The sequence below is a fragment of the Lepidochelys kempii genome, chromosome 15 (genome assembly GCF_965140265.1).
Source record: "Lepidochelys kempii isolate rLepKem1 chromosome 15, rLepKem1.hap2, whole genome shotgun sequence".
NCBI lineage: Eukaryota > Metazoa > Chordata > Testudines > Cheloniidae > Lepidochelys > Lepidochelys kempii.
The window spans coordinates 582,635-722,475 of NC_133270.1; the positions used below are offsets into that span (position 1 = coordinate 582,635).

Below are 139,841 nucleotides of genomic sequence, written 5' to 3' on the forward strand. Positions count from 1 at the left end.
GTGCTGGAAGCTGCAAGTTCTGAGCCATTCATCTGGCTCTGCAGTAGTCAGGCCGGGGGTGACTGGCTATGCAGCTTCTTTACTCCTGCAGAACTGGGGTACGTGGGCTACAGTGAAGGCCAGAATCAGGGTCTAGGTCCTTCTGTAGCTATCAAGCAGCTTCTAGACTCAGACCCCAAGTGCTAGAGAGGCCATTTCCAGGCACCGGGGAGCAGGGTTGGGGTGTCCATGGTAGAGACACCAGAACTGCATCTAGCCTGGCAATCATCAAAAATTCCTGCACCATTGAGCTAGAGCTGGTGCAGCTGCCCAATGGACACACTAATGTGGACTGAACCCAGGTGTTTTAGCCCCATGGTATCTAACCTGGTACCAGCTTTTATTGTTTGTATTACGGTAGCACCTAGAAACCCTTATCATAGACCAGACCTCCATTATGCTAGGCCTGGTGCAGCTCCTTCCATAGTCTTCTCCCACCTTTAGCTTCTTACCTGCTGCCCCCACACCCAGATGTGTGGAACAGATTCCCACTTCAAAGCAACCCCTCCCTTCCCCACTTCAAATCTTGCCTGGAAGCCCTACTTCACCCAGGAATGCTTCAGATGTTGATGTTTGTGCTAATAACCTCCCCACGGCCTCCTGTCCCCGAACAGCTGTCTCCTGTCAGGTCTTGGCGTGTCTCATCTGTGTTTGTCTGATCTCTCCAAGCTCCCAGTTTACCTTCGGCCACAAGCAGGGTTGTCATCAGTTCAAGGATGGCACTTAATGGCTTACAGGAGGTGAGGGTATCACAGCACTATCAAAAGTATTAATATTTATAAGGGAGCAGAGAACTAGGATCCCCGCCTCCTGGGTTCAATTCCCAGTGGCTCACAGAGTCACTGTGTGACCTGGAGCAAGTCACGTAGAATCCAGGCCTTGGTTTCCCTATTCATTTCTAGTATGGGAGGCTCATGGTAGAGCTGGCCGAAAAGTGCAAGAGCATTTCTGCAGATGTTTTTTCAAAAAATGTGGCACTTTCCATTTTAATTTTTTTCTGACCTCTTGATGAGTGGGATCGAGAGGCTCAGCTGCGGTGCTGGCTGGAGTTGGGGTGGCCAAGGCCATGGCTGAGGGGTGTTTGGCTAGAGCAGGGGGTGAGGGTCCCAGTTTGGGGGGCCCAGATGGAGTGAGATAAGTGGCGCATTAACCCTCATCCTAACCTAACCCTAATGTGATTCCCTTACCCCGTATCCAGAAAGAGCCCTGTTCCCCAGCCACAGGCCTCTGAGGTCACCGTCTGTACCCAGAGTGACCCTGCCCCCCTCCCCAGGCCTCTGTGAGCTCACTGCTACGCCCCTGTACCCAGAGTGACCCTGCCCCCCTCCCCCAGGCCCCTGTACCCAGAGGGACCCTGTCCCCCTCCCCCAGGCCTCTGTGAGCTCACTGCTACACCCCTGTACCCAGAGTGACCCTGCCCCCCTCCCCCAGGCCTCTGTGAGCTCACTGCTACGCCCCTGTACCCAGAGTGACCCTGCCCCCCTCCCCCAGGCCCCTGTACCCAGAGGGACCCTGTCCCCCTCCCCCAGGCCTCTGTGAGCTCACTGCTACACCCCTGTACCCAGAGTGACCCTGCCCCCCTCCCCCAGGCCTCTGTGAGCTCGCTGCTACACCCCTGTACCCAGAGTGACCCTGCCCCCCTCCCCAGGCCTCTGTGAGCTCGCTGCTACACCCCTGTACCCAGAGTGACCCTGCCCCCCTCCCCAGGCCTCTGTGAGCTCGCTGCTACACCCCTGTACCCAGAGTGACCCTGCCCCCCTCCCCAGGCCCCTGTACCCAGAGTGACCCTGCCCCTCTCCCCCAGGCCTCTGTGAGCTCACTGCTACGCCCCTGTACCCAAAGTGACCCTGCCCCCCTCCTCCAGGCCTCTGTGAGCTCGCTGCTACACCCCTGTACCCAGAGTGACCCTGCCCCCCTCCCCCAGGCCCCTGTACCCAGAGTGACCCTGCCCCCCTCCCCATGCCTCTGTGAGCTCAGTGCTACACCAGGGAGCAGGATCGGGGCGCGGGGGCTGGCCTCGCTCCACCCAGCACTCCTGTCGGGGTGGCAGGAGCACCAGGCAGGTCGTGCGGAGCAGGGCCCCGGGCAGGGCCCCGGGCTGGACCCCACTCCCCGGACTCTATTTCCGGGGAAGCTACTCTGTTACCCTTATGCGGCCCAGCGGCTCTAACAGGAGCTGATGCTGTTAATGGATACTGGCCCCTGCCATGTGACCGGGACATGGGCTACAAGCAAGTTCGGTGCCCACTGGATTCCCCTTCGGAAGAGCTACTGCATCCACCCCGCGGCTCTACGTCCCAACCACCCAGAAGATCCATCCTATGACAGGAACACATGCGATTAACCAACGCCAAGGAGGAGAATAGCTCTGAGAATGCCCAGAATGCGGCTGCCAGGTCCTGTGTTGGCAACATTGCACAGCCACTAACAATGGGAAACAGCAGCAGCAAATCCAGGCCCCACATGGTGCATCAGCCTCAACGGCCAAACAGGCCCCTGCAGACAGACGAGAGAAGCAGTCTTTCCATTGGGAAGCCATGGAGGTTCACAGATGGGAACTGTTTTCCAATGTCCCATCAAGAGGCAGCTCAGTTTTCTCATCTGTCAGGGGATGTAGTCGTCTCTTGTGTGTGTTTGCAGCTGTGGGGCTAGGCTGAGGTTAGGATTTAGTTGCATTTGATTTAAAAAAAGAAAACAAAGCTGGAACTGTAGCCATTGGCATGAGTGGATAGTTTCCCTGCCCTGGAACAGGTCCCACCTCCTAGGTCTGCTCCTTAGTAATAGGAAAGGGCAAATCTGACAGAGACGTCTGAACTGGCTGGAAGGGAAACAGATCCAATCTCCTGCAAAAGAGGCACTTCTGCGCTGCAGCTACTTGGTTCTCCCAAATGTAAAGGGCCGCCCCCAGAAAGGCATTCTGGGAAAAAGAGTGGACCTAAGAGAGCGAGCCAACAGTGAGGTGCTAGCAGGAACCAGGGAGCTCTCCAGGAAGGGGTCGTTTCTCTCTTATGCTGATTGTTGCTCTGTCACTGTGGGTGCAACCTCTTGTCACCTCAAGCTACGGCAGGTGAGTGGAGCGAGAACACACGATTCGTCTTTCACCAGAGCTTCTGGGAATCAGCCACTGAAGATGGTGCAGCTCCACAGGGTACCCTGGAGCAAAGCTTTGCCTTTGGCCGCCCCTTGGAGCCAGCGGAGGGCTGGGGTAACCCATCCAGGCTTCTAGTCCTGTTTCCTCTGGGTTCTCTGTTGAGTGACTGTTTCCCGTTATTGATGTGGAGGGGGGTGGGGGGACTGCAGGTATAGACTGCAGGGGTTGGCTTATTATTTCCTCTTTGACTATTCTAATCATTCAGGGCGGCGGCAGGGTAAGCAAGGATGGTCACCGGTGTCATGGGCAAAGGGCAAGCAGCACCCCCATTCACTCTCTGGGCCACCTCCTCAGGTGTCAGCCTTGAGCCTTTTCCTCTCCTGGGGCAGAATCCTGCCGTTCTCCCGCACCTGGGCTACAGCACCCTGTGTGTTACCATGCTGACTGAGTGCAGCACCTGCGGTTCTTCCCTGCAGGAGTCTGACCGGGGTGAACAGTGACCCCACAGCTGGCTTAAACCAAACTACGGTTGTTTTAACAGTAGGAATAAAGCATTTAGAGAACAATGCTTTTAAAGCAGTCCACAGGCATGGCTTATCCTATCCTCCTGGTGACCTAGACCGGAGTGGGCAAACTACGGCCCGGGAGCCACATCCAGGGGCATCCAGACATTTTAATCTGGCCCTCGAGCTCCCGCCAGGGAGCAGGGTCCAGGGCTTGCCCCGCACTGGTGCTCCAGGCAGGGAGCAGGGTCAGGGGCTTTCCCCACTCTGCGCAGCTCCCGGAAGTAGCAGCATGTCCCCCCTCTGGCTCCTATGGGTATGGGGCAGCCGGGGGCTCTGCACACTGCTGCTGCCCCAACTACTGCCCCTGTAGCTCCCATTGGCCAGGAACCATGGCCAATGGGAGCTGCGGGGCGGCACCTGCAGAGAGAGCAGTGTGCAGAGCCACCTGGTCACGCCTCCGTGTAGGAGCCAGACGGGGGACATGCCGCTGCTTCTGGGAGGTGCTTGAGGTAAGCAACGCCTGGAGCCTGCACCCCTGATTCCCTCCCACCCCCCAACCCCATGCACAAGCCCTGATCCCCCTCCCGCCCTCCAAACCCCTCAGTCCCAGCCCGGAGCACCCTCCTGCTCCCCAAACCTTCAGCCTCACCCCACAGCCCGCACCCCCAGACAGAGCCCTCACACAACCCCCGCACCCACCCCTCTGCCCCTGTCCGGAGCCCCCTCCCGCACCCTGAACTCTTCATTTCTGGCCCCAGGGCCTGCACCCCCAGCCGGAGCCCTCACCTCCTCCCACATCCCAACCCCAAATTTCGTGAGCATTCATGGCCCGCCATACAGTTTCCATACCCAGATGTGGCCCTCAGGCCAAAAAGTTTGCCTACCCCTGACGTAGACAGACCTGGCTTCTTCATGCCTGTGTCTCAGACTGGTTCCCCCCTCTCTTAACAGGGTTCCCTTTTAAACAGCTATAGCCCTTTTGTTCTTCTGTGTTCCCAAGCTCTGGCCCTTCTGATCCTGCAGGCTCTGCAGCAGGTTGAACCAGACTCCTCCGAGCCACTGGCCCTGCCACTGTTCCTTACCACCCCTCATGTATTTGCCAAGGGGGTGCCTCATCTTGAGCCAGTCTTTCCCTTCCCCCTTGTTTTTCCTTACAGCCTCCTATAAAACGACACCAATACGTTCCTGTAGTGACATCCCAGGAGCCAGCCCAACATACTGCATGCATCAGTTGTTAGAGAACAGCTCCAGTTCTGCCACAGTCTCATCCGCGAAGCGGCGAGAATCACGCTGCATGGAGGCGGGAAGGTGCCGTGGGATGGGCTCGCTGCAGGCCCTGAGCTGGCAGCGTGAGTTGGGATTAGGAGGTTTGGGGAAGGCCTTCCACGTGCACTGATGTGGCTTGGGTTAGGGTGTAGCCTCACAGCTTATTGCACCTGGCCCACCCAGGGATGTTATGTGGGTGCCCAGGCAATGCCCACACAGTGTTAATCAAGATGGGGAGAAACTCTTACTGGACCAGCGAGGAAACCAATTGTGGGATCAGGGACCCAGCTCTTTCCCTGGTGCCTGTTGTGAGTAGGTAGGGAGAGGCCGTGTCTAGATACAGGTCAAGGGCTGGCTGTTTCTGGCCCATCCCTCAGCCTGGGCACACTCACAGGGCTGCCAGGTGTCTGGTTTCCATCCGGAACACCTGGTCGAAAAGGGACCCTAGCGGCTCTGGTCAGCACTATTGACTGGGCTGTTAAAAGTCCAGTTGGTGGTGCAGTGGGGTTGGCAAGCTCTCTGCTCGGCCCCACATGGTTTCCAGGAAGCAGCTGACACCCTCCAGCTCCTAGGTGGAAGGGCAGCCATGGGGGTTCCATGTGCTGCCCCTGCCCTGAGCACCAGCTCCGCAGCTCCCATTGGCCAGGAATTGCGGCCAATGGAACTGCAGTGGTGACACCTGTGGGTGGGGGCAGCACGCGGACCCACCTGGCCGCCCCTCCACCTAGGAGCCACAGGGACATGTTGCCACTTCCCCAGAGCCCACACCCTCAACACCCTCCCACACCTCAACCCCCACCCCATCCCAGAGCCCCCTCCTGCACCCAGAATCCCTCATTTCTGGCCCCACCCTGGAGTCCGCATCCCCAGCCCAGAGCCTGTACCCTCTCCTGCACCCCAACCCTCTGCCCCAGCCCAGAGCCCCCTCCCACACTCCAAAACCCTGGCCCCTCCCCCCACCCGGAGCCCCCTCCTGCACCCCAAAATCCTCATCCCTGGCCCCACCCCAGAGCCCACACCCCCAGTTGAGGCCCACACCCCCTCCTGCATCCCAAACCCCTGCCCCAGCCTGGTGAAAATGAACGAGTCAGCAAGGGTGAGGGAGAGTGAGCAACAGAGGGAGGGGGCGGGGCCTCAGAGAAGGGGTGGGGCGGGTCTCTGGGCAGGGGGGTGGCGAAAGGGTATTCAATTTTCTGCTCTTAGAAAGTTGGGAATCCTACACGCTGGGCGCTCCATTGCTCGTGGGCAGGGCACTGGCGGGGTGACTGTGAGCAGCGGCATGTGCTGGCTCCTGCAGAGTGTGCTGTCAATAACCAAATCACAGACGTGGCCCTGGCCCCGCTCGTGTCCCTGAGGCTGGGCTCCTCCTTGGCCTCTTCCCCGTGAGTCTTCTAGGCTGAGCGTCTGCACGCTGCCCCCATAGAGTGCAGCACAGGGGGAAGAGGGTCAAACCAACTTCACGCCACATTTGTGCCTTTGGATTATGAGCTGGCTGGGGGCTGGCAGGGTCATTGGTGTAGATGAGCAGCTGCAGAAGTGCCCCGATTTACAGTCGCTTCATGATGGCTCCCTAGGAACCCCCTCAGGGGCACACTATGGCCCTCACCCCTCATGCCCTCAGTACATCCAGGGGAATTCTGTCCCAGCCTCTCATCGCACAGGTCTGGCCCTCTATGCTGCTGGAGTGGCTATGGGGTGCCCTGGCTTACTCTGGGTGTGGAGCGCCAGCCTCAGGACAGGCCCAGAGTGATGTGAACTGGAGCTGTGCTGCCAAATAGTATTGGAAGGCATTTGGGAGAGCTAGCTCCCTCCAGTTGGGCAGCTGCCGAGTTTGCAGGCGCAGCCTGGCTTTGTCTCTTCTGTTCACCTGCGGACATGGAGAAACATAGCAGAGGATTAATGGAGTGAAAATTTTCTGTGGCTCCAGCCCAGACACGGATAAATCCCCTATCAAATTCCATCTGAGCTTTGCCTCCATCAGGAGAATTGGGTGCTTTGGCCCAAATTCTGTCTCTCCGTTCCTGCACTTGGCTAAGGGATGAAAGAGGAAGAGAGGCAAAGGACCAGCTTGCACCTCCTGAATGCTCCATTCAGCCAGAGGTCTTCCCAGCCCGCAGTGCACAGTATCTTAGGGCTTGGCTACACTTGCGAGTTACAGTGCAATAAAGGAGGCCCGGGTGCCCTAGCTCACTACCGTCCACACTGGCAAGGCACGTAGAGCGCTCGGACTCCGTGGCTAGAGCACTCCTGGTGATCCACCTTGGCGAGTGGAATAACGTTTGCTGCGCCCCCGCTGGAGTGCCACGGCGCCAGTGTGGACGCCCTGGTCTGTTAGTGCGCTCGGATCGACCTCCAGACGTGTCCCACAATGCCTGTGCTAGCCACTCTGGTCATCACTCTGACCTCTACTGGCCTGCCCTCAGGTGACCACCCGTTAGACCCACCCTTTAAATTCTCTGGGAATTTTGAAAATCCCCTTCCTGTTTGCTCAGCCAGGCGTGGAGTGCTCTCAGCGCATCTGTCCAGGTGACCATGCCGCCGCGCGCCAGACGATCCCGAGTAAGGAGCAAATGCGAGGTGCTGGACCTCATCAGTGTTTGGGGGGAGGAAGCTGTCCAGTCCCAGCTGCGCTCCAGCTGCAGGAATTACAATACATTCGGTCAGCTATCAAGGGACATGATGGAAAGGGGTCATGACCGGGACGCAGTGCAGCGCAGGGTTAAAGTGAAGGAGTGGCAGGATGCCTTCTGCAAAGCCCCTGAGGCAAACCGCTGCTCCGGTGCTGCCCCCGCAACCTGCTGTTTCTACAAAGAGCTGGATGCGATACTTGGGGCCGACCCCACCTCCACTCTGAAGACCACCATGGACACTTCAGAGCCCAGTTCAACAAGGCAGGAGGAGGAGGAAAGTGGGAGCGAGGGTGCTGAGGCGGAGGAAGACACCCCGGAATCCCTAGATGCATGCAGCCAAGAGCTGTTCTCAAGCCAGGAGGAGGGTCGCAGCGGTCAGTGCCTGGGGAAGGACAAACACCAGAGGAGGTGCCCAGTAAGCGGCTTTTATTTTGGGAAGGAAGTTATTCGGTGCAGGCTCTTGGGGCAAGGAGGGTTAGGGCTGCATGCATGCCTAGATGCGGAATAAGGCGTTGATGTGCTCTCTCACATTGCGGTAATCGGCCTCAGTGATCTCTTCAAAGGTCTCATCCAGAGCTTGGGCAATGCGCTTGTGCAGGTTTCTCGGGAGAGCCACTGTGGTCCTTGTCCCAGTCAGGCTAACATGTCCGCACCACCGTGCCGTGAGGGGCGGAGGGACCATTGTTGCACACAGGCAAGCTGCATATGGGCCAGGGCGGAATCCGCATAGCAGCAGAAGACCCTCCCTTGCTTCCCAGGTCACCCTCAGCAGCGAGATCTCTTCCAGGCCGAACTCCTGTGGAAAATGAGGGGACAGTGTTCAGTATAGGGCCCCCCTGCCACTGTTGGCTCTCCCTAAGGCACAGAAACCCAGAGGACAGTACGGCCATGAAACAATCAGTCATACTTGATCCTGTGCTTACTCACCATTTTGGGGCTCCCGTGGGTTATGTGCGCTCGCTTTGGGATCGGCAAATTATGCTATTGTGTAGACTGTGCTTGCCCTTAAGTAGGGGGGAATCATTGCTCTGTCTGGTGTGAACAATGCTGCCTCTGTTAAGTGTTGCATTTTGCCTTTACAGATGCAACCTTGAGATCTCAGCCGTCCATGTTATCACCGGCCGAAAGACTCCAAAGAATCAGAAAGAGGCCATGTAGAAGCAAGGAAGACATGTTACATGAAGTAATGCAGCATTCAAGTAATGAAAATCAAAAAGTGCAGGAGTGGTGGGACAGTGAAAGGAGGATCCGCCAGCAGAATGAGGGGCGCCGGCACAAAAGCACAGTGCTCTGGCAGCAAAGCACGGAGCAGCTGATAAGCATAATGGAGCGCCAAGCGGACTCGATCCAGGCGCTCGTAGCCATGCAGGCGGAGCACTACCGTGCCTGACCCCCCCCCACACAGCGCTTGTCCAAAACTTTCCCTTGTGCTCCCATGTCACCTCCAACCCACTTTCCCCAACATCTGGGTTCTGACCGCCACCAGCTGCCTCCAACACCTGTAGCTTCACCACCCAGCCCTGAAAACGACGACCCTGACCCACTGCACTCAGCCCCCCTCAACATGCCTTATAGCCATCCTGAAGTGCAGCGCTCATTGCACAGCACTCCAGACAGGAAGGCTGAGTGTGATAACGACATACACAAATCTGTGATTGGACCCCCCACGCCACCCTCTTGCCCTTTCTGTTTCCCAAGCAGTTGTGTTTCTTTTCAATAAATGAATTTTATTTTCAATACTTGGATTTTTTGGCTTTGAAAACATTCTTTATTACTGCATAAAGTAAAAGATACCTCAGCCCAGGAAAGAAACAGGCACTGCAAGTCAGCGTAGCAAACATAGATTCCTACTAACATTGGAACCACTGCACTTCACTCCCGTGCAGGGCACCAGACATTACTGGTGGCTTTCAGCCTCAAATTGCTCCCTCGAGGCATCCCTAATCCTTGCAGCCGCACGCTGGGCCCCTCTAATAGCCCTGCTCTCTGGCTGTTCACATTCAGCCTCCAGATGTTAAACCTCCAAGGTCCATGCCTGAGTGAATCTTTCACCCTTCCCTTCACAAATGTTATGGAGGGTACAGCATGCGGATATAACTGTGGGGATGCTGTCATCGGCCAGGTCCAGCTTCCCATACAGAGAGCGCCAGCGGCCCTTTAAAGCACACTCCACAGTCATTCTGCACTGGCTCAGCCTGTTGTTGAACCACTCCTTGCTGCTGTCAAGGCTCCCTGAGTAGGGTTTCATGAGCCACGGCATTAAAGGGTAAGCAGGGTCTCCAAGGATCACAATGGGCATTTCGACTTCCCCTACGGTGATCTTCTAGTCTGGGAAGAAAGTCCCGGCTTGCAGCTTCCTGAACAGGCCAGTGTTCCAAAAGATGCGTGCGTCGTGCACCTTTCCGGGCCAGCCTGCGTTAATATCAATGAAATGCCCACGGTGACCCACAAGCGCCTGGAGAACCATAGAAAAATACCTCTTCCGATTAACGTACTTGGAAGCTAGGTGGGCTGGTGCCAGAATTGGAATATGCATCCCATCTATCGCCCCTCCACAGTTAGGTAAACCTATTTGTGCAAAGCCATCCACAATGTCATGCACGTTACCCAGAGTCACAGTTCTTCTGAGCAGGATGCGATTAATGGCCCCGCAAACTTGCATCAACATGATTCCAACGGTTGACTTTCCCACTCCAAACTGGTTGGTGACCGATCGGTAGCTGTCTGGAGTTGCCAGCTTCCAGATTGCAATAGCCACCGTCTTCTTCGCTGTCGGGGCAGCTCTGAATATCGTGTCCTTGCGCCGCAGGGTGTGGGCGAGCTCCTCACACAGTCCCATGAAAGTGGCTTTCTGCATCCGAAAGTTCTGCAGCCACTGCTCGTCATCCCAGACTTGCATGATGATGTGATCCCACCACTCAGTGCTTGTTTCCCAAGTCCAAAACCAAAGTTCCACGGTGGTGAGCATGTCCGTGAATGCCACAAGCAAACTCGTGTCATATGCGTTACTTGAGTCGATATCATCGGAGCCCTCACTGTCACTTTGGAGGATAAGGAATAACTCGACTGCCAAACGTGACGTGCTGGCGAGACTCGTCAGCGTACTCCTCAGCAGTTCGGGCTCCATTCCCGCAGAGCGAAAGGGAAGACAGAGCGCACAGTATAGAAAACGTTGAAAGATGGCGCCAAGTGTGGTTGGAAGCACAGGGATTGCTGGGATGCGAACAGATGCATCACGGGGCGTTGGGACAGGACCCAGAATGCTCCCCCCATCCCCTTCCCACAAGCCAGAACGCCAGAATGGGAAGAGGTGCTCTGTGGGATAGCTGCCCATAACGCACTGCTCCCAATGCCGCTGCAAGTGTGCAAATGTGGCCACGCCCGTGCGCTTGTTGCTGTCAGTGTGGACAGACTGCAGCGCTTTCCCTACTGCGCTCTCCGAAGGCAGGTTTAACTCAAAGCGCTCTGCATCTGCAAGTGTAGCCATGCCATTAGAGTGACCTCAAAGGTGCCTTAATCAATGTTCTGTCTGCAATGGTTCCTTATGAGTCATGCACCAAGCAAGGGAGCTGCATTCCCGTGTGCTATGCCCATGCCCCCTCCATCCCTGGGCCACATCCTGTCTAAGAATCTGGATTGGGGGGCCAAAACAGAACCATTTTAATAGCTCTCTCCCAGCCAGAGAAACCATTTACACCAGGGCAGTTCTACAGGGCAGTTCCACCCCCGTTAGTGGAAAAGAGAATTGGACCCAATGGCTGTAAAGTTATCTGGATGTGAAATTGCTGTTGAGTCCAAGGGGAACAAATCCGAGTTAGATTCCAGTTTACCTTCGGCCACGGGTGGGGTTGTCATCAGTTCAAGAGTGGTGGGTAATGGACATGCTGGACTGGAGCCTTACAGTAGGGGAGGGTATCACAGCAAAGAGGGAAGAGAAGGTCGCATAGTCCATACCTGCAATGCAGCATAGGGCATAATGGGCACCCCTGCTTATAGAGTCCAATAAAACGGAATTTTGCTGGTTCTTTTTTACAACACCCTGTAGGAGCAGCACCCAGAAGTGTAACCAACTGGATAAACCGATTCCTACATTGTAGCCACTCCAGAATTCAGAACAAATGGAACCTTCTGCTCAATTAAATGTTGTGCCTGATTCCATTGAGGGAACGTTCACTGTCCCAAGGGGTGGGGGAGCATTTGGAAGAGGAATGCAAGGATGAGCCTGGAGTGGAACCAAGACAGATGCGTCCTCTTGAATGGTTGCTATAGTTACAGCGCTATCGATTGGCCAGAGTCTCTGCTGGAGTTTTACATAAGGCCAGAATGGACCATGATGATCAACGACCCTGTGTTGCATATGAGAAACGGAGGATTTTCTGGACAAAAGTCAGGATAGGCTTCTACGGGCACAAAGCTCTAAAGATTTAGAGCAGGTTGCACAGCGGAGCCAAGAGGCCAGTGAAGAAGCTTGGCAACATGTGACCTCCAGAAGAAGAAGGGGGAATGTCCGGGTTCCAGCAACGCGGACACAGGTAACTAACCGCTTTCATGTTCTCTCCACAGGTACCGCTGAGGAGAGTGGACCAGCTGATATGTCCGGGGGGAGAAAGCAGAAGGAGACTCCGCTGGTTGGAAGGCATGAGATGCGCTGTCCTGAGGTTGGGGGTTCCACGACCACCACTCCCAAGAGAAGGAGGCGGGTGGTGGTGGTCGGGGACTCTCTATTCCGGGGGACTGAGTCATCTATCTGCCGCCCTGACCAGGAAAACCGAGAAGTCTGCTGCTTACCAGGGGCTAAGATTCGCGATGTGATGGAGAGACTGCCGAGACTCATCAAGCCCTCGGATCGCTACCCCTTCCTGCTTCTCCACGTGGGCACCAATGATACTGCCAAGAATGACCTTGAGCGGATCACTGCGGACTACGTGGCTCTGGGAAGAAGGATAAAGGAGTTTGAGGCGCAAGTGGTGTTCTCGTCCATCCTCCCCGTGGAAGGAAAAGGCCTGGGTAGGGACCGTCGAATCGTGGAAGTCAACGAATGGCTACGCAGGTGGTGTCGGAGAGAAGGCTTTGGGTTCTTTGACCATGGGATGGTGTTCCATGAAGAAGGAGTGCTAGGCAGAGACGGGCTCCACCTTATGAAGAGAGGGAAGAGCATCTTTGCGAGCAGGCTGGCTAACCTGGTGAGGAGGGCTTTAAACTAGGTTCACCGGGGGAAGGAAACCAAAGCCCTGAGGTAAGTGGGAAAGCGGGATACCGGGAGGAAGCACAGGCAGGAATGTCTGTGAGGGGAGGGCTCCTGCCTCATACTGAGAATGAGGGGCGATCAGCAGGTTATCTCAAGTGCTTATATACGAATGCACAAAGCCTTGGAAACAAGCAGGGAGAACTGGAGGTCCTGGTGATGTCAAGGAATTATGACGTGATTGGAATAAGAGACTTGGTGGGATAACTCACATGACTGGAGTACTGTCATGGATGGTTATAAACTGTTCAGGAAGGACAGGCAGGGCAGAAAAGGTGGGGGAGTAGCACTGTATGTAAGGGAGCAGTATGACTGCTCAGAGCTCCGGTACGAAACTGTAGAAAAACCTGAGTGTCTCTGAATTAAGTTTAGAACTGTGAGCAACAAGAGTGATGTAGTGGTGGGAGTCTGCTATAGACCACCGGACCAGGGGGATGAGGTGGATGAGACTTTCTTCTGGCAGCTCGCGGAAGCTACTAGATCGCACGCCCTGGTTCTCATGGGTGACTTTAATTTTCCTGATATCTGCTGGGAGAGCAATACAGCGGTGCATAGACAATCCAGGAAGTTTTTGGAAAGCGTAGGGGACAATTTCCTGGTGCAAGTGCTAGAGGAGCCAACTAGGGGGGGAGCTTTTCTTGACCTGCTGCTCACAAACCGGGAAGAATTAGTAGGGGAAGCAAAAGTGGATGGGAATCTGGGAGGCAGTGACCATGAGTTGGTTGAGTTCAGGATCCTGGCACAGGGAAGAAAGGTAAGCAGCAGGATACGGACCCTGGACTTCAGGAAAGCAGACTTCGACTCCCTCAGGGAACGGATGGGTAGGATCCCCTGGGGGACTAACATGAAGGGGAAAGGAGTCCAGGAGAGCTGGCTGTATTTCAAGGAATCCCTATTGAGGTTACAGGGACAAACCATCCCGATGTGTCGAAAGAATAGTAAATATGGCAGGCGACCAGCTTGGCTTAACGGTGAAATCCTAGCGGATCTTAAACATAAAAAAGAAGCTTACAAGAAGTGGAAGGTTGGACATATGACCAGGGAAGAGTATAAAAATATTGCTCGGGCATGTAGGAATAAAATCAGGAGGGCCAAATCGCACCTGGAGCTGCAGCTAGCGAGAGATGTTAAGAGTAACAAGAAAGGTTTCTTCAGGTATGTTGGCAACAAGAAGAAAGCCAAGGAAAGTGTGGGCCCCTTAATGAACGAGGGAGGCAACCTAGTGACAGAGGATGTGGAAAAAGCTAATGTACTCAATGCTTTTTTTGCCTCTGTCTTCACTAACAAGGTCAGCTCCCAGACTGCTGCGCTGGGCATCACAATACGGGGAATAGATGGCCAGCCCTCTGTGAAGAATGAGGTGGTTAGGGACTATTTAGAAACGCTGGACGTGCACAAGTCCATGGGGCCGGACGAGTTGAATCCGAGAGTGCTAAAGGAACTGGCGGCTGTGATTGCAGAGCCATTGGCCATTATCTTTGAAAACTCGTGGCGAACGGGGGAAGTCCCGGATGACTGGAAAAAGGCTAATGTAGTGCCAATCTTTAAAAAAGGGAAGAAGGAGGATCCTGGGAACTACAGGCCAGTCAGCCTCACTTCATTCCCTGGAAAAATCATGGAGCAGGTCCTCAAAGAATCAATCCTGAAGCACTTACATGAGAGGAAAGTGATCAGGAACAGTCAGCATGGATTCACCAAGGGCAAGTCATGCCTGACTAATCTAATTGCCTTCTATGACGAGATAACTGGTTCTGTGGCTGAAGGGAAAGCAGTGGATGTATTGTTTCTTGACTTTAGCAAAGCTTTTGACACGGTCTCCCATAGTATTCTTGTCAGCAAGTTAAAGAAGTACAGGCTGGATGAATGCACTATAAGGTGGGTAGAAAGTTGGCTAGATTGTCGGGCTCAACGGGTAGTGATCAATGGCTCCATGTCTAGTTGGCAGCTGGTGTCAAGTGGAGTGCCCCAAGGGTCGGTCCTGGGGCCGGTTTTGTTCAATATCTTCATAAATGATCTGGAGGATAGTGTGGATTGCACTCTCAGCAAATTTGCGGATGATACTAAACTGGGAGGAGTGGTAGATGCGCTGGAGAGCAGGGATAGGATACAGAGGGACCTAGACAAATAGGAGGATTGGGCCAAAAGAAATCTGATGAGGTTCAATAAGGATAAGTGCAGAGTCCTGCACTTAGGATGGAAGAATTCAATGCACTGCTACAGACTAGGGACTGAATGGCTCGGCAGCAGTTCTACAGAAAAGGACCTAGGGGTTACAGTGGACGAGAAGCTGGATATGAGTCAGCAGTGTGCCCTTGTTGCCAAGAAGGCCAATGGCATTTTGGGCTGTATAAGTAGGGGCATTGCCAGCAGATCGAGGGATGCAATCGTTTCCCTCTATTCGACACTGGTGAGGACTCCTCTGGAGTACTGTGTCCAGTTTTAGGCCCCACACTACAAGAAGGATGTGGAAAAATTGGAAAGAGTCCAGCAGAGGGCAACAAAAATTATTGGGGACTGGAACACACGACTTATGAGGAGAGGCTGAGGGAACTGGGGATGTTTAGTCTGAGGAAGAGAAGAATGAGGGGGGATTTGATAGCTGCTTTCAACTACCTTCTAACTGCTTCTCCACGTGGGCACCAATGATACTGCCAAGAATGACCTTGAGCGGATCACTGCGGACAATGTGGCTCTAGGAAGAAGAATAAAGGAGTTGGAGGCGCAAGTGGTGTTCTCGTCCATCCTCCCCGTGGAAGGAAAAGGCCTAGGTAGGGAGCGTCGAATCATGGAAGTCAACGAATGGCTACGCAGATGGTGTCGGAGAGAAGGCTTTGGTTTCTTTGACCATGGGATGGTGTTCCATGAAGGAGGAGTGCTGGGCAGAGACGGGCTCCATCTTACGAAGAGAGGGAAGAGCATCTTTGCCAGCAGGCTGGCTAACCTAGTGAGGAGGGCTTTAAACTAGGTTCACCGGGGGAAGGAGACCAAAGCCCTGAGGTAAGTGGGAAAGCGGGATACCGGGAGGAAGCACAGGCAGGAATGTCTGTGAGGGGAGGGCTCCTGCCTCATACTGGCAATGAGGGGCGATCAACAGGTTATCTCAAGTGCTTATATACAAATGCACAAAGCCTTGGAAACAAGCAGGGAGAACTGGAGGTCCTGGTGATGTCAAGGAACTATGACGTGATCGGAATAACAGAGACTTGGTGGGATAACTCATATGACTGGAGTACTGTCATGGATGGTTATAAACTGTTCAGGAAGGACAGGCAGGGCAGAAAAGGTGGGGGAGTAGCACTGTATGTAAGGGAGCAGTATGACTGCTCAGAGCTCCGGTACGAAACTGCAGAAAAACCTGAGTGTCTCTGGATTAAGTTTAGAAGTGTGTGCAACAAGAGTGATGTAGTGGTGGGAGTCTGCTATAGACCACCGGACCAGGGGGATGAGGTGGATGAGGCTTTCTTCCGGCAGCTCACGGAAGCTACTAGATCGCATGCCCTGATTCTCATGGGTGACTTTAATTTTCCTGATATCTGCTGGGAGAGCAATACAGCGGTGCATAGACAATCCAGGAAGTTTTTGGAAAGCGTAGGGGACAATTTCCTGGCGCAAGTGCTAGAGGAGCCAACTAGGGGGGGTGCTTTTCTTGACCTGCTGCTCACAAACCGGGTAGAATTAGTGGGGGAAGCAAAAGTGGATGGGAATCTGGGAGGCAGTGACCATGAGTTGGTTGAGTTCAGGATCCTGACGCAGGGAACAAAGGTAAGCAGCAGGATACGGACCCTGGACTTCAGGAAAGCAGACTTCGACTCCCTCAGGGAACGGATGGCCAGGATCCCCTGGGGGACTAACTTGAAGGGGAAAGGAGTCCAGGAGAGCTGGCTGTATTTCAAGGAATCCCTGTTGAGGTTACAGGGACAAACCATCCCGATGAGTTGAAAAAATAGTAAATATGGCAGGCTTGGCTTAATGGTGAAATCCTAGCGGATCTTAAACATAAAAAAGAAGCTTACAAGAAGTGGAAGGTTGGACATATGACCAGGGAAGAGTATAAAAATATTGCTCAGGCATGTAGGAATGTTATCAGGAGGGCCAAATCGCACCTGGAGCTGCAGCTAGCCAGAGATGTCAAGAGTAACAAGAAGGGTTTCTTCAGGTATGTTGGCAACAAGAAGAAAGCCAAGGAAAGTGTGGGCCCCTTACTGAATGAGGGAGGCAACCTAGTGACAGAGGATGTGGAAAAAGCTAATGTACTCAATGCTTTTTTTGCCTCTGTTTTCACTAACAAGGTCAGCTCCCAGACTGCTGCGCTGGGCATCACAAAATGCGGAAGAGATGGCCAGCCCTCTGTGGAGATAGAGGTGGTTTGGGACTATTTAGAAAAGCTGGACGTGCACAAGTCCATGGGGCCGGACGAGTTGCATCCGAGAGTGCTGAAGGAATTGGCGGCTGTGATTGCAGAGCCATTGGCCATTATCTTTGAAAACTCGTGGCGAACCGGGGAAGTCCCGGACAACTGGAAAAAGGCTAATGTAGTGCCAATCTTTAAAAAAGGGAAGAAGGAGGATCCTGGGAACTACAGGCCAGTCAGCCTCACTTCAGTACTTGGAAAAATCATGGAGCAGGTCCTCAAAGAATCAATCCTGAAGCACTTGCATGAGAGGAAAGTGATCAGGAACAGCCAGCATGGATTCACCAAGGGAAGGTCATGCCTGACTAATCTAATCGCCTTTTATGATGAGATTACTGGTTCTGTGGATGAAGGGAAAGCAGTGGATGTATTGTTTCTTGACTTTAGCAAAGCTTTTGACACGGTCTCCCATAGTATTCTTGTCAGCAAGTTAAGGAAGTATGGGCTGGATGAATGCACTATAAGGTGGGTAGAAAGCTGGCTAAATTGTCGGGCTCAACGGGTAGCGATCAATGGCTCCATGTCTAGTTGGCAGCCGGTATCAAGTGGAGTGCCCCAAGGGTCGGTCCTGGGGCCGGTTTTATTCAATATCTTCATAAATGATCTGGAGGATGGTGTGGATTGCACTCTCAGCAAATTTGCGGATGATACTAAACTGGGAGGAGTGGTAGATACGCTGGAGGGGAGGGATAGGATACAGAAGGACCTAGACCAATTGGAAGATTGGGCCAAAAGGAATCTGATGAGGTTCAATAAGGATAAGTGCAGGGTCCTGCACTTAGGATGGAAGAACCCAATGCACAGCTACAGACTAGGGACCGAATGGCTAGGCAGCAGTTCTGCAGAAAAGGACCTAGGGGTGACAGTGGACGAGAAGCTGGATATGAGTCAGCAGTGTGCCCTTGTTGCCAAAAAGGCCAATGGCATTTTGGGATGTATAAGTAGGGGCATAGCGAGCAGATCGAGGGACGTGATCGTTCCCCTCTATTCGACATTGGTGAGGCCTCATCTGGAGTACTGTGTCCAGTTTTGGGCCCCACACTTCAAGAAGGATGTGGATAAATTGGAGAGAGTCCAGCGAAGGGCAACAAAAATGATTAGGGGACTGGAACACATGAGTTATGAGGAGAGGCTGAGGGAGCTGGGATTGTTTAGCCTGCAGAAGAGAAGAATGAGGGGGGATTTGATAGCTGCTTTCAACTACCTGAAAGGGGGTTCCAAAGAGGATGGCTCTAGACTGTTCTCAATGGTAGCAGATGACAGAACGAGGAGTAATGGTCTCAAGTTGCAGTGGGGAAGGTTTAGATTGGATATTAGGAAAAACTTTTTCACTAAGAGGGTGGTGAAACACTGGAATGCGTTACCTAGGGAGGTGGTAGAATCTCCTTCCTTAGAGGTTTTTAAGGTCAGGCTTGACAAAGCCCTGGCTGGGATGATTTAACTGGGAATTGGTCCTGGTTTGAGCAGGGGGTTGGACTAGATGACCTTCTGGGGTCCCTTCCAACCCTGATATTCTATGATTCTATGATTCTACCTGAAAGGGGGTTCCAAAGAGGATGGATCTGGACTGTTCTCAGTGGTAGTTGATGACAGAACAAGGAATAATGGTCTCAAGTTGCAGTGGGGGAGGTTCAGGTTGGGTATTAGGAAAAACTTTTTCACTAGGAGGGTGATGAAGCACTGGAATACGTTACCTAGGGAGGTGGTGGAATTTCCTTCCTTTGAGGTTTTTAAGGCCTGACTTGACAAAGCCCTGGCTGGGATGATTTAATTGGGGATTGGTCCTGCTTTGAGCAGGGGGTTGGACTAGATGACCTCCTGAGGTCCCTTCCAACCCTGATATTCTATGATTCTATGATTCATTCCAGTCTTAGGGAGACCATATCCTCTCACTGTACTCCCACCTCTGTCTGCATCTCTTGTGTTTTGTCAGATCCTTAGCCTGGAAACTCCCTGAGGTAGAGCCATCTTTTTGTCCTGTTTGTTCAGGCCCTAGCATAAGGGGATCCTGGCTCAGGACTGGCACTCCCAGGTGCTGTGGTAACTGGCCAGCATTCACTGCTTCTTTACAGACAGCTGGTCACTTTCAAAACTAAAAAGGATTGTTTTCATTTTATTTATTTCACCTTTGGCCCCACTTCCAATTCCATCCAAGTCAGGGGACCTGGGTCCAGCACAGGCCCCGTTTGTAGTGAAATGGCATTCGGATGCATTCTGTAACCAGGCTAAGACCTTGGCTGTGAGCCTGGAATTCAGATTACAAAATGCAGCTTAGGGCCATGTACACTTAAAGTTTGGTATGGGGTTGTAACTGGGTCATGGCACAATTGTAATTGGCTAGATTGTAATTGTAGGGTAGGCTGGTCTTTCCTCATACCATTAGACCCTGTTCTGCTTTGTTCCACTGATGCACAGACATGCTTGGTTGATGGATGCCTTAATGAAGCTTTGGGAAAGGAGTTGCTTACAATCAGCCATAGACACTTAGTGCACAGTAGGTAAGATATTTGCCCAGTCTAGACCAGGGTCAGTAGGAAGACACAGGAAATACAATGGCAAATGTAGGACCTGTAATTCACCCCTGTTGCAATGCCATTACAGCTAGTGTAGATGGAGCTTTTAACAACCGTGTCATCGATACCAGGTGTTCTCAACCTGGGGAGTTGCAAACAGGTGTCCGTGGGTCATGACCACTCTGCCATTCCCATATTGCTAAATGGGAGAAGAATTCAGGTAGATCTTGGAAAGCCTGGAAGGGGAGATCTACAGTGGGGTGTGTCGCTATGGAAAAGCGAGGTGGAGCATGGAAAAGATTGAGAATTGCAGATCTAGATCTACCCTGAGCAGGGTTAGACAACAAGGTATTCCTGTATTCCATCTAGTCTAGCGCCCTTGGTGAAGCCGCAGTGGTGGTAATGCAGCAGCAGGAGGTTTCGTGAGTGCAGACAAACTTGTGGGGCTGATATAGATTAGGAGGGGAATTGTAGCTAATTTAGTGTCCTCAGATATCTGAGGATAAAGCAAATGTGTGCTTTTGTTTTGCTGAAGGGAGAAGTGTCATAATCAAAAGCTAATGGATGCTGGGCTTTGTGCAACGGAGAGCTGGGTCATTTATGAAACCTGTTGGGATCAAAATTTATTTTCTTTCTACTTGTTTTTAATGTTAAAAAATGAGATTGCCTTGCCCCTGGCAGACTGTGGGCAGCTGGAAATCCAGTAGGACTATGACATCAGATATACTATGCAAAAGCCCTGTGATGAATAGGAAAAGGAAGTAATTTTTATTCAGACTTTTAAAATATTCAGTGAAGTGGGTATTGATTTTGGGTAGCTAGCAAGAGACACCAAATACCAAATTATTTGGTCTGGCTGAGCTGGACTCAACACAGGGCCAGAGGGGTGAGGGGCAAAGGTGACTTTAAGCACTTTTACCCTCCCTGATCCTGAAGCTGGATGGGGCCTGAGACAGTCCACGGCAAAACAGTGTCAGGACCCTCTAATTTACACCCAGCTGCCCATAGCTCAAGGGGGCTCTGGCAGCTAGGAATCTCGGGCATAAGGAGATCCTGGCCACGCTCCCATCTCTCCAGACAGTTCCTTGGTCTCGAGGCTGAAGGGAGCCATTCTGTGCCGCCCAGGGATTCTTACACAAAGGGTCCGGATCCACCATCTGTATACTGTCGCAGGGATGAGAGCCTGGCATCTCTCACTGGGTGCCCAGAATCAGTGGCCACTTTTCAAAATGTGGGCCCTTCATTAACGCCTCAAATTCTGGAATAAGCCCCTTCCATCAGGAACGGAGGTCAGTCCATAGGAGAGACCTCCAACAATTCCTCCAGCCAAACCAACAAAGCCAGAAAAACAAGCAGAAAGGAAATCTTTTTAAAAAGCCTTTTTTGGCCCTTTGTGTGTCATAAACCGGCAAACAAAGGGCACAAACTCATTAGCCCTTTGCTGGTCACCTTTGTTACTGGTGCTGTGCTTTGATAGCTGAGGGGTGGGCTAGGTGGGGGGTTCTTTGGCACATCAGGAAAACTCTCCTGCCAGATCCTATCCCCCAAGTTGCGGGAGATGAATGGGGGGAGTTAACAGTGGAGTGGGGGGATCCCAGATGGGAGAATGGGAAGATCGCTCTTCTCAGCCCTAAATAGCCGTGATTGTGTCCTCTCCACCCTTTCCACCTCATCCGCATGCGCTCGAGCTCACTTTTCCCACTCCTCACCCCACAGCTTGGCCCTGCCTAGGCTCAGCCATTGTCAATAAGACCTGTAGCAAGCTGTACCCTCCCTTTCCTGCCAAGGCCAAAAGCAGGTCATGCCTGCCTCACCCCTCTGCCTCACCGGCATTTATCTCAGTCCTCCCTCCTGCTTCCCCCTTGCCAGGCTGTTTCCCCCTGATTCTGGCTCCTATCCTGCCTGTTAAGGCCAACCTTGGGGCTAATCCCTCTCAATCCGCTGCAGATCCCTGCAGCCAGCGTGACACCTTAGAGCTGCCCTATGTGTGAATGGGCTGGCAGGGCTGAATGGGTCACATGTAGAGGGTACACGTGCAATGGCCAGGGCTCAGTGGGATGGAGAGGAGGGAACGGCCTCCTGGGAGAGTGAGCCTGGCTCACAGGGACTGGGGACATCATCCCCTCCTGCCCTTGCTCCACCAAAGAATGCTCCCTCTCATCATCCCCTCTGACTTCGGCCCACAGCCTCCCCATCTGGCTCCGAGTGGGGTGCTCTGCGTGGTGGCATCAAAGGTTTCCCTGTCTCAAGCCCCCAAGGTCTGGGGGGTCCCAAGTGCATCCCCTTGAGCCAGAGACTCCTCTGTCAGACGTAGTGTCTGACCAGGCCAAAACGGGGACATCCCCTCCTCAGCCCATCCCGCACCTTGCTGGGCGTCCGTCTTCGCTGCCTCACTGCTGGGGGTCTCTTCACCCTCTCCCTGCGATGCTGGGGTGTCCCTCTCCACACGCGCCCCCAGAGATCCCGCCCTTCCCTCTCCCCCTGTAACATGGGGTCCCTCTCTCCCCTGCAGCTGTGGGGCACCCGCCATGGTCGCGGGGCGGACCCCCCCCATGAGAACTGCAGGGAGCCGGGGGCTCCCCCTGGGGAGGTGGCAGCGCTCCCCACCAGCTGACTGGGGCTGCCTGCCCTGACTGAGGGGCGGCTTTGCGGGGGCTCCCCCTGGGGAGGTGGCAGCGCTCCCCACCAGCTGACTGGGGCTGCCTGCCCTGACTGAGGGGCGGCTTTGCGGGGGCTCCCCCTGGGGAGGTGGCAGGGCTCCCCACCAGCTGACTGGGGCTGCCTGCCCTGACTGAGGGGCGGCTTTGCGGGGGCTCCCCCTGGGGAGGTGGCAGGGCTCCCCACCAGCTGACTGGGGCTGCCTGCCCTGACTGAGGGGCGGCTTTGCGGGGGGGAAGGCCTCACTTTCCTGCCCTGGCTGCCCTGCTCTAGCAGGCTCGGGGTCTCTCCCGGCGGCGGGTGGCTGGGGTGACCGTCCCCCGCGGGCTCTGGTTTAGGGCTGCAGATCCCGCGTTGCGGGGCACGTCGCTCCCCGCTCGGCCCGGGGCTCCCCGAGGCGATGCCCCGCCCCGCGCGGGGTGTCTGTCCGCCCGAGGCCCGGGGAGGCAGCCGGCGGCCCGGCGAGTCCTCCCGGCCCAGCAGAGGGAGCGGGCGGGCGCGGCGGCGGCTCGCGGGGCGGCGGCGCGGCGCGGCTCGGCTCGGCCCGGCCCCGGCCATGGCCCGCCTGCTCTTGCCCGTGCTGCTGGGGCAGGTGGCGGCGCTGGGCCCGGCGCTGGCCCGGGTCGAGGTGCTGGCGCTGCGGGAGCCGGGGCAGGCCGCGCCGCGCTCCCCGCCCGCCGGGGGCTACACGCTGCAGGGGGCGCTGCTGGGGGGGCGCCCGGGCCCGGGGCCGCGCGAGGAGGCGACGGAGGGGAGCCTGGTCCTGGTACGGGGGCCCCGGCAGCGCGGGGGGCGGCCCGGCGGGGGCGGCCCACGGGCCTCTCCCCTGTAGGGCAGCGGGCCCAGGCGAGCCCGGGCGGGCCCAGGCGGGGTTTGGCGTTTCGCCTCTGTTCTCTTGGGTGGCCGGGGCGCCCCGGCGTGGCCCGGACCCCGCGGTGTCAGGCGCTGTACAGCCCAGCGCAGAGACGGGCCCCGCCCCGGGAGCAAGCACCGGACCCAGGGGCACAATGGGGCAAAGGGCTGGGCACGGCGGGCCGCGGGCCCAGCCCCCACAGCCAGCCCTTGCCAGGTGTCCGGCAGGCGTGGGGCAGAGGATGCCCCCTGGCTTTGTGGGCGGTAGGTGGAGCCGCGGCCGGGAGTGCGGCGAAGGGGGCACGGCCGCTTTCTCATCAGGCTGCCCTGGGGAGCTGGCTGCTCGGGACTGCGGGCGAGCGGCTGGGCCCGGGCCCGGGCCCGGCGTCGGGCTCGGCGGTCCCCTGACGGCGTTTTCTCCTCCTGCAGGTGGGAGGTGCAGAGCCTGAGCTGGAGGGTGAGGGCAGCTGGATTGGGGTGGTGCCGGTGGGGGAGGAGCAGGCGGAGATCCCGAGGGGCAGCAAGGAGGAGTCCTTCACCGCGGCCGTGGTCAACAAGGTGAACCAGCGCTGCCTCCGTGGGCCGTCCTTGGGCCACAGCAGTGCCCACTGGGAGAGCGGCAGCAGGAGCTTCTCCATGGCATGGCCCCCTGGGTCCCCAGCGCGGAGTCTGGCAGGGGGATTTCCTCCCCATGGGGTCCCTTTGTGCATGCCAGGGTCTCCAGCACCGCGTGCTCCCTATGACAGTGCCCCTTGGGACCCGCACTGTGCCCCAGGGACTCTGGCAGAGGCAACCCTTTTATCCAGTCGGTCCCGTGCTCCCTAGGACTCTGCCTGGAAGCAGAGGATCTTTGCAGCCGCTCAGCGAGGGCAAACTGGAGCCAGGTTACTCCTGTCTTGGAGTGACTTCCTGGAACGCCAGCAGCGGGCTGGAGACCAGGACCCCTCTTATCACCACAGGTTGGCTCACTGAGCCTGAGTCAGAGGGTGACCCTCAGGAAAATCTCCTTCGGGGGTGGGGGTGGGAGGGGAAGGGGGAGGAATGGCTCAGTTGCCCACCCACCCTGTCCTGAGGCTGCTGGGCCAAGCCTCCTGTCTCCTTCCCTTGGCCTCCATGTTTGTGTGTGGTTGATAGCGTGTGCAACTCTGTCTCTCCCTGGCCCTGTGCACTCTCCCCCCACAGATGAAGCGAGCCCTAGTTCTGGGAGCATCGGCCCTGCTCATTCTCGCGCTGAATCAGAACACGATCCGAGAGGTAGGAGCGTCACGCTGGCTCCCCGTGACCCTGTCTTGGGGGCTCAGTGCTGCAGCCTAGCTGGCTCCATGGCCTTGCTGACATGTCTGTCGCTTTCCTCCCTGCTGCAGTTGGATGTGTCCGAGGTGCTCTCCAAGCCCGTGATTGTGATCCAGACCTCAGACAATGTCACCCGGCTTCTCGGGGCTCTGCTACGGTAAGAGACCGCCGGCAGGGATCGGTGGGGGCAGCTGGAGAGTGTCGAGGCCTTGCAGCGGTGTGTGTGTGTGCGTGCACAAGCCCTGTCAAGGGCTTCAGCAAGTGCTGTGTGTGTGATCTTTAGCCCTTGTAGTGTGCGTGCGCACACGCGTTACCCTGAGCTCCAGAAAAGTGTCGGGGGGTGAGCCTTAGCCCCGCACTACCTGTGCAGATATGCACATGCTACCCTGGGACCCAGCCAGGGCTCTGTGTGTTCTCCTCTGCCCCCCTGAGGGCCCTGCCGGCCTGTGTGTGGTGCTATCTGGGCTGCATTGTCCTCCCATTCACGTGTGTCATTCTCAGAGCTGTCCCTTGGGTATGGCGAATCAGGGTGACCTCTCCGGGCACCGCGCTCTGGGGGCCCCTGCGCTTCAGTGTGCGTGAGTCACGCGGGGGGCACTAGGCTAGCCCAGGGGGGTGGGGGTAGGGGCATCCTTGCGCTGCCGAACACTTGCCCAAGGTCACTCAAGGAGTCAGTCCCAGCACTCCATTCTCTTACTGCCTCCCTTTTGCCCTCTGTGGGCACTGGGATGACCACCCTCCATGTGTGTGTCTTGGGCTCCCCATTATTTCCTATGTGGGTTCCATGGCTTCCTGCGGGCTTTTGTGCCATCCTGTGACCCAGGCTCACAAGCCATCCTCTACAGGAGAGGCAGGCTAGGGGGCATTCCTGGGGTACCTCAGCTGCAGCCGAGGTAGCAGGATGAGATTGTGGGCTGAGATCCCCTACCCCACAGAAAGTTGAGCTCCCCTCATAGCGGCATGACAGAGATGCCTGTGCCTAGGGAACCTGCAGGGCTAACGCTGTTTTCAACTTTTGCTAACAGGGGGCTCCGGGTGACAGCCAAGATCACGTATCAAGCGGTGTTGCTGGAGAACCTGGTACGTAGTCTCAGCAGGGAGGGGACAGCATGCGTGCATGCTCAGGCTGGGCTGGGTGCATGCTGGTGCTCTCTGAAGCTCAGACTGGGGAATGTGTGTGATCATAGCATCCTGGCCTTGTGCTTTCTCCAGCCCAGTGTGAAATGGCCTGGCCCGGCTGGCCTTCTGCCCTTTCCCTTGGGAGCTGATTCCACAGCCAGAGACACCTCGATACCCAGTTTATCGGGGTTCCACGTTCCTGAATGTATTTATCCTCAGAGATGGGGAAACACTATCTCCAATTTACAGATGGGGAAACTGAGGCACTGTCACTTGAATGACTTACCCCAGGTCACAGAGCCTGGGGTTGAATGGGGAATTGAACGTATGTCTCCTGAATCCTTGGTCAGTGCCTTACCCACTAGACCGTCCTTCCTTCCATCTCAACACCAAGTTTCCCTTAACTTCACCCCGTTACCCTGCTTTCTGTTCCCTAGGGAGCCCCTGACTAACTGCAGACTCATGTCCTGTTGTCACTTAGCCATGTTATAGACAGACATAGACTCCCTCCTAACTCGTCCGCTTTCACTGCTCTCCTCCAGGGTCCCTTTGCTTTGTCAGGATCTGTCTGGTAAAGCAGTGCCCATTGAGGTGATCAGATGCCAGGCAAGCCACTTAGAGCAGGATCCTGCCCTCCTTGCTCTGTGACATGGTGCTGTCTGTGTATGGCCTGTTCCCAGTGCCATCTTGCGCTGCTATCTCTTGTTGCCCCTGCATGGTCTCACTGTTGCCTCCATGTGTTGGTGTTGCCCTGCCCTATCACTGGCTGATGCATGGTGCTGTGTTTCCTCTGCAGGGAGTGACTCTCACCCTGTGGTCAACCTGCGGCCTGTCCCGGGGTGGGCTGTATGGAGAGTGGCAAGGAGTTATCTGCACGGGCGAGAACAGCTCGCGGGTCCAGGTTTGTGTTGCTACTGGCTGAAGGGTGTCCCTGGGACTCCACAACGACAGGTTTCAGAGTAGCAGCCGTGTTAGTCTGTATTCGCAAAAGGAAAAGGAGTACTTGTGGCACCTTAGAGACTAACCAATTTATTAGAGCATAAGCTTTCCTGAGCTACAGTTTCAGAGAGCACCAACAGTACCAAAGAGGATCCCATCCTATCCTTGGCTGAGATGCAGGTGGGGTTTGCTGGGGGGTGCTGCAGCTGAGCTGGGGAGAATGGAGTCCCAGGCGTGTGCTAATGGCTCCTGTGTGCTGGCCCTGCAGAAGTACCTCCAGCAGCTGTGGAACGCCATCCTGTTCATCGCCCTGATCCTGTGCACAGGTGTGATCGTGCAGGCCCAGCGGCAGTCCCGACAGGGCCAGCCGGACCAGGACACTGAGGTGGGCTCGCTGCTCCTCTCCTCTCCTGTTGGGGACGTGCGGCTGGGAACTGACTGTGTGCTCTGCCTTCCCAGCTGGACCTCAAGCAGCACATCCTGCGGAGGCTGTCGGCACTGAAGACTCGGCGCTATCACCCTGGCAAACACCACTGGAGCCAGGCCCATGACATTGATAGCTGTGCTGTTTGCTTGGACCAGTTCCACAAGAACCAGGTAGAGCCTGGCTGGGGCAAGACGTGCTGGGGTCTTGGGACCAATGCCTTGTGCACCAGCCTTACCAGACTGGTGCTAGGGACAGACACAGGAGGTCTGCGAGAAGCCTGCTAGCCAGTGGCAGAACCTGGGCTGAAAAGTCACAGGCCAGTTAAAGCTATTGCCCCTAAACCATGGGAGAACCTGGGTATGGATTCTCTCTAGGCACAAGAGTTCCCACCTATGTTCAGCTCCATCCCAGTGCTCCCTGTCTGGAGCAGTCCCCAGCCTCTGCCCTCACTTAGCAGACTGCCAGCAGCTCTGCTGTGCCTGCCCTTTTCAGATACTTGTATGGTGGTCAGATGTCTTCCCATGGCCATTTGGACACGCAGGGGACTCCACTCTCCCCAGCTGGCCTATCAGTGCATCCCACTGCAGCAGGAAGGCAGATACTGGGCTACCTGGCTCCCTGCTTTGGCCTGACACGTCTCCGAGGCAGGGTGCTAAGATGGCTGCTGTGATGCATGTATTTGTCCCGGACATTCATTGCTTCGCCTTCTGCCCACAGTGTTTGCGGGTGCTGCCGTGTTCACACGAGTTTCACCGGGACTGCGTGGATCCATGGCTGCTCCTGCAGCAGACCTGCCCTTTGTGCAAGCACAACATCCTGGGTGAGAGCGGAGGGTGGAATTGGAGGGTGGCCCCCTGTACAGCTGCCTGTGCTGGCCCTGAGGCTTCAGGCCTCTCACTGTGATGTGGGCAAAGCCCTGCAAGCTCCTGCCCTGGCTGTGGATTCCTTTGATGCCCCCTCTCCCCCATGACATGCAGAAATGGGACAGACCTAATAAATGAGCCTCATAGCTGGGTAACAGGCTGTCCACACATTGTGGCCTAAATATGAGACCAGGTCTCCCAGCCATTGCCTCCCCAGGCCCCACCTTGGTGATCTCAGCATGCTTGCAGTAGGGGGTCTGGGAGGTTTGGAGGATGTGGGCTCTGGGGGAGGGGTGCAATGTCTGGGGGGGGCTCTGGGAAGATGTGTTAAGTACACAATAACTGCATCCTTGGCTTTAGAATCCCGTGGCAGCTTCTCGCCCTGTTTTCCCTAGGGAGAGCTCATTGGCAGTGAAGGGGTTACTGACCCTCCAGTGACACCCCTCTTGATCTCCCTTCCAGGTAACTGCTGCGGTGAGAGCTAGCTGGCCTATGGACATGGTGCGGGGACAGAGCCACCTACACTCCAGGGGCTGGGGGGTGCCTGTTGGAGGGGGCTGGGGACACCAGGAGTGTGGCTCCATCAGCAGAGCAAGTGGCTGAGCAGGGGGAAGCAGCAGCACTGTGCATGTGTCCCCAGGGCTGGGCAGACCCCCAGGGCTGCGTGCTCAGCTCAGCAGTTATCCCCAGGCAGCTGAGAGTGGGAACCTGAGCACTGGGGTGGGGAAAAGGTTCTGCTCCCTTTAGAGTGCACTCAGACAGCCTTGTTTGGCAGGGGTAGAAGGCAGGGTCAGTGTAGGGATGGATGAGGTCAAATTGTGCGCTGTCTTAAATCCATGCAAGCCCCCTGAGACTAGGGAGGGCAGAACTTTGCCTCTGAGTATGTGTGTAGGGGGTGGGGGTGCATCTGGGCAGCTGATCTGTCGATATTAGTGTAGCGTCTTTGGAGGGGTAGGGGTTGTGGGGGCTGGTAAAATAAGCTAAGGAGGCACCTGAGACCCGCTCAGGGGAATAAGGAGGGGATGCCAGACTTCTTAGGCAAAGTCTTAAAGGGTTAGTGGGGAAGCTTCAGCTACCATGGGAGAGGCTGGTGCAAGCACTTTGCTGTAAGCTGATTTCCCTGTGCTCCCTGGGGCAGGCTAGTCTGCCCCCGCCCAGTGCTCTTAAGGGACTTACTCTCTCCTTTTATAAATCTCTATTTTCTATACTCCCATGGCTGCTGCTAGGAGCCCCTGGGCTGGCTCAGCTCTCAGTTACTCCTTGGCTATCTCAGCAGGGTGGCCTGGGTGTCGCCAAAGGCAACACTGAGCCCCTCTCATCCCTCACAGGGTGTTGGCCCACACCTGGAGCAGGGGAGTGGGCCTGGAAGCTGCATTGATCTGCCATGTTTTGATGTGCTTCCCTTCTCACTGGCCCTTGGGAGATCACCTTGCTGGAGGGCAGGGGCAGGAAGTGGGGAGGGTTTGAATGCTTGCTTTATTTATACTAATTTATTAGAGAGAATGGCATGAGGTAGCTGCAGGGGCAGAACAATATCTGTGGATGTGTTGCAGTGTCCAGCCCTTTGCTGGGAGTCCTGGCTGGCTCCCAGCCCCACTCAGCAGCCAGAGGTTGCTGGATTCGATGCACTGTACCTGTCTGTAAAGCTGCCTGCGCTATTAAATCTAGAGCAAGGAGAAACCTGCACTGCTCTTGTTGCTGTTTCTTTTACGGAACAATCCAGCACTGATTCCCCCTCCTGCTCCCTGCATAGGTTCAGTTTCCCTCTGCCTGGCTAGCAAGCCCCTTTCTCTCCTAGTCTCCTACTGCCATTTAGAAAGGGTCCCTCCCAAGATAGCAGAGAAGCTGAAAGGGGCGTGTATCATGGAAAAGAGCCTGGCTTGATCCTTGCTGTGAGTTCAAGGCGGTGCCCTGGTTACTGCCTGGCTGCAGGTTCAGGGGCCAGAAAAATACTAGGGTATGGTATATACCAGACAGTAGTCTTTGCTCACAGCACAGGGATAATCTGATCTCCAGGTTGGACACAGCAGTCCAGTAACTTGCCAGAGGATGGATGTGGCCAAGGTGTTAGCAGAGCTCAAGAGGCCCTGACTCCCAGTCCTATGCTTAGGCTGCTAGCCCATGCCTCTCTCCTAGAGCAAACCTTTGGGCACATAGCCAGCTCCCTTTGCCTCCCCCAGCTTCATCTGGATGTGCAAATATACCTACCCAAGGGCCACATTGGTGAGGACTACAGGAACCTGCATGCAATGCAGCCTGGCTAGTCTGATGAAGGATCATGGATTTCAAGGTCAGAAGGGACCGTTAGGATCATCGAGGCTGTCTTCTGCCTAGTATCGTGCAGAGAATTCCACCAGAAGCCCACTGCATGCTGGGTCCTCTAGTTTTCCACAGGGTGCATGACATGACTTAAGCTGGGGAGTGTGGGATGTAGTATAGAATGCAGTGGCATGGGCTTAGTCCTCTAGACTGAAGTTAATGAACATCTGCTGAGCCTCGATTTGGTTCAGTTTTTACACGTCTCCACTGCTGATGAATCTTATTGTGGGTTCCAATGACACTTAGTCTCCCTCAGTCCAGTAAATTGGTGCTATGGTGTGAGATATGAAACAGGCTCATGCTCCCTGCAGATGCACAGAGTTCTCCCTGCTGCTAATCTGTGCTGTTATCCAGATCAAGGAGGCATGTCACCCTTTGCTTTAAAAGCCCTCGGACAAACAGTATTGCGGGATAAAGGTGGGAGGAGAAATTGCACATGCAATTTCTTAAGAGGGTGTTGACCAGCATAAATTAGGTGGTGGGAAGTATAATGAAGTAATTGTCAGAGGCTCTTTAAGGAATGGCTAAGCTTAAATGTAAAATACTAGTTTATTAACAGCACTGTCCTCTCTCTGGGAACCATGCCCTTTCCCTGCAGGGGCAAGGACAGTCTGATCTAAGCTAGTCTTTCATATCTAACTTCTTGGAGCCTAACTTGTAACAGAGCCATTGAAAAGGAACAGAACAGTGTATGCTGTCAATGCCCACTGGAATTGTTATATAGCAGTCACTCAATACAGTCCTTCCTGTTCTCCCCACCCCTTTTCTTGCAGTCATTTGCCAACTGCAATCTTACTGGTTAAAAGTCTTAACTCTTGAATCTTTTACTGAAACTCAACTCCCTGCTGTTTCCTCCTGCCCTTGCAGCACACCATGCTGTCAAAACCCAACCAGGATGTGGCAGGGGTTTGCAGCAAGCGCTAGATGTTAAACCACAGGAGGGGGGGGTATGATCCAGGCTGTGATGGAGCTCTTGATTCCTAGCTCCCTAAGGAGGAAGAAAAGTCCCTCTTGTGTCTGTACAAAATGGGGCAGTTCCTATGTGGGAATGGAAGATGTCTCCTGCTGGAAGGTGGGAAAGCATACAGCCTTTTGTATGGGTTCTGTCTTCATGAGATCCTCTGGATCCCTGAGAGGATCCCTCAGTCCTTGCATCCTTCCCACCTCTTCCTGGGCAGCCTCCCTCACAGCAGCCATCCTGCTGCTCCGGGAGGTCCGGCTGGTTTTCCTTGTGGAGCTGCCAATGCTCCTTCCTCCACCAAAGGAGATGCTGTTTGCAAGGCGTGGCGTCCCCCACAAGCTGACTGCCCTGACTCCAGCAGGTGGCCCATCCCAGTTAGGGAACAGGCGAGTGGCAGAGAAGCCCTGGGCTCCCATGTGGCACAGCCCTTTTGCAGCTCTGTCACTGTCACAGACAGTAGCCCTGCACTCGGAGGGAGCCTTGGGGAAGAACAGTAAATGGCTTTATTTGTGTCCTTGGCTGAACACCTCCAGCAGGGGTTGCTCTCCTGGAGTTCTATTTCCGGTGATTCCTAGGGCTGTGAGCTGAGAGGCCCTGGACTCTGGCTGTGCTGCCTTTCCCTTTCAGTCTGGCATAAATGCTGATGGCCGAGTTCTCGGCTGGAAGGGAGACGCAGGACATTGCCTTCCACGTGGCCTCTGCAGAGGATGGCTTTGGCTGGTTGCTTGGCGGTCTCTGGAGGGCCATGCTCTGGCTGCTGGCTTGGCCACTCGCAAGCCGGTGGGGTACTGTACTGCTTGGAGGTCTGTGTGCGAGGTTAGAGTTGCTGTAGGAGATGTAGGACAAGGCATTGGAGATGCAGCCCCTGAGGCAGGGAAAGTCTCATAAAAACATAAGAACAGCCCTACTGGGTCAGACCAAAGTTCCATCTAGCCCAGTATCCTGTCTTCCGACAGTGGTCCGTGCCAGATGCCCCAGAGGGAATGAACAGAACAGGCAATCATCAAATGATCCCTCCCCTGTTGCTCATTCCCAGCTTCTGCCAAACAGAGGCTAGGGACAGCAGTGTAGCGAGCGGGGCAGCGGCCGCTTTCCCACCGAGCAGAGGTGGTGCCTTTTTAATTTTTACTCACCCAGCGGCAATCCGGGTCTTCGGGGGCGGGTCAGACGGCGCTCCGGGTCTTCAGCAGCACCCACTTGTACTCACCCGGCGGCGCTCCGGGTCTTCGGCGGCACTGAAGGAAACCCCCTCCCCCCCCCGAAGACCCGGAGTGAGTGAAGGACCTGACGCTGAAGACTCGGAGCGCCGCCGGGTGAGTACAAGCGGGTGGCTCCTTTTTTTTTTAATCTCCGCTCTCCGTTTTCTCTACCTGGCTACGCCACTGGCTAGGGACACCATTCCTGCCACGTAAAGTCTCCATGCAAACCAAGCCCTGCAGCTGCTTGCTGGGGGTCGAGGGGGGGGGAGGTTTAGAGCAGGCCTGCTCACCCTGTGGAAGCCTTGTGGAGGTCCATCATGCCGTCCTTGGAGCCAGTCCTGGAGGAGGAGTGAGCCCAGAGCTGGGTCTGTGGGATGAACTGGGGAGAGGAGAACTCGGGGTTAGAACCTCCCTGGTCACTGCTTGATGCTGGGAGCTCCCCCTGCATCCACAGGAAGCCATGGCTGGGATGCATCAGAAAGAATATTCCTCCCCATCATGCACCTCGTTCATGGCGCTATCATGGCTGGTGTCTGTCGGGGACTGACTCAGAACTGGATGGGTGGCATCTAGGCCCCAAAGGTCTCCAGTGCTTGTGGGTGCCTGTGTTATCTAGTGTCAAGTGCTTTCCTTGCTCTGGGCCCAAGGAGCTCCAGGGTGTGGGGAAAGTCTCTCCTACCATCTCTCTGGGGAGAAACCACTCCATTCTGGGCTTAGTCTGCTCCCAGCTGGAGGCCGTGGCTTTGAATGCTCCTGTTCGATGATTGGAATGGGCTGGGCCATCGAGGAAAGGGCCTTGAGCTGACGAGATGACTGAAACTCGGCCTTGTGTAGAGGGCCAGCCCAAGGCCTGTGCTTCACTGGTCCAGAGACGTGGGGCTAATTCTGCTGGGTCACCCCAGCAGGGTGGGACCAGTGCAAGAGACGCTGTCTGGACACTAGATGGAAACTGGTCTCAAGAATAGACCTTTACTGTTATTCTTGTCTACACAAACCAAGTTCGCAGCAAGCCTGGTGTCAATCTCCCTTGCATTAGCCCACCATGCACTGAGCGCCCATGTGCACCCTGCTGCTCTGGACTAACTGTTCCACAGAGAGCTCTGATTCACTCCTGTTTCCGTGCAAGAGAGATCAAAATGGACTATGGAGTTTGTGCGCAGCAGGCTAGGGCGAGGTAGATTCACACCCTGACTTGCTGCCAACTTGGGCCTGGGCTACACCTAAAATTAGATCGACCTAGCTACAGCACTCAGGGCTGTGAAAAATTTTGCACTCTGTGCACAAAATTAGGCCAATGCATCTAGGTCAATGGAAAAATTCTTCCATCGACCTAGCTACTGCCTCTTGGAGAGATGTCTTAATTACCTCAATGGAAAAGCTCCTTCTGGCGACGTAGGAAGCTTCTACGCGACAGTGGCAGAACTGCCATGCTGTAGCTGTACCGCTGTAGCTGCTGAAGTGTAGGCATGACCTTCATGTTCCTTTCAGCAAGCCCCAAGCCTGACTGCTGTGGCCCATGACTGAACCCCAGAGCCTCCCCACAGCTGTTGTGCTGGGATCATCTCCAGGAAGAAGCTCCAAAAGGCCCAAGCTTTTCTTTCAGCTAGGACTTAATTCTTAGCAGCTGTGAGCATCTCCCAGCAGTGGTGCGCTAGGAGCAGGGTGCTACCATTGCAGAGCTTGTCACCTCTTCAAACATGCTGTACCTACCTCCCCACTGCCTTGCTCCTTATCCACTGCAAATGGGTGTGAAATGCTCCCACTCTGGTAGCATTTGGCACTGGTGAAAGTGACAGCGTAAGGTGCAAGCCAATGGTGAGTCAGGCCCGCTGAGTCTCATGCCTTCAGCCTAGTGGTTGCTCTTTTAACGAGAATGTTAAACCAACCCCTCCTCAAGGAGGCACTCTACACAACACATAATGCAACTGTGGCCTGAGGGATGGTACAGGCTCGGAGAGCAGCAGAGAAGCAGAAAATATCTTGCTAGAAAATATCTTACATTAATATTCTTCTGCCCTGGTAATCGAGCTAAGGAACCCTTAATCACTAGGCTTGACTAACATGCAACTCCATCATCTGGTTGCAGTAGCCTTTCCCAGGAGTAGGGCTCAGGTTTGAGTTGAAAAGTGGGAGGGCTTAAATGAGAGGGGTGACCGTCCTATGTGCAATTACTGGGAGGGGCCCAGTCTGGCCAAACCTGGTAGTGTTATTTATTTGTATTGGTGTAGCACTGTCCTGGGCCTGCACTGCTCCAACAAGGGGATCTCTAACCCAAGATTTACAAGCAAGTAACGATGAGGGCCAAGTGTACAGCAATAAGGGCTGCTGTAGGGTGTGACTGGGGGGTACTAGTAAAGTTGGGCAGAGAGGTCAGGATGGGAAGAGCAGGAGAAGAGCATTAGCTTTCTCTACAGTTCTAGTAACAGCTCCTGTCTTACTGCTCCCTGCCCCAAGGGGTGATATTAATTCCTCACTTTTGTGAGTTCCAAAGGAGATCACAATTAAAGCTCAGTCAAATGGACAAGCCCCCCAGCAGTGCTTCTCTAAAGGCCTGGACAGATCCCCCTGCCCCCATGGGCTTTGGGTCAGGCGCTGTATGTGTCTTCGCTGCACTCCAGACATGGGTTTTCCTTGCTGTTTGTCTCTGTGATCGCAGAGCCCAGGATCGGCCACAGGGAAGGACCCCAGAGCCCCCCTGTGATTGCAGAACCCAGGATTGGCCGCAGGCCCACGTGAAGAACATTAATACAGAAGTCGCTCTCTGGAACAGGCGCCATGCTCAGCGGAGAGCCTTGCTCCCACCGAGGGCCATGCTGGGGAAGTAACAATAGAGATTTCCAGACTTGGGTTATTCTTCAGGAGACCTCAGTCCAAACACAGGGGCTCTTTAGATCCCGTTTTCCAGCTGAGCCAGCTGTCGAGCAAGGAAGTTCTGTGACGTCTACCCAAGGCCTCACAGCAGTTCTGGCACAGTCCAGCAGTCTGCACTCATTTCTGTTTTAAATTAGAGCCCGGACTCCTACTGGTTCTACAACTGTGCTCTTGTTACTAGACTGCATTGCCGCAAGGGGGAACAGAATGGGGCATATAAGCCTCACTGAGAAGTACAGGGAAGCAGCATTAAACCTACAGCTGTAGAGAACAGAGGTACTGGGATTAGTCCTGGAGCACAGGCTGTATGAAAACAGTCCTGAGGTTCTAGCCCCCAAGAACAGTGGAGGTGTAGTCCCTCAGCCCCCACAGGGATCACGGGATGGATCGTCTATTCCTCAGCCTCCAGGAGCCATGGGACATATCTCCTATTCCCCAGACCCAAACAGGACGGGTCTCCTATTCCCCTGCCCTAAACTCTACTGGGAGTGGGATGTGTCCTAAGTCTCCCATTTGTACAGTCTCGAGAGAGTACAGGATAAGCCACAATCCCCCATCCCCAAAGTCTAGAGAGACCATGGGATTGACATCCAATCCCTCTGCTTCAGGGTCCCAGGGGCCATGGGATGGGTCACAGACCCTCCATGCCCAGTAGGGACCACATTGTTGCACTGACCCCCTATTCTGCCTGCCTTGCCAACTGTCTATTGATAGCAGCTGGCCCCCCTTGCACTGAGAGGTGCCCTCTCCACCTGTGGCTGGGGTCAGACTCACCCTTAAAGCTCCTTGCTGGGCCGCCTCTTTCATTTTGGCTAGTGTGGTCCTGAGTCGCGAGTTCTCTTCCTCCAGGATGCTAATTCGGATGTTGTTCGCCTGCAGCTGCTTTTCCATGTCATCAGTGATGTTCCCAGTGCCTGCAATGAAACAGGATTCCCCTTCACAATGGGGCAAGGGGAGTGGGTGTGCACAAATCATCTGGATACAGCAGGGCTGGCACATACATGCATGCATGTCCGTCCCTAACTCCTCCTGAGAAGGACATCCCCCTTCACCTCCTGGCACAGACAGCCCTAGAGCATGTGCAGGTAACCGCTAGTAATGCTGTAAAGCAAGAGCAGACTGGCTGGTCGAGTCCTTTCATGTAGTCTAGGGATGATAATTATGCCACAAAAGCAGCAGGCCAGTTAAAAACGAAAGGCACAGACATTACAGGGCCAAAGCAGAAAGGATGCAGCAAGGGTAGCGAGAAAGCTGTATTCTCCTTAACCAGTATGTGATTCCTCTGGTAACTAAAGCAATCACTTGCGGGTGCAGGGTCTGTGCTGTGTGTAAGGCAGTGGGAAAATAGAGGAGGAGAACGGAGGAGTGGGAGACCAGCCTCCAGCCAGTGACTTGCCCATGGGTACAAAGCTAGTAAGAGAAATCATGCCCTCGGGGCAGCAGGTCGCAAGCCACATGACACAACCCTCCTGTGATGGCGTGTTGACCCCACACCACCATTGAAGGGGTTATGGTGGCAAGGGATGCCAATTAGCCATAGGCTGCACCTGCGAGGGAGCTAACTGCCAAGGATTCTACTTGAGAATGAAGCTCACCTGGGCAGGAGTGGGTGGGGGCTTCTACAAAGCTGAGGCCACCAGAGGCGGCAGGGAGATGAGTCTGCTGATGCACCCCCGATACAAGGGGGAGAGCAGGAGCCTGAAAAGGCAGCACAGGAAGCCGTCCAGGGAAGGAGCAGTAAAGTCCAAGAGAGCACAGACCTGGACTGCTGGTTTGAGGGTCCCTGGACTAGAACCTGGCACAGAGGGTGGGCCTGGTTCCCCTACCAGCTACTGTGGGAGTAGAGATGGTGACTGCCTGAGACTTTGTGGGAAGAGACTGATGAGGCCCTGGAAGGGGAGGATGATGGTGACTTGGCTGGAGAGAGGCTACAGCTCCTGATAAGCGAGAGAGAGGCTATAGATCAGTGGTCCCGAATGTGGTGCCCGTGGGCGCTGTGGCATTTATGTGCACCCGCCGTCAGGACTGGCACCAAGGAACAAAGAGGAGAGGAACTCATCTGCCGGAGAACCTGCCACCGAAATGCTGCCGCTGAGCGTTTCCCGCAGAGAAGCAGCCACTGAAATGCCGCCGAGGAGTAAAGCCACCGGAGAAGCGTCGCCACCGAAATGCTGCCAAGAAGCGTCGCTGCCCACCACACACTTCTGAAGGCATGCATGTGCTCTTTGCCACAGAAAGTTTGGGGACTACTCCTGTAGAGCAAGTGACTGAGGCAATGGAACAGACTATGGTGAGCTAATTCCCCAGCTGAGCCATGAGGAGGCATTGCTGAGCCGTGAGTGGCACATCCTATTACACCTCTGACCCTCCCATGCTACTCTGAAGGACAGCAAGAATTGCAAGGGTACTCATTCTTAGCTGAAGTTTGTCTCCACCACTTTGCCAGGATTGTGTTATCCTCACTAATCTCCCATTGTGCCCACCAGCACCCTCTAACCCAGGGGTTCTCAACTTTTTTCTTTCTGAGGCCCCCCCAAACATGCTATAAAAACTTCACTACCCACCTGTGCCACAACAACTGGTTTTCTGCTTATAAAAGCCAGTACTAGTGTTAGGAGGTAGCAAGCATGGCAATTACCTGGGGCCCCACGCAACAGGGGTCCCCGCAAAGTTAAGTTGCTCAGGCTTTGGCTTCAGCCCCCGGTGGTGGAGCTCAGGGCCCCCGGCTTAGGCCCCATGCAGCGGGGCTTCAGCTTTCCACCCTGGGCCCCAGTGAATCTAACATTGGCCCTGCTAGGCAGACCCCCTAAAACCTGTTCAGGGCCCCACAGGGGGCTCTGGACTCCTGGTTGAGAACCACTGCTCTAACCCACAGCCTACACCCATGCCCAACACTCATTCCACTCTCTGTCAGTGGCTTCTGTGCTTCCCCTGACCTTTAGGGCATTAGTGCCAGCACCGGAGACCAGGCTGAGTTCTTGAACCGTACCATAGACCAGTCTCAGTTCCAACGGGCCAGCCATCTTACCTCTCCAGGGTCTGGGTGCCCAGCAAAAGCCTCCCCTGGAAGCATGCTGCTGGCTTCCCCTTTTAGTGACGTGACATCCCACCACAAAGTGGAACATGCTGAACAAGTGAACCAAGATGCATCTTCCCCCACCCCATTACATTCAAACAGCTTCCACATGTCCTCAGACCAATCTCTTCCCTTAGCTGGAGGCTTTAGGACAGACTCTTCGGCTGATATGGCCACTTAGTACCTGCACCAGCTGCATCCTCCCCCGACTCTCCAGCACTAGGAGCATGTGAGGCCAATGGGTCCTATTGGGGGATGGAGATGGGCTGGGAGGAAGAAGGGGGCATGGTAGAGTGGAACGCCACTGGCATAAAGTCATTAACTACCTTATTCCTCAGCACCTCTACCTTACACTGGGACTAGGCATGCAGGATGGTGGAGCTGCTGCTCACTTCCTGAGGATGCTCCCTCCCTGCACCAGACCAAGCTTGGATACAGCGGATAACTGAGCTCTTTGTTATGAAAGGACATTGGGTAGCAACAGCAACCATGGAGGAATGTGCCCAGTTACACTCCACTAAGCACCGTGCAACCCGTCAACTGCAGAACACTAGGGCAGACAGGCTGCTAGCAGAACCTTTCCAGGTGGAATTATCTTGTCCTGCTGTACTAGCGACATACTATCCTGATCTGCAGGGATGTTGTGTGACCAGAGGAACCTCTATTCCAGATCCCACCAAGCATCTCTCCTATGGACACATGGCCAGGATCAGCTGTAGCTGATTGCTAGCCAAAGGTGGGTTGAGGGGGTCATAGACAGAATACACAGCTGCAGTCTGTAAAGGGTTAAGATGACCCTTAACATAGCATAGAGTCACGTGGTCACATCTCATAGTCACTTGTCTCAAGGGCGATCCCTCTGGACTGCAACTCTGATTTTTTCAGTGGGATAGTTTTCCATGTTTAATTGAAAGTCTGATTTTTATATTTGTGTAACTCTAAAACAGTTGCTGGAATTGCACACTCCCATGCATGTGAGCTGGGGGAGATGAGCCCTCTAGGGCACTCAGTGCGTGAGTACTATTGGCGGCAGGGATGAAGTCTGTTATCATCCATTCTGATGTTTGCTACCCCCTGCACAGGCTCTTACTATCTGCTGCCCTCTGCCCCTCCGCACACCCTCTCTTACTCTCAAACTGCGCCTCAGCAGGGATGTGGAGGTCTGGAAAGGACACGAGCAACCTCTCCCTCTCCTTCAGCTCCTGGAGCAGCTCATCCAGCTCGGAGATGTTCCTGAGTAGTTCGGACGTGGACTGCTCCAGGCTCAGCTTTTCCTGCTGCAGGTTCTCCATTAGCTGCTGCACTGGACAGGAGGAGTGTGGTTAGGTTTCACCAAGCTCCTTCCCTGCTGCGTGATTCTGCTCAGGGGCAGGGGCTGCAAAGTGGCTAGGAGAGGAGAAGAGTTCATCATGCAGCTGTAACATTGCCTTCAGGGCTGAATCTGACCGCCTTGTCTAGTGAGCGGCACGCCAATGTGACAAACCACCGGGTCTCAGTGTGATGTGGGAGCACCAGACAGATGTGGCACTTGTCCTGGAATGCCCACAACCTTCAGTGCCTAACAGGGTTCTGCTGAGAGGGCCAATCCCTGAGGCCCCTGCTCCCCCCTGCTACTTGCTTAGAACAAATTCCTATCAGTCAGAGGGAGAAGGACTGAGTAAAATGGAGTAGCGTTCTCAGCAGTGGCCCAGAGATATTAACCATGGACAGACTGCCTGGCTAGAGCCAGTGCAAGAGGAAGACATCTCAGTACTCTTCATTGTTCTCTCACCCTCCATCATTGCACAGTGCAGCCTGTTCACCCACCCCCAGCACACTGGCACTCCATGGTGTACCCAAGCGGGGGGCATTCATTCTGAGCCCTTTAATGGCTCCCTCCCGTACTGGAGCTCCACAGTGCAGCTCTAGCTCCCATTTCACTGCCCCTCAGGGGAGCCCCTACTGCGAAGGAACTTCTTGCTGCTCCGGGGACATTAACGCTGACCTGCTGGGCCTCCAGCTGGCCCTGAATCTGCTGCTTCTCGGCCTGTGTTGCCTTCAGCTGTTGCTCCAGCTTAGCCTTGTCATCCTCAACTTCGCCTAGGCTGGCCCTCAGCTCCTCGCACTCCTGATCCAGGTAGTCCAGCTGTTGCAACAGGGTCCTCTGCTTGGCCTGGAGCGACTTCACAGAAAGAGGAAGGCAGATGATATGTACAGATGTCACCCTCAGCGGCCCAAGTAGCTTTAAAGCAGGAAGGGTTATAATAAAGAGTGGGGTCAAGGGACCAAACTGTGAGGGATGGGCTAGAGTGTGTGAGAGGGGGAGGCAAGAGGAGCCGAACTGGGTGTACAGCTTGGCCTATATCACAAAGGAAGCGTGTGACCCACTAGTAAGCCACAGCCTGTGACACAGGTGCCAAGTCCGTGAGTGCTCCGGGCCTGGAGCACCCGGAGAGAAAAATTAGCGGGTGCTCCACACCCACCGGAAGCCAAACTCCCCCCTCCTAGCCTCCTTCTCTCCACCCCCGCCTGTACCAGCACAGCGTCCCCCGCTCCTCCCCCTCCTTCCACATGCGATATAGGCCAAACAGCTGTTTGGCAGCGCTTAGGACTTTCTGGGAGGGAGTGGGAGGAGCAGGGACACGGCACACTCAGGGGAGGAGGCAGGGCAGGGATAGGGACTTTGGGGGAAGGGGATGGAATGGGGGTGGGAAAAGGTGGGATAGGCGGGGACTTTGGGGAAGGGGTGGAATGGGGGCGGTGCAAGGGCAGTGCAAGGGCAGTGGGTTGGGCACCCACTGGTCAGAGGGGAACTCAGTGCCTATGGCCTGTGATGTGTGTAGGTAGCAGCAAAGGGCACCGGAGAGTTTCCTCTACCTGCAGCACCAAATGGGCACCAGTGGGCAGAGTTGCCAACTTTCACATGGTAAATAAGCACCCCGACTTGCACAATAAGCCAAAAATCAAGCTAATCCCATTTCAAAACAAGGCCAAAACAAGCCAATCCTTAAGAACCCCAACACTCTATGTGACTAGATCCCCCCGGCATGCAGTCTGGGACTGTGGTGCACGCGGTGTGCACCCCTGACTCTCTTCCTCCCTTGCCTCTGTTTGCTCCCCCTTACCCCTGCTTGCCGGGAGCCGATCAAAAAAAAGAAGCAACAAGCTACAAGCCAAAAACTAGCCAACAAGCAACTCACAAGCCAATTAAGCCAAAAACAAGCACAATTTATGCATTTTTTTGTGGGTTTGGCATGTCTGCTGGTGGGCCTGGTTCTAGGGGGGATCGGGCTTCTCCAGCTTTCACCAAAAGCATGGGGCCCTGCCTGCTTCTGCCTAGAGCGCTCCCTGGAATGCTGGAACTGATCAGTGGCAGCTTTCAAAAGTGAGTGTTTGTTACTGACAGCAAAATGCCATTGCACTGAGGGAATGAAATAGGCACAGAGGGGATGCTGATGAAGGTAAGTTGCAACAATCCATCAAACAGGCTGCTTTCAGAAGGCAGCTCCCCCGCAGGTCAGGGTGACAGTACACAAGTAAGATGGCAACATTGCTCAGGTGCACAGCACCTCTTTACCTGTCTGATACTCACCCCTGAAAAAAGGGATAGCACAAGGTATTGCCAGGGAAGTACAAGCAAAGCAATGCAGGGCGGGGAGGGGAGCAGGAACACTGAGCTGAGCCCTCAGCTTCCCACAGAGACCTTATTTACAATCCTGGCATAAGTCTTAAATGAAAACAAGGTTGGGTAGCAGCAGAGGGAGCAGAACAGAAGAAGGGACGGGATGACAGGAGAGGTATGGATAGAGCAGCATGGACCAGGACCAGCCAGAGATGACCTAGTGGAGAGTAGAAGGGAATTAGATTCGGGTAAGGCAGGGAACAACAGGTCCTGGTTCCTGCCATGGCCGCACCTCCTCATGCCTGAGCATGCTTTCCACTTTGGCCTTCTCCTTGTCTAGCTGGGTGGTGGCCCTGCTAAGCTCCTGGCTTGCGTTCTCCAACTGGCTGGTTAGCAGCTGCACTTGGTCTTCCAGCTTTGTCATCTGGCTCTTGTGGGCCATCTTAGTCCTCATCTCCTCCAGCAGGGTGCTTTTGGTCAGCTCTGTGAATACACAACATCCTGTAACCAGTGCTGTGGATGGGGGGAGTTCATAATGGTGGAGATGGGCAAGATGGGCTCTTCCTTCCCCAGGTTCCATGATCCCGCGGGAAATGGATGAGAGAGGTGAGAGGAAGCTTTCTGGCATGACTTAAATTCTCTCATGGATGCCTCCCAGAAGGGGAGCCACCATTCCCACTTATGCCTGCAACCTTGTGAGTCCCAACACATGATGCTAGCACCCCACAGCTATCAGCCAGGTAGACAGGCTTCACTGTTAGTCTTTAAGAGCCACACTGTGGCTGGCTCTGCATGGGTACATGAGATGCGGGAAGGTGGCACATGGAGCCTTCCCCTTGTGTAAGCAGGAAGCAGAGAGATTGCATCATGCTAGCATTAGTCTTCCCAAAGCTATGGGCCCACCTCTGTACCAAGAGCTGCTTGGTGCAGGGGAGCACTGTTATACCCATCTGATGGGTGGCAGAGAACAGTCAACCAAGAGCCCTGGGAGGAATTTTGGGAGTCAGCCAGGAGTCCATTTGTGGCTCCCACTGCAGCACATCTTCTCCACACCCCTGTAAGGAATAGCCTAGCCCCAAGGCTTCTCTTCCTAGGGATTTCAAGTTTGCTGTTCCCTGTGCTGAAGTGGCTGAGATTCTGAGAGGCTCATGGGCTCTTGCCCCAGGATTCTGCCTAGTGTGTTACCTGGGCAGTGGAGGTTAGAAGGCACTCAGACACTACAATGATGGAGGCCATTTAAATACATTGGTGCCGATTCTCCTCTCACTTACACCAGTGCTAATCGGGAGCGACTCCACTAAAGTCAAGAGAACTACACTGGTGTAAAAACAGCGTGAGAGGAGAATAGAGTCTATGGATGAGATCGGATGGATGGATGAGCCCATGAGAATTCCTACCCAGCTCTCGCATGGCAGCTTGCTGTGACAGCAGCTCTTCTTTCAAGGTGGAAATTCTCTCCTCCAGCACAGCAGCTCCTAAACCAACCAGAACAAATGACTTAGTAAGGACCTCCCAGGTCCTTTACAGCACTTATTTACACATAACAATCACACCATGGCATTTCTCATCAACTGAGTGTATCATTCTATGCTTCACTAAAGGGAGGAGCCAGGAAAAATGAAATAGCTGATCATCTTTATTATCTACTGAACTTCTGGTCTTAAGAAGTTCCATATCCTTCCAGTTGGACGGATATGGAAAATAGCACCTTTATGTGTTTAAAAAACTCTCGAAAAAAGTTGTGAAATAGTTTTTCTGGGAACAGATGTGCCACATACAGAACACAGGATGGGATGGGGTGAAGGTTTTATTGACACTCATTAGGGACAAGCTACATAATGCATCACTCATCAGCAATGCCAGCATCCCAATAAACTCTTCATATCATCACACCAAGTGGGCGGGGGGGGGGGGGAGAGATAGAGAGAGAGAGATGTCACCCACTGGCACAGCTGAATCAACAGACTCAGGTCACCTGTGTTCTCGCTCTTTAGGTTGGTGAGGATTAGGTAAGATGATCAAGCATATTGTGAAGATGCCATATTAACCCCTAAAGGAGGATGTCTCCCTCCCTTTGAATGGCCACTTTATGGGCTAGTGAGTTAGATACATAAAGCCTTATGGGGGGCACCGTCACAATGTAAATATACTTATGAATGTATATATGACATAACTAGAATGTGTTCTATGCTACATACGCCATGTAACATATCTCTGTAAAGGTTATGCTCTACTAAATCTATTAATCCTATTTGTATGCAGGTATCATTTTTGTATTCGAAGTTATGAATATTGGCTGCATACTTGTTTGATTCTAGTAAGTTTTAGTGAAGCAGTTGGTCAGCTTCCTGAGAAAAAAGACTATTCTCAGTCAGTGCCAGTCAAGAAGCCCTTAAGCCAACAATGAACTTGGAGATGCCAATCCACATCTGGGCTTTCCCAAGAATGTGGCTTGGCTGGTAAGGAACTCAGTCATACATAGACATGCGACTTGCCCAGGTTACTCCAAAACTCCATTTTGTAGCTGGACATTGCATAGGAGAGAGTAGGGGGTCTCCACCCACAAGAGAAAGTCTATTTAAACCCTCGACAGACCCCTCCATTTGGTCTTCAGCTGGCTAAAGAGAGAGCCTCCCCACCCCAAGGATACCTGAAAGGACAAAGGACAGTAACTACAGGGGGTGTGAGCGATTGCTGGATCTAGACTAGAAGGAGACGAGTCTGTAAAAGGAAGCTTACTGGGTGAGGATTTTATCTGTATTCAGTTTTATTACTGTACTAGACTTAGACTTGTGTGTTTTATTTTATTTTGCTTGGTAATTCACTTTGTTCTGTCTGTCACTACTTGGAATCACTTAAATCCTACTTTCTGTATTTAATAAAATCACTTTTTCCTTATGAATTAACCCAGAGTATGTATTAATACCTGGGGGGGGGGGGGGCAAACAGCTGTGCATCTCTCTCTATCAGTGTTATAGAGGGCAAACAATTTACAAGTGTACCCTGTATAAGCTTTATACAGGGTAAAATGGATTTATTTGGGGTTTGGACCCCACTGGGAGTTGGGCATCTGAGTGTTAAAGGCAGGAACACTTCTGTGAGCTGCTTTCAGTCAAGTCTGCAGCTTTGGGGATGTGGTTCAGACCTGAGTCTGGGTTTGCAGCAGGCTAGCAGGTCTGGCTCAAACCAGGCAGGGCACTGAAGTCCTAAGCTGAAAGGGCATGAAAGCTAAGTCTGCAGCTTTGGGGCATGTGGTTCAGACCCTGGGTCTGTGTTGGAGCAGACTGGCATGTCTGGCTCAGCAAGACAGGGTGCTAGAGTCTCAAGCTGGCAGGGAAAGCAGGGGCAGAAGCAGTCTTGGCACATCAGTTGGCAGTCCCAAGGGGGTTTCTGTGATCCAACCTGTCACAGTGGCGTAGTCGAGCAGGATCTGTGCACAGCTGATTGCTTTGAGATACTGGTAGTGATTTTAAGTGAGTTTTAAGTGTGGTGGCTGGAGAACAGACAAAGTGGTTACTGTTTGTTATTTTCGGTTTGCTTATTTCGGGTAAGCAAAATAAGTAAGAGTGAAGATCAGAAGAAGCTAGAACTACACAAGTTGCAAATTGCCCAGAAAGGCTGAACACTGGGCGCTGTGAAAGTCTCTGTTAACTAAGAATCCCCTGAGGTGAGTGCATCCCAGTTTCAGTGAACTACAGAGGGGGCGTGGCCCAGCACAAGAAAGTAGGAAAATGACTACCAGTGAAGCAGCTAATAAACTAGAGCTGGCTAGACTGGAAGCAAAAGAGAAAGAAAATGAACATAAGAGACGGATGGAATTAAGACAGTTAGAAATTAATACAGAGGAGGCTGCCCACAAGAGAGCTGTGGAGGCAAAAACATCCAAGGTGGAGGCAGAAGAGGCTGCCCACAAGAGAGCTATGGAGGCCCAGAAGCATGAACTGGCTGTTATGGAGTTGAAGAGCTGGCTCCACTTCCCCAAAAATCCACAAATGGGAGCGACTATGTCCCCAGTATGACGAATCCGGCAACATTTTGCCGAATATTTCATCACCTTTGAGAGACTGTGCACCCTCCATGCAATCCCTGAAGACCAAAAGATGACCACATTGATTACAAAATTGACTGGCAGAACTCTGGACATATTCAATAAGATGCCTATTGATGATGCTTCAAACTATGGTAAATTTAGGGAACGGGTTCTGAAACAGTTTCAGGTTACACCTGAAACCTACAGGATTAAATTCAGGAGTCTTAAGAGAGGATCTGGATTGAGTAATGTGGTTTATGTAAATGAAATGTGAGATTTGGTAGACAAGTGGGTGAGGGGGAAAGGCATTACAAGCTTTGACGGAATTTGTGATTTGGTTACTCAGGAACAATTCCTGAATACGTGCAGTGATGATGTAAAACAGTATTTGTGGGACAAAAAGATGGACGCAGTGGGTGAATTAGCTGGGTTTGCAGGCTCTTATGAGCAAACACAAGCTGCAATTAAACATGAACCACTGGCAGAGGGGCACAGGGTTGGGGGAAAGCAGAAGCACCGTTTTGCCCCTGGGAAAAAGGAGGTGGGGTGTTCACCTCCCCACTCCCCTGTGACCCGTCCCAAATCTCCTGTGCAAGCAGAGGCGCCCAAGAGGTGCTATCGTTGTAAGTCCACTGAGCACCTGAGGAATAAGTGTCCCTTGCTGAGTGGAAACAGGCAGCAAGTAACACTTGAAGCTGCTACTTCTCAGAGCCAGGCTGCGGCCTCTTTGCACACAGGGTTTGTAAAGCTTGCTTCTACACAACCAAGCAATGAGCATATGCATGCAGTTAAAATCAATGGTGAAGTGCTTCTTGGATTGAAGGATACAGGTGCTGAGATTTTTGTGGTCAGGAGCGACCTGATCCAGGAGAAGGATTTGTTGCCGGGTAAAATGGAAGAATTAGAACTGGTGGGAGGTTACAAAGTCCTTGCACCTTTAGCTAAAGTATACATGCAAACTAAGGATTTGCAGGCTGAATTGACTGTTGTAATGGTGGCACACAATTTTGCACCGTTTTTACTGGGGAATGATTTCTTTAATGTGACAGAATCTGTCCCAGGGTTGGTTAGCAGTGAGAAGGAATCTTGTGCTAAAAGCCCCGGGCCAGTTCCAGAGGGAGGGGCTGGACAAAGCCAGCCCCTGTCCCATGATCATCTCCCCAGGGGAGGGGAATGTATCATCTTGTAACAGGGGGGCCACCCCAGCCACTGACTGCTAGAAAGTTGCAGGTCAGCAGAGGGCAGGGCCTGCCCTGGGGTGCACAGAGACATGTGTCCCGAAGGTGGAATTTGGGGTCCTGTTGACCTCTGCAGTGGGAACAGACCCCCAGGACTCTGTAGCTGGAAGCAAGCCCAACCTGAGTGAAAAGGGGGGAATTTTGCTGGCCAGTGAAGGGTCTGTCATAGCTGGTAGTTGTGAGCCCACAGGTGGATCAGGGACACCTTCCCTTTTGGGGGACACAGGAGTGTCTGACCCAGCAGGGAGCCCAGAGAGGGAAGCCCAGACGGAAGGTGCCCACCTTTTGTAGGGAGGATGTTTCCCAGGATGAGGGTGAACAATCTGCATTTAAAATGCCAGACCCCTCTCCTGTGGAACAGGGTTTAAGGGAAGACTGGGGGTCAGATCTCCCAGAAGGGGGTGCCCCCCAGCTAACCTTTTAGGAACAGAAAGTGGGGTGTCCAAAGGGGTTTTACCCATCCAAGGCACTCCCCTGAAAGATGTTGTTCTTGCTATGCTTGTAAGAAATAAAACTCTCTTAATAATAAATAAAAGACAGGAAGGGAAAAATCTCCGCATGGGTGAAACTTCACCAGGGAGTGGGGCCCAGCCCAGAGAAATCCCAGAGGGAGGGGCCGAGGGCAGGCATGGTTGCAGTACACCCTTTCCTTCCCAAAGCCCCAAACACATGCCTGAATTGAAAGCCTTCTCCAAAGAGGCAGAAGAGTCTGCATCAGAGTGCCTACCAGGAGGCACAAAGAAATGGGAAAATACAGTAGACACTAAACAAGCTAAATTGTGTGAACAAAGCATGTCCACCATAGATATGCTGTTACTCTTGTGTCTTTTACTATTTCATCTATGGGTCAAGACAAAGGAGTTAATACTAGTGGTTAACCCTTTAAAGATGTGGGACATACCTGATTTGTGTCCCCCAAAAGCCCAGATGTGGATTGGCATCTCCAAGTTCATTGCTGGCTTAAGGGCTTCTCGATTGGGCACTTACTGAGAATAGTCTTTTCTCAGGAAGCTGACCAACTGCTTCACTAAAACCTACTCAGAATCAAACAAGTATGCAGTTCATGAGAACACCAGGGAATAAAAGGAGCCCAGAAGGTGAGAGTGAGTAGGAAACAGCCACCCCTCCAGAAGCAGAAATGAAGTAGGGAGTCTGCAATACCTGGCCTCTCTGCCACCAGAAATACAGAGAAAGAAGAGATTTGTGAACAAGAGTTAATTTAAAGGGAACAATCAACTGTCAAGGGGTAAAATCCTAATCCCATTGAAGTCAATGGAAAAACTCCCACTGACTTCTGTGGGACTAGGATTTCCCTAAGGACTCTGGTTGTGTTTAACAAAAACACCTACTGACTAGGGACAAGCTGGGACTGGCACCGCACCTGTCTGTAGATCTTCCTTGTCCTTCTCCAGTTTGGCTGTGATCTGAAAATTCTCCTTTATCTTTTCCTCCAGGTACTGCTCAGCCTCCTTCCTCTGCCATTCCTGGGTCTCAGTTGCCTTCTGAAGAAGCTTGTCAAAGTCCTCAACCTGCTTCCTCAGCTCATCCTTCTGTTTCTCAGATTCTTCCAGATCTGCCTTCAAAGGGTTTATCAGCTGCATCAGCACCCCAAGATGTCTGTTGATACGAGAGAGGTCTTTGCTCTGTTCTGATGCCCAGAAACTTATGTCAGTAGTGGTGAGTGGCTTGTTGCCTAGGGTCTCCTCAACCTTCTCTTGGAATTTGCCCAGGGACGAGGGGATGTTCTGGCTGTGGCAGATGCTGATGATGGCTTTACCGACCTCCCAGAGGCTGGCCTGGCCACTTGCACATGCATCACAGGGCACCAGAGATGACTCAATTGTCTGAGAATGGACACTACAGACATTCTTGGTGACACCATATGCAGATCGTGGCTGTGAGGTGTCTGAGAAACCACAGTCTGGCCCACGGATGGTTTGTGGTAGACATGACATGGTTGACTGGGCACTGGCTAATAATGCACTTGATTCTGAAATCACAGGTGAGCAGCTTTTCAAAGGCTCATTCTCAGCTTTCACATCTTGCAGGGTAGATTTCAGTGCAGAGATGTCCCTCCTGTTAGATTTCTTCTATTAGAGAGAAAACATAGGAGAATGAAGACATTTGCTATCATGTTTAAACAAGTTATTCTCAACTATCTTCACAGAACAGATGCTCCAAAATTGGCCTGGAAAGCCAATAAAATAGTGCCCATTTTTTTAAATGGAACACAGGAAACGAATAATTCCTGTAACTCAATAGAGACCCCTTTGCTTCACGGCTGGTGACAGGACCAAAAGTACAACACCAAAAAGCCTGACTGAACACTGGCACATCCTCACTGGGAGGGAATGTCAGTGGGAGTCTGCGTTCAGCTAGGGTAGCTTCACCTTTGCTACATTTTTCTGAGATTGAATAGGTTCAAAGAGGGGCTACAAAGAGACCTGGCCAGATTCCCTCGGGAGGTGGTCTGGCAAATACTAAGACTATTTATCCTGGGAAAGAGAATTATTTCAGGGAACACGACTGAGGAACAGTGTTAAGGTTACAAAGGGGACAGTGATCAGCACCCCTTTTTTGCCCCATAATAGGAGAACAAAGGGTCACTTGAAAAAAGTAACATAAATTTCAAACAAAAGCATTACTTTTTTGGTACGATTGCTCAGAGCTCCAGTTTGAAACTGGAGAAAAGCCCGTTGAGAGTCCTTGGGTTAAGCTTAGAGGCGAGAGAAACAAGGGTGATGTTGTGGTGGGCATGTGCTATGGACCACTGAATCAGAAGGATGAGGTAGACGAGGCTTTCTTCGGACAACTAACTGAAGTTTCCAGATCAAAGGCCCTGGTACTAATGGGAGACTTCAATCACGTCTGCTGGGAGAGCAATACAGCAGTGCACAGACAATCCAGGAAGTTTTTGGAGAGTGTTGGGGACAACTTCCTGGTACAAGTGCTGGAGCAACCGACTAGGGGCTGTGCTCCTCTTGACCCGCTGCTTACAAATAGGAAGAATTGGTAGGGGAAGTAGAAGTGGGTAGCATCCTAGGCAGCAGTGACCATGAGATGGTTGAGTTCAGGATCCTCACAAAAGGAAGAAAGGAGAGTAGCAAAATATAGACCCTGGACTTGAGAAAAGCAGACTTAGAAACCCTTAGGGAACTGATGGGCAGGATCCCCTGGGAAGCTAATATGAGGGGGAAAGGAGTCCAGGAGAGCTGGCTGTATTTTAAAGAAGCCTTATTGAGGGCGCAGGAACAAACCATCCCAAAGTGCAGAAAGAATAGCAAATATGGCAGGTGACCAGCTTGGGTCAACAGTGAAATCTTTGGGGAGAAACTCAAAAAGGAAACTTACAAGAAGTGGAAATTTGGACAGGTGACTAGGGAGGAGTATAAAAATATTGCTAGAGCATGCAGGGGTGTAATCAGGAAGGCCAAGGCACAATTGGAGTTGCAGCTAGCAAGGGATGTGAAGGATAACAAGAAGGGTTCCTACAGGTATGTTAGCAACAAGAAGGTGGTCAGGGAAAGTGTGGGACCCTTACTGAATGGGGGAGGCAACCTAGTGACAGAGGATGTGGAAAAAGCTGAAGTACTCAATGCTTTTTTTGCCTCAGTCTTCACAAACAAGGTCAGCTCCCAGACTGATGCACTGGGCAACACAGTATGGGGACGAGGTGAGCAGCCCTCAGTGGTGAAAGAACAGGTTAAGGACTATTTAGAAAAGCTGGACATGCACAAGTCCATGGGACTGGATCTAATGCATCCCAGGGTGCTGAGGGAGTTGGCTGATGTGATTGCAGAGCCATTGGCCATTATCTTTGAAAATTTGTGGTAATCGGGGGGAGGTCCCGGATGATCAGAAAAAGGAAAATATAGTGCCCATATTTTAAAAAGGGAAAAAAGAGAACCCAGGGAACTACAGACTGGTCAGCCTCACTTCAGTCCCCGGCAAAATCTTGGAGCAGGTCCTTAAAGAATCATTTTGAAGCACCTGGAGGAGAGGAACGTAATCAGGAACAGTCAACATGGATTCACCAAGGGCAAGTCATGCCTGACCAACCTGATTGCCTTCTATGACGAGATAACTGGCTCTGTGGATATGGAGAAAGCGGTGGATGTGATATATCTTGACTTTAGCAAAGATTTTGATATGGTCCCCACAGTATTAATGCCAGCAAGTTAAAAAAGTATGGATTGGATGACTGGACTATAAGGTGGATAGAAAGTTGGCTAGATTGTCGGGCTCAACGGGTAGTGATCAACAGCTCGATGTCTAGTTGGCAGGCGGTATCAGGCAGAGTGCCCCAGGGGTTGGTCCTGGGGCCAGTTTTGTTCAACATCTTTATCAATGATCTGGATGATGGGATTAATTGCACCCTCAGCAAGTTCGCAGATGACACTAAACTGGGGGGAGGGTAGATATGCTGTAGGGTAGGGATAGGGTCCAGAGTGACCTAGACAAATTGGAGGATTGGGCCAAAAGATAGCTGATAAGGTTCAACAAGGACAAGTGCGGAGTCCTGCAGTTAGGAAGGAAGAATCCCAGGCACCGGTACAGGCTGGTGAGCGACTGGCAAAGCATCAGTTCTGTAGAAAAGGACTTGGGGATTACAGTCTAGTCTGGGCCTAATCCTTTCCCCTGGTACAGTCCTTGTTCCAGCTTAGGTGGTAGCTAGAGGATTTCTCATGACTGCAGCCCCCTTTATTCTGTTCCACCCCCTTATATATAGCTGTGGCACAAGGAGGGAATCTTTTGTCTCTTTGGGTCCCCACCCCTCTGTCTAAATGGAAAAGCCCCAGGTTTAAGATGGATTCCAGTACCAGGTGACATGGTCACATGTTCTGTGAGACCCCCAAGCTTTCATTAAAAGAAAAGGAGTACTTGTGGCACCTTAGAGCCTATTTGAGCATAAGCTTAATCGGAGCTGTAGCTCATGAAAGCTTATGCTCAAATAAATTGGTTAGTCTCTAAGGTGCCACAAGTCCTCCTTTTCTTTTTGTGAATACAGACTAACAGGGCTGTTACTCTGAAACCAAGCTTTCATTCTTCCCAATCTGACTCACAGGAAGGCCTGCAAGTAAACAGAGCCATCTACAGTCAATTGTCCTAGTTGATGGGAGCCACCAAGATTCCAAAACACCATTAATGGCCCACACTTTGCATAATTACAATAGGACCTCAGAGTTATATGTCATATTTCTAGTTTCAGATATAAGAATGATACATTTATGCAAATAGGATGAACACACTCAGTAGATTATAGGCTTTGTAATGATACCTTACACGAGACCTTTTGCATGAAGCATATTCCAGTTACATTATATTCATACTCATTAGCATATTTTCATAAAATCATATGGACTGCAACGTCACACCTAGGGAGGTGGTAGACTCTCCATCCTTAGAGGTTTTAAGGCCCAGCTTCACAAAGCCTTGGCTGGGATGATTTAGTTGGTGTTGGTCCTGCTTTGAGCAGGGGATTGGACCTCCTGAGGTCTCTTCCAACCCTAATATTCTATGATTCTATGATCACACTGCATGTAGGCAGCCAGCAGACCTCCCTGCTTCAGTAGGCCAGAGAGCTAAATACAGTAGCTGGATTTTAAAAGGGGCTGGCTAATATTACAGTCACTAATTTCATTTTATCTAGTTCTGAGGATTAGATGAGGTTAATCAAAGCTCATGCTCTGAAGTGTAATCTGATCACTGAAGGTTCAACCACGATCTGGTTTAGTATAGCAAATCCTATATGACATAGGTCCCAGCATCGCTAGGCCACATCCTACCTCAGTCACTAGCTGCTGATGGAGCGCTCCCAGTTTCAACATGCTGTTCCCGTACTTCCTCACAGCCAGCCCGATGGACATGCAGGGTCCCACTGCCCGGGAGGGGGGCACAGCTTGTTCGCTGATGAGATTCTCCATGTAGCCTGTGAAGCTCTGAAGCAGCAACAGCAGCCTTTCTGACAGAAACAAACCGTGGCTTAGAGCTGCATGGGATTTCTTTCTGGGAGTGGGCTTTTTGCTGTTGGTCACTACTGCCCTGCAAGTTGGGGGATGACATAAGGAGGTGGCCCAGGGTTAGCATTTGGCACACAAAATACCCCAGAGGGAAACCCCAGCTTCCTAGGCTGTTTAGGGGTGGAAACAAGGCAGGGGGACCCTCTCTATCCCAGGGGGCTGGATAGTCGTGGGTCACCACTTGTACAACTCCCCAGTTCTGGGTCACTCTACGGAGCAACATTCCTCCGAGTTCAGGGCCTGACTGTCCTTTCCCAGGGGCACAGATTCAAAGCCATCCCCTGTGCTTTGGGTTATGTGGAGGTAGGTCCCCCTTTAGCCCAGTGATCAGGCCTTCTGGCTGGTGGGTGAATTCAAGGCAATCCTAAATGGGCCTTGTCATAAATATAAAGGGAAGGGTAAACCCCTTTGAAATCCCTCCTGGCCAGGGGAAAGCTCCTCTCACCTGTAAAGGGTTAAGAAGCTAAAGGTAACCTCGCTGGCACCTGACCAAAATGACCAATGAGGAGACAAAATACTTTCAAAAGCTGGGAGGAGGGAGAGAAACAAAGGGTCTGTGGGTCTGTCTATATGCTGGTTTCTGCCGGGGATAGACCAGGAATGGAGTCTTAGAACTTTTAGTAAGTAATCTAGCTAAGTATGTGTTAGATTATGATTTCTTTAAATGGCTGAGAAAAGAATTGTGCTGAATAGAATAACTATTTCTGTCTGTGTATCTTTTTTGTAACTTAAGGTTTTTGCCTAGAGGGGTTTTCTATGTTTTTGAATCTAATTACCCTGTAAGATATCTACCATCCTGATTTTACAGGGGGGATTTCTTTCTTTCTATTTACTTCTATTTTTATTAAAAGTCTTCTTGTAAGAAAACTGAATGCTTTTTCATTGTTCTCAGATCCAAGGGTTTGGGTCTGTGGTCACCTATGCAAATTGGTGAGGCTTTTTATCCAACATTTCCCAGGAAAGGGGGGGTGCAAGTGTTGGGAGGATTGTTCATTGTTCTTAAGATCCAAGGGTCTGGGTCTGTAGTCACCTAGGCAAATTGGTGAGGCTTTTTACCAAACCTTGTCCAGGAAGTGGGGTGCAAGGTTTTCGGAAGTATTTTGGGGGGAAAGACACGTCCAAACAGCTCTTCCCCAGTAACCAGTATTAGTTTGGTGGTGGTAGCGGCCAATCCAAGGACAACGGGTGGAATATTTTGTACCTTGGGGAAGTTTTGACCTAAGCTGGTAAAGATAAGCTTAGGAGGTTTTTCATGCAGGTCCCCACATCTGTACCCTAGAGTTCAGAGTGGGGGAGGAACCTTAACAGGCCTTAACAAAGGTAAAGCCTTGAGAAGCTGCACTGAGAGTTACTTTTTTAAAATTAAGCACCATTTTACTTCAAGCTGATGGAAAAAGCATCCCAAATGCCTAGTGATTGAGCCATGATTTAAAATATAAAACTGACATCTGTATTGATAACTATACATGCCAAAAGTCAATGCAGGCTAGTGGATGATATACTCAAGAGATGCGGTTCTAGTCCCCGCTCTGCCATTCACTAGCTGGGTGGCCTTGAGCAACTCAGTTCACTTGTGCCTCAGTTTCCCAATTGGCAAAGAGGTGATAACACTCATCTACTTATTGTAGATGAGAGGCTGTGAGGATTAATTAGTTCATGGCTGTAAAATATTTTGAACAAGTTAAGTGTTCTAGAAATACCAAGTATTAATGTAACTGTCAAATACGTACTCACAAACCTCTGTACATTGCACACAAAATCTAGGTTAAAAGAACACTGTCAAGGTTGCAAAGTCAAGCACCCAAAAGTTAGGAAATGCCAAAATTAAGGTTGTCTGCATATTCTTAATTTGGCCCCCTTGTGCCAATGCACAGTCCTTAATTACATGTTCTCGTGCCATTTTTTTCCATAGAACCTCTGCCTTATTCAGTGCACATGATGGACAATGCTCACTGGATGAACTGCTATTCAATATTTTGTTTTATCCTCATTGTTTAATGTGTGGCCCCAGGCCTTGTTCACTGCACATCATTCAAACCCTGCTCTGAAGACTGAATTATTAATTTCCTCATAGACTTTTCTATGACGCTCAGCATGACAGTAGCTGCTGTGCAAACATTTTTTCCTCACAAGACTCCTGTGAGATGGGGGGTGCACAGATCATCCCCATTTTACAGATGCAGAGCTGAGACACAGGGCAAAAGTATCCACTAGTTTTCAGTGCCCAACTTGAGACACCTAGGACCTGATTTTTCAACATACTTACCATTATACTTTAGATGTTCGAAGCACAGCTCCCATTGACGTTAGTTGTAACTGGGAGTGCTCAGCACTAATGCAAATCAAGACCCAGGCTCTCATGTTGAGCACCCCGAAAATGAGGAGCATACTTAGGGACCACCTATGAAAACTTTGGTTTAAGTGACTTGCCCAACACTGCATAGGAACTCTGTGGGAGAGGCAGGGATAGAATCCAATTCTCCAGGGTAGCATTCAACTCCCTTAACCACAAGGCCCTCCCTTCTCTTCCCACAATCCTCTGCCTCATTCACTAGACACCTTCCAACTTCCACAAATGAGACAGCAGGCTCCTTCACTATAGTCCTGATTCACCCCCAAAGCAGGTCCATTCTGTGCACTGAATGAAGCATGCACAGTCCAGTCACACCTGGGAACTTTGAGGGGATGGAGCATGCTCAGTCACTCTAGAGGGATGGCACATGCACAGCCCGGTCAGCACCAAAACCAGTGATGAGCTGGAGCATACTCAGTGAGAATGGACTCTTCAGAGATTTTAGTTAAACTCTAAAAAGTCTCTACTGAGCATGTGCAAACTGAGATTTTTCAAGGACTTATAACAGCCAAATTTGGGCAGATTTTCATATGAACAGCAAAAGGCACCTCCCTGACACAGGCCAAATTTCTCCCTGCTCCAAAGTATGGGGATGTTAGAATTTCTCAAAGGTCAACAACTGTTTTTGCCAAAACAACATATTTTTCCCTATCCTTGGAAATGGCTGAACCATTTTGGCTGAAGCTTTCCCAAAATATTGAGCCTGAGGCAGACATCCAGCACAGGGAAATTTTAGCTCAATCAATCAAAGTTTGGTAAATGTATAACTAACTGAAAACAAGGTCTTATAATGGGAAATGTCAGGCAACCTTATACTATATTGCTACCAACCCCCCTATAAGAAGAGAATTTCAGGGAAATGCTTCTAGATAGCTAAAAGCTGTTGCAAGTTCTTTGAATATACTGCACATACAGATCTATGCTCATGGTGTTAGGGGCAGGTATCTTATCGGTAGGATTCTGCAGCGACATTTCTCAAAGAAGAAATACAGTTGCTCAGCCATAGATAAGTGGCTGAATACAGAAATGTCTTCCGTGCTTTCCAGATGCATGTGACTCTAAAGACCTGAACACAGATATAGGGTCTGTATGAATGTAGTGTTTTCCCAACAGGCATTTCTGAAAGGAGTTGCGGATGTCCACTGACCAACCTCTTAACAGATCTGAGATGTATTCATCCTCTCACCTGTCAATCACCAGTTCGAGGAGCATTACATGGGAATGCTGGGTAAATTCAGGGTCATTTTCCACATAGTCGTAATGCTCCAGCAAAGCCACCAGATCCAGATCACAGGACACTTTATTGGGGAACTTCCAGGAGGGATAACGCACTGCCCCAGCCCGGGAGAAGACATCAATAATGGCTCCTTGTAGATCAGTGATGTCCTTCCTCAAGCTCTCCATGCAGTTTGGATTACCCAACAGGTATGCCATTCTGTCAGTTGACTTTAGGCCACCAATAGGAAAATGCCCCTCATTGGCAGGATGGATAGATCTGCAATGGACAACAACACTGAACATCAAATTAACCAGCAGATTCCATAGGGAAAGAAAATCAAGGCAGGTCAGACTCATTACTGTACCTCTCAGCTCTTCATGACTGAAGAGGGTATAAAGTGCTGTCACTTCTGCTATGGCATAAAAGTTATGGCCCAGTGTATAGCATTGTAACAAGTCCTAAGACTTCGCAGCCGTCATTATACCGCATGTTGTGCCACTGGAACTTCACAACAACACCACGAATAAAACTCATCTCCTCTTGTTCCAAATCACAGAATACCCTTTAGCTGTTAGTTGCATAGAGCCTCTGATACTAGTCCCATAGAATTTAAGGCCAGAGGGGACCATTAGACCTAGTCTGACCTCTAGAATACCACACGCTATTAAAGTTCACCCAGTTACCCCTCTATTGAGACCAAAGACTCTAGTTGGAAAAAAGTATTTCAGTCCTCAGGAGCCTAACCTACCAGAGGCAGAGAACAGGAGAGAGCAAGATGCCAGGCATCACACATAGGTGAACGTAGAATCATAGAATATTAGGGTTGGAAGAGACCTCAGGAGGTCATCTAGTCCAATCCCCTGCTCAAAACAGGACCAATCCCCAACTAAATCATCCCAGCCAGGGCTTTCTCAAGCTGGGCCTTAAAAACCTCTAAGGATGGAGATTCCACTACCTCCCTAGGTAACCGATTCCAGTGCTTCACCACCCTCCTAATGAAATAGTGTTTCCTAATATCCAACCTAGACCTCCCACACAGCAACTTGAGACCATTGCTCCTTGTTCTGTCATCTGCTACCACTGAGAATAGTCTAGCTCCATCCTCTTTGGAACCCCTCTTCAGGTAGTTGAAGGCTGCTATCAAATCCCCCCTCACTCTTCTCTTCTGCAGACTAAACAACCCCAGTTCCCTCAGCCTGTCCTCATAAGTCATGTGCCCCAGCCCCCTAATCATTTCCGTTGCCCTCTACTGGACTCTCTAATTTGTCCACATCCTTCTGTAGTGGGGGGACCAAAACTGGACGCAATACTCCAGATGTGGCCTCACCAGTGCCGAATAGAGGGGAATAATCACTTCCCTTGATCGGCTGGCAGTGCTCCTACTAATACAGACCAATATGCCGTTGGCCTTCTTGGCAACAAGGACACACTGTTGACTCATATCCAGCTTCTCGTCCATTGTAATCCCCAGGACCTTTTCTGCAGAACTGCTGCTTAGCCGGTTGGTCCCCAGCCAGTACTGGTGCATGGGATTCTTCCGTCCTAAGTGCAGGACTCAGCACTTGTCCTTGTTGAACCACATCAGATTTCTTTTGGCCCAATCCTCCAATTTGTCTAGGTCAGTGGTTCTGAAAGCCGGTCCACCGCTTGTTCAGCCCCTGGCGGGCCGGACCGGTTTGTTTACCTGCCGCGTCTGCAGGCTCAGCCAATCGCGGCTCCCACTGGCCACAGTTCCCTGCTCCAGGCCAATGGGGGCTGCGGGAAGGGTGGCCAGCACGTCCCTTGGCCCAGTCCGGCCCACCAGGGGCTTTCCCTGAACAAGCAGCGGGCTGGCTTTGAGAACCACTGGTCTAGGCCACTCTGGACCCTATCCCTACCCTCCAGCGTATGTACCTCTCCCCCCAGTTTAGTGTCATCTGTGAACTTGCTGAGGGTGCAATCCACACCATCCTCCAGATCATTTATGAAGATATTGAACAAAACTGGCCCCAGGACCGACCCTTGGGGCACTCCGCTTGATACCGGCTGCCAACTAGACATGGAGCCATTGATCACTACCCGTTGAGCCCGACAAACTAGCCAGCTTTTTATCCACCTCACAGTCCATTCATCCAGCCCATACTTTTTTAACTTCCTGGCAGGAATACTGTGGGAGACCCTATCAGAAGCTTTGCTGAAGTCAAGATATATCACATCCACCACTGTCCCCATATCCACAGAGCCAGTGATCTCGTCACGGAGGGCAATCAGGCTGGCAATCGGGCAAGCAGTTCTGAGTCCAGCCGGAGGCAGCAGCGGCATGCATACCTGGGTCAGAGACAAGGGTCACACTTCACACGCAGGTTTCAGAGGAGCAGCCGTGTTAGTCGGTATTCGCAAAAAGAAAAGGAGGACTTGTGGCACCTTAGAGACTAACCCATTTATTTGAGCATGAGCTTTCCTGAGCTGCAGCTCACTTCATCAGATGCATTCTGAGCTGTAGCTCACTTCATCAGATGCATTCTGAGCTGTAGCTCAGGAAAGCTGATGCTCTAATAAATGGGTTAGTCTCTAAGGTGCCACAAGTCCTCCTTCACTTCACACGCAGACACAGGTAAGGGGCGCGCGCGTTCTGCACGCGACCACTAGCACTGGCTGCCCTTCGGTCCCCAGAGCCCCAGGCAGCCCGGACACGGACACGGCGCCACCCACCTGCTCCGCCTCAGCTATTCCCTCGCCGGCCTGGACCCGCCCTGGACGCGGCAGCCCCGCGCAGCGCGCACGGCGGGCGGGCGGGAAACCCGGGTCACCCCCGCCTGCGCCCGGCCGCTTCCAGCCGAGCGCCCCGAGGCGCCCCGCCCGACGCCCCGCGGAGCCCAGAGGCCGGTATTCTTCCAGCGCCCGCCCGCCCCCCCGCGGAGCCCAGAGGCCGGTATTCTTCCAGCGCCCGCCCGCCCGCGCCGCGCCCCGCGGAGCCCAGAGGCCGGTATTCTTCCAGCGCCCGCCCGCCCGCCCCGCGGAGCCCAGAGGCCGGTATTCTTCCAGCGCCCGCCCGCCCGCCCCGCGGAGCCCAGAGGCCGGTATTCTTCCAGCGCCCGCCCGCCCGCGCCCCGCGGAGCCCAGAGGCCGGTATTCTTCCAGCGCCCGCCCGCCCGCGCCGCGCCCCGCGGAGCCCAGAGGCCGGTATTCTTCCAGCGCCCGCCCGCCCGCGCCGCGCCCCGCGGAGCCCAGAGGCCGGTATTCTTCCAGCGCCCGCCCGCCCGCGCCGCGGAGCCCAGAGGCCGGTATTCTTCCAGCGCCCGCCCGCCCGCGCCGCGGAGCCCAGAGGCCGGTATTCTTCCAGCGCCCGCCCGCGCCAGTCGCGCGGACCCCAGAGACCCGGCTCGCGAAGCGCCGCCCGACGCGCGGCCCGGGCAAACAGCCGCTGCCCCAGCCTGGCAGAGAGCTTGGGCGGGGCCCGGGGAGGGGAGGCCCGGGGAGCGAACCCACCTGCCCCCGGGCGGCCTCCGTTACCGCCTTCGTCGCTGCCCGCTACCACGGCAACCGCACAGGCCCCTCCCCTCCGCTGTGCGGAGCGAACCATCTGTCCCCTGTCGGGGGGTAGCCGTGCCCGTCTGTGCCCACAGACTCAGCGAGGAGGCCGGCGGCACCTTGAACGAACCGATTGATTTGGTGGGTAAAAGCCCCCCGCTCCAGATGCGCGGCTGGACCTTACAGGTGCAGACAGCCAGGTACACCTGGCCACTGGAAGGTCAGGAGCGCTCCCAGCGCCTTCCCCCACAAGACACCGTCACGAGAGTACCCCCCTGGTTCCCTCCGTGGAACATTCCGAGTCCACCCCCCTCGCTCCCTCTGAAGTACACTCCGCCGTCTTGCTGGAAACAAGCCCTATTCCCCCCCCCCGGTGACAGGAGCCCGATGAGTTGCGCGCGCATCATTTCCGACTGTACCAACCCCGACTGGTATCGCTGGGCTGCGGGCACCCCTCTCTCCGTCCCCAGAGTAGAACATTCCAACTGGGCTACCCGCGCAGCCTCCACAGCCTGCTTCCTGGCCCGGCCTATGTTTTCGACGTCAGCGAGCCCGACCGCGCTGCGCGCGCAGCCCGCGGGGGTCGCCGCCATTTTGTGCGCGGCGGTGTCGGTCACGGAGCGGCTCGGCCCTTGCCGCCCCAGGACAAGCACAGGCTGCCGCGGGCTGCTGAGGCGGCACCATGCCGGCCGGTCCGGTGCAGGCGCTGCCGCCCGCGCAGCCAGCGCCGCAAGAAGGCAAACAGGTACCGGGCTGTCCGGGGCGGGCCGAGGAGGCGGGCCCGGCGAGCCGGGGCCCGGCGAGGAGGGAAGGCCCGCGCGCTCCAGCCGGCCGGGTCCCCAGCGCGGCCCCGGGCTCCCCGCGGGTCCCGAGCAGGCAGCTCCCAGCATGCAAAGCGGCGCGGTGCATGCTGGGAGAGGTAGTTTCCTTGGGCACCAGGAGCCGGTGATCCGAGCAGGCTGTCAAGCTAAGCAGGGCCTGCCCCGGTCAGGGCTGGGATGGGGGACCCGGCCCTCTCCCTCCGACAGGGAACCCCCACGCGGGGCCGTGGTCAGCGCCCGCTCAGCCTGTAAGGGCAGAAGGTCTGTCTCGTCCGATCTGCACAGCGCAGGCCACAGCACCTCGCCCACCCACTCCTGTAATAGGCCCCTCACCTCCGGCTGAGTGACTGAAGGCCTCAAATGATGGTTTAAAGACGTCAAGTGACAGGGAATTCACCATTGACACTAGTTTAAAGCTGCGAGAGATCTGTGCGCCATGCTGCAGAGAGAGGCGAGAAAGCCCCAGGGTCGCTGCCAATCTGACCTGGGGGAAAATCCCTTCACAACCCCAAATATGTCAATCAGGCTAGTGGTCCCTAAGCTTCTGATGGTCCCTCCCCTCCCCCCCCAGCAGGGGTGGGGTAAGGGGGCCACAGCTGGGGTGGATCTTGGGCTGGACCAAGGCAGGAGTGGAGCCACAGCTGGGCTGCAGTGGGGGCCGGGTGCAACTCTGCTGCCAGCCTCTGCCCGGGCTGGAGCGGAGCTGCGGGTGGGAAGGGGCTGTGTGGCAGTCCCTTCCTTCCCCCCTGTGAGGGCTGGGCTGGCCCTGCTACAAACCCCTGCAACGTTCCCCGGTGCCCTCCTAGGGGAAGCACTCCGCTCACTGGGGACCTCTGAGAGACCCTGAGCATGTGGGCAAGACCCACCAGCCAGACACCTGGGAAAGAATTCTCTGTAGTAGTCAGAGCCCTCCCCATCTAGTGTCCTATCTCCAGCTATTCGCAATATTTACTGCTAGCAGTTACAAATTGGCTATATGCCATTGTAGGCAGTCTCATCGTACCATCCCCTCAATAAGTTTATCAGGTCAGTCTTGATGCCAATTTAGTTTTTTGTCCCAATGCTCTGCTAGGGGGCGCTGTGCTGAGGTGTGCTCAGCAGGGGCTCTGACCCCTGTGTGCTGCAGGGAGTGTTGCAAGACTGTGGGTGTGTAGGGGTGCTGATCTCTGTCAGCACAGAGCGTTAGGGTGCAAGGCATGAATAAAACTCAGTCTCTGCCTCGCTTGTGGGTATTAAAAGCTCCCGGGCTCTCTTTGCTTGAGCCCTGTGTCCTGGAGCACTGCCATTTCTGGTCTCGATGTCCCAGCTCCCTGAGTTCTTTGTGGAGTTTTAATGCATAACATCTTCCTTATTTCTTATCTTAAACTTTTATCTAGGTTTGCTGTGCTCTGTTAAACAGCTACTGTCTTCTTCTAGAGAGGCAGTGTGGTCTAGAATCTACAGCACTGGGGTATAGGAGACTTGGATTCCATTCCTGGCTTGCTGGGTAACCTTGAGCAAGTCACTTCACTGCCCTGTACCTCAGTTTCTCTATTTGTAAAAGGGAGATAATGATACCAACCTCCTTTGTAACGTGCTTTGAGATCTACTCATGAAAATCACTATATGAGGTAGCTACTCTGCCTTCGAACTGGCTGCATTTCAGCACTGTGTGAAGTGAGTTATCTCAAGGTTTCTCACAGTGCTTGGCAAACTAAACAGGGAATTGCTTCACCCACCGCTAAAATGCAACCCCTGAAGGCAGAAGCTGTTGAACAGCTCACTACAACCCAACTTGATGCTAGTTCAGGACAGAATGCTAAAAAGAAGAGTTTATCCACTGGAAACTGAAGGAGGAACAGGGGACAGAATTGTAGTATACAAATTGGAATTTGCCAGGAAATCTGGATTTATGAAAAGCTTACAATTGCTTGGGCTGTTGGCTCTGTACTGGAGGAAGAGGGAGAATATCACCTACAGAATCTCCTATCCAAGTACTGATCTGTACTATCTTTGCTTAGCTAGTTATGGCTGCACAAAGTGTAGAGTGATTTGATATTCAGAAGAGGGGATCTGCAAACATCGCAGAGCCTTATGTTTGACTGAAGGGAGAGAGAAATTCATTCTGGTGCTTACAGTTCTGGAAAAAAAATCTCTGACTCAAATTACTTAAAGCTTAATTCTCATTGTAAAGGTTTTATTTTTCTAGGTTGGTAAAATTCTGTTCTTGCTTTCTGTTCCTGCACAGCTGACAGTGTGGACTAAGGAGTTTCACTTCGGTCAATTTTGGAAGACAGTGATTGGTTGCTCTTAAGAATTTTTTTTCCTACCTGCCCATTTGCATACCTCTACAGGCAGCTGGTTCCCACATTCTTATATTCATCTTGTGCCTAAGCTCCCCACAGACACCTGCAACTCCTTATGAGTCAGTCAACCAGCTAGGCAAGCAAAAAATGCTGCATTTGTGTCTGAGCCAGAATTTTTTCAGTGAAAGGCTCATGGTGGTGCAGCTGTGATGGCCTCTCTTGCTTTGCTTTGAATCCAAATGAAGAAGTCTGAGGCTTGGAATCCTTTCTCCTTGAAGGCAGAAGGGTCTGTTACATCCTGTTACAGCAAGGCTTGATACCCTAGCACTGAGATTACTCACAAAGACCCTAAAAGTATTAGCAAAAGCAAAATCCAAGTGATTCCCTACAGTGCATCCAGTTGAGATGCAGTGGCCCAGGTCATTTGGTTCTTTTTCTAACCTGGAATTTGTGACAAACATGGAAAAAAGTTCTCTAGCTCCTTCTTGATGTAATTCCCACCTGGAAGCTGCCATTAGCATAGCAGAAAGCAAGGTTGCCCAGTCAAGACCACATAAAGGTGATTTTCAAGGCCACAGGTCTTCAAGATGTTCTCTCATCCCACTGTGTGGGATGGGCTAAAGTTACTGTTACTCAAACTGGTCCCATGAGCAAGATACCGTCCAGACCATTTTTTCCTCACTCATTCATCCCCCATTGGGCTCAGTGCAGTTCCATCCCCTGACATATTCTGTCTAGCCCAAGGAGTCCTTATGGTGGTGAGAGGATTCTCACAGCCTGGTATTCCCCTGGATGATCCATGTTCTTCTCCTGCCATGTGGGTAGAGCAGTATCTTTTTCTCTACCCCAAGCAGGGCTTCCCATAACCAGAAGACAGCTGAAGATTGCATGAAATCCACTAATGATCTTGTCATGCCAATCTAATTAACCTGTGAAATGCTCAGATACTTATGTGATGGGTGCTGCTATATAACCCTAAAATAGACACCAAAACTGTTCACCTGGCATTCAACATCCCAGGCTGACCAGAACTAACTCTGATGAATAGAAGCTGTCCCAGTGTTGCTAAGAAATAGAAAATACTGCGGGATGCCAGAAGTAGATTCTTTTGCCACTCGAGTAAATTAGAAAGTTACCAAATTGTTTAGCAGGTTCAGGAAGCCACGGGTGCATGCAGTGGATGCTGCCTATATGAGATGGGCAGGGAGCTTGAAATACGGATTTCTGCCCTTTCCAAAGATGGAATATTTGTTAAACTTACCACTCCAATGTGACTTTGGGAGACTTGATGTTCCAACTTCCTGCTCCTAACCAGAAGCTTAAAATCATCTGTCTAGTTGTCCCATTCCTTCTGCCTCCGAATTCTTTCCCTCCCCGACCATGCACCAAAAAAATATTTCCTTAGCATTTTGGAGACTAAGTGGCACGTCCTTTTGTGATACAGAATTATCAGATTTTTCTCCCTGGGATGACTAGTGTCTAGTAGACATCCAGTTTTCTTCACAGCCTGTAAAGGGTGTAGGCAGCTCTCTGTGCTGTTTGGACAAATACATTTCTCTAAACATGGGCCCATTTGCTTGAAAGACCTGTAAGATTGAGTCAGAGTTGCATTTTGGGTTGTCGGCTTGAGTCTTCTAACGTCAAATTCTTGTTCTCAGGGCAACAGGAAGGAAAGTAGAAGGGTTTATAGCAGTCTTTTATTCCCGTATCACATGATTTATTTAGGCTCTATCCATCTGAAACCATTTTCACCCTGCAGTCCCTCCATAGTCTACTCTAGAGTACTAATGTTTTTAAGTCTCCTTGTTCCTCCCTTTTGAGTCTATGACCACTCTCCCCCTACACTTTGTTTTTCTAATACAGCTTTGCTTTGGCAGTTTTTCCTTTGCTCAAGCATATTGGAGAGAGATCTGTCCACTCCAGTAAATAACTGCTTCAGGTCTTCCACAAGGATAAAGCAGTTCTCAGGAAGAGTTCCAGGGATTGTGCTCAAGTTAAGGTCTTTCTTTCATATCAGTCAGGAAATTGACTTATAAGCTTTGGTTCGTTTCTTACAGAAGGACTTTTGGCACAGTTTGGAGAGGGTCAAAACCCTTAAGTCTCATTTACATGGAATTCATTCAGATTTTAGCTCCTTATTTGGGGTCTGAAAGTGTCTCCAAAAAGTTTCAAAGCTTCTAGATCTGCTCTAGCTAGATGGTCAAAGTCCTGTATTCTGTATATGATGTTGGGACTTCTCCCCCAGCAGCACTTAAAGCCCACTCTACTGGACTGGTTTCAGAGGAACAGCTGTGTTAGTCTGTATTCGCAAAAAGAAAGGGAGTACTTGTGGCACCTTAGAGACTAACCAATTTATTTGAGCATGAGCTTTCGTGAGCTACAGCTCACTTCATCAGATGTTTACCGTGGAAACTGCAGCAGACTTTATATACACACAGAAATCATGAAACAATACCTCCTCCCACCCCACTGTCCTGCTGGTAATAGCTTATCTAAAGTGATCAACAGGTGGGCCATTTCCAGCACAAATCTACTGGACTGTGGGCTGAAAGGGAAAGGGCTTCAGTGAGAATTGTTTAAGGCTGCCACCTGGTGGCCGTTCTTATGTCTTGAGGCACTGTTCCTTTGATGTGTTATCCTCTGCAGCAGATGCCCTAGGCAGGTTGGTGCTCAGTATTGTTGCTTGGTAAAGAGCAGGGGAGCCAGTGGATGCTGTTACTTGGAGCCTAATGGTTCAAATTGTTGAATGAGTAGGAGCAAAAAGGAAAAATCACTTTATCAGTAACCTGAATTTGTTCAACAGAGCTTTTGACAATCCAGCATTTGACCCTTTCAGGCTTTTAATAATACCTTGCTGTTCTATAGAGCTTTCTATTAGCAGATGTCAATGTGGCTTCAAAGGAGGTAAGTATCATTATTCTAGTTTATAAATGGAGAAACTGCGGCACTGGGGGGTGAGGTAACTTGCCCATGGTCACCCAGCAGGCCAATATCAGAGCTGGGAATAGAACCCAATCTCCTGAATCACAGTCCAGTGGCTACTACTTGACACTGCTAATTGGTCTCTGTCTCCCAAGCTCAAACAGCAAAAGGAAACCTGTTGATCCAGATTTGCTGTGCTTTGTCTCAGAACCTGATTAACAGATGATGAAAATCTCCCTTTCTGTTATCACCAGCTTTGATCTTGTTTGCTATAATTTAATATCCTGACAAGCTGATTGCAAATTCTACAGTGAAGAGAGATGCTTCCATACCTCATCTTATCTCCATGTAACCACTATGTACTGGGTGGCAGGACTGTTGTTTTGGTTAAATGAGGTGGTAATATGGTAAGATTGTAGAAAAAGCTCTCATTTGATCTTACTGCAGCCAGAAGATGAGCCAAAAGAGGAAGCGGCACCAGCCAAACCTGTTGTGGGAATTATTTACCCTCCTCCAGAAGTCAGGAATATTGTGGACAAGACTGCCAGCTTTGTAGCCAGGTAAGTAACACTAGATTGGGCTCTCCATTTCATGGGATTTTTCAGGCCTTCTTGGGAATGCCACTCACTGCACTGATCCAGAAACTGGAGCAGGTCTCTATGTTAATTGGCATCAGAATGTGCTGTTCAGTTGGTGGGGCTGGGGAATGTTTTTGTGCTGCCTTGCAAAATTATAATGAAAATTTACCAGTTGAGGTGCAAAATCTACTTGCTTGTCTTTGCCACAAGGAGGATGGTAGACAAAAACAAGATTTTGTTTCTCTGTCAAAAATTACACCCTCAAGGTAAGCTGGTGAGTAAAATTTGCTAAGGGTGCTTTAGCAGTTTGCATAATTGTCTTTATGGTAGATCACTCCCTGTTCTGAAAGAGAACTTGGTACATTCCAGGATTCTAACAAAAATGAGAGACTAGTGCCCTCTCGAGAGATCAAATTAACTAGAGGTTCAGTGACCATATTACTTTGAACATCTTTTTCAATCTGCAGACCAAATTATAAGGTTTATAGAATGTCAAGAACAGACGTACCTGCCTCTTCCTTGTTGGGGTGTGAGGGTAATTTCCTATACTTACCAGTATATGGTTCTGTAAACTGAGTCAGTTGGTATGAAATGAGTCTACTAGAAGGGCATGCAGAGTTTTTGGGGTCTTAGTTTAACAAGTTTTTAAAAATTGAAATGAGATCTAGGTCTACTTGAATCATTGTTCTAAATGCTGACACTCCTTGGTGCAGTACTTCTGGTGTAAACAGAACTAGTGCTAAGCATGATCGTGTGTGCTTGGTGGGGTGAATAAATGTAACTAGTGAGAATTGTTTAGGTTGTGATGGTAACGGAAGTAACTTTCTTCTGCCCCCTCTTTCCATTCTACCTGCTGCCCAAGAAGTTTGCATATGGTGGGCCCATTATGCTAGCCTGTGCTCCTGTAGATAAGCATCCTACTACACTTCCCATTATTGTGGTGCAGTAGAAAGCAAATAGCGTAGGGCTCCAGCACAGAAGCACGTTACATGGAAGTGATATTTGGTAGCGTGGGGAGGAAGACCACGTTCGTCCTCCGAGGGGAAGAGGGAAGTTGGTGCATCAACATTACTTTTAGTAATTGTGAAGAAAATGGGTTTTTTACTTCAGTGTTGATGCTGACTCTTCTCAACCTGCTCTCCCCCCCCCCCCCCCCCCCACAGAAATGGTCCAGAGTTTGAAGCACGAATCCGTCAGAATGAAATAAACAACCCCAAGTTCAATTTCTTGAATCCCAACGATCCCTACCATGCATACTACCGGCACAAAGTCAGTGAGTTCAAAGAGGGCAAGGCACAGGAGCCTTCAGCTGCCATCCCCAAGGTCATGCAACAGCAGCAAAGTGCTCAGCAACAGCTTCCCCAGAAGGTAAATGGTTCATGTCTGTTAGCCAGGAGTTGGCTCATAAGGTGTCAGTTCTGATCTTGGTCTTTCAACCTCCTTGCTCAAACAAGCTGTGGGTTTGTTCTGTGTGTTCTCATTTTCACAATGGAAATCAACACTGAGAGACTTTGAACTCTAAGTGCCTAGGCCTCTTCCTTTTGGGACACATAATGTATGCCCCTCGGTGCTCAGGGGTCATATGTCCTGAAACTTGACAAAGCTGGGAAGCCTGCTTGTATCTCAAAGAAAGGTAATTTGCTGCAGGTATTGATCACAATTGAATGCTGGTTTGACTAGGAATATTCCTGATTGGGGATTGATGTGATCGCTAGTCTTGTATATATCTAGAATATCCTGTCAGAAGTAAATTGCTTGACAGCACCCTGCAATCAGTGCAAGATTTTGCTGGGCTTGTGGTATGCATTGTTAATTCCAAGGAGGTTGTTCCAAGACTGTTTTCTCCAGTTATGTTGGCTTCTCAGCAACATTTTGTACTCCATACTTTGAGATAATCTGACGTAGTAGGGACCTAGGTCAGGTATGCATTAGCTGACAAGGCCACTTGCTGAACCTACCTGCTTCGTGTACTCTGTACAGTCAGTGATCAGATGTTTTGTAGTTATGTCTGTTAGGAGATTACAGCTACATCCCATTTCTGCTTCCAGCTATGTTTTGTGTCTGAGTAAGCTTTTGTCATCTTTTTGCAGTGGGCCTATTTAAATGACTCACTCATGAACTATATTATGTTACTACCTTTTCCCTTCTTTGCAGTTATGGCACCAGAGATGTTAGTGATTTTTTTTCCCTTCAGTTAATAAAAGCCAAACAGTTACTTAGGAGGAGTAAGTAATGGCTTTCAAGGGTGCAATTAGTGAGCTGTCCGAATTTCCCTCTGTAGGTACAGGCTCAGGTGATCCAGGAGACAGTCGTTCCAAAAGAGCCACCTCCAGAGTTTGAGTTCATCGCAGATCCTCCCTCAATCTCAGCTTTCGACTTGGATGTGGTGAAGCTTACTGCACAGTTCGTAGCTCGGAATGGCCGGCAGTTCCTGACTCAGCTGATGCAGAAAGAGCAGAGGAATTACCAGTTTGACTTCCTGCGCCCACAGCATAGCCTTTTTAACTACTTCACCAAACTGGTTGAGCAGTATACCAAGGTACTCTCTGGGCTTCTGTCTCTTCTTCTGAAAGCATTATTTCAGCATTATGAAATAGCCAGTCTAGAAAGAAAGAAAAATTTCTTCTAGCTGTCCTCTTTTAAATACCTGTCTTTGAGTATAGGGAGAGGATGTTTTCTTCATTGTCAGAAAAAGGTGTACGGTGCCTAACACTGAGAGCCTAAACTTGATTTGGATGTTCTGAGTGCTACTGTAATGCAGATAAAAGTTGTCCCTTTATAGCAAGAGAAGCAGGTGAAATGGCCGAGTGTGAGAATACTATACCTGAGTATTGGTGATAGCTAAAAATAGGGTAACAACAGGAGAAATGGAGCTTAGCTTCAGGGGATCTGGTCATAAGATTCATTTTTGTCTAGTGCAGAAAAAAGATAATTATGACAGCTTCCTTAATTATGAACCAGTTTATATGATCTCCTGAAAATGTGTTTCAGATCTTGATCCCGCCTAAAGGCCTACTTATCAAACTCAAGAAGGAGGCTGAAAACCCTAGAGAAGTCCTGGATCAGGTAACTTACGACTAATTTCCACAAAACTGCTGAAGCTGTCTTGTTCTGAATTATTTCTAGTTTTGAGCTCAGCATCTTTCTAATTATTGACATCACATGTAAGCACAACGAGAATAAAGTGTGGGAACTGGGTATTTCAAACAGTTTTTCAAGCATGGGGAAATAAGCTGGTCTGATCAACCACTTGTGTAGCACACTTTGTCTTAGACCTGGGGGAATTCTGCACCAAAAAAATTAAAATCTGTGCACAATATTTTAAAATTCTGCTAATTTTATTTGTCAAAATAACACTCTATGATCACGTTAGTTTCAGTTATTTTGGTAATTTATTTCAAAATACCTGTCAGCAAGTATGTCCGTAACAATACAGACACACAAAAATTCCCCTCGGAGTAAAGAGTTAAACCTCTATGACAACCCACTTCCTCTTTCTCTGCCCCCTCCCCCCTAGAGCTCAGCCAGGGGGCCGGACACTTTCCCCCTCTCCTCCCCCCCCCCCCGAGCCCGACCAGAGGGCACCGTGGCCCAGATACTCATGCTCTCTACACCCCCCACTCTCCCAAGCCTTGTTGCAGGCACCCTAGGCCCAGACATTCACCCTCTACCCCCCCAGAGGTCAGCTGTGGGCCCCCCGCTGGCCCAGATACTCATACTCTCACCCCCTACCCTCCTAAGCCTAGGGATCCAGAGGGAGAAACAGCCTCATGCTGGGTCCTGGACATGCAGAGTTTCCTGCGTGCTGCCATCTCCTTCCTTCAGAGCATTCTGGGAACTGCAACTGCTGGGAATCCTCCAGTTCCCTCCCCTCCCCCCAGCCTTGTCTTCCATTTGTAAGCTGGGCTCTGCCAGGTTCAGTGGCCCTTACTGGCGGCCAACATCTCTGCAGTCCATTTCTGGCGGCTGGGGGGGAAAGGAAGGAAATTCTGCATGCACAACATTAATTTATGCAAAATTCTGCATTGCACAGTGGTGCAGAATTTGCCCAGGAGTAATGTCTTCATGAAGCTGTACTGCGTAAAGCATTTTCCCATCCCAAAGAGTTTACAATCTAAGATCTCAGTTGCTACTTGTAGGTTTCTTAATATACAGTACCTTAAATCTTTAAAAATTAAAGTTTTCCTCTATCAGACTATATTTTCAGTTTGGAACATGACTGCGTGTTTGTGAGAAGTATGTCAAACATTTCCAGGTGTGAACCTGTCAGGTTTGAGATCTCACTATTCTTAATCTAAAAAGTTTGACATCTGCACAGTGCCGAACCTGCAGCCCATACTCAAGCAAACCACTCCTTGAAGGCAGTGGGAGTTTTGCCTGGTTGCTGCAGGATCAGATTCAATTTCTAAATTTTGAATTAACTGACTTCCAAGGGGTGCCCATGTGGCTGCCCTGGAGGCACTGACTATGTTGGGTCTTACATATTTCGGAGAATAGAGGTGAACACTTGTGGGTGTTTTGACTTTTTTTATGGTTCCTAATGGGTTGTCCTTTGTATACTGTGACATGCTTCCCACTTCTGTGACTCAGTGCTTTATGCCTCCTTGTGCAGGTGTGCTACAGAGTGGAGTGGGCCAAGTTCCAGGAACGAGAGAGAAAGAAGGAAGAGGAGGAGAAGGAGAAGGAACGTGTTGCTTATGCCCAGATTGATTGGCATGACTTTGTTGTTGTGGAAACAGTGGACTTCCAGCCCAATGAACAAGGTAGGAAAACTAAGTGACACAACCGCTCTGTGACTTGGCTTCTGTTTCGTGGGGATAATACGTGCCTCTTGAGAGCTGCTGGAAAATGCTGTCAGTAAAAAAATATTAGATGGGTGCAAGGTAGAAGCATATGATGTCCCTTTTAAAATATGAACTGAAAAACTTTATATCTGCTGAGTTCAGCTCCTGTTTCTTCTGCAGATAGTGATGTCACTGATACTTAATCAGTACTGCTTTCTTTGTGACTAGCAGCTTCCAGTGTCATCAACTGTTCCACTGAAAACCAAGATCCCTGAACTCCATTGCTGCATTAGCACCCCATTGTGGTAGCTGCTTCCCTTTCTTTGCTGCCTTCAGTCTGTGTCATCACATATCTTCATGTTGGCATTTAGATCAGTCTTATCCCTAGCCTTTCCCTTCTATATGCCTTTGCTCCCACGAGCCCATCAATACAACAATCTGATCCCACCCCACCCCTGTTAGTTTCATTAAAGGGGATTGGTGCCTGTGTTTCTTTGTTGCAGGGAACTTTCCTCCTCCCACCACTCCTGAGGAGCTGGGGGCTCGCATACTGATCCAGGAGCGCTATGAGAAGTTTGGTGAAAGTGAGGAAGTGGAGATGGAGGTAGAGTCAGATGAAGAAGATGAAAAGCAAGAGAAGACCGAGGAGACCCCATCTCAACTAGACCAAGACACGCAAGTGCAGGATATGGATGAGGTAAGTAGCTGGTGTGATAAAGAGTACTTTCATTGATAGGACTTTAACGTGGCTTATGGGGCTCTGCAAGCTCTGACTTCATAGAGTCCCTGTGCTGCTTAGTGTTCAATGACCGTTATCCCTAAAAATGAGCTCAATCTTGGCCCATTAATCTGTTGGCTAGAAACCCTTCTCATCCATTGAACCAATGAGGAGGACTGTGTTTGCATGTTCTCTAACAAAGTACAATCTCCATGAGAGAATTCCAGGAATGTTGCTGTAGAGAGAACCTAAAAGATTTTGTCATATTAAATAGATCACTTTTCATTGTACAGTTGACACATTCAGAAGCCCCTGAGATGTTTACTTGTTGTCAAACTACTAACTTAGCTGCCTTAAGGGAGAAGAGATGAGAAAGGACTATGGTTAGGGCCCTACCAAATTCACAGGCATTAAAAATGAGTAAAGGACCATGAAATTGGGTCTCCCCCCCGTGAAATCTGCTTGTTTATGTGCTTTTACTCTATACTAGACAGATTTCATGGGGGGAGACCAGTGTTTCTCAAATTGGGGGTCCTGACCCAAAAGGGAGCTGCAGAGGGGGTCACAGTCTTGTTTTAGGGGTGTCGCAGTATTGCCACTTTTACTTCTGCACCACCATCAGAGCTGGGCAGCCGGAGAGCGGCAGCTGTCGGCCGGGCACCCGGCTCTGAAGGCGGCGCCCCACCAGCAGCAGCGCAGAAGTAAGGGTGGCAACGCCCTACCATGCCACCTTACTTCTGCGCCACTGCTGGCGGTGACTCTGCCCTCAGCGCGGGGCTCCCGGCCAGCAGCCGCCGCTCTCCAGCTGCCCGGCTCTGAAGGCAGCACCCCGCCAGCAGCAGCAGCGCAGAAGGAAGAGTGTTGATACTGTACCAGGCCATGCTTAGTTCTGCCCGGCTGCTGGCGGTGGTTCTGCCCTCAGTGCGGGGCTCCCGGCCAGCAGCCGCCGCTCTCCAGCTGCCCGGCTCTGAAGGCAGCGCCCCGCCAGCAGCAGCAGCGCAGAAGGAAGAGTGTCGATACTGTACCAGGCCACGCTTAGTTCTACCCGGCTGCTGGCGGTGACTCTGCCCTCAGCGCGGGGCTCCCGGCCAGCAGCCGCCGCTCTCCAGCTGCCCGGCTCTGAAGGCAGCGCCCCGCCAGCAGCAGCAGCGCAGAAGTAAGGTTAGCAGTACTGCAGCCCCCGCTACAATAACCTTGCAACCTAACCACCCCACAACTCCTTTTTGGGTCAGGACCCCTACGATTACAACACTGTGAAATTTCAGATTTAAATAGGTGAAATTTATGATTTTTTTTAAAATCCTATGACCGGGACATTGACCAAAATGGACCATGAATTTGATAGGGCCCTAGCTATGGTAAACCGTAGCCCCCTGGTGCCAGAACTAAAGATGAGAGATACAATTATTTAGAGAAAAATGGGGTACCTGGTTCCCCCTTTGGGCAATGATTAGATTCTCCACTCTCCTTAAATTACAGCAACATTAGTGCTGGCACGCTCGCTGCTATTTTAAAAATCCCCGTAGAAGCATAGTGCAGACTGCTTGATTGCAGTGTGCTGATCTCTGACCCTTGCATTTTTCTGAATGAGGTGTGGTCCCATGGCACAACCTGCTAATAAAGATATTTCACGTGGCTTGAGGTTTCCCATGGAGAAACTGTCAACAAATGAAAAATGAGACGCTTAGGTATGCAAAGAAGAAAGCCCGTTTCACTTCTGTAACGTGTACTCTTGAGCCAAGATTGTTTCAGTCATGGAGTGACTGCACAAGCTCTGTTCACTTGATGCATAGATTTTTGCCCTATACAACTTTCAGTGCTGTTGCTGCATATTCTGTGTTCTAAGATATTTGATCTCCTGTTAATAAGTTGTAGGCATTGTTTTAATTTTAAGGGCTCAGATGACGAAGATGAGAGTCAGAAAGTTCCACCTCCTCCTGAGACCCCGATGCCACCACCTCTTCCTCCAACTCCAGATCAGGTCATTGTGCGGAAAGACTACGATCCCAAAGGTAAACTAGAGTTTGGTGACAATGAGCAATTTAATTTCTTACTGAATAGTCACACAAGAACTTACTTCTAAGATGTGCAGTCAAGTTAGGCATTTTTAACAATGGTTTTGTTCCTTCAGCCTCCAAGCCATTACCACCAGCACCAGCCCCAGACGAATATCTTGTGTCTCCCATCACTGGAGAGAAGATTCCTGCCAGTAAAATGCAAGAACACATGCGAATCGGCCTTCTGGATCCCCGCTGGCTGGAGCAGCGGGATCGGTCTATCCGTGAGAAACAGAGTGATGACGAGGTCTATGCCCCAGGTTAGTCTGGTGCCCCTCACAAGCCTCCAAGACTTACTCATTTAAAAACCCAGTACACAGTTTAAATCTAATTTAGTCATGTCAAACTGATCTGTATCAATGGGGACTTTGACATATCTTGAAATGGTGATTTGTGTACTGTGCTGGTTTAGTATACATATTCTGATAGCCATCAAGAACACTGAAGCTTTCCTGTAGACATTGTTCTGCGCCCACCTTATTAACTGAAGTTCACTCTTTAGTAACAGTGGTATTGGACCCATTGGTACTGAAAATATTCTGTGAAACAAAAGGGATTAGAGCAGTGGTTCTCAATCTGTGGCCTGTGGGCCGCTTGCAGCCCAGTCAGCACACAAATGCGGCCCATGTGACATCCTCTGGGCCATACAGGTAGTATATATATATTGTGCGGATGCAGCCCACATAACATACACTGAGCTGCATATGAGGCCCACAGTAGTAAATAGGTTGAGAACCACTGGATCAGAGAATTAAGCAGGACTCTGAGTTCTGTTTTGTCATATGAGAGAAAATGTCTAACATCATTTTTCCCCGACCTCTGCCTGTCTGCAGGTTTGGATATTGAGAGCAGCTTGAAACAGCTGGCTGAGCGCCGTACTGATATCTTTGGTGTGGAAGAGACTGCTATCGGTAAAAAGATTGGAGAAGAGGAGATCCAGAAACCAGAGGAAAAGGTGCGGTGCAAATCCTGCTGTAACCTCGCCGCCTGCTGTCCTTAACCTGTAGAAATGGGAGTCTCGAGGGGCTTGTTCTTGCTGTGAAACAGCAGCCCTCACTTATCTGCTAATCTGATCAAAATTTTGACAGTCTGATACGTTCTTCTGATTTCCAGGTGACCTGGGATGGCCACTCTGGCAGTATGGCCCGCACACAGCAGGCTGCTCAAGCCAATATCACCCTCCAAGAGCAGATCGAGGCTATCCATAAGGCCAAGGGGCTGGTGCCAGAAGATGACAGCAAGGAGAAGATTGGTCCCAGCAAGCCCAATGAGATTCCCCAGCCTCCACCTCTCTCGGCAGCATCGAATCCCCCATCTAATGCTCCCCCAATTGCATCTGTGCCACGCCCTCCATCGGTAAGCATTCTTACTGTCCAGGACAAACAGCTGCTTTGATGCTAAATTGGAAGTAGGTTTTACTGCTGCTGAAATGGGTCATGGTAGGGTGCTGCTTGGAAACGGGAATAGCAAGTTAAGAGATCAGTGTGCCAAATTAGCTCTAAACCATAAAATGGATCCTAGAAGTAAGTTTAAAATATATTCAAAATGGAAAACACGTTAGGAAGGAGTTTTCCAGCAGCTGAGGTATTGTAAAGAGGAGATGTTGAACTGGAGAGGAGAGAAATTCAGACAGTGACAAATGGGAGAGGAAGGAAGTGTGGACTGGGGAGTCGCTCAGAGGGACAGGAAGGTGAACTAGATTAAAGGGTGAGAGCCAAGGTGGGAAGTGAAAGTAGTAATCTTAGGCAGAGGTGTAGGCACGAGAAATGGTGGTAAAGGTGTGCAGCTCACTCAGTCAGCCCCACTGAAGTTGTCCTGATGTTTGAGGTTGGCAGCATTCTGCTCATGTGGCTCTGTTCAAAGAGCTTCTGTTTCTGAGCCTACTCTTTTTTTTTTTTTTTTTTTTTTTTTTAATGGCTGTGCAGTGTGGCTCCTGAGTGTGGAGGGGGGGAAAGTAACTACTGACTTTTGCTGCTACTGAGGCTTCTATACCCAATCCCAAACTTCCTGGGAATTTGGAAGAACGGCAGTAGCAACTAAAAGTACACACACCCCCACCCACTAAGCTTATATTCCTAAAACTGACCAGCCAAAAGATTCAGAATGTGACACTCTGCGGCTGTTGATCAGCTCTTGTGACCAGTATAAGAAACTGAATCCCTGAGTGCCTGGAGCTGCACCTGGTAATAAATGTCTTCTTTCTAGATGCCGCCTCCTGTTCGCACCACTGTTGTTTCTGCAGTTCCTGTCATGCCTCGTCCCCCTATGACTTCTGTGGTCCGTATACCCCCAGGCTCTGTCATCGCAGCCCCCATGCCACCAATAATACATGCCCCACGCATCAATGTTGTCCCGATGCCGCCATCTGGTCCCCCCATGATGGCCCCTCGCCCACCTCCCATGATAGTACCAACAGGTCAGTGAGTCGAATAATTTTTCAGTGTAATTGCTCCTGGAAGATGCTTATATGAATATCCCTACTCTCTGGTGGGCCATCCCAGTGAAAATTAAAGCTCTGTGGCACTTTCTGAATGAGGATAGACCCAAGTGACCTGGCCTGCATTTCTTGTCATTAAAATCCGTTCTAACTTCCAACCCTGTGGATGAGCTATTGCTGAGTGAATAATGGCTGTATTAACTGCCTCTTACTGCAAGCACAGTGCGGGAGGTAATATCTTGTGTTGGACCAACCTCTGTTGGTGAGAGAGACGAACTGTCAAGCTTACACAAAGCTCTTTGGGTCAGGCCAAAAAAAGAGCTCTGTATAAGCTCGTCTCTCTCACCAACTGAAGTTGGTCCAATAGAAGATATTCTCTTACCCACCTTCGCTCTCTAATATCCTGGGACTGATACAGCTACAACACTCTAATTACTGCAGTAACTTACCAGCCTCTAATTAGAGTACCTTTCAGACCAACTGTACGTTGAGGTCTGTGCTTCTGTTGACGTGTGTGACTGGGACCTTTTACTTTTCCACATGAGCCACAAAAATATGTGCTGTTTATTGGCTCCCCCGGTCTCTTCCCCACATGGGAAGGCCTTCATGTAGCATCATATGTTGCATGTTACCACTAAGTACATTAATTTCCCCCTTGTCTAGTGGTGTTTCCTTTAGGGTCTGTGCCAGTCTACTGCAGAAACGTGTTAAGGGAACTGTTCTTGAATGTCATGTGTAGATGTATATGTAGCTGTTTTTTTTCCCCTCCTATTTCAGCATTTGTCCCAGCCCCTCCTGTGGCTCCAGTCCCTGCCCCAGCACCAATGCCTCCTCACCCCCCACCACCCATGGAGGATGAACCTGTGTCTAAGAAACCGAAAAGTGAGGACAGCCTGATGCCAGAGGAGGAGTTCCTGCGCAGGAACAAGGTATATAATTTGAGTAGCACCATAGTCCAACCGCTCGCTGTGCATTGCCGGGAACTCTGACCACACTGGAGTATTCAGTCTCTCCCCAAAAGAGGCCATCTCCTCTAAAATGGAACCTGAATCAGGAGGGCAGCTGGCAGGCACAAGTGCCCCATGAGAAATTGACTGTGTCTCTAGGAAGTAGCTCCTTCCTGTCACTCTGCCTAGAGCAATTGAGTGAATTTAAATTTGCCTGAAAAGTTTTGATTGTTTACAAAAACTTAAGACTTCCTCCCCAGGAGAGAAAGACAGCATGGGGAAGTCAATCTTAAGGAAAGGCTAAGTATGCAGAGTGGTTTTTAGTAGTTCTCCAGTTAACACACACATGGTAAAGACCTATTAAAGTGTGTCCACTTCCCTACAAGGAAGGAAATGTCCCCAGATCAAGGAGACTTGGCTATTAAACTGAGTTATAATTCCTTCCCCTTGTCGGTCACTCATTGAATCTTCTCTGAAAATGAGTTGTAAATTCTTCAGGGTAGTGAATACTATTGTCCTGTACTTGTACAGCACAATAGGGGCCCTTTGTGGTAAGTGTGTGCATGCATACAGTACAGTTAATGCTGTTTGTAGAAGGACCTTGGTAGTGTTCCCCATGTCACTTGAGTCAAACCACCCAATGAACAGCCAGAAGTTAATAAGGAATAACTGGGGGGAGAGGGGGCAGACCAAACTCTTAACTGACTTTTGACAAAATAACTTGCCAAGTGAGAGTAATGAAGCAAATAAAACAATTAATGTTGACTCCCTAGTAACAGGGAATTGAAAGGTGCAAGTTGGCGGCACCCAAAGGAACAGCAAAGTGGTTGCCTCTTGTCACCACATCTGTCTCTATGCATAAAGGACCATCTGTGTGTGTAACTACGTTTAATTTTTTTCCTAGGGTCCAGTCACAGTTAAAGTTCAGGTTCCCAACATGCAGGACAAGACTGAATGGAAACTGAATGGCCAGGTGCTGGTGTTCACCCTTCCGCTCTCGGATCAGGTAAATGGCTTGTTAACCTGGCCTTAACTCCTGCTATTCCATTGCTAGGAGAACAGCAGCTAAACTACCTGGCTGAGGCTGTAAACTCTGGACTCTCCCCACATTGCAACTGTGTACAGTTTGTGAGGGAGGGAGGTGGGTGGAGCTGCCCACTTGTGCTGTGGCCTGGGCACTGGAGGGACTGAGCGCTCTCTGCTTGTTCTTAGGTCTCTGTTATAAAGGTTAAGATCCACGAGGCCACAGGGATGCCAGCAGGGAAACAGAAGCTGCAGTATGAGGTGAGTATGTGACAGTGTTAACCCTTCAAATGGTGCCTTGCTGCTTCCCTGCACTTTTTCTGTACAAAAAAAATTTGTAAGGCCCTGAAAGCTGCCTCACTCTGCCTCTTGTGTGCACGCAGTACAGGGCAATCTTTAATTACATCACTCAGAGTTTGGGCAGAGGCCCTTTCCCATTCAGTGCACAGGCTGGATGGCAGACGGTGAATGAGAGAGATTCTGTGGATTTGCTCTCATCTTTTCACCACTGCAGTATAAATCTGTTGAAGCCAATGGGCTTTCTGTGAATTTACACTGGTGTAACTAAGCTGATTTGAGCCCTCTGTGTGTATTGGTGTTGAACACTGTACCATATAGTATGTACTCATTGAAGTAGCTTCTTCAGAGCCCTGCTGCTTTGAGTGTATTCTTGTGTGCACTGAATGAGACTGTCTCCCTCTCCTTTCTCATCTTTACTCCAAAGACTGTGTACATGTTGAGTTACAGGGTTTGCCCATGAAAATTCCACAACTCATGCACATGTATGTGCAGAACATCAAAATATTGAGAAACTTTAAAAAAAAAAAAACACTACTACAAAGTATAATCATGCATGAAGTAGGATTTTAAAGCCATTGTAACCCCGACAACTCTAGAGAGACTTTTGCTAGAACACCAAAAGGAACATATCCCCACCAAATTTCGGCCTTTCCTGCCAAGGCTGTAGAGCTATTTAAAAAAGAGGGGAAAATAAAACAAACTCCTTTCTTTTATAATGGCAGATATGTATATTCTCTCTCACACGATACGTAGGTTCTGAAACCAGTGACATTTCTGCTCTAATCTTTCAAAAAATTCACTTTTGGGCAAAACCTAAGTCTGTTAAACTTCACCCTGAAAAAGAGTAAACATTTGTCTCTGCACTCTAGCCGCAATGTGGAAATACTGTGACAGCACTGAAGCCTAACTCTTACTATCCAGCTCCTCCACCTCATCCTTCTCTCTGGGAGACTGGGATCCCTCCTCTGTACACCGAACCACCCTAGATCCCTCCTAGTTTAGTAGTGAATTTCCTGATTGCCCAGATAGTTGAATATTTCTGGAGGGAGCACTGAGATCTCCTGTTTCTTGCAGGGCATTTTCATCAAGGACTCCAACTCTCTGGCATACTACAACATGATAAGTGGCTCTGTGATTCACTTGGCACTCAAAGAAAGAGGAGGCAGAAAGAAGTAGGAGTCAGGGTGCCTACAGCTGTCAGAAGCTCTGCTCTTTGTGTGAACCCGAGGACTAGAATCCTGCAGCTTCTGGGGACACTGACAAGCTGAAACATCAACCATGTGTTACTTACTAATCCCCCCACTTCAGAGCTATTGACTGTATTTTGGTCCTTAGTCCTGTATCCAAAAATCAGACCGTTACAGAGCTGGAGAGAATTCATATCGCCCAGACAAAGCCATGTAAACGTTGTGACGTTGCGTATAATTTCACAGCTCTTGTGACACTGCTAGAATGCTGGTCTTAATGATCACTATTTTCATTTAATTCCCTACAGCAGCAGTGGCAGCATTTCAGTTTGAGGTCTTGTCTGGATTGGACTTTTAAAATCCATCTTCATTTTGCAGCAGGGTTTGTGATGACACAGGGAATATCACCTGCCTGACTAAAACGTTAGCCTTTTCACTTAATCTTTTTTGTATTTGAGAACTCCTTTATTTAGTATAATAAAGCCCTTGCTCCTTCTCTCTGAAATGTACATGTAAGAATCTCCTGCAGTAATTGTCTTTGGATTTTATCCTTCTTCAGAATAACTATACTTTGCTGCTGGTTTTGATAAAGAGGCTCTGAGATTGTGTTTCTGATCATCCTGTACAGTATGTGACTTATTTTAATAAAATTCTGATCTCAGTGGGGAATCTCAGCAGTGACTTCATTTCCTAGTTGTGGATGTCCTCTATATTGAGACCTACCCAACTCTGTAGCACTCCTACACTTATCCCAAAAGGCTTTTGAGCAACTTATATGCAAGCACTTAAGGTCTTTTCAACATAGAGCTTATTTGAGCCCACTGTGTACTTCCGGGAGAGTATATCTGTCTGTGTCATTGGATCCTTCAGTCAGTTGTTGTCTGGTGCTTCAGGAGATCTTCATTGTTCGATAGCGATGATTTTAAAAGCTCAGAATTTACTATCTATTGCTCAGACATCTTAAAAAAACAAAACTAGCCATGTCCTGTAAGTCTTTTTTTTTTTTTTTTTTTTTTTTTTAAATATGAAAGAATTCTTTTCTTAGAGGTGGCAGCATGAGGAAAGAGACTTGTCTTTTCATGCCCATTACATCAGGGGTCAAGGACAACCTAGGACATGCTCCCAGTCCACAAAGGGGTGGACAAGAGCAGATGATATTGCTGTAGAAAGTGGGCATGGCCAGAGCCCAACAGTGGTAGCTGGTAGCACTCCAGGCCCATGGAAGCCAGCAGTTACTGGTGGCCAACTACTCTTCAGCTGGCCATGTGTGGCTGAGAAAATAGAGCAGAATGGTAGTGAGCTGGATGCACTAGACTAGACCAATGTGACCTATGCCATAGGGGAGGGACCTGTGTTCATGGCTGCTGAAAGCCAGGCGGAATGTAGTGTTGGGCATTATGGATGGAGGTGCTTCTTGCTCCTATCTGGGAGGAATATGGTGCTGACTTCCTTTTTAAAAAGGCAAAACAAGAAGACCATAGTTCGGTGCCTGGTCAGTAACCAATTACGGGTGTCTCAGATCTTCAGTGTTTGGGGAAAGCAGAGCGCAGTACCCCAGGTCACAGAACTGCAGGGGTGGCATACTCAGGAAGAGAGCATTAGGTGGGGTCTGATGGGCCTAGATTTGGGTGTTAAAACAACTGGCATAGCCAGGGGGTGGGGTTTACCCCAGAATCAACCAACAGACACTGGTATAACTCACTCTGGGGTTTTTAATCTACAACCCTGTACAGTCTTACTCATTACAGATTTGGAGAGTCAACTCTATGAAACCCATTTTCAGCTTGGGGGGTCAGGGGATTAAGGTCTGGTGGGAATTATGTCCTTATGAAGCTGTGACTAACACAGCAGGCGGGGAGTGTCTGGGCAGAGGAATGAAGAAGCTCCTGTCTTTCCTTAATGGTGTTTGCCATCTGATGGTCTGACCACCCCTAAATCCCACTGAAGTTCTGGGGACTGATCATGCCTAGGGGTCTTGCAGGGTCCTTGGCTAGTCTGGAAACAGAAGTGTGTCCAAGAATGCTTTACTCCATCTACACCTGGCAAGGAGATTACACCCACGCCTGTTGGCTGAGGACCTTGCCATGTGTGATCTACACCTTCCGGTTACCGCCATGCTGGATTGTTTCAATATGTGCTTTCTGGGACTACCACTGGGAAACCTCCAAGCAGTGCAGAACATGGCTGCCTCCTCACTCTTATGCAGGGAGTGTGAGACCTGGATGCTCTGGACTTCCCTGGCTTCTGATTCTTTTCCAGGTGCACTTCAAAGTGTTGGCTTTGATCTAGAAAGCCTTTTATGGCTTCCATCTTGGTGACCCCCTCTCCCTGCATGCTCCATCCCAGCTGTTGAGAAGTACTCTAGCACTGAGATTGACCTCCCCTGTGTTTTTGCCTGGAGCAGTGTTTATAGTGGAAGGCCTATGATACTGGAACTTGATTGGACGTAGCCCGAGTTTGCTGACCTTCAGAGTATGTTGTAGGGACTATTTTTCAGAGACTGTTCTTGAGGATATGGAGCTGAGGTGGTCCAACAGGTTTTTCTGGGGCAATGAATAGTTGTATTATTGTAATGTCTACAAGCCAAGTCGTGCACTAGGACCCTCTTGTGCTAGGCGCTGTACCATCCATTCTCAATCGTCATTGGCTCAGTTATAGAAAGATCTAGTTCAACCATTGTTGGTACATTAATCTAGAGACCATGGTAAGTACATGCTTATAAAATGGAAAAAAATAATTTGAAACATTGCATATGATTTAAAAATGCAACTTTTATTGAAATCTTGTATCTTCTTCAATTGCAATACAAAGGGCAGCACATGAAAACTAAGGCTGTTGAGAAAAAGATAGTGTGATCCAGTGGCCAGAAGTTGAACTGAGACACATTCAGATTGGAAATAAGATGTAAATTTTTAACCGAGTAATTGACCCTTGGTAAATTTGTTCCAAGGGTCATGGTGGATTCTCCTTCATTGGTAACTTTTAAATTGACCTGGATTTTGTTCTAAAAGATTTGGTCTAGGAATTGTTCTGGGGAAGTTCTATGGCCTAGGTTATACAGGAGGTCTGACGAGGTGATCACAATGATCCCTTCTGGGCTTAGAATCTATGGGTCTGTATTTATTTTTTGGCACTGATGGCATCAGAAACCACTCAAACTGACTTCACTCTTATACTTGTTATGGCATCAGGATCCCTGGATGTCTCTCTAGCCCTAACTTGCAGCTGAGACTTAGGAAGCGGGTGGTGATACATCTCTTCTACAGGAAATTCAGTCTTTCCAGTGCTATCCTCAGATCTTGGTGGCGATGAAGGATTTTATTTAGTGAACTAGTTTTATATCATTCCCATGGGCATTTTAAAGAATCGTTATTCAGGTTACAGGGACAAACCATCCCGATGTGTAGAAAGAATAGTAAATATGGCAGGTGACCAGTTTGGCTTAACAGTGAAATCCTTGCTGATCTTAAACACAAAAAAGAAGCTTACAAGAAGTGGCAGATTGGACAAATGACCAGGGAGAAGTATAAAAATATTGCTCGGGCATGCAGGAGTGAAATCAGGAAGGCCAAATAACACCTGGAGTTGCAGCTGGCAAGAGATGTTCAGAGTAACCAGAAGGGTTTCTTCAAGTATGTTAGCAACAAGAAGAAAGTCAAGGGAAGTGTGGGCCCCTTACTGAATGAGGGAGGCAACCTAGTGACAGAGGATGTGGAAAAAGCTAATGTACTCAATGCTTTTTTTGCCTCTATCTTCAAGAACAAGGTCAGCTCCCAGACTACTGCACTGGGCAGCACAGCAGGAGGTGACCAGGAGGTGGCCAGCCCTCTGTGAAGAAAGAAGTGGTTCGGGACTACTTAGAAAAGCTGGACGAGCACAAGTCCATGGGGCCAAATGCGTTGCATCCGAGAGTGCTAAAGGAGTTGGCGGCTGTGATTGCAGAGCCATTGGCCATTATCTTTGAAAACTCATGGCGAGCGGGGAAGGTCCTGGACGACTGGAAAAAGGCTAATGTAGTGCCAATCTTTTTAAAAAAAAAAAAAAAAAAAGGAAAGGAGGAGGATCCTGGGAACTACAGGCCAGTCAGCCTCACCTCAGTCCCTGGAAAAATCATGGAGCAGGTCCTCAAGGAATCAATTCTGGAGCACTTAGAGGAGAGGAAAGTGATCAGGAACAGTCAGCATGGATTCACCAAGGGAAGGTCATGCCTGACTAGTCTAATTGCCTTCTATGATGAGATAACTGGCTCTGTGGATGAGGGCAAAGTAGTGGACTTATTATTCCTTGACTTTAGCAAAGCTTTTGATAAGGTCTCCCACAGTATAATTGCTAGCAAGCGAAAGAAGTATGGGCTGGATGAATGGACTATAATGTGGATTGTCGGGCTCAACGGGTAGTGATCAATGGCTCCATGTCTAGTTGGCAGCCAGTATCAAGCCGAGTGCCCCAAGGGTCGGTCCTGGGGCCGGTTTTGTTCAATATCTTCCTAAATGATCTGGAGGATGGTGTGGATTGCATCCTCAGCAAGTTTGCAGATGACACTAAACTGGGAGGAGAGTTAGATACGCTGGAGGGCAGGGATAGGATACAGAGGGATATAGACAAATTAGAGGATTGGGCCAAAAGAAATCTCATGAGGTTCAAGTGCAGAGTCCTACACTTAGGACGGAAAAATCCTATTCAGTACTACTTTTTTTGCCTCTGTTTTCACTAACAAGGTCAGCTCCCAGACTGCTGCGCTGGGCATCACAAAATGAGGAAGAGATGGCCAGCCCTCTGTGGAGATAGAGGTGGTTAGGGACTATTTAGAAAAGCTGGACGTGCACAAGTCCATGGGGCCGGACGAGTTGCATCCGAGAGTGCTGAAGGAATTGGCGGCTGTGATTGCAGAGCCATTGGCCATTATCTTTGAAAACTCGTGGCGAACCGGGGAAGTCCCGGACAACTGGAAAAAGGCTAATGTAGTGCCAATCTTTAAAAAAGGGAAGAAGGAGGATCCTGGGAACTACAGGCCAGTCAGCCTCACTTCACTACTTGGAAAAATCATGGAGCAGGTCCTCAAAGAATCAATCCTGAAGCACTTGCATGAGAGGAAAGTGATCAGGAACAGCCAGCATGGATTCACCAAGGGAAGGTCATGCCTGACTAATCTAATCGCCTTTTATGATGAGATTACTGGTTCTGTGGATGAAGGGAAAGCAGTGGATGTATTGTTTCTTGACTTTAGCAAAGCTTTTGACACGGTCTCCCACAGTATTCTTGTCAGCAAGTTAAGGAAGTATGGGCTGGATGAATGCACTACAAGGTGGGTAGAAAGCTGGCTAGATTGTCGGGCTCAACGGGTAGTGATCAATGGCTCCATATCTAGTTGGCAGCCAGTATCAAGTGGAGTACCCCAAGGGTCGGTCCTGGGGCCAGTTTTGTTCAATATCTTCATAAATGATCTGGAGGATGGTGTGGATTGCACTCTCAGCAAATTTGCGGATGATACTAAACTGGGAGGAGTGGTAGATACGCTGGAGGGGAGGGATAGGATACAGAAAGACCTAGACAAATTGGAGGATTGGGCCAAAAGAAATCTGATGAGGTTCAATAAGGATAAGTGCAGGGTCCTGCACTTAGGACGGAAGAACCCAATGCACAGCTACAGACTAGGGACCGAATGGCTAGGCAGCAGTTCTGCGGAAAAGGACCTAGGGGTGACAGTGGACGAGAAGCTGGATATGAGTCAGCAGTGTGCCCTTGTTGCCAAGAAGGCCAATGGCATTTTGGGATGTATAAGTAGGGGCATAGCCAGCAGATCGAGGGACGTGATCGTTCCCCTCTGTTCGACATTGGTGAGGCCTCATCTGGAGTACTGTGTCCAGTTTTGGGCCCCACACTTCAAGAAGGATGTGGATAAATTGGAGAGAGTCCAGCGAAGGGCAACAAAAATGATTAGGGGACTGGAACACACGAGTTATGAGGAGAGGCTGAGGGAGCTGGGATTGTTTAGCCTGCAGAAGAGAAGAATGAGGGGGGATTTGATAGCTGCTTTCAACTACCTGAAAGGGGGTTCCAAAGAGGATGGCTGTTCTCAATGGTAGCAGATGACAGAACGAGGAGTAATGGTCTCAAGTTGCAGTGGGGGAGGTTTAGATTGGATATTAGGAAAAACTTTTTCACTAAGAGGGTGGTGAAACACTGGAATGCGTTACCTAGGGTGGTGGTAGAATCTCCTTCCTTAGAGGTTTTTAAGGTCAGGCTTGACAAAGCCCTGGCTGGGATGATTTAACTGGGAATTGGTCCTGCTTGGAGCAGGGGGTTGGACTGGATGGCCTTCTGGGGTCCCTTCCAACCCTGATATTCTATGATTCTATGACTAGGGACCGAATGGCTCGGCAGCAGTTCTGCAGAAAAGGACCTAGGGGTTACAGTGGACAAGGAGCTGGGTAGGAGTCAACAGTGTGCCCTTTTTGCCAAGAAGGCCAATGGCATTTTGGGATGTATAAGTAGGGGCATTGCCAGCAGATCGAGGGACGTGATCGTTCCCCTCTATTCGACACTGGTGGGGCCTCATCTGGAGTACTGTGTCCAGTTTTGGGCCCCACACTTCAAGAAGGATGTGGATAAATTGGAGAGAGTCCAGCGCAGGGCAACAAAAATGATTAGGGGACTGGAACACATGAGTTATAAGGAGAGGCTGAGGGAACTAGGCTTCTTTAGTCTGTAGAAGAGAAGAATGAGTGGGGATTTGATAGCTGCTTTCAACTACCTGAAAGGGGATTCCAAAGAGGATGGATCTGGACTGTTCTCAGTGGTAGCTGATGACAGAACAAGGAGTAATGGTCTCAAGTTGCAGTGGGGGAGGTTTAGGTTGGATATTAGGAAAAACTTTTTCACTAGGAGGGTGATGAAGCACTGGAATGCGTTACCTAGGGAGGTGGTGGAATTTCCTTCCTTTGAGGTTTTTAAGGCCTGACTTGACAAAGCCCTGGCTGGGATGATTTAATTAGGGATTGGTCCTGCTTTGAGCAGGGGGTTGGACTAGGTGACCTCCTGAGGTCCCTTCCAACCCTGATATTCTATGATTGATTGTCTCTAATCTGTGGTCAGTAGGAATAGGTGGATGGCTCAGAGCTTTTGTAATGGGATTGCCTGTCTGTCACTGGTTCAAACCCAGCTCAAGTATAGAACAGTTACAGGCTGGTGTCTCTTTGGCTGTTGTGGAATTGGACGTTCAGTTCAGATCATGGTGGACAAGGGGTCTCCTGACTGCAGTTGACCGTTTCAGCAAAGAGCCAAGGCCAGAGCAGGCCCCGAAAACTGAATTATTTGTTTTGGAAAAGTCTGTATCCCAGAGAAACATGCACTATTTACTTAAGCTAATGGTTGTTTGCCTGCTGACCTGTGGCGGCTTCACAGATTTAGTAACCAGTTATCTCCTACCTGTGTTTGTGGAGTAGTTCTGTGCTTTGTAGGCTTGAGTGCTTTGGCAGGGAGAGCTTGTTGATCCTCATCACCCTGGTGAGGGGGAGGGTTGGCCAAGTGGTGACAAGTTCCATCCAGTTATAAGTCTGTGAGCTCAGAGGAATGAGAGGTGCTCCTGCCTTCTGAAAGGCCTCTTAGGAGAGCTCAAAACTGTCCCCTGGGATGTGTACTACACCCCAACTTTTAAACAGTCTTGGAGGAACCCCTTCAGTGTGCCAGACCCCCAAGGAGCCCCCGCCCCCTCCAGGGCAAGCCATGTGGCCTCACTACCTCTAAGACAGCCTCTGGAATCCAGTCCTCCTCCTTCACAGAGTAAGCTCTGCCCAGCGAGTCTCCCTGAGCCAGGCTCCTGGGGAGAGACCTGTAGACTCTTCAGGAACTAATGCACCTCAGCTAGTGTTTGCAGAGACACCAAACAACCTTTTCAAAACAGAGCTGGCTTTATTAGTCCAGTGGCCACAGTATGGGAAGCCCTCAGGTTAGCACAGAGGAATGAAGGTGAAACATTGTCCATTCGGGCCAGGCTAACACAATTCACCATCTAAGCTGCAGTGAACTCAATTTCAGGTTCTGTCTCTGACTCCCTAGTCAAACCTAGCTGAGAAGAGCCCCAGACCACACCACCGCCCTTTTCCCCCTTCTTGTCGTCTCTGTCTTTTGTCCTTGAGCTGGTGTCTCTGCAAGGTGGGGAAACCTTCCAAGGTGGGTGGTTTGCTAGAGGTGAATGTTCTGATGGTTGGGGCTTTCCATTGTCTCTCTTAGATTCTGCAGTGATAGGAGTTGCCTTCCTTCCTTAACTGGCCCAGACACCAAGATGACACTTCCAACTCCGGTCCTGGGCTGCCCCTAAGTGTAGGCTTAACCCTTCTTCCTCCGCTGGGTAACAATGCAAAGTACAGAGGGAAACTGAGGCTCGGGTAGGATTCATAAAAAATTCATGCTTGGTCACATCTCCACCTTTACATTTGCAGCGTAGTCCGATCTTAGGCTCCATCTTCCCCGGGGCTGGAGCTGGGTTTACTGAAATGTGATTTTGTTCTGGTTACTTGATTTAAATGCTGTTTGGTGGGGCGGTGTGGATGGGTCAAGCCACGTGTAAACCAGCTTTGGAAGCTGGGTGCAAGCCTATGGGCCTATCAAAGGAGTGGGGAAATTGAGGCTAAATAGCGGTAAAAGCTTCCTGACAGCAATAGCTGCGAGGGCATGAGTTTCCCATTGGGGATGGGACGGAAGCCAGAGACATGTGAGATCAGACCAAGCACTAGAAAGTGCGCTAGAAGGACCAATCCTCCCATGGCAGCTGGAGCTGGACTAGGTAGATCAGCGGTTCTCAACCTTTAGCCTATGGAGCACTGGACGCAGTACCTGACTTGCCAGTGGTCTGCAGGGAGTGGGATGTTACAAGGGGCAGGCTCCTTGTTTGCTGTCCCTCCTTGGGTTGCCCAGGCACTTCATTGCAAAGACAAACCTGGATCCCGGTTTTAAAAAAACAAAGGCAAAACCAGACTAGCTACCTCCACGAGTTCCTGCAAAATAGGAGAAGGAAACAGGAGCTGCCCTCGGGGACTGGAGGCAAGTGCATAAAACAACAAAATACCTTCCTTACATTCCTTTTCTAGGTAAGTAATGGTTGCAGTTCCCAAAGAGATGGTGTCAGCAGTGTGACCGTGCTGCCTGGAGGGCCTCGCTGAGAGTGCTCGCTCAGGGCCGCAAGGAATAGGGCAGACACTCCCCAAAACCAGGGGTTTATTCTATGATTCGATTCACCAAGCCAGTAACAATACAGCGTCTGTAACGCCACACAGGTTACCAAGAGGCCAAACTACAGTCTCCTTTAAGCAACCTGGGCTTTGGCTACCAGCCAGACAGCAAAGTCTAATATAGTGAGAGGTTACTGAAAACCTTATTCACCATATTTAAAATTCTACCAGTCCTAAAAGAGTGAATGCATTACCCACCAGATCAATGAATATTTCAGATTTTACCCAAACACATGTTTATGGCCAATTCTTATTAACTAAATCTAAGAGTTATTAATAAAAAGAAGAGAGTTGCTATGGTTAAAAGATCGATATACATACAGATCTGAGTAAAGTTCTTACCTCCGTTTCATCGTAGAGAGAGTGAGGCTGCTGATTTGTAAAAGCCTTTCTGAAATCAACTTAAAAGGTTAGTCCAATGAGCAGTCCAGGTGCAGAGTTTGTTCAGATTCTTCCATGAGAATTCCAGGGTGAATCCAGAGTAAACCTGGACACCTCAGTCTTGGGGCTTTGACTTTACCTCTCCAAGTCTAAGCAGATCTGAGATTAAAAGGATCAGGCCTGAAGCTTCTTTTATAGTTGAAGACAGGGGGGTGCTGACAGGTAATCTCACCCCAGATGACTTTGATGGAAGTGAACCGACAGTTTGTTCTATTCAGTGAGTCCTTCCGCAGACAATACCGTAACTCCTCGCTTAACGCTGCAGTTCTGTTCCTGAAAAATGCGACTTTAAGTGAGATGATGTGAAGCGAATCCAATTTCCCCATAAGAATTAATGTAAATGGGTGGGGGGGTTAGGTTCCAGGGAAATTTTTTTCACCAGACAAAAAACTGTATTATATATGTACACCCACAGGATAAGTTTTAAACAAACAGTTTAATACTGTACACAGCAGTGATGATTGTGAAGCTTGGCTGAGGTGGTGAAGTCAGAGGATGGAAGAGGGTGGGATATTTCCCAGGGAATGCCTTGCTGCTAAATGAAAAGGAGGACTTGGGGCACCTTAGAGACTAACCAATTTATTTGAGCATGAGCTTTCGTGAGCTACAGCTCACTTCATCACTAGTGCTCAGCTGAGCCCTCAAGGGTTAGCACAGTGCTGTTAACGTAGCCTCACGCTCTGCAAGGCGCCAGGAACGGAGGGCGGGGAGACACCCCCTGTGTGTGGGGGAGAGAGAGAGATGCGCATTGCCCCTTTAAGTACGTGGACCCCACTCTAAGTACACTGCCTTTTAAAGTAGATCAGGAAGTTGAGACAGCGGCTGCAGCCAGCAAGCCCCCCCCCCCCGTCCTGTCCGCACCCTGCGCTATGTGGAGAAGGGGTAAGCGGGGGGCAGGGGGACACGCTGACATTAGACCCCCCCCCACGCAGCAGGCTCTGGGGAGCAGCACAGGGCAGTGCGGGGAGGGACAGCCGAACGGCCGGCAATTGGTAGCCCGCTGGGCAGCTGCCACACAGGGAACTTAGGGGAGCTGATGGGGGGCTGGCAGCCCCCCCTGGTTCCAGGCCCGCACCAGCTCGATCCAACGGGCTGCTCTTCCTGCAAGCGGTGGACAAAGCAGGCGGCTGCTAAACGACCTTATACGGGAGCATTGCGCAACCTCCAAGGAGCATGTTCCCTAATTGGTCAGCCCTGGAACAACCCGGGAGGACGTTAAGTGAGGCCTTACTGCACAGGAAGCCATTCAAATTACAAAACCAGCTCACAGGTAGTTTGCTACATAGAATTACAAGATTGGAGAAAAGATTAGGACCATAATATCATTATAGCACAAGCCCCATCTAAATGATAATATCCCCTTTTGATCTCTGAAGCAATAGAATACACTAATGAAGCATTGTGAGGCAAGAAGACAATTTTAGCATCTGCAAACTAATTACCTCACACTTAACTTCTATCAAGATATAGGCAAAAACAGACAAATACAATAGCACGGTCAGGCTTGACAAAGCCCTGGCTGGGATGATTTAGTTGGGGATTGGTCCTGCTTTGAGCAGGGGGTTGGACTGGATGACCTCCTGAGGTCCCTTCCAGCCCGGATATTCTATGATTCTATGAGCGACCCTTTGGTTTGCTAACAATACAGGCAAACATATTGAAGATTCTCATCTACTTAACAGGGCTTTGATAGCTATCTGCAAGGAATGGCCTTGTTTATCATTTCAGGACCTCCTGTTAAATTGTTATGGGTCACACACAGGTAGACCAGTCTATCAGTGTCACACCAGGAATGAGAGGGGAGGCGGGTCATGAATGGGGGCAGAGGCAGTGGTTGGGGGGGTCTGTGCAATCACAAATGGGTGGGAAAGTTGGCCCAGGCAACTGCAAATGGGATAGGAGACGGGTCTAGGTGGCAACGAATGGGCAGGGACGCAGCAGTCACAAATGCGGGAGAGGATGTCTGGGGAGGAGAAGGCTGATCTGCATGGTGGTGATAATGATGGTGAATGGGAACTGGAAAGGGAGATGGGGGTCAACAAGACACTGTTTACCACTGTCTCTGGTAAGGCTATGTCTGTGTTACACATCCTACACAGGCAAGGCCCTCCAGTGTAGACACAACCTACACCAACAGAAGGAGATTTTCTGTCAGCCTAGGAATGCCGCATCCTGAATGATGGTAGCTGTGCCAACAAAAGCCTTCTTCTGCCATAGAATCATAGAATATCGGGATTGGAAGGGAACTCAGGAGGTCATCTAGTCCAACCCCCTGCTCAAAGCAGGACTGATTCCCAATTAAATCGTCCCAGCCAGGGCTTTGTCAAGCCTGACCTTAAAAACCTCTAAGGAAGGAGATTCCACCACCTCCCTAGGTAACCCATTCCAGTGTTTCACCACCCTCCTAGTGAAAAAGTTTTTCTTAATATCCAACCTAAACCTCCCCCACTGCAACTTGAGACCATTCCTCCTTGTTCTGTCATCTGCTACCACTGAGAACAGTCTAGATCCATCCTCTTTGGAACCCCCTTTCAGGTAGTTGAAAGCAGCTATCAAATCCCCCCTCATTCTTCTCTTCCGTAGAGTAAACATCCCCAGTTGCCTCAGCCTCTCCTCATAAATCATGTGTTCCAGTCCCCTAATCATTTTTGTTGCCCTGCGCTGGACTCTTTCCAATTTTTCCACAGCTTTCTTGTAGTGTGAGGCCCAAAACTGGACACAGTACTCCAGATGAGGCCTCACCAGTATCGAATAGAGGGGAACGATCACGTCCCTCGATCTGCTGGCAATGCCCCTACTTATACATCCCAAAATGCCATTGGCCTTCTTGGCAACAAGGGCACACAGTTGACTCCTATCCAGCTTCTCGTCCACTGTAACCCCTAGGTCCTTTTCTGCAGAACTGCTACCGAGCCATTCGGTCCCTAATCTGTAGTGATGCATTGGATTCTTCTGTCCTAAATGCAGGATTCTGCACTTGTCCTTGTTGAACCTCATCAGATTTCTTTTGGCCCAATCCTCCAGTTTGTCTAGGTCCCTCTGTATCCTATCCCTACCCTCCAGGGTATCTACCTCTCCTCCCAGTTTAGTGTCATCTGCAAACTTGCTGAGGGTGCAATCCACACCATCCTCCAGATCATTTAGGAAGATATTGAACAAAACCGGCCCCAGGACCGATCCTTGGGGCACTCCACTTGATACCAGCTGCCATCTAGACATGGAGCCATTGATCACTACCCGTTGAGCCCGACAATCTAGCCAGCTTTCTATCCACCTTATAGTCCATTCATCCAGCCCATACTTCTTTAACTTGCTGGCAAGAATACTGTGGGAGACCGTGTCAAAAGCTTTGCTAAAGTCAAGGAACAACACGTCCACTGCTTTCCCTTCATCCACAGAGCCAGTTATCTCGTCATAGAAGGCAATTAGATTAGTCAGGCATGACTTGCCCTTGGTGAATCCATGCTGACTGTTCCTGATCACTTTCCTCTCCTCTAAGTGCTTCAGAATTGATTCCTTGAGGACCTGCTCCACGATTTTTCCAGGGACTGAGGTGAGGCTGACTGGCCTGTAGTTCCCAGGATCCTCCTTCTTCCCTTTTTTAAAGATGAGCACTACATTAGCCTTTTTCCAGTCTTCCGGGACTTCCCCCGCTCACCATGAGTTTTCAAAGATAATAGCCAATGGTTCTGCAATCACATCCGCCAACTCCTTTAGCACTCTCGGATGCAACGCATCCGGCCCCATGGACTTGTGCACGTCCAGCTTTTCTAAATAGTCCCGAACCACTTCTTTCTCCACAGAGGGCTGGTCACCTCCTCCCCATGCTGTGCTGCCCAGTGCAGTAGTCTGGGAGCTGACCTTGTTCGTGAAGACAGAGGCAAAAAAAGCATTAAGTACATTAGCTTTTTCCACATCCTGTCACTAGGTTGCCTCCCACATTCAGTAAGGGGCTCACTCTTTCCTTGACTTTCCTCTTGTTCCTAACATACCTGAAGAAACCCTTCTTGTTACTCTTAACATCTCTTGCTAGCTGCAACTCCAGGTGTGATTTGGCCTTCCTGATTTCACTCCTGCATGCCCGAGCAATATTTTTATACTTCTCCCTGGTCATTTGTCCAATCTGCCACTTCTTGTAAGCTTCTTTTTTGTGTTTAAGATCAGCAAGGATTTCACTGTTAAGCCAAGCTGGTAGCCTGCCATATTTACTATTCTTTCGACACATTGGGATGGTTTGTCCCTGTAACCTCAATAAGGATTCTTTAAAATACAGCCAGCTCTCCTGGACTCCTTTCCCCCTCATGTTATTCTCCCAGGGGATCTGGCCCATCAGTTCCCTAAGGGAGTCAAAGTCTGCTTTTCTGAAGTCCATGGTCCGTATTCTGCTGCTTTCCTTTCTTCCTTGTGTCAGGTTCCTGAACTCGACCATCTCATGGTCACTGCCTCCCAGGTTCCCATCCACTTTTGCTTCCCCTACTAATTCTTCCCGGTTTGTGAGCAGCAGGTCAAGAAGAGCTCTGCCCCTCGTTGGTTCCTCCAGCACTTGCACGAGGAAATTGTCCCTACACTTTCCAAAAACTTCCTGGATTGTCTGTGCACCGCTGTATTGCTCTCCCAGCAGATATCAGGGTGATTGAAGTCTCCCATGAGAACCAGGGCGTGCGATCTAGTAACTTCTGCGAGTTGCCGGAAGAAAGCCTCGTCCACCTCATCCCCCTGATCCGGTGGTCTATAGCAGACTCCCACCACGACATCACCTTTGTTGCTCACACTTCTAAACTTAATCCAGAGACTCTCAGGTTTTTCTGCAGTTTCATACTTGAGCTCTGAGCAGTCATACTGCTCTCTTACATACAGTGCAACTCCCGCACCTTTACTGCCCTGCCTGTCCTTCCTGAACAGCTTATATCCATCCATGACAGTACTCCAGTCATGTGAGTTATCCCACCAAGTCTCGGTTATTCCAATCACATCATAATTTCTTGACTTTGCCAGGACCTCCAGTTCTCCCTGCTTGTTTCCCAGGCTTCGTGCATTTGTGTATAGGCACATGAGATAACCCGCTGATCGGGTATAGGCACTTGAGATAACCCGCTGTCAACACAATAGCGTCTACACTGGGGTTGTTTTGGGACAGCTGTGTCTGTCAGGAGTGTGGTTCTTTCACACCATTGACCGTAGCTAGGTTGATATAACTTTCCAGGGTAGATAAACCTTAGATGTGGTCTGTGGTTTGAGAGCCCTTTGGATCAGCCCAGGCAAACCCAGTAAGTCTCTTCTAGCTGTGAGTTCAGTGACTATATTGTTAGGTTGGAGGGAGGCCACAAAAACCATTTCACTCCACTGGTTCCTAGCCCAGTACTGACACGTCAACCTTTTGTGGCTGCTGTTCTAGTCTCCTCCACTCTAATTCAATAGTAACCTGTGGGGATGGGCCCCAATGTGTTACTGCCTCTCCCCATCCAAATGTACTGGCTCCCAACCCACAGTGCACTTAAGAATGTTCCAGATCTTAAACTATGTCTACACTACTGCGGTAAGTCGACCTTCGCTATGCAACTCCAGCTACGTGTATAACATAGCTGGGGTCGACGTACCTTAGGTCGAGTTACCGCGGGGCCTACACCACGGGGGGGTCGATGGGAGAAACTCCGCAATTTACAAAATAACAACTTTGGGGTATTTTCATTTGTCTTCTGGTGTGGTAACCTTTAGATCCACGTCTCCATATTTTTCTCTGCAACCATGGGAGCTAGAAATTTACCCTTTTATTAAATGACAGCTGAAATTCTCATGTAATCACATGAATCCTGGAGTTGAGGCTTTAAGAAAACTTTCAGATATCACAAGACTTGCAGTAAAATCACATGAGTTGGCAACTCTGATTTCCTTATGGTTTACAGTCATTTTGCTGTCAGGTTCTGGTGCATTAACACAAAGCCGCAGTGTTTGGCTTGCCTATACTCTGGGGGGGAATTTTTGCTTGTTAATAGACGAAAAAGCCAATTTCCATTAGATTGTGAAGGGGGGGGGGCGGAACAGATGGAAACATTTCCAACTGGCTTCAGTTTTGTAAAAGCTTATTTTTAAGCAAAATTTGGGGCCAGATTTGACCTGCCCTTGTGCTTTTAAAGCATCACAACTTTCAGAAACACACTTGTTAATATCAACCCTGCAAGGTTTAGGATGGTCAGAAAGATTGAAGCTTGCTTCACACAGGTGCTTTGAACTTGACCTACCACAGTGGGTTAGGGGAAAGAACCACATAAAGACTAACCTAACTTTGGGCTATAGAAATCCACATGCTCCCAATCACTGGAGTTGCAGTTTTGATTAAAGGACTGTTGTATGTATTAATTCAGCCAATGATTACAGACTCTCTTTGCCCAAGGTCGGGGGGAGGGATGGGAAGGGATCCATGGTGGTGGTTTACTTATAGAGATTCCAAGACCAGAAGGGACCGTTCTGATAATTTCTGACTGCCTGTATCGCACTGGCCAGAGACTTTCACTCTCTGATTCCTGCACTTAGTCCCGGAAATGGAAAGTTCCTTGAATTTGTAAGTTCCCTGTCCAGATCTGGTCCCAGGCACTGATTCTCCACTGCCTTGCACCTTGTGAATCATTCACAGCAGTGTTTCGCAGCCAGCCCCAGCCGTGCCCCCTGAGCAGGCCACGTAACTCCTACACCGGGGCATTGAATCATAGAATCATAGAATATCAGGGTTGGAAGGGACCCCAGAAGGTCATCTAGTCCAACCCCCTGCTCAAAAGCAGGACCCATACCCAATTAAATCATCCCAGCCAGAGCTTTGTCAAGCCTGACCTTAAAAACTTCTAAGGAAGGAGATTCCACCACCTCCCTAGGCAACGCATTCCAGTGTTTCACCACCCTCTTAGTGAAAAAGTTTTTCCTAATATCCAACCTAAACCTCCCCCACTGCAACTTGAGACCATTACTCCTCGTTCTGTCATCTGCTACCATAGAGAACAGTCTAGATCCATCCTCTTTGGAACCCCCTTTCAGGTAGTTGAAAGCAGCTATCAAATCCCCCCTCATTCTTCTCTTCTGCAGACTAAACAATCCCAGTTCCCTCAGCCTCTCCTCATAACTCATGTGTTCCAGACCCCTAATTATTTTTGTTGCCCTTCGCTGGACTCTCTCCAATTTATCCACATCCTTCTTGAAGTGTGGGGCCCAAAACTGGACACAGTACTCCAGATGAGGCCTCACCAATGTCGAATAGAGGGGAACGATCACGTCCCTTGATCTGCTGGCTATGCCCCTACTTATACATCCCAAAATGCCATTGGCCTTCTTGGCAACAAGGGCACACTGCTGACTCATATCCAGCTTCTCGTCCACTGTCACCCCTAGGTCCTTTTCCGCAGAACTGCTGCCGAGCCATTCGGTCCCTAGTCTGTAGCTGTGCATTGGGTTCTTCCGTCCTAAGTGCAGGACCCTGCACTTATCCTTATTGAACCTCGTCAGATTTCTTTTGGCCCAATCCTCCAATTTGTCTAGGTCCCTCTGTATCCTATCCCTGCCCTCCAGTGTATCTACCTCTCCTCCCAGTTTAGTATCATCCGCAAATTTGCTGAGAGTGCAATCCACACCATCCTCCAGATCATTTATGAAGATGTTGAACAAAACATTGGGGAGCCTCTGCAGCCCCACACAGCTACGTCCCTGGCTTGCTCCCAGCCAGCCACTGTCGCTGGCCCCACTGAGAGGAGGGGAATGGCCTGACTCAAAGTCTGGACACTTCTGCCCCAGCCATCGCATCCCCTGCCAGGTACTTGATTTATGGGGGGAGGAGGGGGCACTAGCAGCTGGCTGCAGCTCTGATCTGTGCTTACAGGACTCCACCTGCACCAGCCCCAGAGCAAAAAGGGTGTACATGGGAGCTCCAATATCCGGCAATCTGCCTCCCCTGGCCCGGGTGTGGGGGAAAGAGAGCACTCAACGCTGTCCTCCCCCTTGCCTGACTTGGGAGCTGTGAGAAAGAGGGGAGCTGTTTAATAGGCCTGGGCCTGTGTGAATGGAAAACCCCCAGTGGATACTAATTAGCAGTTGAGTGGTAGTCTGAGAGTCATAGAAATTGAACCGACTTCTCATATGCAGGGGTAGTCCCTGGAGACCAGGGTGTGGCAGGGCAGAGGAGGGACTTGCTCTGCTGCATGACTCTGGGGGCTCCAGGGCTGGTACCAAAAAACTCAACTTCATAGACTGACTTGAATTCATCTAAGCCATTAGTTTGTAGCCTTTTCCCTGGAGGCACTCAGGCTGGCATCCAATGAGAGCACATGGTACATAGCCACTCCCTGCTCATTTGTGTGTATCTTTTTAATCAGCCCTAGAAGAACTGCTCTAGAGGAGGATACTCTGAACACAAACAAGGACTTTATTCTCTATCAACGACTGTAAATCTTTAAAGGACCTGCTGAACTTTGATCCTAGCCAGGAGTGAATCTTTGTCCGGCAGTTCTCACAAGAGGCCTGGCCTCCAGGCAGCAAGGTATCAGTCGGGGAGGACCAGGATTCCAGAGGCTTCTTGGGGTAGGCAAGTTGAGCTTTCCTTACTTGAGACGAGGAGGAATATTGAGGACTCAGGAACAAGACATGAGTCCACTGGAGATAAGGTGAAAGGAAGAGTCTCTCAAGAATGCCATAAGATTTTGGATCTAGGCATTGTTTCTCCTTAACACATCCCTGCTTCCATCCCTTTCCTTCCCTGCCCTACTTTGACTATGTAGTTGTTGGAACTTCTGCTTTTTTGGGGGAGAAGTAGGAATTCCTCTGGCTCCACCCCCTGATTGCCCTTGTACTACCTTCACTCCCCAGTGTTCAGACAGCAGTAAATCCTGCCAGTTTAGGGGGCCTGGGCTGTGAATGGCATTTCTGAACTGATTAAAGGGGTTGCCACAGGATGAGGTATTGTCTGTCAACCCCTCAAAGGCTAAAACTGCAGACAGTGAAATCTCAAGTTCCCCTTCCCTGACTGATGTTTTATGTTCCAACTGGAGTGCTGAACTAGCCTCAGGTCTTCACCTGCCAAGGCCGCAGCTCAGGCTGCCTAGAGACAACATCATGTCAGGTTTCAGAGGAGCAGCCGTGTTACTCTGTAGCCGCAAAAACAAAAGGAAGACTTGTGGCACCTTAGAGATGAACAGGGCCTTTCCTCTGAGTATTTCACAGCATGTTCCAAACCCCAATACTCATTTAGCCTCTCAACAGTCTGGCCAGGCGAACGGGTATTAGAACGAACACATGGCACAGTTAGTGGTGAAGGGCAGCATCCGGGTATCCTGACTCCTGGTCATTTCCCCATCACCGTTCATGGCAGAGTGCAGGTCAGAGCCTGGAATTCAGGGCTCAGCTACTAAGCGTAGGGTGGGGCTGGTTTCCAGGGGTTTCCTTTTCAGAATGTATTTGCTTGTAAAATGCTACTTCTGAAAGGAAAGGAGTGAGGCCACTGGGTCTGACCCAAAACCACCTGACCCAAGGAATCACCTCCTCCCCCTTGCCGCCTCCAGTTTCAGCTGGCGGCTCCCTTCCCCCAGCAGTCCCATCCCCTGCTGTTAAACACCTGCCACGTCCCACCCCAGAGGTGGCTGCATTTCAGTGGGGGATGAGAGAAGCTTTTCTGCAGGGGCCCCTGCCCCCCAGCTGTCCCCAGCCCCTCCGGCCCACGCGCCCCCCACAGCTGTCCCCAGCCCCTCCGGCCCACGCGCCCCCCCCCAGCTGTCCCCGGCCCCTCCGGCCCACGCGCCCCCCCCAGCTGGCCCCAGCCCCTCCGGCCCACGCGCCCCCCCCAGCTGGCCCCAGCCCCTCCGGCCCACGCGCCCCCCCGGCCCACGCGCCCCCCCAGCTGTCCCCAGCCCCTCCGACCCACGCGCCCCCCCCAGCTGGCCCCAGCCCCTCCGGCCCACGCGCCCCCCCCCCCAGCTGGCCCCAGCCCCTCCGGCCCACGCGCCCCCCCCCCCAGCTGGCCCCAGCCCCTCCGGCCCACGCGCCCCCCCTCCCCAGCTGGCCCCGGCCCCTCCGGCCCACGCGCCCCCCCCCAGCTGGCCCCGGCCCCTCCGGCCCACGCCCCCCCCAGCTGGCCCCAGCCCCTCCGGCCCACGCCCCCCCCCAGCTGTCCCCGGCCCCTCCGGCCAACGCGCCCCCCCAGCTGTCCCCGGCCCCTCCGACCCACGCGCCCCCCCCCAGCTGGCCCCGGCCCCTCCGACCCACGCGCCCCCCCCCCCAGCTGTCCCCGGCCCCTCCGACCCACGCGCCCCCCCCCAGCTGGCCCCGGCCCCTCCGACCCACGCGCCCCCCCCCCCCAGCTGGCCCCGGCCCCTCCGGCCAACGCGCCCCCCCAGCTGGCCCCAGCCCCTCCGGCCCACGCCCCCCCCCCAGCTGTCCCCGGCCCCTCCGGCCAACGCGCCCCCCCAGCTGGCCCCGGCCCCTCCGACCCACGCGCCCCCCCCCCAGCTGGCCCCGGCCCCTCCGACCCACGCGCCCCCCCCCAGCTGGCCCCGGCCCCTCCGACCCACGCGCCCCCCCCCCAGCTGTCCCCGGCCCCTCCGGCCAACGCGCCCCCCCAGCTGGCCCCGGCCCCTCCGACCCACGCGCCCCCCCCCCAGCTGGCCCCGGCCCCTCCGGCCCACGCGCCTCCTCTCGCCCCCCCCGCTCGCGGGCAGCCGCAGGAGCCTGGTCGGCCGCGGGCGGACGGAGCGGGGCTGGAGGTTCGTTGATTGACACCCCGCAGTGAGCGATGGGTGCGGGTCCCGCTGAGAGGGACCAATCAGAGTCCGGCAGAGGCGAGCCTTGGTCGCCTACTGGCCGGTAGCGGCTGAGGAGGCGGGTGCCGGGCGGCCAGGCGAGCCCGCCCCCTTGGCGCCGATGGGCGGGGCCGGCGGTCTGTCCCGGGCCGCGCAGGCCGGGGCCGCGGCGGGATGGCGAAGAGCCGCGGGGCGAGCGGGCCGGGCGCGCCCGGGAGCCGCGACAGCCTGGCCGGGGCCCCAGGGGCGGCGGGTGCCGGGGACGAGCTGAGCTCGCTGGGCTCCGACTCCGAGGCCAACGGCGGGGAGCGGCGCGTGGACAAGTTCGGCTTCATCGTGGGCAGCCAGAGCGCCGAGGGGCCGTGAGTGCCGGGACCCCCCCCGGGCCGGGCCGGGACCCGCCCCGGGCCCCCCCCGGCCTGTCGGGACCCCCCGCCTGTCGGGGCCCCCCCCGGCCTGTCAGGCCCCCCCGGGCCCCCCCCAGCCCCCCGGCCTGTCGGGCCCCCCCGGGCCCCCGGCCTGTCGGGGCCCCCCCCCCACTCCGGGCCGGGCCCCCCGACAGCCCCCCGGCCTGTCGGGGCCCCCCCCCACTCCGGGCCGGGCCCCCCGACAGCCCCCCGGCCTGTCGGGGCCCCCCCCCACTCCGGGCCGGGCCCCCCGACAGCCCCCCGGCCTGTCGGGGCCCCCCCCACTCCGGGCCGGGCCCCCCGACAGCCCCCCGGCCTGTCGGGGCCCCCCCCACTCCGGGCCGGGCCCCCCGACAGCCCCCCGGCCTGTCGGGGCCCCCCCCACTCCGGGCCGGGCCCCCCGACAGCCCCCCGGCCTGTCGGGGCCCCCCCCCACTCCGGGCCGGGCCCCCCCCCACGCCGGGCTCCCCCACCCCCCCGGCCCGTCGGGGCTCCCCCGGCCCGTCGGGACCCGCCCCGGGCCGGGCCCCCCCACGCCCCCGGCCTGTCGGGCTCCCCCCCAGCCCCCCCCACCCCCCCGGCCTGTCGGGACCCGGGCCGGGCCCCCCCCCCACTCCGGGCCGGGCTCCCTCCCCCCCCGGCCTGTCGGGCCCCCCCACCCCGGCCCCCCCGGGCCTGCCGGGGACCCGGGGCCGAGGGGGCACTGACAGCTTTGTGGAAGGGGGGCGCCGTTGCCGGAGGCAGGGGGCCATGCCCCCCACTTTTCACTTGGCTGTCGTTGGGGGAGGCCTCCGAGGAGCAGCCGTGTCAGGCTGTACCCGCAGAAAGGACAGGAGGACTCGTGGCGCCTTAGAGACGAGCCCATTGACTTGGGCATAAGCTTCCGTGGGCTACAGCCCGCTGCATGGGGGGAGGGGCAGCGTCCCCCCCCCCCCCCGAAGCGTTGGCAGGCGAGGAGCAGCCGCGGAAGAGCCCCCACCCCCAGTTCTGGCACACACACACCCCCCGACCCTCCTCTGCAGACTGCCAAAGGCTGCGGGGCAGTGAGCGCTGGCCCGGGGAGAGACCCCGTTCTGCCCCCCCGGGCGGCCTACACCCTGCTCAGCCTCTGCCCTGGGGAGACTCCTGCGGGGAACGCCTTACTGGACCCCAATAGGACCCGCACGCTGCCCTCAGCATTGTCCTGGGGTGGCTCTGGGTGAGCCTTGCTGCTTCCACACAGGGACCCCAAGCCTGCCTGCACCCCCGAGAAACTCCACTGCATACTGCCTGCATGGCCCTGTGGCCAGCACCCCTCCTGAGCCTGTTCCCCTTTGGTCAGTAGGGAGAAGCCCTCTCCTGGGGGGGTCTGGCTCTGGCCTGGGTTTGGGAAACTGAGGTTCCCTCTGTTCCTGTTCGTGATGGGCAAGGGGGAGGGTGTTACCCCCTCTTGGCAGAGGCAGATGCTGTTGTGGGGGTGTAACTGTGAGGGTTTCTTAGGAAGGGGGTGACCTGTTTGGGGGTGGGGAGCTCATGTCTGACTGGAGGCCATGTAACCCTGGGAAGTGTGAGGGGGGGTAAGTGGCCAGGAGGAAGTTGGGGGGGACGGATGGATGGACATGTAACTGAAGAGTGGGAGGGTGGCTTATATCTGGCAGGGTCTGACCTCGGAAAGGCCTGGGTGCGAGGTTGGCACAGGCTCCAGGGGAAGGGGCTTGGCACCAAGGTTTGTGGGAAGCTTTCTCTGGGTGCAGAGTAACAGCCGTGTTAGTCTGTATTCGCAAAAAGAAAAGGAGTACTTGTGGCACCTTAGAGACTAACCAATTTATTTGAGCATGAGCTTTCGTGAGCTACAGCTCACTTCATCGGATGCATACCATGGAAACTGCAGCAGACTTTATATATACACAGAGAATATGAAACAATACCTCCTCCCACCCCACTGTCCTGCTGGTAATAGCTTATCTAAAGTGATCATCAAGTTGGGCCATTTCCAGCACAAATCCAGGTTTTCTCACCCTCCAACCCCCCCCCACACAAACTCACTCTCCTGCTGGTAATAGCCCATCCAAAGTGACAACTCTCTACACAATGTGCATGATAATCAAGGTGGGCCATTTCCTGCACAAATCCAAGTTCTCTCACCCCCCTCCAAAAACACACACACACACAAACTCACTCTCCTGCTGGCAATAGCCCATCCAAAGTGACCACTCTCCAAGTTTAAATCCAAGTTTAACCAGAACGTCTGGGGGTGGGGGGTTAGGAAAAAACAAGGGGAAATAGGCTACCTTGCATAATGACTTAGCCACTCCCAGTCTCTATTTAAGCCTAAATTAATAGTATCCAATTTGCTCATGCTCAAATAAATTGGTTAGTCTCTAAGGTGCCACAAGTACTCCTTTTCTTTCTCTGGGTGATGAAAGCACATACAAATGTCTGCAAAGAAAAGAGTCTGGAGCACATAACAGGAGATAAGTGAGAGCCAGGGGAATAAACAACCACTTCTGGTATTTGGGGAGGAGTGGAAGAGAGTGAACCCCACCCGTCAGCTTCCTTGCCAGCAGAGTGGAGTCGGGAGCTCCTGCGCTCTGGGTAGCAGAGAGGGTCTGGGCTGTCTTGTTTCTCAAAGATTGTCCTGGCTTTATTGGAGAGGGGGAGGGCTCTCAGGAGTTTGTCTCAAATCAGAGCACAATCCCAGGACCAACTGGGTGCAAACCTGCTAACTTTCCTGCCTTGCTTCATCATATCCTGGACAAGAGGGAGAGTGGGACACAAAAGGTGTGTGGGGCAGACAGCCCTTGGTTGCCATGATCACAGCTTCACAGCCAGCAAGCTGTTCTTGGCAGCCCTGGCTTATAAAACGGGGAAGTAAAACATCCACGAAGAGTGCATTGGAGGAAGCATTGATCCTATTAACTCTGCAGTGTGCATCTGCAGAGTTTTTCTAGATACCGTACTACAGTGTCTGTACTTTGAGCACGTGTCTCCAATCTATGGCATCACGTCCCCGAGCAGGAAGGGGACAGCCCTTCTGCACAGTTCAGCTGCTCTTGGATGATTATTTGCTTCTAAGCACATTGTTTCTAGAAAAGAGACTGATGAACTGAAGGGAGTTTGGGAAGCACCAAATAAAAGATCAGGGGGCTGAATGAGCTTGGCTGATTGCCCAGAGGAAGGGGTGGAATCCCCAGCTGTTGGGATGTTTTAAAACTAGACTGGACAAAGCACTAACTTGTGGGGAAACATGCTGTAGGGATGAATCCGACACTGGTCTTGTGGTGGTGTAATAGGTGCTTTCAATCCCAGCACCCAGATGGGAGATGGAAAGAGGCTGATTGTGGGTACCTGATTTGAGCTCTGTACTGGAGAGTTTGAGTGATCAGAGCGAGGCCCCTGCAGTTCTACTATGCAGCCCCCCCTTAGTCCTCTAATGTAGAGCTTGAATCAAGCCTGACAGTCATGCACTAAGGCAAGCAGTCTACGTGAGCTGTACCTTGTATCGATGCAGCCCCTCATTCAGGGGAAATTCAGTGCAACTCCCAGTCTATGGGAGCCTCCCAGGACCTGCCTTGGGAGAGAGCATGCCTAACACACAGATGCCGTGAAACCAGCCTGTTGTGGCCCCCATGCTGTGTACTTAGAAGTTGTATGTTAGGGGCACTACCTTTAGGGGGTCTGGAGTTGGCTTGTACTTGGCCTTTCAGGGCAGCTCTTTCAGTCAAAGGATCCTGCTCAGAAAGGATGCAAGTCACTTCCTCTGTCTTGGAGCTGGCACTCCTGCATGGATAGTTGCACTGTGAGGGTCAGTTCCTACCCACAACATCTTGGCAGTGGTTTCCTGAGAATCCCTCTACTAGCGTTTCCTTGGCTATGTTCCTTACTACTTGGGTCTGGGTAACTAGCTGCTTTACTTGCCTTAAAAGGACTGAGTAGATCGCTCCATCTTGCTGAAGGAGCCCACATGTTACCCTGCTGTTTTCCAGGAGGGGACAGTCTCTCATTTCTGACATAGCAGAAATAACTAATAATACTTTGCCCTTTTGTAGCACCTTTCACCTACTCTGCAAACACGACTGGCGCCTTGACACTCCTATAGGGCTGGTAGAATCACATGCATCACATGAGCAGTGTTTTGCCAGCTCTTGTGACACTTGGTGTTTTTCTTAAATCCCCTGCTTCTGGGGTCAGGTGATCACCTGAGAATCTCAGCTTTTGTGTTTTTTTTAAAAGTCTCTAGGCCAGGGGGTCTCAAACTCAATTTATCTTAGGGCCAGTGCCAGTCCTCAAATCCTCCCAGCAAGCCAATAATGTCACTCAAGCTGCCCAGAACCCACCCAACCCCCCTCCGTCTCCCACCTGTCTAAGGTTCTGGGAGGGAGTTTGGGTGGGGGAGGTGGTCTGGGGTAGGGGATTGGGGTGCAGGCTCTGGGAGGGAGTTTGGGTGCAGAAGGGGTGAGAGGTTGGGCTCTGGGAGGGAGTCTGGGGTGCGAGCTCTGGGAGGGAGTTTGGGTGCTGGGTGCAGGCTCTGGGGTGGGGGTGCAGGCTCTAGAAGGGGAGGAGGGGGGACGGGTGCAGGGTCTGGGAGGGAGTTTAGGAGCGGGAGGGTGTGTGTGGGAAGGGGGTGCAGGCTCTGGGAGGGGTTGGGGGATGCAGCGCTTACCTAGGGCTCCAAGGCCAGGGGGGAGTCTCCGTATGCTACTGCTCCCAGGCACCGTCCCCGCAGCTTCCCATTGGCAACGGGTGCTCGGGGCGGGGGCAGCGCACAGAAACACAGCCCTGCCCCAGGGCTGCAAGGAGGGGCTAGCAGCCAGTGGAGCGAGCAGTGGGGGCATCAGGTGGGGCCAAGGGAGAGACCTGGCCCCAAAACTGCTGGAGCCCCATGGGCCAAACTGAGGAGTTTTGTGAGCCGCAGATGGCCTGCGGCCGCGAGTTGACACCTCTGCTCTAGGCTTTGTGGTTGCGGGGAAGCTTCAAAAGCAGAAGACACAAAAACCCCACAAATGTGCTATTTTTAAAATCTCCTGACTTTTGAGTGCTTAAGGCTGGCAGTGCTGCACGAGGGGTGTGGAGAGCTAGGGCATAGACATTGTGTCTTGCCTGAAGTCACACAAGTGAGTCAGTAGGAGTCGGGAGTTAGAATCCAGGTCCCTGAATGCTTTCTCTGATGCAGTGGGGTCGTGTCACTAATGTCCTTTAACAAAGACTGAAAGATATTGCGTCCGGCGTTTTGTAGGGGTGTGTGGATGCAGTTGGGCTAGCTGGGAGAGTACACAGCTGTGCACTGACTTCTAGGAATCGATAGCTCAGTCACCCGTTGGCTCACTCACTGCCAGTGCCATCCAGTGGATTGATGTTTAACGTTTATGGTCAACATGTAAAGCATCCAGGAGGCTCTGCCTTTCCTGAAGGCTGGCTGCTGTTGCTGGCTGGCATAAGGATGTAACACGGTGGCCCCTGTGGTGTGATGGAGTGAGCTTTAGGGTGGTGGTAACCACACCTCAACTGAATTTTTAGATCTAGCAATGTTGTGCTTGTCTTTGCACCTGATAATGCTTTGCCCAGTTCTGTCAGTCTGAGGAATTCCAAGCCTCTTTATAAACACTATCCAACTTTACTCTTAGGACAGATTCTTCTGCTGGGCTATCTCGGGGCCTCTTCTTCTGCCCCTCTACCCCCACGAACATGATACAGTTCTGTGGTGACCTAGAATCCTATTTTCGACATCTCCGGCTCAAGGCCTCTTTCCAACACACCTCTGAACAACATACTAACCTACAGAGACCTTGCTACCAAGACTACAAAAAGAAGGATTCTGGGTGGACTCCTCCTGAAGGTTGAAACAGCAGACTGGACTTCTACATAGAGTGCTTCCGCTGACGTGCACGGGCTGAAATTGTGGAAAAGCAGCATCACTTGCCCCATAACCTCTGAGGCTGTGGATGGCAGAACACAATGCCATCCACAGCCTCAGAAACAACTCTGACATCAAAAAGGCTGACAAAGGATGTGCCATCATCATCATGAATAGGTCAGAATATGAACAGGAGGCTGCTAGACAGCTCTCCAGCACCACTTTCTACAAGCCATTACCCTCTGATCCCACTGAGGGTTACCAAAAGAAACTACACCATTTGCTCAAGAAACTCCCTGAAAAAGCACAAGATCAAATCCGCACAGACACACCCCTGGAACCCTGACCTGAGGTATTCTATCTGCTACCCAAGATCCATAAATATGGAAATCCTGGACGCCCCATCATCTCAGGCATTGGCACCCTGACAGCAGGATTGTCTGGCTATGTAGACTCCCTCCTCAGGCCCTGCGCTACGAGCACTCCCAGCTATCTTCAAGACACCACTGACTTCCTGAGGAAACTACAATCCATCGATGACAGGTTTCAGAGTAACAGCCGTGTTAATCTGTATTCGCAAAAAGAAAAGGAGTACTTGTGGCACCTTACAGACTAACCAATTTATTTGAGCATGAGCTTTTGTGAGCTACAGCTCACTTCATCAGAGCTGTAGCTCATGAAAGCTTATGCTCAAATAAATTGGTTAGTCTCTAAGGTGCCACAAGTACTCCTTTTCTTTTTGCGAATCCATCGGTGATCTTCCTGAAAACACCATCCTGGCCACTATGGATGTAGAAGCTGTCTACACCAACATTCCACACAAAGATGGACTACAAGCCATCAAGAACACTATCCCCGATAATGTCACGGCTAACCTGGTGGCTGAACTTTGTGACTTTGTCCTTACCCATAACTACTTCACATTTGGGGACAATGTATACCTTCAAATCAGCGGCACTGCTATGGGTACCCACATGGCCCCACAGTATGCCAACATTTTTATGGCTGACTTAGAACAACGCTTCCTCAGCACTCGTCCCCTAAAGCCCCTACTCTACTTGTGCTACACTGATGACATCTTCATCTGGACCCATGGAAAAGAAGCCCTTGAGAAATTCCACCATGATTTCAACAATTTCCATCCCACCATCAACCTCAGCATGGCCCAGTCCACACAAGAGATCCACTTCCTGGACACTACGGTGCTAATAAGCAAAGGTCACATAAACACCACCCTCTACCGGAAACCTACTGACCGCTATTCCTTCCTACATGCCTCCAGCTTTCACCCAGACCACACCACCCGATCCATTGTCTACTGCCAAGCTCTACGATACAACCGCATTTGCTCCAACCCCTCAGACAAACACCTACAAGATCTCTATCAAGCATTCTTACAACTACAATACCCACCTGCGGAAGTGAAGAAACAGATTGACAGAGCCAGAAGAGTTCCCAGAAGTCACCTACTGCAGGACAGGCCCAACAAAGAAAATAACAGAACACCACTAGCCATCACCTTCAGCCCCCAACTAAAACCCCTCCAATGCATCATCAAGGATCTACAACCTATCCTGAAGGACGACCCATCACTCTCACAGATCTTGGGAGATAGACCAGTCCTTGCTTACAGACCGCCCCCCAACCTGAAGCAAATACTCACCAGCAACCACACAACAGAACCACTAACCCAGGAACCTATCCTTGCAACAAAGCCTGTTGCGAACTGTGCCCACATATCTATTCAGGGGACACCATCTTAGGGCCTAATCACATCAGCCACACTATCAGAGGCTCGTTCACCTGCACATCTACCAAGGTGATATACGCCATCATGTGCCAGCAATGCCCCTCTGCCATGTACATTGGTCAAACTGGACAGTCTCTATGTAAAAGCATAAGTGGACACAAATCAGATGTCAAGAATTATAATGTTCAAAAACCAGTTGGAGAACACTTCAATCTCTCTGGTCACTCAATTACAGACTAAAAGTAGCAATTCTTCAACAAAAAAACTTGAAAAACAGATTCCGCCGAGAGACTGCTTAATTGGAATTAATTTGCAAACTGGATACAATTAACTTAGGCTTGAATAGAGACTGGGAGTGAATGGGTCATTACACAAAGTAAAACTATTTCCCCATGGAATCATGGAGCAGGTCCTCAAGGAATCAATCCTGAAGCACTTACATGAGAGGAAAGTGATCAGGAACAGTCAGCATGGATTCACCAAGGGAAGGTCATGCCTGACTGATCTAATCGCCTTCTAGGATGAGATTACTGGTTCTGTGGATGAAGGGAAAGCAGTGGATGTATTGTTTCTTGACTTTAGCAAAGCTTTTGACACGGTCTCCCACAGTATTCTTGTCAGCAAGTTAAGGAAGTACGGGCTGGATGAATGCACTATAAGGTGGGTAGAAAGTTGGCTAGATTGTCGGGCTCAACGGATAGTGATCAATGGCTCCATGTCTAGCTGGCAGCCAGTATCAAGTGGAGTGCCCCAGGGGTCGGTCCTGGGGCCGGTTTTGTTCAACATCTTCATAAATGATCTGGAGGATGGTGTGAATTGCACTCTCAGCAAAATTGCTGATGATACTAAACTGGGAGGAGTGGTAGATACGCTGGAGGGCAGAGATAGGATACAGAGGGACCTAGACAAATTGGAGGATTGGGCCAAAAGAAATCTGATGAGGTTCAATAAGGATAAGTGCAGGGTCCTGCACTTAGGACGGAAGAACCCAATGCACAGCTACAGACTAGGGACCGAATGGCTAGGCAGCAGTTCTGCGGAAAAGGACCTAGGGGTGACAGTGGACGAGAAGCTGGATATGAGTCAGCAGCGTGCCCTTGTTGCCAAGAAGGCCAATGGCATTTTGGGATGTATAAGTAGGGGCATAGCCAGCAGATCGAGGGACGTGATCGTTCCCCTCTATTCGACATTGGTGAGGCCTCATCTGGAGTACTGTGTCCAGTTTTGGGCCCCGCACTACAAGAAGGATGTGGATAAATTGGAGAGAGTCCAGCGAAGGGCAACAAAAATAATTAGGGGACTGGAACACATGAGTTATGAGGAGAGGCTGAGGGAACTGGGATTGTTTAGTCTGCAGAAGAGAAGAATGAGGGGGGATTTGATAGCTGCTTTCAACTACCTGAGAGGTAGTTCCAGAGAGGATGGTTCTAGACTATTCTCAGTGGTAGAAGAGGACAGGACAAGGAGTAATGGTCTCAAGTTGCAATGGGGGAGGTTTAGGTTGGATATTAGGAAAAACTTTTTCACTAGAAGGGTGGTGAAACACTGGAATGCATTACCTAGGGAGGTGGTAGAATCTCCTTCCTTAGAAGTTTTTAAGGTCAGGCTTGACAAAGCCCTGGCTGGGATGATTTAATTGGGGATTGGTCCTGCTTTGAGCAGGAGGTTGGACTAGATGACCTCCTGAGGTCCCTTCCAACCCTGATATTCTATGATTCTATGTCCCCCCCCCCCCCCCAACTGTTCTTCACACGTTCTTGTCAGCTGCTGGAAATGGCCCACCTTGATCACTACAAAAGGTTTTCTCTCCCCCCCCCCCCCAGCTCTCCTGCTGGTAATAGCTCATCTTAAGTGACAGGTTTCAGAGTAACAGCCGTGTTAGTCTGTATTCACAAAAAGAAAAGGAGTACTTGTGGCACCTTAGAGACTAACCAATTTATTTGAGCATGAGCTTTCGTGAGCTACAGCTCACTTCATCGGATGCATCTGATGAAGTGAGCTGTAGCTCACGAAAGCTCATGCTCAGATATATTGGTTAGTCTCTAAGGTGCCACAAGTACTCCTTTTCTTTCATCTTAAGTGATCACTGTCCTTACAGTGTGTATGGTAACACCCATTGTTTCATGTTTTGTGTATATAAATCTCCTCACTGTATTTTCCACTGAATGCATCCGATGAAGTGAGCTGTAGCTCACGAAAGCTTATGCTCAAATAAATTTGTCTCTAAGATGCCACAAGTCCTCCTTTTCTTTTTGCAAATACAGACTAACATGGCTGCCACTCTGAAACCTTTATAAACACTGATGGACTAAGCCACACGTTGCCCCTGTGAGGTTGTATTCCTTCTGACAACTGTGCAAATGGATGGTTTAACGTGCCCAAGATTACAGAACCAGGCATACATCCTAGGCACCTGACCCCAGACCTGTACTTTAACCATTAGATCCCGTCCTTCCTTGCAAATGATTTAAGGGATATGTGAGACTTAGTGAAGCTTCAGTGGTAGCTCTGTTGTGGCTGGTATTATTGTGCGGACAGTGCTCCCAAGTTGCAATGCAAAGAAGGGCCGAGCCTTGAAAAGATGGAGCGGGAGAAGCTGGGAGATCTTCACAGGCTGTGAAGGAGAAGGCATTCTCGCCCTAGGGGGTGGGACTCTACAGGAACAGAGGAGGTGGCTCCTACATGTGAAGATGGAGCGAGCTCAGGGAGGGTCTTAACAGTAAAGTATAGGCCCTGTGGGAGGAAGCTGAGAATAGAGGAGGCTTCTGTTAAATTTTAAATAATTTCAAGGCCTGAGTGTTCCCCTTCCATCCAGTGATGGCAGCTTCTGGTTACCTTGAGACCTGTTTTGAATTCTGAGCACTAGATGGTTGTGCATTTTTGGCCATAGTGTAATTGGGGAAACTGTCCTATCTTCTGGTTCCCATAGGTGCTCACTTTCTGTGAGGGGAACGGAACATCTGTAGCTGTTGTAAGAGCCAGAGGTTATTTGAAGTGATCCAGAAGAGCTGCAGTAACGGGGAAGCGGACTGTCAGGGCTCCCAACTGCAGAAGAAAGATTCCATGAGCCGGCTCCCTGGCTGAACCCCCCTCCCCCCAACTCCTGCAGCTGATCTACCACTAGGAAGTCTGGCTGCTTAACTCTGACTCGGCTTTCTTTAGGAGCTGCTCAAACTTTGCCCGGCTGAGGGGCAGCAGTGACAGCTTGCTGGGAGCCCAAAGGCTGCACTGAGTTGGTATAGAACAGGCTGGATTCTCTCCTGTTTAGCAGAGATGCACGCCGTATCCCAGCATGCACTGTGACCTCGCTCATGGCGGAGTGTTGCAGGCTGTGGGCCCCACCTCTTGTAGAGATGGAATGGCCCTGACTGGGCTGTAGAACTGTAAGGAATGTGCTCTGTCTCCCCCACTCTAATTGGAATCCGGTTTTGCAGCATGGTTGCTTCCAGAGTTATTTCTATGGCGACACCCAGAGAAAGTGAGCGGGGCCGGGTGTGTTAGCTGTGACCTCATTTGGGGCAGGAGTGGAAACTGCAACATGTTCCTCTAGCTGGCTGCGTAGCTAACTGTGATTGGCACCCTTGTAATTTGTGGGCATGAGATGAGCCGCTAGTAGCCCATTTGTTTTGTGCCGCTGCACCGTTGCTGCTGATGGGGTTGATAGTGGGTCAGCGAGAGGGCCCATCTAGCTTGGCACAGTCAGCAGCTCGGGTGTCTCGTAAGGTTGTTTCACCCCTTTGTGCGAGTTATTCCTTAGAACTCTGAACATGAGTGTAAAGTTCTCTAAAATGCCAGGCAGTGCAGTCTAGTGGGTAGAGCTGGGACCCTCAGGTTCTCGTCCATGTTCTGCCACAGATTCACTGGCTTGTGAAAATCACTGCTGTATGCCTGTTTCCCCATCTGTAAAATGGAGGTATAGGTGTCCTCTTGAACAGTAAAGGCATGCCTAATACCCACACATCAGCCTTGATGTAGTAATGGGGGGGAAAGGTGTCTCATGGCCTTGTTTTTTTTTTTTTTTTTATAGCAGAAGCCCATTCGATCCTTTTCCTCTTGTAAAGGGAATCCTGGTGCAATGCTGCTGTGATTGTGTGCCTGTAGGAGGGTGACAGGTTTCAGAGTAACAGCCGTGTTAGTCTGTATTCGCAAAAAGAAAAGGAGTACTTGTGGCACCTTAGAGACTAACCAATTTATTTGAGCATGAGCTTTCGTGAGCTACAGCTCACTTCATCGGATGCATGCCGTGGAAACTGCAGCAGACATTATATACACTCAGAGATCATGAAACAATACCTCCTCCCACCCCACTCTCCTGCTGGTAATAGCTTATCTAAAGTGATCATCAAGTTGGGCCATTTCCGGCACAAATCCAGGTTTTCTCACCTTCTGCCGCGCCCCCCCCCCCACAAACTCACTCTCCTGCTGGTAATAGCCCATCCAAAGTGACAACTCTCTTCACAATGTGTATGATAATCAAGGTGGGCCATTTCCTGCACAAATCCAGGTTCTCTCACCCCCCCCCCTTTTTTTCCCGGGGACACACACACACACAAACTCACTCTCCTGCTGGCAATAGCTCATCCAAACTGACCACTCTCCAAGTTTAACCAGAACGTCTGTGGGGGGAGTGGGGGTAGGAAAAAACAAGGGGAAATAGGCTACCTTGCATAATGACTTAGCCACTCCCAGTCTCTATTTAAGCCTAAATTAATAGTATCCAATTTGCAAATGAATTCCAATTCAGCAGTTTCTCGCTGGAGTCTGGATTTGAAGTTTTTTTGTTTTAAGATAGCGACCTTCATGTCTGTAATCGCGTGACCAGAGAGATTGAAGTGTTCTCCGACTGGTTTATGAATGTTATAATTCTTGACATCTGATTTGTGTCCATTTATTCTTTTACGTAGAGACTGTCCAGTTTGACCAATGTAAATGGCAGAGGGGCATTGCTGACACATGATGTCATATATCACATTGGTAGATGCGCAGGTGAACGAGCCTCTGATAGTGTGGCTGATGTGATTAGGCCCTATGATGGTGCCCCTGAATAGATATGTGGGCACAGTTGGCAACGGGCTTTGTTGCAAGGATAATTTCCTGGGTTAGCGGTTCTGTTGTGTGGTATGTGGTTGTTGGTGAGTATTTGCTTCAGGTTGCGGGGCTGTCTGTCGGCAAGGACTGGCCTGTCTCCCAAGATTTGTGAGTGTGTTGGGTCATCCTTCAGGATAGGTTGTAGATCCTTAATAATGCGTTGGAGGGATTTTAGTTGGGGGCTGAAGGTGATGGCTAGTGGCGTTCTGTTATTTTCTTTGTTAGGCCTGTCCTGTAGTAGGTGACTTCTGGGAACTCTTCTGGCTCTATCAATCTGTTTCTTCACTTCCGCAGGTGGGTATTGTAGTTGTAAGAATGCTTGATAGAGATCTTGTAGGTGTTTGTCTCTGTCTGAGGGGTTGGAGCAAATGCGGTTGTATCGCAGAGCTTGGCTGTAGACGATGGATCGTGTGGTGTGGTCAGGGTGAAAGCTGGAGGCATGTAGGTAGGAATAGCGGTCAGTAGGTTTCTGGTATAAGGTGGTATTTATGTGACCATTGTTCATTAGCACTGTAGTTTCCAGGAAGTGGATCTCTTGTGTGGACTGGACCAGGCTGAGGTTGATGGTGGGATGGAAGTTGTTTGAAATCATGGTGGAATTCCTCAAGGGCTTCTTTTCCATGGGTCCAGATGATGATGATGTCATCAATATAGTGCAAGTAGAGTAGGGGCTTTAGGGGACGAGAGCTGAGGAAGCGTTGTTCTAAATCAGCCATAAAAATGTTGGCATACTGTGGGGCCATGTGGGTACCTACAGCAGTATACATTGTCCCCTGAAGGTATACATTGTCCTCAAGTGTTAAATAGTTGTGAGTGAGGACAAAGTCACAAAGTTCAGCCACCAGGTTAGCCGTGACATTATCGGGGATAGTGTTCTTGACGGCTTGTAGTCCATCTTTGTGTGGAATGTTGGTGTAGAGGGCTTCTACATCCATAGTGGCCAGGATGGTGTTATCAGGAAGATTACCGATGGATTGAAGTTTCCTCAGGAAGTCAGTGGTGTCTCGAAGATAGCTGGGAGTGCTGGTAGCGTAGGGCCTGAGGAGGGAGTCTACATAACCAGACAATCCTGCTGTCAGGGTGCCAATGCCTGAGATGATGGGGCGCCCAGGATTTCCAGGTTTATGGATCTGGTTAAACTTGGATTTAAACTTGGAGAGTGGTCAGTTTGGATGAGCTATTGCCAGCAGGAGAGAGAGTTAGTGTGTGTGTGTGTCCCCGGGAAAAGGGGGGGGGGGTGAGAGAGCCTGGATTTGTGCTGGAAATGGCCCACCTTGATTACCATGCACATTGTAGGGAGAGTGGTCACTTTGGATGAGCTATTACCAGCAGGAGAGTGAGTTTGTGTGTGTGGTTTTTGGAGGGGGTGAGGGGGTGAGAGAACCTGGATTTGTGCTGGAAATGGCCCAACTTGATGATCACTTTAGATAAGCTATTACCAGCAGGAGAGTGGGGTGGGAGGAGGTATTGTTTCATGATCTCTGTGTGTATATAATGTCTGCTGCAGTTTCCACGGTATGCATCCGATGAAGTGAGCTGTAGCTCACGAAAGCTCATGCCCAAATAAATTGGTTAGTCTCTAAGGTGCCACAAGTACTCCTTTTCTTTTTGCGAATACAGACTAACACGGCTGTTACTCTGAAACCTGTCTTAGGGCTCTTGTGCCTCTCCTGCATCCCCTGCTCATGACTGATGGCATTCTCGCATGCAGTTCCTGTTTCCATACAGGGAGCTTTCTCTGCTTGTGGCATGTCGTTGAATTCCAGTAACTGGTTTCTGTTTCTGTTAATCCGCTTCAGCTAATGCTTTGTTTTCCTGGTCCTTGGCCCTCCCTTTGGCGCAGCCTTGGCCCTGTGTTTCTGACTTGCTGGTCCTGACTTGCTGGGATTGTGGGTGCGAAAGGACTGATGTCAATCCAAAGCTATTTGTGTTAGTTTCCGGGGCTAGGATGCAGTAATCCAAATAGTTGGGAACAACTCACGGGGTCTTTGCTTTTTGAGATGGGGGATATTTGGTCTTCATCGTGTTCTCCCCTTCAGATCCCCGCCTGCAGCCTTTAGGATCTCTGGAGATGCTTCCCACCTATCCTCATGCTGCTCCTTCAGTCAGTGTCTTTTGTGGGGGTGTGAGGGGCTTACTCCTCAGGGAAGGAGCTGCTGCCTCTGCCACATGCTGTGGGAGCAGCAATACAGGACCCTGGGCTGGTGCATGGCAGCATTTTATGGACAGGCTCCTCTGCCATTCCAGCACATCTCGGTGAGAGGGGATTGCCCTAGCTTGTAAAGGGAAGCTTGGCTCTGGGTAGTGTAATCCCTCTTGGAGGCGGGGGGAATCCTTGTGCGGGTGCTGGCATGGAGTCAGGGCAAAGGCTGATTCTTAAACCATCCAACCAACAGCTGCCAGGTCACACTGACCTGTCCCTTCTCATGTGCCCATCCCCATGGAGTCAGGGCTGTGCAAGGACCCTTAGTTCTTTCCAGGAACAGAGCTCCCCTCCCCCACAAATGAATGCTTTTTAAGAGAATTCTAATAGAGGTGGCTCACTTCTCCTGTGTGGCTGCCATGTTGCGAAGGGCTGGCAGTGGGGAGCTGGCATTATGCATGGTAAGGAGCACTCGCAGGCAAGTTAGCCCGGGTCAGAGGCTAATGGTTTAGCTGGAGGGGCTCTTCTGTAGGGGGGTTCCAGAGCTGCTGCCCTGTAATCTACGCTTCCCTCCGCTGCATCCATGTGTAGGGTAGCTTCTAGAGCAGAGGGGAGGTGACTTCGCTGGAGGGTGAGGGCTCTCGACAGTCCCTGAACGTCAGCTGGTATCAGAATGGGATGTGTGGGGAACTTTGGGATCCCCAAGGCTGGTGGCTTGGGCAGCATGTGCTATATCCTCCTGATCCAGCAAAATATTGATGCGCATGTGGAATTTTAAACCAGTGGCCCTGTCCCATCGGGGCGGTTCTGCATGGTTCAAGTGCCGTGTGCTGACGTGCTGGTGTTGCGGGGTCAGGTCATGGCCGTGCGGTTGGCCATGGAGAAGCAGACGCAAAGGCAGGAATCCCTGCGTGCGCACAGCTGTGCCAGCCACCTTCGGGGGACACCTGAGCCTCCCGAGGGGCCCAGATCACAGAGCGTTCAGCAGCAGCTACCGAGTCTTCCCTCCCCGCCCACCGTCCTGACCCCGTATGGTGGGTTCCTTCTCATGTTAGATAGATCTGGACCCTGCAACCCCCTTATTTGAGCTTGTTCCAGCTCAACAGACAGGGCCTAACCCCCTGAGCACACTCCTCACCCCTGGACTTCATTGGGTGTTGGGGGGCCAGCTGACCTGGATAGCTGGGCCGAATCCCCAAGTTGGGCCAGGTGGGCTCGAATGGCAGCTGGGAGCAAGGGTCACCTGCCATCTCTGGGGTTGACCCTTCATCTCCCATAGATGCCCCACTTGGATCAGTGATGCCATCTGCTGCTGTTTCAGGGGCCCATCAGCAGGGCCCTGGGCTGGGTCATGGTCACAGCGCCCCCCTCTGGATGGATGGCTGAAGTCGCAGAGCTCATGGGATGAAGCTCTATGCTCACTAGCTGAGCAGAGCTCCCAGCTGTGTGTGGAGTGAGCTGAAACAGCCAAGCTCCCCCGTTGCTGTGCCCCAATGTGGACTGAACAGCCCTTTGTGTACCTCTGAGAGAGGTTAGCCAGTCACCTGGCGCCAAGGGGGAGCGACCCAGGAGATGCTGCACAATGCTTCTTTGTTCTGATAGGCTTGAGGTTGGTTCAGGTTTGCAAAGCAATACAGGGTCTCTGCTGTGCCCGCCCCAGAAGCAGTGCTGATCTGCTGGGGTAGGGAGCTCTACCTGCCTGCTTTGGGCCATATGTCTTCTGGCGGTGTCTTATTGGGTGTGCAGTCAGCATCAGCAAAGAGCAGTGAGGCGCAGGGGTGTTCTGAAGTGGCAGCCTGATTGCAGAGTTTCAAGGGTCTAGCCTTTGCTCTGCCCTGGTCCTCATGCCTGTCTTGCAGAGCTTTTCCAGAGTAGATTTAGTGTTGGTGAAAGGTGCTACACTGAATGGCTGTTTATCCCTCTGTGCTGTCCCCCATAACGGGGAATTTAGTCTTGTTGCTTGTATTCCAGTAGCACCTAGGGCACCCCCCAAGATCAGGACCACATTGTGCTTGGCGCTGTACATACCCAATGCAAGACACAGCCCCTGCCCCAGAGAGCTTGTGGAGCCAAAGGGAAGGGTGGAGAAGGGGGCCAGTATGTTTCCTAGCTTGCAGTTGGGGAAGCAACGTGGAGCGATGACTTGTCCCAGCTCATGCAAAGCAAAGAATTGAACCCAGTCCCCGGAGTCCCCGTCTGGGCCCTAGGCTGTCCTTCCACCTGCTCCTTCCTAGTCTCTGCTGAGCCTGCCAACTCATGGTTGTGGGAGGGATGCCTTGTGACTCCTCTCACTAGGAACTGGACTGAGATGCCACAAAACTCACTTCATGCAGGCTGCCAAACAACCATCAGATGGCAACGATTTCCAGCCTGTGCTGTCTTGGGCCCAGCGGGCTAGAGCACAGGCTCTGTATCCAGTGACCAATCCCCAGCACCTCCCGCTCCTTGACTCCTCTCTCCTGCAGAAAGCCTGGCGTGCGCTCAGCGTGGCACTGGCATGCTCTTCACAGGCCTGTTGCGTAGTGGTACTAGGCACTTGGAGGAGCGTGCCATAATGCAGCCTTCCAAACATCTGACCGAAGGTGAGACAGCTAATCCCATTAACTACCTGGCAGAAGGGAGCAGCTACTGGGCTTGGGGGAGGGTGGGGGGGAGAGACAGAGAATAAGGGAGCATCCTGTGCAGCTCTGTGTGTGTGTGTGTGGTGGGGGGGGCTTGTTTTGTTCAAGGGAAGCAGAGTTTTGGAATAAGTTTGCATAATTATTTTAAAACCATGACTTTGGCCTGGAATGACCTTCCCTGTTGTTGTCTGACGCTGTGGCATGGGAGGCTGCAGAGGGGAGCTGCTTGGGCTGTGGGTTTCAGGAGAGGGTTCGGGTGCTCTTTCTCCCTGCTGACCTAGTAGAACATATCCTGCTCCTCTGAAGGGAGCCCTGGGCCCATGCTCCTTGCCAGCTGGAGTCACAGCAGCTGACCCCTCTCTAAGAGCTGTAGACTATGGGTATGTGTCACTGCAATTAGATGCCAGCGTATTGCCTGTGATAACTGACTCAGGCTTGCGGGGTGGGCTGGTGGGCCTGTTTAATTGCAGTTCTGGGACCCCTCCACTTCACAGGGTCCTGGAGTCTGGCCTCAGCCTGAACATCTGCACCATGATTAAACAGCCCCTTAGCCAGAGTCAGCTGGCATGAGCCACTCGCTGGTTTTGAACTGCCCTGGTGGCCTGGAGAGCTGAATCCTGCAGGTGTGGGGCAGACCGCCCACGAGGAACCAGCCTTGTTGGCCTCTGGGGCTGTAGACTAACAAGTGCTGCTTGCCAGGGTAACTGCCTCTGAGCTGTGCCAGTGAATGAAGTCCATTGCCCAAGGCAGCTGCAGCGTGAGTTGGTATCAGCTCACTGGAGCGCTAGGGGCTGAAGTGTCCTCCTGTCCCTGCGGCTTCTCTGCTGTGGCTGCGTTACTTTCCTGCCATGGGGACCCATGTGGTGTGGGGAGGAGGTGATGTGCCCCTGCGTGCACAGAGTGAGGGCTGGTGACAGCGGCTGGCTCGCTGGGTCACCCTGCACAGACAGCTCTGACCACAGGGTGGTGGGCAGTTAACCATGCGCCATGTACTAAGAAACCACCCTCTGTCTCCCTGTGACAGAGGTGCTGACGTGGTCCCCATATGCCCTACTTCCCCAGTTACCTCTTCTGCATGGGACCCTTCCAGCCCCCAGCTCACTCGAGCATTGGAGTCGCCTTTTCGGGGACAGCCTTGCCCAGCCTCCCTTCCAGGAGCTGGCTGGCCGGCCAGCCAGCCAGCATCTCCCCTTTGGGGGCAGTCCTGCTTCCTGACCCTGGTACCCAGTAACGCCTCCACTGGCTCCCATGGCGCTGCCTGCTGGACGCGTGTGCCCTTGTCCTGTGCCCCGGGGCCCGGTGAGGAGGCTTGGAGGCCCCAAGCAGGCCTGTGGGTAGGGAGGGCTAGCTCAGCTAGTGCGGGCTTTGTCTCTCCCCATGTGGTGGGAGCTGAACACAGGTGATGAAGAGCCCAAAGGGTCCAGCCAAGCCCTCCTGCTCCCCAATCACTCCCCAAGCTGCTGGCTGTGCGCTCCGGGCATGTGAAATCAGTGGAGGGGAGTGGGCCAGTTGGCGGCTGCCTCTTCAGCTTGTTGACATGCGACTGGACCAAACTGAAACCCCCACTCCTGGAGTTGCTGCAGCACTGAGTCCCTCTGCTGGGAGGACGGGCCCTTGGAAAGCTGGTGGGTCTGGTGTCAGTCGGATCGGGCCGGGGTCATTTGGGAGCAAGGCCTGGCCATCATCCCATGGGCTGCACCAAACTTCCTGCTGTGCTCTGTGCTATGCCTGGTGCACCTGCTCTGTGGGAGCTGTGTTGGGGGAGAGCTGGAGTCAAATCGCTCCAGTATTGGCAAAGCCAGTAAATGCGGAGCCAGGACCTGTGCGGCCCAAGGCAGAGGCACAGCCTGGTCGTGATGGCTCTGCACTGAAAGCAGAAGTGAGGGTGTGACTGCGACTGTGGTATATCTGGTTCTTGCAGAAGGTTAATGGGGGACATGCTTATTCCACACGTCCTGTGACTATAGCTGTTCGCTCTGCGCAGTGACCAAACTGCCCCCCTTCTGCCTGAGCTTGTGTAGTACAATGGCTAAATCAGATCTGGGCTAAACTCAGACTGTGCTGGTTTGAGGTTTCGAGTATCTGCTTTGTAGCTCAGCGCTATTGGGGTGACATGGGCACTAGCATTCCAAGGTTCAGCACCACACCGTATCGCTTGCAGGAAGCCGTGTACAGTAATACCCGGGGGTGGGGGAAGGCTGTGTTACAGGCTGTCACTTTCCTGATGTGTATTAAAAATCTCCCCCAGGGTATCTGAATCGAGTTTCTCATGACATGCTGCTTGTTCCCAGCCCAGCGCCTGCTGGGCTCCATCTTTCCTGGGTTGGCGGAGGTGCGCACAGCTGTTTAAAGGCTGGTGCACGAGTGGCAAGGAGCCTGTGTGAAAGGCCTGTCTCCCTTCTACTGCAGGTGCCATCCAAGTTGCATGTGGATTACTCCTGTGGGCACAGCACAGGCTATTCCTGGATGCAGGATCTAACTCAATTTCTTGCCCCTCTGTGCAGTGGGTTGGTGCCAATTCTTTAGCTTCCCTAGTTCAGGGCTTGTGCTGTGCTGAGGGATAGTATCTGTGTTGTGCTGGCAGGCTGGTCTCCTTTGGACAGGAGCTGGCCTCGGAGGAAGAGGGCTCTGGCTTTGTTTTACGCCCAGTAAAAGTCTTAATGGAGTGGAGATAGTAAAACTGCTGCCAAGTTCAGGAGCTCTCAAGTCCATCCTGTCCCGAGCGCGTCCTTCTGAGCCAGGGCTGATCTGCCGTTGGATCCCCAGGCCTGAGCCCAGGTGTTCCTGTTGCTCTGTAGGACAGTCTGGGGCTGATGGGAGGTAGATCTCTGCCAGACCTGGACCCTGGCTTTGAATCATCCCCTTGGCAGTACTTGAAGCTGTTAAAAGGGGGTTGGAGCGATGTCTGGTAGCTGGCTTTGACTCCAGCCCAGGCTCTCAAAATCCATCCCCCAAATGCAGGGAGCAGAGGCAGTGCAGAAAATGACTGGTAGGAATTGCAGAGGAGCTGGAAGGCCTCCTGGGCTGCCGAGGTCAGGATCAGGCTAGTGGATACCCGTGAGTAATGCCCAGCTCTGGTAGACATGCATGTGCTTACTTGGATCCAACTAGTGTGCTAAAACCAGCAATGTGACTACAGCGGTATGGATGATGGCTCAGGCTAACCACCCAATTCCAGTCCCTATTGGATGGCTAGCCTGGGCCACCATGGCCACACTGCTGGTTTTAGAACATGGGCACAATCAAAACTAGTGCATATTCCTCTAGCTGCCCTGGTAATTGCATCTCCCTGTTGCAGTGTAGGTGCACCCTAAGAAACTGGTGCTGCCAGTCGTCACTGACAGCCTCTGTCTGTCTGTCTGCTAGCGCAGCACCCTGCCCTGTCTTGTTCTTCAGAGCTCTGAAGAATGCTCCTGCCCAGCAGAGCAGGGCAAGGGCTGCTGCCTGTTTCTGTGGGCAGAGTGGCCCACTTGCTCCAGGGTTCTGGAGTAGCTTGATGGCGCCTGTATCCTGTTCTTTCTCCTGCTTCTGTCTAAGGAACCAGATACTAACTTACATTGCTGCTGTTAAAGGTTTAGTATTTGGGGCCTAATCAGGCCTGGGCCCCCATTGTGTTAGCTTCTGTCCAGACTATCCAGACACAGTGCCTGCCTTGCTTAGCTTACAATCTGACAAGTGGCAGCTGTTCAGTGTCTGACAGGCAGAGACGTGGGGAGCTGGCTGCGGGTGGGTCAGGAAGGGTGAAAGGAGAGGAATGGGCAGGCCAGGCTGGTGTCATTGCTAGTGCAGTGGAGGTGGGGGTTGGCAAGATGCAAGGCTAGGGAGAGAAGGGGCACTTGGGAGGGTTCTCGAAGATGGGACCAAGGCGCTGGCATCTCCGGTGGTGAAATGGTGGGAGCCAGTGGAGGTGGCAGAGCAGCGGGCCGGGAAGAGGAATCTGTACGCAGTCTGGAAGAACAAGGTGGAGCGTCGGGGGCTAGGACAGAGCAGCCTGGATTGTAGGAATGCAGCAAGGTATGATGCTGCCTGGATGTGCAAGGAGAATGGTGGGGGGAGTCAAAGCTGAGCCCCGGGTTAGAGGTCTGGGTCACGAGCATGGGGAGTGCAGAGGGTTGTATGCGAGGGGGATTCTCAGCAGGCGCTTCTCCAGACCCCATTGTCCTAGGGAGTCTGGGTGGGTTAGAGCAGCTTCCCGGGTGCTCCGGGGGCTAGGGCACATGGAGCAGGCGCTCTTGGAGGTGAAATCCTTGAAAGGGCTGCAGGCTCCCAGTTCCACTTGCTGTGACTGGAGCGGCTTTGCCCCATGTGACACTGTCTCTTCTCTCCCCTGTCCCCAAGGCTGGAGGAGGTGCCACTAGAGGTTCTGAGGCAGAGGGAGTCCAAGTGGCTGGACATGCTCAATAACTGGGACAAATGGATGGCCAAGAAGCATAAGAAGGTAAGTGCACCCGAGAGCTCCAGTGCTCTTCTCCCAGCTGTCCCGTAACCCTGGCTCTGGTAGTTCTCGCTCTGGGGTGTTGGGATCCAGAGGGTCTGCGTAAATGCCCCCTGGGCTGGCGGTTTCCTTCCTTGGTGTGAGTTCCCTCTCCGGATGTCTCAGCTGTGCTCATCCAAGCAGGGTGCTCAGAGGTGTGAGCAGAGGACTGATCATGGGCTGACTCATCCTGGGAGTTGGGTTGGGAGCTTTTCTGATAGGCCTCTCTCATCCAGTGTGAGAACCGCGGGGTTGGGTGGTGCCCTCTTCTGCCTTTCTGGGAGCTGTTTGGCTTTAGCTGCTGCAGCGTGGCAGCTTTGCCTTAGCAGCCTCCTGTTCCCCCACTGGGAGGTGCCCTAATGTGAAGGGGAGAGGGGCCTGGCCCGCTTCGTTCCCATCTCCCCAGGGTCTTCAAAGGCAGTGTCCCATGTTCAGACATCAGCTCTGGGGAGCTGAGCCACAGCCCAGTCTTAGCATGGGGAGAGGGGTGCTTAAAGGTTAGAAGCAAAATTTCTTCTGAGTCTAACACCTGACTTAACCCTGAATGCTTGAAATCCACGTTTCCTCATTGATGCTGCTTGCTCTGCTGCGTGGTCTGCTCAGACAATGTCAATGTGCTGGTCAGTTTCACCTCTGGCTCTTTGTTCCCTACGCCTGTGCTGAAGTGTTTGCATTGCAAGTACGGAGCAAGGGGAACTCAAACGGCGTTTTCATTGGCACCTTTCATTTCATTGGCATCATGGGAATCTCAAACTCCTAGTTTTTGTCTGTAACTTTTCCTTTTTGGACCTGAATGGACATTGCTAAGGGCTTGGCGGCAGTATAGCCACTTGCTGGCTGAACCCCTCCGAGGAGCCATTTCCTCTTGTGCCAGGGTCTGTTTTGTCATTACTGGGAGGGGATTGAACTTTTTAAAAATGAAGAACAGAACTGCAGAGCTCAGTGCAGTGTCTTAGCTAGGTCTGTGTTTGTATTGCTGCAGTGCCCAAAGGCTCAGGGACCATTGGAGCCCATTGAGCAGCATCGGGCTCCAATGCGGACTGGCACTCTGCCCTGAAGTTAGATTCCTATGTCCTCTCTATTTAGGTCAGTGAGATTTCCCATAGATTTCCAATCTGCATCCATCCCTGTCGCTGGGATCTGAGAGATGGGCCCTGCTGTTACTCGTGGGCCCTTGGTACGGGGCAAACAAGGTTCTTGCTCTTCTTTTGCCCCTTGGCAGATTTGTCTGGAGTGCAGAGCCCACCTGGCTCCCACTTGTTTCTCTGTTACCGTCCCTAAAAAAACCAAATGCAGCTGAGGATGCTTCTAGTAGCATCTTTCCTAACTCTTGTGCTGTTTCTTTGAGCAGAGCAATCACTCATTTTACTGCTTGACTCAAGTCCACAGAGCTCCCAGGAGAAGGCGGATGAGCAGGCCAGGCAAGCTCCTGGGCAATCAAACTGCTTTTGCCAAGGCCTCTTGCTAGTAACGCCGGCTCCAGCCTTGCAGTGGTGCCCCACCTGCATGCTCGCAAGCCTGAGAGACTTCCTCCTTGCAGCTAGGACTGATCCCTGCACAGATCTCTGCAGTACTGCACCCAGGGTCTGACTGAAAGTGCCGAGCAGCCTCCTAGTGCTGCACTTGGGGGCTGAGTGTCCAGGGCTAGCTGTCAGGAGCAGAAGAGTCCCAGCTTGCTTCCAGGCTGGGAGTGATTTTTTTGGCAGGACCACAGCTGTCCAGTCTGTGCAAGGCTCTTTTGGGTTAACTCCCTTCATGCAGACCTCCCTACCTTGAAGCATCAAGACTGAACGTCTCTTATCTTTAGCTGCTGATGTCAATGGTCCCTTATCCTGGCCTGTTGAAATCCAGCTGTGAGCATGCTATGCTGTGTGTGCCTTGGGCTTCAGCATTCCTTTTTAGTGTCACCTCATTCTCACCTTGTGGGACTGGTTAAAGGGAAACATGATCACGCACTGCACATGTGCATCTGTGGTAAGGGTCCCCTCAAACCTCCCCAGCCTCACTGATCAGCTCGGGCATTGTACGTGAGCCATTCATGCATCTTTTCACTGCCTTCCTGTGCACGTTTTCAGGGTGGGACAGCCTGAAATGGACAAGTCCTAATGGAAAGCGAGTCCCATTGCTTTAGTCCAAAGCCTGCCCTCCCTTCTCGTTCCAGATCTTTCTGCTGCATTTGGAGAAAACAGGCTGCTTAGTCTCTACACTATTCCCAAGCACCAAACTCTCCAAATCCTCTTCCCTTTTGGGGCTGGGCAAAGGCAGTTGCACAGACAGGTCTGAACTGAGCTCCCATTCCTTGCTTCTGCCTGACCTGTCCGTTCCACTGTTCCTCTGTACAGAGCAATGCAGGAAAGGGGAACTTCTAATGCTAGTGCCAGGAGACGATTGAATGGAGCCAGAGCATGAAGCCAACAGCCAGGCTCAGCATTTATGGCTCTGCCACAGCCCAGCAGAGTCACATGTCTCCGTGGAGCAAACACTTGTCCAGATCCCATTGCAAAGGGCTGGTAGATGATTGATAAACCCAGGGTCTCTGCTGGGGAGGGCTTGCTGGGCTTAGGCAGAAGCCAGTTCCCATCTGCACTGCCCCAGAATGTGACTCTTCTCCTCAAGCCGACCAGAGGCTCTGGCCTGTGTTCCATGAATAACAGAGGGCTGCCAGCACCTCTTGCTGAACATCGGTGGCAGGGCTAAGGCTGTGGGGAGGGAAGTCTGTTCCCGGGGTTGGGGACTCCCTGTAAAATCCCAGCACTGAGGCTCCTCACTGCTCTGCTTCTGGGCTTGCAGCCTTCTGTCAGGTGTGTGTAGAGTTGGTGGGTGGGGCGTGCGAGTCTCTGTCACCGAGACTTAACCAGGATTCTCGATCTCCTGGCATGCCGAGACTCCCTCCTGAGCCTGTTCTCGCTCAGCCCTTCTCAAGTGCTCTGGAGAATTTGCTCAGCAATACATCCCAGGTGCCTGCACCCTCACTTCTGCTTCTCCCTGCTCTTCCTTCCCGTGCGCCCTCCAGACACGCAGCTTTGGCATGTTGCTCCAGCTTCACCGTCTCCCTGCTGTGCATCGCTTCCTATCTTGTCAGACTTTGCCCACCAGGCATTTGGTCCAGATCCCCTTCCTGTCTCTCACTGCCCCCAGAAAGGATCCGGACAGGTGACCTGGGGAGAAGTACTCATTCAAGCGGTATCCCCAAAACACTAGAATTAAAGTAACAAGTGAAACTGGCAAGACTTAGTCAGCAGCGACCCTGAAAAGGGAGGTTGGGCAGGTGCTGCAGAGAAGGTGCTCTCCGCCAGCAGGGACAGGGGTTGCTGGTGCCTGACTGGCTGAGTGGGCAGGAAGGAGAGGGGCGCTGAGGCCCGCTGAGCTATCCTGGCAGGGGGTGATTCTGAACTGGCTCCTGATCCGAATGGGGAGGCCACGGGGCTGCAAGTGGGGAAGAGGATGGCTGGCAGAGCTGTGCACAGGCTGGAGTCGAGAGCTAAGACCCAGAGAATCCTTGCTGTTGGGAGTGGGAGGTGGGCTGAGGTGAGAGGAGGTGAAGGCCGAGCTTTGAGCTGGCCGCACTATTGCGGGATGATGCGAGCAGACAGTGCTCGTGCTGGGAGACGTGGGAGGACAGTGCAGAGTTCGTGGCTGCCCACCAGCGTAGGGCCCAGTGTGGTATGGAAACAGCAGGACTCTGGATGTTGCTTGTGCTTAAAATTGAGCCTACCAAAATCGGTTCAGCCCTCGAGCCTGAGACACAGTATCTGTGAAGCCTGGGATGCTGCAGCTCTGGCCTCGGCTCTTCCCATCCCTGGCCCAAAGGGCTGCGGTGAATGAGCTTCCAGGTGAGCTTTCGCGACCTAAAAATCTCAGGCATCATGGCTGGGCTGCCATCTCCTCAGGGCTGTGTTCAGCACCCAGATTTGCATCCTCGTTCCCTGCGCTGCAGGGCTTGCACCCGGTCCTTACTCCCACTGTCCCTGTGTGCAGCCTCCTGCATAGGTGGGGGGAGCGGAGCTTGGCGGTGACTATACAGCTGCGCAGGCGCTGCCGAGCTGAGTAGAGACCAGTGCATGGGTAATCCCTCAGCCTCCAGCTGTCGGTGCAGGGCCGGGCTCAGGTGCCACTTCACCTTTGGGTCAGCTATCCTGCTGGCTGTCTTGCTCCCAGCTCTGCTTCCTCCTTGCCTGTGAAACCAGTGGGAAGGGGACTGTGGCTTTAAAAGAAGCCATCAGCGTTTCAGAGGTGGCCCGCCACTCTGGGCACTGTGCACAGTGCTTCCTGTTAGTGTGAAGGCTCTGCGCTGCCCAGGGCCTTGCTCTGCTCGGGAGCTGTTTGTTCAGGCTGATTGTGTTGGAAGCTGCCCTGGCGCGTAGACGAGGAAGTGCTGTGTTTCCAGGAACGCGGCCCTCACCTGGGGTGGGGGCTAGCCTGTGCTGTTACTGCCCATTGCTGGGGAGCCTCAGCCATGCTGCCTTAAGCCAAAGCAGCTTCTGCTAAGCCAGATATGACTGGCCAGTATCTCAGCAGCGAAACAGAACGGTGGCTGCTGTGCGGTGGCAGAGGGGCTGAAAGGAGTCCAGGAGAGCTGGCTGTATTTTAAAGAATCCTTATTGAAGTTGCAGGAACAAACCACACCGATGTGTAGAAAGAACGGTAAATATGGCAGGCAACCAGCTTGGCTTAACAGTGAAATCCTTGCTGATCTTGAACACAAAAAAGCTTACAAGAAGTGGAAGATTGGACAAATGACCAGGGAGGAGTATAAAAATATTGCTCAGGCATGCCGGAGTGAAATCAGGAAGGCCAAATCACGCCTGGAGTTGCAGCTAGTGTGGGATGTTAAAAGAACAGGAGTACTTGTGGCACCTTAGAGACTAACAAATGTATTTGAGCATAAGCTTTCGTGAGCTACAGCTCACTTCATCAGATGCATTCAGTGGAAAATACAGTGGGGAGATCTATATACATAGAGAGTATGAAACTATGGGTGTTACCATACACATTGTAACCAAAGTGATCACTTAAGGTGAGCTATTACCAGCAGGAGAGCGGGGGTCCTGCACTTAGGACGGAAGAATCCCATGCTCCGCTGCAGAGTAGGGACCGAATGGCTAGGCAGCAGTTCTGCAGAAAAGGATCTAGGGGTTACAGTGCACGAGAAGCTGGATATGAGTCAACAGTGTGCCCTTGTTGCCAAGAAGGCCAATGGCAATTGGGGCTGTATAAGTAGGGGCATTGCCAGCAGATCGAGGGATGTGATCCTTCCCCTCTATTTGGCATCGGTGAGGCCTCATTTGGAGTACTGTCCAGTTTTGGGCCCCACACTACAAGAAGGATGTGGAAAAATTGGAGAGTATCCAGCAGAGGGCAACAACAATGATTAGGGGGCTGGAGCACATGACTTATGAGGAGAGGCTGAGGGAACTGGCATTATTTAGTCTGCAGAAGAGAAGAACGAGGGGGGATTTGATAGTTGCTTTCAACTACCTGAAAGGGGGTTCCAAAGAGGATGGATCTAGGCTGTTCTCAGTGGTACCAGATGGCAGAGCCAAGGAGTAATGGTCACAAGTTGCAGTGGGAGAGGTTTAGGTTGGATATTAGGAAAAACTTTTTCACTAGGAGGGTGGTGAAGCACTGGAATGCGTTACCTAGGGAGGTGGTGGAATCTCCTTCTTTAGAGGTTTTTAAGGTCAGGCTTGACAAAGCCCTGGCTGGGATGATTTAGTTGGGGATTGGCCCTGCTTTGAGCAGGGGATTGGACTAGATGACCTCCTGAGGTCCCTTCCAACCCTGATACTCTATGAAAGGTGCAGGACCTCACGTTCTGACTGGTGGCACTGGGTACATGCAAGAGAAATCTTCTCTGTCCCATAACTGAGGAGCGCTATGTTCCATAGCGGTGAAGTGGGTCATTGAGAGGGCTTCTGGAGTTGCACCTGCCCTCCTCTCAGATCTGTGGCGTGATTTCCTGGCTTCCCTTGGAGACCAGGTGTCGTCCTTACTGGACTCTGAAAAAGAAAGAGAAGTCGGAGATCTGGGGCTCTCTGTTGGGTTGCACTCCCTTCTGCATTCCGTCTGTCTCTGGTGCTTCCCTGAATGCCTGGTGGACAGATCTCGCTCTAAGAACTGCAGTGAGCAAACAAGCCCAGTTCCAGCTCGTTCTGGTGACAATCTGCCTCCAGAGCCTTCCTGACAACTGCTCAGAGTTTGGCCCATTAGGGAGTAGAAGCAGATCTAATGGGAATGCAGCTGGAGCACAGCCAGCTGAGGATTGCAGGGCTGTGCTTTCCTCCTGTTTGGGATCTGGGCAGCCTGCTGGATAATGCCCAATAGAGCATCTCTCCGAACTCTCCAAGGGGTCAGTGGTCAACTTGTGTGCCTCAGTTTCCCTACTTGTACTGACTTGCCCAAGGTCATGCGAAGTCAATGGCGAAGCAGGGTCTAGAACCCTGTATGGAATGAGGTTTCTGGTTATACATAGGGGTCACTGGGTTCGGATTCGTCCTCTCACATAGCTGACTGCACCCCTCCAGTCCCCCCAGTACCAGTGGGGTTGTGGGGGATGCTGCGATTCCAGCTTTATCCGCCTTCCCCCTACTGGAGATGACCCCCTGCCTGGCCAGTGGGGCATCGGGGTCTTTGGTAGAGAAGGTGTCTGCTGGGCTGATCGGCGCAGTCTCAGACAGCTGGACTCCTGATGGAAGCAGCTGCTATAAAATGACTGGGCCATGCTGAGAGGTCCCCGTAAATCTACCCTCTGCCCCCTGGCTGGACCATAGCCCAGGGCTGCAGTCCCCCTGCTGCCACCCCCGTCTCCTCCTGATGTCACTGTTTTATATAGAGAAGCTGTTTCTAGCATCGTTAAGTTACAAGATCTGAGTGGCAGCTCTGGGCTTTGGTGGGTAATTCCTGGCTGTGGGCCTTGGGTGCTTCTAGGGCACTGGGGAGGCTGACAGGTTGGCTTTGGTAGCCCTAGTGGCAGATGTGTGGCAGGTTCCCGGCCAGACCATGTACTGTGAGAGGACTGCATAAGGAAACCTCAGGGCGCCTTCCTGCATTCCCAGAGCCGCCTCCATGTGGTGTGGCTTGGGTGGGGCAACTGGATCAGCTCCGCTGCAATCCACTGACGGCCACTTCCTTGATCTGAAGGAACCCCTGGGACCCTCCAGTCTGACCTAACACATGCCGAGAACTGCCCTGAATGAATTCCTGTCTGAACTGGTGTGGCTGTTGGAGATGCTTCCGATGCTGGTTAAAATCTGCCCATGATGGAGAATTCACCACACCTGTTGGTGGATCGTTCCAGTAGTTAGTTACTCTCGCTGTTTAAAAACTTGTGCCTTATTTTCCCATCTGAATTTGTCTAGCTTCAGCTTCCAGCCATTGGATTGTGTTATACCTTTCTCTGCTAGCCTGCAGAGCACACTGTCCAATATCTGTTCCCCATGTGGGTACTTCGACTGATCACGTCACCCTTATCCTTCTCTAAGCTAAACATGGAGCTCCTGGGATCTGTTGCTGTAAGGTGTCTTCTAACCCTGCAATCATTCTCAGGCTCTAAATTCATCTGGCTGAATAGCCCATTGGGTAGCTATCTCTGTGCCTCAGCCTGTTTCCTGGTAGCTAGAGAGCTCTACTGATTCTCCCCTTCATGGGGAAGCAGCCAGCTCCCTCATGATTTGGGCTTTGGTCCCAACTGAACACGTGCATCCAAAAACTACTGCAGGTTGTGGATGTTTGCCTCGGGTGGCAGCTGTGGTGGCTGCTGCTGCCCCTCAGGCCTGGCCTGGCATGTGGGTAGCAGGGGGTTTTGGATGGGAATGCACTGGCGGTGCTGGCATGGGAAGGTCTCTGTCACTGCTCCTGCCTGGCTCCAGCCACTGCCATTATGCTGCAACCTTGATTAATGGATCCCGCTTAGCCAAAGGATGTTCTGATGGACACGCTCCCTTGTTCCTCTTGCACAGAGCTACTGAATGTTGGCTGGCTCCTACAAGACAGTCTGGCTCAGCGGAGTCCTTTTTGATACACCATGCCCAGTTAACCTGTGGAACTCACTGCCACAAAATGTGGCCAATAGCTTAGATTCAGACAAGGACTGGACACTTGCCGCAATGAGTATCTACTATTGCAGTACACAGGGTAAGAGAGAAACCCTCATGCTAACTACTAACTGATGGAGGTTGGGAACAAACTTCCTGGGAGACAAATTATTCCTGAACTGCCAGCTGGTGGGTTTTTTGCACCTGCATCTGAAATAGCCGGAGCTAGCTGCTGTCTGACAGGGTATTGGCCTAGATGGGTCTAAGGTCTGATGTGCTGTGGCAATTCCTAGGCTCCTAAAAAAGGGTCACTGGGGCCCTTCACCTCCCGGCTCTGTCTCTGCGAAGGTGGGCATTGTGGTGGAAGCCAGCTGGCACTGCTGTCATGGGAGGAGCGGGGCTGATCATTTGAGCTCCCCCAAACAGTATGTCGTGTCAGAATTTAAAGGGAAGGGGTTAAAAAGCTCTGATACAGTACTATAAAATCCTCTTACCTGTAAAGAGTTAAGAAGCTCAGGTAACCTGGCTGGCACCTGACCAAAATGACCAATAAGGAGACAAGATACTTTCAAATCTGGGTGTGGGGGCGGGGTGGGGGAGGTTTTGTCTGTGTGATGCCTCTGCCCGGGGACAGATCAAGAAAGCAAGCAATTCAACTCCTATAGAATTAGTAAGTAATCTAGCTAGAAAGAGAGTTAGATTTTGCTTTTGTTTTTGACTTGTGAAATTTGCTGTGCTGGAGGGAATGTGTATTCCTGTTTTTGTGTCTTTTTGTAACTGAAGGTTTTGCCAAGAGGGATTCTCTATGTTGTGAATCTGACGGCCTGTGAGATTATCTTCCATTCTGATGTCACAGAGCTGCTGCTTTTACTTTTTTTTTTCTTTCTGATAAAGTTCTGTTTCTTTTAAGAGCCTGACTGATTTCTCTATAATCCTAAAACCCAGGGGTTTGGCCTGTGATTACTTTGTGACCAATTGGTTAGGATTATTCTCCAGCCTCCCCAGGAAAGGGGGTGTGAGGGCTTGAGGGAATATTTTGGGGGAATAGGAAATCCAAGTGGTCCTTTCCCTGATTCTTTGTTAAATCACTTGGTGGTGGCAGCGTACCCGCGCCCCCCCCCTGGGGGGGGAGGGGGAGCAAAAAGTTTGTGCCTTGGTGAAGTTTTACCCCAAGCTGGTAGAAATAAGCTTAGGGGGTCTTTCATGCAGATCCCCACATCTGTACCCTAGAGTTCAGAGTGGGGAGGAAGCCCTGACAATTGGTTTGGTGCACAAAGCTACAGTAGAGTCAGGCTTCCCCTTCCCTAGTGGGGAGACCCCTCCTGCAGCACTGCTGCCTCTCCTCCCTGGAGTGTGCCACCTCGTGCCCAGCAGCCCTAGCCCTGGCTCAGCACCAGGGCTGCAAGAAGGAAGCAGTGGAAAGCAGCAGCTTCCATATGCCTGACTGCCTTCCACTCTTCCTCTGTGTCCAGGTACTCAGCTGCTCTCTGACACTGCAGAGCTTGTGTGCAGGCTGGGAGGGTCAGTGTGCCCCAGGAGCCGAGGAAGGGCTCTGTTTTGTTTCATAATACAAAGCCCCAGCCTAGTCTGTGTTGTGGCTGAGTCTTGCTGGCTGGCTGAGTCCTGGGGAGGGCTGATCCTGATCTAGATGCTGCTTTGTCTTGCTGCTGATGTGGACTGTGAAACTGCAGCCATCCCCAGCCCCGGCTGCTGTCTCTGAACCTTTAAACTTTCCCCTGTGCTGCCCTGGGCAGCCACCCTTCCCCGGAGCTGCAGGGAGCCATTGAGGCTGAGGGGTTTGCATAGTAGCATGATTCCCTTGAAATCATTAATGAAGCCGTGGTGGCCTGAATTGAATTCCTGGGGTTTCCTGTTAGCTTTGCTCGGGGAGCCAGGAAGTGGCTCGTTATCTGCCCTGACACCCCCAAAATGCAGATTCCAGAGTCCCACATCCTGGGTGAAGAGGGCTCGAGTGGCTCTTTGGCCACTGCTCAGCTGGCTGCAAAACCAAAACCCTGTCCCTCTGGTTCCTGGCATGAAATGGCAGCTCCCTCGGATAGGCTGGGCTTTGCAGCAGCCAGGTCCCTCTCCCAAAGCTGAGACTGCATTCAGGAGCAGGGCTGAGGAGATGCAACTGCTTCAGTGGCTCTTCCAAGCCCTCAGCCCCTGCAGGCAGCCTGGCATCTCTGCTGGCATGCTGTGGCTGCTGCCTCAAAGATCCCAGAGTGTGTTGGAGCTGGGCTGATCATTCCCACAACGTCAGGGCTCCTAATGTGAACTGGTTCCTGGTGCTGCGGAAATTTTCCCCTGAGCTTCCCAAGCAACTCGAAGCCTTGACTGCGGCTGCCCCAAATTCAGAGTTTGATCCCCAGTCTGAGTGCTGGTGCAGGAGGGCAGGAGGGGTCTGGTTCTGTGTGTGCCTGAGGGTCACTCCATAGCGTGCTCTGAACTGTACAATGCCAATGTTGGCAAGATGCCGTAGCATCGGCCAGCATTGTGTCTGCATGCCCGTCCCATTGCCTCTGTCAGCTGCTAGCCCAGCCTGGCCAGAACGTGGAGCGGGATGTCAGCCCAAGCCCCTCATCCCAGTGCTCAGTCGGGGCCTGTGGTGCTTCCCACGCAGCTGGGGAGCCAGCCTCCGCCTCTGTGCCAGATTTCCTTCTGCTACTCTCCAGTCCCCTGCAGTGTGCCTCATTCGCTGCCCTGCCATGCTGTGTCACTGTGCTCTGTTCAAGCCGCTGCTGCCTATCGCCCAGAGGTGGCTGCTTTTGGAGTGAAGCAAGCCAGTGTGCGTCTGGCTAGTGCAGGGGTCAGCAACCTTTGAGAAGTGGCATGCCAAGTCTTCATTAATTTAAGGTTTCGTGTGCCAGTGATAAATTTTACATTTACAGCCCCCCCCCCTCCCCTCCTGATGGAACCCCAGGCTGGCAGCGGGCTGAGTGGTGCCGGCAGCCGGGACCCTGGCTGGCAAGGACCAGCAGCCGGAACCCCAGACTGACTCAGCCTGCTGCCCGTCTGGGGTCCCGTCTGTCACCCGCGTTGCTGGTCTGGGGTCCCGGCTGCCAGCCCCATTCATCCCACTGCTGGCCTGGATGGACAGGACCCCAGACTGGCTGAGCGCACTGAGGAGTTCTGGCCGCTGGCCCCGCACAGCCCTCTGCCGTCCCGGGGTTCCATCCATCCAGGCCGGGACCTTGGCTGGTAGCAGAGTGCAACTAACAATCAATTCGTGTGCTGCCTTTGGCCGCAGATTGCCGACTGGGCTAGTGAATCATTCTGGTGTGCCAGTTGCTGGGTGCCTGTTAGATTGCTGCACTTCTCTCTGTGGTTAGCCCCTGTGTTCATATCGGGCCCCACCTGGTCTCAGTGCCTGTGCTCCTTTGCCTTTCAGATCCAGCTGCGCTGCCAGAAGGGGATCCCGCCCTCCCTGCGGGGCCGGGCCTGGCAGTACCTTTCGGGGGGCAAGGTCAAGCTGGAACAGAATGCTGGCAGGTTTGACGTAAGCTGTTCTCGTTTTCTCCTTTTCCGATCTGATCTGCAGCTCCCCAGGGGTTAGTGGTGCTGCTGCAAAATGAGCCCAAAGGATGTGCCCATGTGGGACGCTGCTGGCGTCTTAGGTGGCCTCCCTAACTAGGATGACCTGCCTGTCGCCTGCAGCAGCAGGTCATGGCAGCTCTTGCTTTCACATTGCCCTTTGCACCACTGGGACTGGATCTCCGTCCAGCAGCTGAAGGGCCCACACCTACATGTGCTGCCCAGAGTGTTAGCAATTCAAGGTACAAACTACCCCCTCTGGGCCTTTGCACGGGTTTCCCCAACCTGTCTGAGCTTTCATTACAAGATTAAAACAGTCCCAGCCTGTCTGGTGTTGGCACCCTCCCTGAGGCTGAGGTGAGAGGCTTGGGGGCCAGTCTGAGTGGTGATATTTTGACTGGCTTGTTCTTCCTGGCTCCAATCCTGCCCTTTTGGTATCCTCTTCCATCTCCGCTCGCCCAGTTGCCACTGTGCAGGGCTGAGAAGCTGTGTCAATCTCCTGTTTAAACGCCTGGTGGCCGTGATCCAGTATCTAGCAGACACTAGCCCCAGTGCGAGCGTCCCATCTTGTATCGGTGCGTGGTCGGTCCCCCCTTTCTGCTGACGCGCTCAGGTAAGGAGGCAGAATGCCCATGCCTGACCTCACCGAGGCTGAGGGCTCTGTCAGCTCCACAGCTCAGTACTAAACGCTGGGCCCTGACACGTACGGCTGCACTTGAGGCAGGTGCTGCAGCAATGGGGCAGACGCTGTGGGATAGTGTCTGTTTCCGATCAGGTGGCCAGCTGCCCCCCTCTCCCAGAGCTTTCTGCACTTCTCCCCCCGTGGCCTGAAACACAGAGGGACAACCCCAGAATCAAGGCTTCGTAGTGCTAGTGTCTTGTGGCCATCACCCCGATCCCCCCCACTGCCCCAGCCTTCCCCAGATATAACGTCCTACTGGCACCTCCAGCAGCTGCTGCTCCAGCACCGTTAAAGTTAGGGGTTGCTTAGCATGCACAGTTGGAAATGAGGAGAGCCAGCACTAACTAGATCTATTTTTAGTACCCTCACCCATAGCAGCCCCAGTTGTGGCCCAGGACTGTGCCAGGTGCTGTATAGACACAGCCCCTAGGGGCCCTGCCCCAAAGAACTCGGTGTAACTAGCCACCCACAAGTGCTTCCCAGGCACTCCCTCTATGCAGTGAATTTTGCTTAGGAGAAGGACCTAACGAGCAAACAAGCCCCCTGCCCTCCTCTCCCCCCCCCCCTCGGAGAAGAAGTGTGGGAAGGGGATTTTTGGTCTCCCCTCCACTTCTTGCTGGGAGCTACTGCAGCAAAACTGAAAGCCAGGGCTCTTTACCCCCCTCCCACTCCATAATGCCAGCTGGCCTCCTGCTGGGCTGTGCTAATCCCTGGGTATGGATCACTTAACCCTGACCAGCTGGTGATAAACACATTCCAGGGGATTAGCACAGAAACCTGAATTGAATGGAGTGAAACAAAGGTCAGAGTTGCTGTAAACGAAACATGAGCCTCTGTACTCCACTCTGCAGCCCTGTCTGCTCTGGAGACTACCTATTGCTGGCAGGGGGCACCTGAGCTCGTTCAGCTGCCAGCCTGTGCTGGGTGACTCTTGTAGCATGGACAGGTGGGTGCTGCCGTAGAAGATGAGACCGATCCCTCTAGGTCAAGGCTGAGGTCCATATTTAAGGCTGGGGGGCAGGAGGGGGCACTTGCTGTGTGCTGTACTTGGGCTGAGGTTAGCTGGGACTTCATCCGCCCCCCATTCATCAGCTCAGGAGACCAAGTGCTGGGTCTAGGTCAGGGGTCTCAAACTCAAATGACCACGAGGGCCACATGAGGACTAGTACATTGGCCCGCATCACTGACCATCCCTGCTGCCCTGTCCCCGTCCCCACTCCACCCCTTCCATGAGGCCCTGCCCCCATTCCAACCCCTTCCCTGAAATTCCCGCCCCAACTCCGCCCCCCTCCCTGCCCCCAGGGGGTGCGGGGTGCGGCAGGGGGCTCAGGGCAGGGGGTCAGGGTGCAGGAGAGGTGCGGGGTGCAGCGGGGGCACAGGGCAGGGGGTTCGGCTGCAAGAGGGATTCGGGGGCGGGTCCGGCCCGGCATCACTGGGGGCAGGGCAGGCTCCCTGCGCCGCTCTGGGAAGTGGCTGGCACCTAAAGGATTGGGAGGGGGCACAAGGGTCCAGGTACCTCCCCTGAAGCTCCTATTGGCCAGGAATGGGGAGCCCCGGCCAATGGGAGCTTCGGGGGAGGTACCTGGCGGAGCTGCCAGGGCAACATGCAGACCCCTGTGCTCCCCCTACCCCCAGGTCCCGGCTGCTTCCCAGTGAGAGGGCAGGCAGGGAGGGAGCCTGCCTTGCTCCTGGTGTGTGCCGGGCCGAAGCAGCTCTCGGTAAATGCTGGAGGGGCAGGGGTGCTGCGGGGAGCTGGCAGGCCGCAGAAAATAACCCCGTGGGCCATGTGTTTGAGACCCCTGGTCTAGGTGCAGCCGTGGCTCCTGTGGCCACCTGCTTTGACAGGACAGATGAGCTCCAGCTAGCCTTGCGCAGAGGCCTTCTCTCAAGTTTCCCACTGCTGGTCTCCTCCAGTTCACCGGATTGGTGGCTCTGTTGGGGAATCCCTCGCCCATCACTAGGGAGTGGCGGCTGGTCTGATGACAAGAGGAGAAGTGTGGCAGCAGTGGGGATGCTGGTAGTGGGGGCCCAGGGGCTGACGAGTGCGGAGGAGCTCCCAAGTGGAGTGGATGCAGCCTGAGCTGGCTGTCCCAGGCTGGCCACACAGGGTAGCTCTTGTTTATGGCTCACCTGCTTGGAGCCATTCCCACAGCCCTTGGAGTCACAGCCCCGCGACCTGCCTGGGCCTGCATGTGGGACATGGCCCAAAGGAAGAGTTGATACCACAATTGGGAGTGAGAAATGCCAAACCTCACCTCCTCGTGGATTCAGGTTTCCGTAGCCTCCGTCTGACTCAGCCGCTGTCACCCACCCATACAGGCTGCAGGGGAGGGACCCAGGTGTCTGGGATGTGAGGTGCGGGGGAGTGAATGTGGATCTGAAACATTGTCCCACCCCAGCTCATGAGGGCTAGGGGAGCCTTTGGATTGTGCAGCTGGAATCTCTTGTCTCGTGGCTCCGCACAGGTGCAGGGCACTTGATCCTTGGGGTTCTTATCCTCCGACCCCATTTTGGGATGATCTAGGGAGACGGAAGCTGCTTCACCATAAGATGGAGCTCATTCAGGCCATGCTGTGAGCATTGACTGCAGGGCACCAGTAGCCTCTCCCTGCTGGGGCTGCACTCAGGAAGTTTCAGAACAGGCAGTCACCAAGGAATGTGGTATTGGTGGCTGGCGCTGAGATGAGCCATTGACCATGGGTCCTGGTGCACGCTGGCGGGTTGTAGCTGCACTAGGATTAGGGCTGGCAGGATTGAGTTTTTAGCACTGTATGATTTTGATGGATATTGGTGTTTGGTTTTGAGCATCTTTTTCAATGTTTATTGATTTTTAAATTTCACAGTTGCAGGGAATTATGGGAGCCTTAGACATTATTTAGTGACTGGCACTGAGATTCAGGAAGTTAAATTGTATAAACCAGTTAAAACACATTTGTCAACATCACATGTCAAAATATACAAAGTAAATACCCTTGATCAACAGATCACACCTGTTTGTACTATACAGTTGCGAGTCCATTTGTAACAAGCCTCATTCAAAAGTTGAAATCACTGGGTTTTTACTCTGTTCTCAAACAGCGTTTTTCTACTTGCCTAACTGTAAATTTCATCGTCATCCATGGAAACGTTTTTCATCAGCTTCATCCTTCCAAGCCAATCTGTGACCTCGTTGAGAGGTGAACGTGACGTTTGAGGCAAGTGGGTGGTGAGCTCCCCCAACATACTGTGGTTACTCATGTGCTCGCTCTCCTTCCTAGGAGCTGGATCTCTCGCTGGGGGACCCCAAGTGGCTGGATGTGATTGAGCGGGATCTCCACAGGCAGTTCCCATTCCACGAAATGTTTGTGTCTCGGGGAGGACACGGGTAAGTGCTCCCACTCTGTGGCATGTGACTTGGTTGTTTGCAGCATCCATAGGGCCTGGTAGCCGAGGCTCTGGGGTGACCGCAGCTGAGCCAGGTTACCTGCAGATCAGCTCATAGAGTCTTGTTTACTCCCTTCTCCAGTGTTGCATCTGCCTCTCCCGCAGCCAGCCCACCCTTGTGCTCAGACCCAGCAGCAATGGACGTGGTCAGAGTTTATGTGGGCCGGGCTCCCTCTGTTGTTCATCACCTGGTCCTGGTGGTCTGACTCCATGTTGGCATTCAGTCTTTGTGCAAGTCACGCTAAAGCCCCTGATGGGCCTGGTGAAGGGCCTTGCAAGAGGGACGCTACGGGGTGGAGGGATGTGGACACGTGATCAAACAGAGGCAGGGCGAGCTTGCTATTCACATGAAGTGTGGAGTGAAAGGGAGATGTGTACATAGCAATGGGAGAGGCCTCTCCCGGTGACCTGGTAACCAGGCATGTCCTGAGCTGTGTCCCTCTGTGCAGAGAACTACAGGCCTGGGCACATCGGCCAATAGAGCATGACTGAGTAGCTCCATCCCAGGTCTCCATCACACTAGTGCCAGGCTCCCAGGGCAAGGCAGGTTCTCCTTCTCCCATCTGGAGAGCCGCCTGAGTCAGCATCTCCAGCCAGATCAGCGAGGGCGGGAGTCGGAGGCTGGTTGTCAGCCCCTTGATGAAACGTGATTAACCTTGTTGAAGGGCTCCAGGTCTGAGAGGATGACGGAGCTAACTGCCTTGTACGCACCCAGTGAGAACAAGACACCAGAGCTCCCCGTGGAGTTGTTGCTGATGAGATCAAAGCCTCGGTCTGGTTATGTGCATTGCAGTAGTGTCTGCATGGCCCTGTTTATGTGCATAAGAGCGAGCCCCGGCCAAAGAGTTTAATCTTGGTGGGGAAATGCCAGGTCCCGGTGAGGTGACTGCCATAAGCAGCAGTCCTTGCACTCCAGCTGCCTGTCTGGTGCAGGGCGTTGCAGGTGTCAGGGCTTAGGCGGGTTCTGAGAAGAGTGGTGGAGCAGATCCCAGTGCAAAGCCTTGTTGGGCTGCGATCTGCTGTGCCTGGAAGGCCCTCCGTGCCACAGCCGACTTGGACTGCATTCAGCCCGTGTCTTGCCCTCCTGGTACAGGAACAGAGCAGA

General features: G+C 52.0%; 5 protein-coding genes across 8 annotated transcripts in view; 3 read left to right on the forward strand and 2 right to left on the reverse strand.

Moving 5' to 3' along the window:
- Positions 1-22,677: 22,677 nt before the first annotated feature.
- On the forward strand, positions 22,678-29,538 carry RNF215 (ring finger protein 215). 4 transcript variants are annotated; one of them, XM_073312778.1, is made up of 10 exons: positions 22,745-23,125; positions 23,641-23,769; positions 24,394-24,465; positions 24,576-24,661; positions 25,530-25,584; positions 26,420-26,524; positions 26,831-26,947; positions 27,022-27,159; positions 27,707-27,809; positions 28,315-29,538. In XM_073312778.1, exons 1-10 carry the CDS (start codon positions 22,760-22,762, stop codon positions 28,335-28,337), a joined length of 1,194 nt encoding a protein of 397 aa, XP_073168879.1. In that variant the 5' UTR covers positions 22,745-22,759; the 3' UTR covers positions 28,338-29,538. The 4 variants fall into 4 exon arrangements, with proteins under 4 accessions (XP_073168882.1, XP_073168881.1, XP_073168878.1 ...); XM_073312777.1 differs by having other exon boundaries at positions 22,742-23,125; positions 27,707-29,538; XM_073312781.1 differs by lacking the exon at positions 26,831-26,947 and having other exon boundaries at positions 22,678-23,125; positions 27,707-29,538.
- On the reverse strand, positions 26,637-56,794 carry LOC140898646 (coiled-coil domain-containing protein 157-like). The gene is made up of 10 exons (XM_073312776.1): positions 56,707-56,794; positions 52,934-53,109; positions 48,529-49,237; positions 43,277-43,354; positions 42,172-42,362; positions 40,263-40,439; positions 39,408-39,576; positions 35,977-36,116; positions 32,622-32,710; positions 26,637-31,997 (listed from the first exon to the last, which is right to left on the reverse strand). The coding sequence occupies exons 2-10, from the start codon at positions 53,069-53,071 to the stop codon at positions 31,688-31,690; spliced, it is 2,001 nt and encodes a 666-aa protein (XP_073168877.1). The 5' UTR covers positions 53,072-53,109; positions 56,707-56,794; the 3' UTR covers positions 26,637-31,687.
- CCDC157 (coiled-coil domain containing 157) lies at positions 56,703-59,150 on the reverse strand. The gene is made up of 2 exons (XM_073312782.1): positions 58,862-59,150; positions 56,703-57,033 (listed from the first exon to the last, which is right to left on the reverse strand). Exons 1-2 carry the CDS (start codon positions 59,038-59,040, stop codon positions 56,703-56,705), a joined length of 510 nt encoding a protein of 169 aa, XP_073168883.1. The 5' UTR covers positions 59,041-59,150.
- A 1,651-nt stretch (positions 59,151-60,801) lies between these two features.
- Positions 60,802-80,969, forward strand: SF3A1 (splicing factor 3a subunit 1). Its single transcript, XM_073312775.1, has 16 exons — positions 60,802-60,994; positions 66,725-66,837; positions 68,019-68,223; positions 69,137-69,394; positions 69,847-69,921; positions 71,468-71,618; positions 72,143-72,336; positions 74,252-74,369; positions 74,489-74,674; positions 75,248-75,369; positions 75,528-75,770; positions 76,620-76,830; positions 77,629-77,780; positions 78,703-78,804; positions 79,011-79,082; positions 80,196-80,969. Exons 1-16 carry the CDS (start codon positions 60,932-60,934, stop codon positions 80,295-80,297), a joined length of 2,367 nt encoding a protein of 788 aa, XP_073168876.1. The 5' UTR covers positions 60,802-60,931; the 3' UTR covers positions 80,298-80,969.
- A 19,908-nt stretch (positions 80,970-100,877) lies between these two features.
- TBC1D10A (TBC1 domain family member 10A) overlaps positions 100,878-139,841 on the forward strand; it is a 43,867-nt gene continuing 4,903 nt past the window's right edge. The window contains exons 1-4 of the mRNA XM_073313379.1: positions 100,878-101,110; positions 122,929-123,028; positions 134,489-134,596; positions 138,571-138,677. Of these exons, the coding sequence (XP_073169480.1) occupies positions 100,923-101,110; positions 122,929-123,028; positions 134,489-134,596; positions 138,571-138,677 (503 nt within the window). The 5' untranslated portion in view covers positions 100,878-100,922. The remainder of the gene's footprint in view (positions 101,111-122,928; positions 123,029-134,488; positions 134,597-138,570; positions 138,678-139,841) is intronic.

Excerpts from the sequence above, each read along its gene's own strand:
- RNF215 (XM_073312777.1), top strand. The coding sequence starts at position 22,760 with ATGCCCCGCCCCGCGCGGGGTGTCTGTCCGCCCGAGGCCCGGGGAGGC. Across the intron at positions 23,126-23,640 it reads CGGAGGGGAGCCTGGTCCTG|GTGGGAGGTGCAGAGCCTGA; the intron begins GTACGGGGGCCC and ends CTCCTCCTGCAG. Across the intron at positions 24,466-24,575 it reads ATCAGAACACGATCCGAGAG|TTGGATGTGTCCGAGGTGCT; the intron begins GTAGGAGCGTCA and ends TCCCTGCTGCAG.
- LOC140898646 (XM_073312776.1), bottom strand. The coding sequence starts at position 53,071 with ATGGAGAATCTCATCAGCGAACAAGCTGTGCCCCCCTCCCGGGCAGTG. Across the intron at positions 42,363-43,276 it reads AGCTGCCATGCGAGAGCTGG|AGCTGACCAAAAGCACCCTG; the intron begins GTAGGAATTCTC and ends GTGTATTCACAG. Across the intron at positions 36,117-39,407 it reads TGCTGAGGCGCAGTTTGAGA|GCACTGGGAACATCACTGAT; the intron begins GTAAGAGAGGGT and ends GTTTCATTGCAG.
- CCDC157 (XM_073312782.1), bottom strand. The coding sequence starts at position 59,040 with ATGCCGCTGCTGCCTCCGGCTGGACTCAGAACTGCTTGCCCGATTGCC. Across the intron at positions 57,034-58,861 it reads CCTGCCAGGAAGTTAAAAAA|TGTTGTTGTCCATTGCAGAT; the intron begins GTATGGGCTGGA and ends TTTGATGTTCAG.
- SF3A1 (XM_073312775.1), top strand. The coding sequence starts at position 60,932 with ATGCCGGCCGGTCCGGTGCAGGCGCTGCCGCCCGCGCAGCCAGCGCCG. Across the intron at positions 69,395-69,846 it reads TGGTTGAGCAGTATACCAAG|ATCTTGATCCCGCCTAAAGG; the intron begins GTACTCTCTGGG and ends AATGTGTTTCAG. Across the intron at positions 75,370-75,527 it reads TCCAGAAACCAGAGGAAAAG|GTGACCTGGGATGGCCACTC; the intron begins GTGCGGTGCAAA and ends TCTGATTTCCAG.